This window comes from Lepisma saccharinum, chromosome 28 (genome assembly GCF_977018435.1).
Source record: "Lepisma saccharinum chromosome 28, izLepSacc3.1, whole genome shotgun sequence".
Lineage (NCBI taxonomy): Eukaryota > Metazoa > Arthropoda > Insecta > Zygentoma > Lepismatidae > Lepisma > Lepisma saccharinum.
Window position 1 is genome coordinate 22,394,203 of NC_139256.1, and position 144,179 is coordinate 22,538,381.

The window sequence follows — 144,179 nt, forward strand, 5'->3', positions numbered from 1 at the left end:
CACCACGGCCATACAGGGGGTTACATAATTGAACGCACGGAACATTTGATTCACGTAGTCGACGGTAATGGAGCTATCGTACATCGGAGATCCATTAATGTTGAAAAATACATGATTTACCGGCTGAATAAGTTGAATGAAGGGAAAACACTTCCATGAGCTTCCAGAAGTCTACAGAAACTCAGTTCCGTAAGTAGTTTCTCTTGTAAATTTGAAGAAACATGTTTTCACTATACCGCACTGTTACCATTTCCAGATCCTGATACTACCACGACACAAAATTTTAACAATGTTTGCCTAACCTAACCGAAACTAACCTAACCACGTCGGTAACAGTATGGTATAGTGAAAACACATTTCACTCGTTTATTTCCTAATTATTTACATTTGTACTTACCTGTTATGCATAGTGGAACATTTTTGAATGCGGGATTTTGTGTTTTATACTGAAAAAAGCTTAATTTTTCACATTACAAGTATTTATTGTTCGTTGCTAATTCGCTTTCGTTACACACAATATGGCAGGCAAATCTTGACTCACGTTGTATATCGTCAGCTGATATGCAGTGTTTCCAAACTTATTAACCGAAAAATGCCACACAAACTATTCACAGAAAGTTTTTAAGTGAAAATTGATCCACGAACCATTCACGGAAGGTTAGGTTAGGCAAACATAGAAAATTAAATTGGAAAAATAATTCAAAATGCAACCTTCACTAATTAACCGAAAAATGCCGCAAAAACTATTCAAAGAAGGTTTTTAAGTGAAAATTGATCCACAAACCATTCACGGAAAGTTAGGTTAGGTTAGGCAAACAGAAAATTAAATTTGGGAAAAAAAATTTTACAATGCAACCTTCACACGTCATCTTGTAACACTACCGCATGGTTGCTACACTAACAGGGTTACATAATCGAACGCACGGATCATTTGATTCACGTAGTCGACGGTAATGGTGGCAAGAGCTATCGTGCATCGGAGATACATTTATGTCGAAAAATACATGATTTACCGGCCGAATAAGTTGAACGAAGGGAGAAAACAATTCCAGGAGCTTCCAAAAGTCTACAGAATCTCAGTTCCGTAAGTAGTTTCTCCTGTAAAGTTGAAGAAATGTGTTTTCACTATACCTTAAAAATTCCCTTACACAAACATACGTGCTTGCCATGGATAATGTATTTTCCGTTGACAAGCGATTGTATCATAGACTAGTGGGAATGAATGTAGAAGTAAATCGGAACCTTAGTAGAATGTATTTAGGGACTTTATTTTAATGCTAAGATAGCCAAACCTGACCTGCCTAACCTAACCATGAAAGCATATATTGAACAAAATATCAAGTAATCCCTAAAACTCCGCAGTATGTGTTTACAGACATATCGCAATAAAACAAAAGGAAATCACAATAAAAGAATTAAGATCTTGGGCCTATGTGATTATCAGGGCCAGGGACTTTTTCATATAAAACTGGGTGATATGTCATAAAAATTGAAAAATTTCATGAAAAATTAGTAATGTGTCAGAAAAATGCACAAATATTCCCAGTAAAGGCAAAATATGTCCAACAGTACTTTCGATTTTCTAATAACATGGCAAGTCAGTATCTTCCAGGGAAAATCGACTGGGGTGGGAGTATTATATGAAGTCATAATTCCTTTAACCAAATAATGTAATTGAAAAATACTGAAAATATTGTGAGGTTCTCTGCAATTATCCTAAGTTTTCTTTACTATTATGTCAGATTTACACCTTTGTGGAAACTTATAGTTGGAAGAGGAAAAAAACGAGTTTTTGTCGGGAAAAAAACGGAGTTTTTTTCCGTGGCTTTTTTGGCTGTTTTTTTTCTGCTTTTTTCACAAAAGTGTCTCAAATTAATGAAAATACAGGAGTTGGCAGTATTTTTCCTGATCCATGGTTTTCGTTTATCTCCCTACTGTAAAATAGACAATAATTTCTAAATATAAAGTACAATTTACAATATAAAATTCGTAGCTAGACAAATACAATGTTTTCAAGAAAGCTGGCTTTTTTGAATGGGTGGCTCTTTCCGAGTGTTATCTTCATATTTCGGTAGGCTTATTAAATATATCTTTGTTGTATAAACATATTCGCATAACTAGAGTAGTTTTGGATGTGTTTTTAATAGAACCAAATAGTATGATATGATTTTCAATGCTTGAATTTGTTATACGAACATGTACATGAAGCAAAAAGGATAACAAAACACTGCTCTACCTTTTGAAAATCTAGTATCAAATCTCTTTACATTAAATTTCGTGTTCAGTTGTATTTGAATTCTGGCTTTCCAGTACATCATGTATAATTTGGTTAAATGGCCACTAAACCTGTTCACGGAGCAACTAGTGATGTACTTTGGCTGCTTGTTGCAGTGGTCTCGACTAGGGATGGCCAGATCCGGATCCTGGCAGATCCGAAATCCGGATCCGGATCCTAAAATTTTTCGGATCCGGATCCGGAATTTTCAGTTCCGGATCCGGATCCAGAACTTTCGGATCCGGATCTGTTTTGCCATCCAACATGCGCTTCTTTGGAAAGTAGGAATGTGCTTATAACATATTGTTACCTGCTAATATACACACATATATATATAGTGTGTGTGCGCGCGTGCGCGATTTGTAATTAATTAATACACTTACAAGGGAGGTCTAAGTTTCTCCCTCCGAATTTCCATGAAACTTGGCAGGTGTATAGAGCCCCCCCCCCCCCAAATGTCAAGATGAGGAGAAATTGAAGTGGGGATATGACCCCGAAACCACGTAAATATGGCATAGGAAGAAACAGGGGGCATAGGGCCTCTCTATACACCTGTCAAATTTCATGGGAATCGGAGGGGGACACAGGGGTCAGATCCCCACTTCAATTTGTCCTCATCTTGACAATTGAGTGGGTTTTGCCCTGTAAAACCGTTTTTTTGGTTAAAAAAAATAAAAAAACACGTATTTCTTCCTTTGGGCCCCACTATACACCTGACAAGTTTCATGGAAATCAGAGGGGGACACATAGGTCAAATACCCACTTAAATTTGTCCTCATATTGACATTTGAGGGGGGTTGCCCCCTAAAACAGTTTTTTAGCTGAAACAAAAAAAAAACATGTATTTCTTCATTTGGGCCCCACTATACACCTGCCAAGTTTCATGGAAATCGGAGGGACACAGGAGTCAGATCCTCACTTCAATTTGTCCTCATCTTGACATTTGAGGGGGTTTTCCCCCCCTAAAACTGTTTTTTAGCTGAAACAAAAAAACACGAATTTCTTCCATTGGGCCCCACTATACACCTGCCAAGTTTCATGGAAATCGGAGGGACACAGGGGTCAGATCCTCACTTCAATTTGTCCTCATCTTGACATTTGAGGAAGTTTTGCCCCCTAAAACAGTTTTTTAGCTGAAACAAAAAACACGTATTTCTTCCTTTGGGCCGCACTATACGCCTGCCAAGTTTCATGGAAATCGGAGGGGAACACTTAGATAACCTCCCTTGTTAGTCTTACACTTTGTAATTATATAACACTGCATATATTATAATGTTTTACTTTAATTTGTAAAACTGTAACTAGAACAATTGTATAATTTTTGTATAACATTTCTATCTTGTTATATGTGTTAAAGGTTTCATCCTGGAATGGAATGTCTCACACTTATGTGTGTTTTCATTTCCAATACATTCGAATGAATACATATTCGTTTCAATGGCATTTACAAAATCACCTCTGACATTTTACGTTAAACAAGTAAGATTATTTTTGTGCACGAGTGTGTTAGCCGATGCGTAGCAAAGTATTTTAGGAAGAACACTTGAAAAAAATTCTTGTAGGACTAACTAATGAAAAATGTCTTTGTAATCGAAGATCATAATATCTTTTAAGATGTGGTAATATTATAATGTGATTGAGATACGAAACTTTCGGATCTGGATCCGGATCCAGATCCGAAACTTTTGGACCCGGATCCAAAACTCTCAGATCCGGATCCAGATCCGAAACTTTCGGATCCGGATCCATAACTTTTGGATCCAGATCCGGATCCGTTTGGCCATCCCTAGTCTCGACCTTTGTGATACCACAGCTTAGTAAATTTATTTCTTACAAGTTGATGCCCTGATCCCAACAATTTCACTCATAAATACATTTGAATTTTATTTTAAAATTTTGGGTGCATCAGCACTTAGCTTATCGTTACAAATATTCTGACTTACATTAAAAGCTGGGGCTGTAAAGGAGCGCTCAACACACACAAAGACAAAAAAACAGAACAACACACAGAATTATTCTGGCCAGTCACCAGAGCCTCGTTAGTCTGCAAATTGCAGTCCAGGGTGTACTACGTGGAAGTGAGATTGACAATTACACCCCACTCAAATACATTTTTGATCTTTAATGCTGCCACATTTGGCTAATTGTGAAGACGATAGTGAATGCTGAGTAGTATCTAGTTGGTCGAACACAATTTCCTTACACCAACCTGGCACTGGGATGGCACGGAGCTATTATTTAACAATCGGTTTGTAACTTACCTTGCTCTCCCATGCAACTTGTGAAATAATTCAGCAACAAAAATACTTTGTGTCTCAGTGTGAGAATAGCCCATCATTACACACAATTTTTAATGCCCATCATTACATAAGAAAATTTTCAATGCAGTACAGGGTGTCCAGAATGAGACTGACAGTTTTTAAAAGTTTGTGGTTTTAGTATGGATAGAAGTAGATAAAAAGAAAAGCAAGCATTTTGTATAGCTCCACATGATCTCCTTTTGTGATACGGAGGATGTCCAACCTGAATTCAATTTCTCTCCACGTATTCTGTAGCATCAGAGGCGTGACAAAAGCAATCCTAATTTTGTCCTGCAGTTCTTGTAGGTTTCGTACCTTTGGGCCAGAATACACGTCATCTTTCACATAACCCAAGAGGAAAAAAGTTCAGAGGGGTAACATCAGGCAAGCATGGTGACCAGGAAATTGGCCATCATGGCCTATCCAACGATCAGGAAATTCCCTATCAAGGTACTCCCTCACTTGTAGGCTCCAATATGGCAGGGCACCATCTAGTTGGGATATTACTGTAGGTTGTAAATGACGTAATTGGGGAACTGCAAAGTTTTCGATCATATCTAGGAACACATTTCCTGTTATTGTTTGCTCCACAAAAAAGGAATGGGCCTATGACTTCGTATGCGTTAAAGCACACCAAACATTCAATTTGGGACTGTCTCAGACGTGTTTCACATACACATGAGGATTCTCAGAACCTCATGTTCTAACATTGTATCTGTTAACACAACCAGACAAGTGAAAGCAAGAGGACATCATTTCCAACACCTCGTGCAACAAGGTACATGCTCATTTTAATTTTAACTATCCGTGTAATTGTATGAGCTTATTTCATTACCTAGCTAGCAGTGTCATTTACATGGATGTAGCATCCAGTTTGCTCTCGTTGCCCGGTGTAATAGCTGCCGCTCTACGGAAGACTCGACCGTGAGAGGCCTATTTAATGAAAACTGAAGCTGTACTTTAACATGAGATTTAGACTTGCTTTAATGCATGTAAAAATTAATCCTTCAGACTTCATTCTGGATTGGGAATGGCCACATTACTTAATGTTTTTACATAACTTGACACCTACAAGATTGCAATTCTTAAGAAACAAAATGAACGAATCTTAACCACAACTCAATACAATTTTAGATTTCCAAGCACAATTTCTTGACTGTCAGACACCCTGATTATAAATTATAGTTACGTCGTTATTGTGGAAATGTTTATTACTTCTGTTAGTTGCAGGTAATAATGTGTGCTCATGGACGACTTGTTTCTCTTTACAGGAATAGTGATTACGTTCCATAGACATGTTGGTGAAAAGAGCTTTGGAGTGGGGTTCCAGTGCAGTTACCTCTGGAATCTTAGGGCGGAATATTCATGTCTCTGCTGCTTGCAATCACATAATTAACTTGACACGACTGAGGGTGGTGGACAATAGTGCGCTTGGAAAGCAAGCAATGGCTGAAGGCAAACCACCAAGATGCATTCACGTCTACAACAAAACACATGTTGGTACAATTGGTAAGTTAATTCATGATGGATGCAGTAAACACAGTTTAAGTATTATCAATGTGAAGTTTTGTGTTTCCACGTTGTACAATTCGATAGCTTTTTTCGATTACCATCTCCGCTCCAGTTGCCGTACCCTTAGTGAATAAAGGCAGTGAGCCTTCAAAATTAATAAACAAAACTATCCAGTTGTGCAACGCAGAAACACAAAACGTCACATAGGTAAGTTAATGTTCCAATGAATCTAGATAGTAAAAATTTGGAATTGTACAGTGAGCAGTAAGGTGCAATATTATTTTCATTTTTCAACACGTTACTGACTCGTAAGATTCTATCAGAGTGTAGAAATATATACATACATCATTCTGAATTTCTAAAGTCTAAAACCTTCAATCTGTTTGGAATACAGCCTAGAATATTGTCTAAATCAGAACTAACTGAACTACTGTCTGCAAGCCTCATCCAGCCTACCAGTATTCTTGACTTGAAAAAAAACCTATAGTTCTAATTTGAGGCATCATCTTTAATGCAAGGAAAATCTAACACTGCACACAAAAAATTGCTGATGTAAGTTTTCTGTGCAACAAAAAAGTTTGAACACCCTTGGTCTAAATATTTTTATGGCGGCATAATCCTATTTTACTCTCTGCAATTTTAAATCTTTCACTCTTGGTCTTTTCAATATTTAAGTAAAAGGAAATTAATTTCAGCTAAAAAAAGCAATCAAATAATGATGGAAATGATTGCTCTTTAACTTAACATTTCTGATAATCAGAACATCATTATGCTGCAACCTTTTTTGTTTCCATTCATGTACTTTGTTTAGCTATAACAAGTAACATTTCCCTAGTGCACGTGGATGTAATTTGAAGCCTAATTTGTGGGGAGGAGGGGCAGACCCCCTCCCGTGCCCCCACCAAGTTACACCTATGAGAGCACCCGTATAAAATTCTAGTTTCAGTCTGACACCTGGCAGTGTAGATCTCCTTCTCGTTCAGCTTTACTTTCTTTGCACCCTTCATCCTTAAACTATTGTTAAATAACTTATTTTTGTAATAGAAAATAAATATATTTTTGATAAATATTGGCTATACTGCATGAGCGACCCTTGTGTTTTACTGTTTTGGTGTTAAAAAAAGATGTTCACTTGTAGTATTTCATTCTTGCTTCGAATTGGCACTGTCCATTTTTCATTTAGACGTTCTTGTTCTGTGAAATAATATAGTCTTTCTTACAGTACTTACCATAGCTACTTTTCTGAATAGAAATCAATGTTGTAAATACACAGTATTGCCAGGTCGAACGTTAGTTATTGACGTGGATAAAAAAGAAAAAAGATAAAGTGCTCCCATGTGCTTAGCACCACGCCATGAAGGCGTATAGGGGGTGTGGGGGTAACGCACTTTCTTGATCCGGTCGTCAGTGGGGCTTATGTGATCAGCATCATGCCCCTGACAGCCTTTACCCCAGGTACCCATGTTATTCGATGCTGGGTGGGTGCCGGGGGCGCTTCCAACGTTAGAAGAAGAGTTCGCAGATTTGAACCATCCGGGGATCGAACCCAGGACCTTTAGCATGGTAGTCAGATGCGTTACCGACTGAGCCACCATGGCCAACTATTAACGTGGATATATATGAGAATTTCAACTTTCTTTATTTCTTGTTTTCATCCGTATTTATGATTTTCATTTCATTTTTGTATATTTAATAACGTAAATTATTTTCGTTAATTTAAATTGTCCTGGGTTCGATCCCCGGCCAGTTCAAATCTGGGAACTTTTCTAACGTCAGAAGTGGCCCCGGCGCCCACCCAGCGTAGAATAACATGGGTACCTGGGGGGTAAAGGCGGTCAGGGGCATGATGCTGATCACATCACCCCCACTCACAACCGGATCAAGAAAGTGTGGGGCGTTACCCCCCCCCACCCCTATATGCCTTCATGGCATGGTGCTAAGCACAGGGGAGCACTTTACCTTTTTTTTTTTTTACTTTTAATTTAAATTGTTTTTCTTCAATTTATTTTGAGAAATATATGTTTCTTGTTTATTTTATTGTTCTAGGTTGTCTTAGCATTGTACAATAAGGGAGACCCCTGACTTCAGGACTTCACTTGTCTCCCTATTGCACAACATGAGGACAACCTTGTGTTGGACGTCACTCGAGGAATGCCTACGTTGTTAGGTTCTCTTAGCATAAATGCACTGTAAATATATTATTTATGCTTAGATAACTAAACCTCACAAGTCTAAGATAACAAATTAGGCATTTACCCTTACATCTGCATTATGTTTTAATTTATAATGGTGGTTTCTCAAACTTAATACTACGTTTTTTTCCACTTCCTGTTGTTTCCTCACCAAAAATCCTACATTTCTGGAATCCTTGATTCATACACTTTCCAAGGATGTATCATACATATTTCTATTAGGAAAGGTCGATTCGACATCCTTACCTGAATTTTTATCACTAAAACACTGGGAACAGAAAAAAACAAATTTCAATGTCACCAAAAAGTATATTTTTCATAATATAAAGATAGTACACAAAAGACATTTTACACGATGTCTACCAGTCTGGAAATGTCAGGGAAATTTACTGTGTTTCTGGAAAAATCAACATTTTTTTATACAGAGTGTCCGAAAAGTCACGCAACCCGGTGTTTACGACCGTATAATGGAATAGCGAAACGCTTTCTGCCAAGAGAATGCCCTGTATATTGGGAAAATTTATAGACAAACATATGTAAGAACATGCATGTTTTAATAACAAATAAGCAAAGTGTTGCCAAAGGTGGAATTTTTTTTTTTTGCAAATCGTGTGTATTCATGCACAGAACTCACTGAGGTAAATTATTGCAACATTTCACAATACCAACAAACAATTTGGATGGTCATCTATTGAATTTGACAGAAAAAGAACTTTGACGAAGTTTCAAAAACATTGCAAGGAAGGGAATAAATGGGCTGTTCCAAAAATTGATGTTTTCACAATATTACGAGGGACGTTTTCACAATATTACGAGGGACACTGGCAACACTGTTGCTGTCACGTGTCACTAACAGACGTGTTTCACTTCAGGCTATCACTCTAAGGCACTTTTAACGACAAAGGAGAAAGTTGGTTGGTGTATCTTATGGTGTTCTTTTAGGAACCTGACATTGCTGTTTTTCTTTAGAAATAAAAATACGAGGGTCACTATTTATATTTTGAGCCTTGGCAACACTGATTGAAGTTAGGTGCGATTTGACGTTTGCACGAATCGTCTGGCATTATTGACCATAACGTGCAAAACCTAATACTGCAAGATCGTCATGTGACATACTGTGAGATTGAGGCAACCATAGGCATTAGTTCCACCAGCATATATAAAATATTACATGATCATTTAGCTGTGAGAAAGGTATGTTCTCGTTGGATCCAACACAATTTGACAAAAACTCAAAAAGACGCTCGCGTCAATTGGTGCAAACAAATGCTCAATAAATACAATCGTGGTGCTTCAAAAGACGTATATAAGATTGTAACAGGTGACGAATCATGGATATATGCATATGAGCCGGAACGTAAACAGCAGTCGACTGTATGGGTGTTTCAAGATGAACCCAATCCAACAAAAGTTGTTCGTGCTCGAAGAACATCGAAACAAATGGTCGCCTGTTTTTTCGGGAAAACTAGTCATGTGGCAACTGTGCCTTTAGAGGAACGTAGAACGGTCAACTCTGAATGGTACACAACAATTTGTTTGCCAGAGGTCTTCGGTCAAATACGGAAAACAAACAAACGCCATCGGATCATTCTTCATCAAGACAATGCCAGCTGTCACACATCTCGTCTAACAACCAACTTTATGAACAGTCAAAAAATCGAATTGATGGGTCATCCGCCATACAGTCCTGATTTGGCACCCAATGACTTCTTCTTGTTCCCGAATGTCAAGAATAAATTGCGTGGACAACGATTTTCGTCGGTGGAAGATGCCGTTGATGCGTTCAAAAACGATATTATGGAGGTGTCTCAAGAAGATTGGAAAAACTGCTTTGACAAATGGTTCGAACAAATGCAAAAGTGTATTGACCATAAAGGAGAATACTTCGAAAAACAATAAAGCAGTTTTCAATGCCAAATTCCTGTTTTTTCATTGTTAGGCTCAAAATATAAATAGTGACCCTCGTATTTAAAAAAACTTGCACTGTGTGTACAATGTATGAAATTTGGTAGATAAAAATTACGAAATATTTACTATTTAATTATTTAAATTGCAGACATGGTATTTCAGTTTTATAATGTGTGATTTTTTTTATAGGAGACAAAGTGCTAGTGGCAATTAAAGGACAAAAGAAGAAAGCTATAATTGTAGGAGTGAAACAAAAACAGAAGCCTTTGATACCTAAGTTTGACAGCAACAATATTGTGTTGTTAGACGATAACGGGACTCCTCTCGGAACTAGAATACATGTGCCGATACCTACAATGTTAAGAACCATACTTAAAGAGAAGACAACTGCTAAAGGTGCCGACTACACTAAACTTTTAGCAATTGCAAGTAGGTTTGTGTAAATTATAAGTGAAAGAAATTTGGACAATGTTGCTTGCATAAAACTTATTTCTAGCAAAGTATGTAATTCCTTTCCGAATTAGTTGTGTAATAAAGTGTTATTTTGTAATTGTAATAATCACTAACCCTTTAACCCCTGGTAATGTGTGTTCTACAGTGCATTTCACGGTTGAGGTGGCCACACAGAGGCAGATAGTGCACTGGAACCGCTAGCTATGTAATGAAATAAGCTCATACAATTACATTGACAGTTACAATTAAAATGATCACATACCTTGTTACAAGAGGTGTTGGAAGTGATGTCCTCCTACATCCACACATTGACAGCATATGTATAGGAAATTTTCACTAATACGTATCAGTTCCTCTTCCAAAATTGCTTCCATTTTTCTCTCCTGATATATTTTTTTCAATTCTTCTAATGAATTGAATTGAATTGACTTTATTGCTGGGCAACCCCAAAAAGTACAGATTAAAATAAAAATAAAATAAAATTCAAGATTACAAAGAAAATGAACAAGAAAGTACAATAAAATACAAATGGAGTAAAATCTCATACAATAGAACAGATAAAAACTAAAAATTAAAATGAAATTCAGATTACAAAGAAATTGATCAAGAAAGTACAATAAAATACAATAGGAATAAAATCATATACATTGGAACAATATTGGCAGTGAATTAGATAATAAAGTAACTGAAGTCTAGAAAGTTGATAGTAAGAAAAAATAAATTCTGGCAACTCACAGTATTTATCATTATTCATAAGTTGATTTACCCTGCTTCTGATCGTTGATCAGTGATTCATGGAGCATATCGCGAAAACGTCTGAAGTTTTGATTTTTGGTTAGATTTGGTAGTGCATTCCAGGCTTTGGGTGCTGCGTAACTGAAAGAGGCCTGATAAGCTGAAGTTCTGCAACGAGGTAAGCTGAAACTGGTAGCGTTTCTGGTTGAATGCGTATGAATTTTGCTTCTGAAGTTTAATTTCGAAAAGAGGTAGTTTGGGCTCTTGCTATTAATTACGTTGTGCAGTGTGCAAAACAAGTGCAGTTTTCTCCGTCGTGCCATGGAAAGGATTCCCTGCTCATTAAGCACAGGGATAATATGTTCACACTTTTTTGTTCTATATACATATCTAATGCATGCGTTTTGAACTTTCTGTATTTTTATTGCAAGCTCTTTTGTTATTCTTAGCCCGTAAACGACATCACAATAGTCAAACAGGGGGAAGATAAGAGACTGCACTAGGTTTACTTTTATCTTAGGAGAGAGAAAGTCTACCAGAAGATGGAGGCTTTTTAATATCGAATACGCCTTGCCACATTGTTGTATCATGTGCTCAGACCAATCAAGATGCTGGTTCATGATCAGTCCTAGGTTTTTTACTGTTTCAGAAAATTTAATACGCTGTGTCTGAAGAATTATTTCGCATTCATTGATGTCAATATGTTTCAAGAGACTGCCTGTTCCGATAATTGTAAATATTGATTTGTTTGAATTTATTACTAACCCATTTGAAGCGCACCAATCGCTTATGTTCTTCAAATCTTGGTTTAAAAGTGCGACCGCGTCCTGCAATTTTGATATGTGTGTGGATATATACAATTGAGTGTCGTCAGCATAATAGTGAAGGTTGCATATTTTCACAGACTTGACTAAATCAGCGGCCGAGAGCGTGAATAGCAGCGGACCAAGGATCGAGCCCTGAGGCACCCCAGCTCGTACGTGAAGTGGAGAAGATAGCTCCCCTGTCTTAACCTGCTATTTTCTCCCGCTAAGTTTCGAACCATTTAAGTGCAGTCGGCGAGAATTTATAATAATGAAGGTTGGCCAGGAGCTTATGCGGTATAGTGTCAAAGGCCTTGCTAATGTCGAGCAACACCAGTAGCGTTACGTTAGATTGATCCATCGATTTAAAAATGTCGTCGGTTACTTTTAAGAGTGCCGTTTGTGTGCTATGGTGAGGGCCAAAACTGGATTGCTGCCGGGGAAGGATATGAAGTTTGTCAATATGCTTTTGAATTTGATCATTTGCAATTTTTTCGATGATTTTTGAAAACACCGGCAGAATGCTGATGGGCCGCAAGTCATTCACAGAAACCGGGTTCTGTTTAACAGCTTGGTAGATGGTCACGAAAATGTCTGCTTTTTGTGCAAGGCACTGGAGGGATTTTTGAGGAGCATGTTCCAATCATGCTCCAACATCATCTAGTTTTTCCTCAGTAAGCACATGCCATTTTACCCTTTCCTTATCAAGAACAGACCCTGTTTCCATAAATTTGTTCATAAGTATCCGAACACTATCTCTGTAGGAAACAGGAATATCTGGGAGTTCTGACTTCCCTACAAGAATTCATAATGATGTTAAGATTCATACATAAAAATTTGTTGTTTTAAAATGTACCTATAGTGTGGCATTATTAGACTGCAGAAAAGCACCAGTAATACGTAAACTAAAACAAAACCATCTAAAACACTTGTTAGCACCTTAACACTTCACAAACACGTGCAAACTGGACACCAGCTATCTGGATACTGAAGCACTAATGCATACAGCTGTGGGTGCTCTTACTTCCCGGCATGCTAGCCACTGTATTTAGCACCATGTCGTCAGTGGCGTCGCCAGAAATTTTCTTCGGGTGGGCTCTGGTTCGGTAGTCATGGCCAGGACCGGTGCTAGGAATTTTTCAAGTAGGAGTGATGCTTATTGTCGTTTGAATTCAGAAATTCAAACGTGCCACGGGAAGGTGGACTGGTGACTGTGTTATTCTTGTCAGCCTAGCTTTTGTCTATACATTAGCCGCTTTCAACGAACCAAGAACTTTCTTTAGTTAATGCTCATTGTTCAAACAAAAAAATATATGTTCATTGAACATTGTTACAGCTGAGATACAAAACAACTTTTTTGCTCTTTAAAACCATAGTTACCCTTATATTTTATTTTCAAGGCATTCACTCTTTAAAAATGCTTGTTTGGAATGCTGTGCTGCATGGGAATAATTCAAATTATTATTATTAGTAGTAGTAGTAGTATTGTCGCAGATCTTTGACAGTGATAAATTGGCCATTTAAAGTGCCACGTTGGTGTTTGCGCTGTTGGAAAACGAGGCAGTTGCGGCCGTTTGTCAGCATCGTTGAGTGTCGAAGCAAGAGCACAACATTTTCTGTAATTATTGTAAAAAGTGATTTACATACCAGGAGGTGGTGTTCAAACTAGTCACCTTTGTTGCACACACATTTTTGATACATCTTTATTAAGACACGCATTAATGTAAGCTGGGGAGGGGGCCTAGAGACTGTGAAGTGATAAGGGTCACTGTATTGTGTGTCCTGTTTACTAGTCTTGGCAGCTGTGAAGTGATAGGGTGCGTATTGTGGTTTTTCTAGTGTATTCAACCACAAAGTGTGTTAAAGCTCAGCAAATGTTTTCTACTGCACAGCGTGTATTTATTTGTAATTCATATGTGTTAACTCAATCGGCAAGAGAAGTTTTAAGGCGATTTGAAACAAGATTGCTGGGTGTAAAAGTTTAATGCGATTTTTATCTCTGGGAAGATTACAAAAATGTTGTATAACAGTGAAATCCACGCACCCTGGAAGAACTGAAATGAAACATCTGCAAAGAATTGAAGTGGTTTTCTCGGGCAATCAGCCAGGTGATTTATGGATAGGCTTCTGAGCTCTTCACCGAAGTACCACTTCAAGATTCTTTAACACTGTTGGAGCAACATTTCCCACCAGACATCACTAGCCTCTTCAAACATACCCTGACTTCAACCTACTTCAGCTACAAGGATAGCTACTACGAACAGACCGACGGAGTGGCAATGGGATCCCCGATCTCACCAGCAGTAGCCAATTTCTTCATGGAGAACTTCGAACACGAGGCACTCTGCTCAGCTCCACAGAAACCTTATGCATTTTACAGATACACAGACTACACCTTTGACATCTGGCCGCAACGGTGAAGCAGCGCTGCAGACATCATATTCACCATGGAGACAGAGACCAACGGCAGCCTTCCGTTCCTGGACATCCTCATTACACGCAAACCAGACGGGACCTTAGGACACAGCGTATACAGGAAACCTACTCACACCGACCTATACCTCAACGCCAAGAGTTTTCACCATCCAGTGCAGCGATCAACCGTAACCTCGACATTGTTTCACAAAGCCATCGCCATCAGCTGTCACAGAGCACCTTCAAGAGGAAACAAGACACCTGTGCACAGCTTCCAGACAGAATGGATAAAGTGAAGGCATTATCAACAGAACACTAGAGAGAGTAACACACAAGAACAACCAACGAACAAACCTGGACCCACCTGATAACCAAGAAGATAGCCATTGTCCCATACACTGGTAACCTCTCTGCAGTCATCAGCCGCATTCTTTCAAAACACATCAGCTGCGTTCGGAGGACTGAGCCGATGCGGAGCGGCTCACTTGCGAGCGATCACCGGAAAACTGGAATTTCTTCGAACGCTTCAGCTCAGTGATCACATTCCAAGACCTATTTTCGCCTGCTGCAGACAAATGAGCAACATTGCCGTCGTCTTGGACAGCAAGCTTGACTGCACTGTTGTCAAAAGTTTGCAACGGATGACCATATATTTAGGACCCTTTTACTTTTTTTTAACAGGTTTTAGAGATGTTTTAAGCCCACTTTATGCACAGATAAGCTAATCGGTACTGGAGTTACAGTTTTAAAGTGGGATTCGCCTCTATCACATAATGGTACCAGTGCTTAAAGTGAGGCGGAAACACCAAAACTACGTTATGGCAAATCAGTTTGGTACCGGATATCAGTTCCTGCCACAACCTTGGAAGTTTATTTTATTTATATAATTTCTTGTTATTGTTGTGATCCCATCTTACCTGGGATCTGAGGTCACATGGATGCTTCAATAATACATTTTAGGTAGAGCTTAATTGTACCCGTTAGCTGAACCTGCTCCGATTAAGAGGGAAGAGATATGGAAGGTTGAATTTAAAGGTTATTTACGCTTGTTCATACCTGGCAGGTGAGTGATGTTCTTGTCCAGATGCTTCTTGCAGACCGAATTGTGACTGATGCCAAGGTTCTATCCTGCGACTCTTGGCTCACCAATCCGAGCGATCCCGCGCAACTCGCTGCATCCTTATGCAGCCGTAACTTCGTGTACCGTCGTCGTAAGTTCTGTAAGTTGTAATGTGCTGTAGAGTATTCCAAGTGTAATCAGAGACTAATGAGAGTTCGATGATACAAGTAATCCAAATGAGACAATTGAGAGCGAGCTCGGGGAGTGAGCTCCCTTTTATAATCTTAGGCTTCGAAAGGTTGTTAAACCTTTCGAACACGCTGGATCTTGTTTAGATCCACGCGTTTGCCTTTCAGTCAATGCTTCACGGAAGTTACAAAGTTAGCGCATTCTTGGGATTGCCCGCTGGTCGGACAATTCCAGGAAATAAACAAGCGTAAATATTACCATGACGAGGTTTTCTCGGTTTAATCTCCATATCTCTACATTATATTAATTCTTGCAAACAAGAGATGAAAAGGAAAAGGGAAAGTTCTTGTACTAAATTTATCTCCCGTTGGCGGGCAGTCTGTAGGTGCAGAATCACTTTTGGTGAAAGTACATTAATCTCATAATCATTTAATGGTGTTTATTAGACTCTAAGATTGAAAAATAAAGGAAATAAAATATATGTACTGATGGGGTGAAGCTCATACAAAAGGAAATGTAAAGACAGGATTTCTCTTCTTTCTTCGTAGAGGACGGACGTGTTTTTCCTTAGCTCCGCGTGCAGGGGTGAACAAAATGTGGTGAAGTGATTTTCTGAAGGGAGTGAACGTTGTGCTGCAGTGAACGTGATTTTTTTTGTGCATGCAAATCTTTGCAGGAGCAGCCATCGGTGTTTGAGTGTTTAAGTGTTTGTGCATTAATATTTTTCTCGCAACATGGGCATCACAAAAGGTGAATGGAGCAGAATCGAGAGCACGATGGAAAGGGTTGTTGCCAAAGAACTGAACTCTCAACTGGGAGATCTGGACGAGAGGATAGCCCTGGCCTTTGTTAGCGACAAGGTTCAGTCGCTAATCAAGAGCTCCCTGACTCAAATGATAGCCGAGGTGGTGGAGGAAGCCGTTTGTAAAACAACGGAGAAATACGATGCCGAAATCAAAGCTCTTAGGTCGACGGTGAGTACATTACAGTCGCATATAAACTCGATCGAACAATATGACAGAAGACTGAACCTCGTGATCCATGGCGTGGGTGAATCTGAGGGGGAGAACTGCGAGGAGAAGGTGCTGGACATCCTCCGGGACAAGGTGCAGGTTCCCGTCGATGCATCCCAGATCCAGAGATGCCACCGCCTGGGAGCGAAGCGGCGCGACGGGAGGAGCAGGGCGCTGATCGTGCGTTTCGTGTCCTACAGGACTCGTCGGTTGGTGCTTCAGAAGAAGAAGATCCTGAAGGATTCCGCCCCCCACGTTTCCATCACGGAAAACCTCACCCGGCAAAACCTGCAGCTGTTTCACCAGGTAAGAAATAGTGGAACTTTTCAACGCGTGTGGACTTCCGATGGCAACATCCTGGTACTTCACAACAACGCCACAGTTAAAATAGACAGCCTGGATGACCTAAACAATTATGGAAAATGACAAACTCTGCCCTCGGTTGGCACTCATTGCATATATTAACCACCGTAATCATTCACTCACTTCAATCATGTGCTTCTGAATCTTATATTTTTTTAGTTTTACCTTTCTTCTTTAAATAATTTAATTTTTGTCTCACATATATTATTTTTTTTCAGTCATTTTATTAATAATGAGTTTCGTTGTTTCAAATGTAGGAAGGCAAGAGGTCAACGTGCAGTGTCAGTGCCAGATAGTTCGTTGGACACCCCTGAAAGATGTTCCCTGACATTTGCAAGAATGGCCACTCTCTCCCTTCCCCCCGAGGCCAAGGTCGAGACCACAATGCTGGGGCTGTAAATAGCTTTCCTCCCTCCCCGCCTGGCAATGAGCCGCCACCACCCGTGACGTTACACAGGCTGAGCGTGGCAAACCAGAGATTCCTTGCAAACTTGTATCCGCACGTAGAAGACCTTGATTTCCCCGAAAACGCAGAAAATATCACGGTGGGCCACATCAATATTAACTGCATAAAGAACAAAGTAGATGAAATCGCAGCTTCACATATAATAAACTTCACATGCGTTGCAATCACCGAGACTTGGCTCGATGATTCCATTCCAGACAGACATGTTGAAATTGAAGGGTTCAAAATGTACAGACTTGATCGAGGCTATCCTAAGCAAGGGGGAGGTATTATTGTTTACGTAAAAACAGCTGTAATATCGGAACTTATATATTCTGTGTCAGATGTAGACATTGAAGGATTGTGGGTGTCTTTAAAACTCAAACAGAATGACAAACCTTTAATTCTAGGATGCGTATATAGACATCCCAAGGCCCCCGTCACTTTTAATGAAAAACTAGAAAATATTTTGCAGAAATTTCCGGTTTGCCACGCTTCGGTTCTCGTTGGGGATACTAATCATGACGTCATGAAACCTACTGCAGCGGACAATGCATTTTTCGATACGATGGAATCAGCGGGGTACAAGCAGCTCGTTCGCCTGCCGACACGCGTCACCGACACGAGTGAGAGTCTCATAGATCACATTTTTACCAACAAGAAAGAATTGCATGATAAATCCGCCGTAGTAATGCATGATTTAAGCGATCATTTTCTGATATACACCTCAATTAACCTAAGGCCACGAAGATCTCCAAGAATACTCGTAACTAAGCGTTCTTTTAAAAATTTCCCTGAACAACAGTTCATTGATCATTGTTCTTATCTACCCTTTCACAAAACATCAACGATGCCGGATATAAACGATAAGGTGACATATTTGCAGTCGTTAATAACCGAAGCTCTGGATGTCTATGCGCCAATAAAAACGTTTCGTGTTAGGGGCAACAAGCGTCCCTGGATCACTAGTGGTCTTCTTAGATTGATATCACTCAAGAACCGGATGTTTAAGTGCGCATGTAGTCCAAATAATAATAATTACACGTGGGAACAATATAAGACCTTAAGGAACTACGTAACAAAAACAGTTAAAGATGCAAAAAGACATTATATCCTTACGCAGATCTATTCCGATAAATATTCAGGCAATAACAAATTCAAGATTTTCAGGTTCTTAACTGGAAATGATAGCAAAAACCAATCCATCGCATCTATTGAACATAACAATGAAACAATTACGGAAGATGCGAGGGTGTCGAACGTCCTCAATGACCACTTTGCTAACGTCGGCTCGTCAATATCCAGCACATTCACTAACAATTTAAGGGCGAAGAAAAATGAAAGTAGCAAACGAAATGAAAAAGACGCTAAATATCAAGAAACCAGCTTCAGTTTTAAGCCCGTCTCAAGTGATGACGTTATGAAAATTCTTCAAAAACTTAACCTCAGAAAAGGTCCAGAATTCAATGAAATAAGTAATCGCATAATATATCTACTCGCCCCATGGATTGTCGAACCTCTCGCAGATATAATTAATTCATCCTTAAAAAGCGGAATCTTTCCTAACGCTTGGAAACACGCAAGGGTCACACCTATATTTAAAGGGGGGTCCCCGACGCAAGTAAATAATTATCGCCCCATATCAATTACTTCCTCATTAAGCAGGATTCTTGAAAAGGTAATAGACAAGCAATTAGAACAATACTTACATTCTAACCATCTACTGACAGACAGACAGTTTGCTTTTAGAAAAAATCGCTCGACAGAATTACTCGTGCATGAACTGATACATAACTGGAGAAATATATTAGATCTTAAAGGAAAGCAATACACTGGCATTATTTCTCTAGATATCAGTAAAGCATTCGACAGTGTTCAACCAAATTTATTAATACAGAAATTACATCAGCAATTTAATTTCTCTGCCCTTGCATGCAACTGGATCGAAAGTTATTTATGGAATAGGAGTATCGACACAAAAGTAGGCAACTCGATTTCAAACAGTTTAAATGTATCTTTCGGTGTACCACAGGGATCTATTCTAGGTCCTAAACTGTTTAACATGTTTGTGAATGACATCGCAGACAGGGAATTTGGGTTTGAATTATATTTGTACGCAGATGACTGTCTCCTGTACTGCGCGTCAAGCAAATTAGAAAAAGTAATTGTAAATATTGAGGAAAATATGCCCGAAGTTCTTGAGTGGTATCAATCTAACATGCTGAAAGTGAACGAGTCTAAGACGCAAGTATTAATACTATCCAGTGAAAATAATAACAATACGCTAATTGACAACATAAAAATAGGAAATTTTAATATAAAACCATGTGAATCTCTAAAATATCTCGGTATGCACCTAGATAAAAGTTTATCCTTTTCACAACATGTAAAAAGAATGTGTTCACGCGCAGCACCTAGAATTAAGCAGTTTCAATTTGTCTGCAAATATGTACACCTTGCCCACAAATTAGCGTTCTACAAAGCATTTATTAGGCCGTTACTTGAATACTGTTCCTCTGTACTTTATGGGATTAATAGAAATAACACCACGAAACTAGAGAAAATGCAAATTTGGGCTATTCGTAGCATAAGAAATACAGCGCACACGACCTCACGTGCAAGCAGAGAAGAACTCCAATTACCCACGCTGGAATCCAGACGAAAATATGCATTTCTACTAAAAATTCACCAGGCAATTAACAAGCACCACCACTTATTAAAGGACAAAGTAATGATATCTAGTAATATACATTATCCCAATCTGAGATCCAACAACACCAACAGTATCCGAGTACCAAAATGTAACAAGGCAAGATACGGATCAAAATCCCTGTCATCTCTGGCAAGTAAAGCGTGGAATCAACTACCTGTAAATTGCAGAAAGGAGAGAAATTTGGCCAAATTTAAACAACAGATTAGGACATTAATCTATGAATACCGACACTGTGCCTATTCTACCTCATTTCTTCCTTCATAAAACGTAGCTGCAAAAAATGTTTATTTTAGTCTATTTCTTATATTTTTCAATTATATAAATTTATAATATTCCATTTTATGTATACTTATAAACAAATACCATAACTGTATATTAATTCATGTAGGGCAAAAAGCTGTTTTTGTAGTTCGGAATCAATGTAAAAAAAATGTAAGCTTAATTGTAACCCTACTTTAATAATAAATAATAATAATAATAAAATCCAATAATTTTATAGGCAAAAATAGCAAACATTTTGTGTAGAAAAATAAACAAACTACTAATCATGTTAAACAATAAATAGTGTCATCACTAAACATGGCAGCTGATATTTTGCAAACTATCATATAAAAATATTTAAGTTACAATTATAGATAACGTCCAGAATGTTTTACTTTCAGTGAAAGAAATGTTACTGAAATTATTTTAGTTTCATTAACACACCCAAAAAACATTTCCATAGTAGGCACAGTATCAGAAACAGAAAAATGTATGTTTACATATATTTTTTATTTGCTTTAATCAAACTGTTCAAATATTTTGTAGGGCCGTTTACAAGAAAAAGTCTCTCTATAAAAAACATATATCTATATGTTGGTGCCAAAAATCAAACAAGCAATTTTAAGCATTTTTTAAAAAATAAAAATCATAATTTTTATCCACCCTGATTGCCAGTGTTCTATTTGTAGTTCGTATTTTTATTTTCTTGTTATTATTTACCATTGCTTTTCTGCAACTTATGTCTAATTGCGACAATGAGGATTAGTGATGATTAGAAAAACTTGATGAAGGCACACACACAAAGAACACCCATTCCCAGATTGAGATTAGAACGAACCTGGCAACTTCAGTGGCGAGATTGAAAGTGAACATTTGTTGCTTGTGCTGTGTGTGTTAAATACTGTGTAGGGGTAATGTGACTCCTTGTGCACCCTATATATGGCAATTAGCCAAAAGTGTCAGAGAGAGAGAGAGAGAGAGAGAGAGAGAGAGAGAGAGAATCAACAAATTTACTAGTAGTTATTCTGGGGAGAAGGACAAGCAGTTCTAAAAAGAGGGATTGAAAAGTGCTGCAGAGAAAAGGGGTGGGGTGAAAGGGTGCTTGTGCCTTAATTTTTTCTGAACATCCCCTTTTCATACCCTATTTTCAGCTGAAAATACTGTAAACTCTTTACACAGAGAAAGTTTGGAATAACCACAAAGTATAGTTTATGACAACCAAACATTTGTTTTAAGAGGCAATAAACAAGTTACATTATTACCCAATACTAAATGCTCTCTATGGTAGAGGAAACAAATGGCCTAGCCTGGAAATAATTGCAACACAATGTTTTTTGTGCCAGATTTTGCAGAATCGTATAGTGAATAATACATTAAAAATCCACCTTCCAAATGTTTTGGGAAGATGGCAAAAATTTACCTTAAAAAATAAAATATTTCGAAAACAGTGCATTGTACACAAGAAGTGAAGATAAGCAAAATGTAAAAAGCAGAACATTTTCTAAATTATGGTTTTTGTTTGATAGAGCTGCCATAAATATTAATTGAATTAGAAAAATTCAAATATTTTCTTTAATTTTTAGAATTAGCATAAAAGTTGATTTCCGAAACAAAAAACAGCAAATATGTAAGATACTATGTAATTTACGTCCGAAAGTCACTGACCCAAATTCATAGCTTATGATTTCCTCTGGGGATTGTTTTTTTGTTTCATGCCTTTAGAGTCGGGGGTTGAGGAGATATGTAGTTTAATGCAGAGTCCCTATCCCTATCGATTCAATCTTTTCCATCCTTACAGAGTTCCTTTAGGCCCATCTCAACGTTATCCCTCCATATTCTTCTTGGCCGGGTCTCTTACCATCAGGTTTCCCAACAAGAACCGTGTAAATTCTTCTTTCTTCTCTCATTCATGCCACATGGCCTGCCCACCCTAAGTCTTGATTCAATTATTCTATAATATCCTTGCCAGTAAAAACACTAGAAGTATTAACACTTGCGAGTCAAGAGTAATAGAGTACAAAATATGCATCTCCAGTCACGAACTGGAAGATGTAATTATACATGGCACAGTTTTAGTTCATTTACTCACAAGACACACCCCTTCACTACCTACATTCAGTCATGATAGAGCCATCATCACAAAACTTCAATGATCAATGTGCAACCAGCACCATAGTGCATAAATTTACCTGTTAATACTGCACAGTGTATTTTTTAACCTTTATTTTAAAAATAATGCACAATGTTATTTACATACATTAAATTACCTTAATTATCAAATTCTGTACATGGCAGTTTAATCTGGCACGTTCATTATCAAACGCAATGCTTACATACAAAAAAGTAGTCATGTTGCAACTGACGGTATGAAATACTGCAGACTAACATCTTCGTGAATCAGGAACATGTGTACCATCTTGTGATGGACAATATCTAAGAAAAAGAAAGAATTTTCTAAAATCAACATTTTCTTACTAACATCTTTAACTTAGCAGTAACAAAAAATGCATTTTTTCTAAGATAAAAATATTGAAAATTTGCATTCTCATTTTCCCTACACCATAGATAAATTTATGTTCAAATCACTTACAGTGAAACCCTGATTTTACATTTTCCTGCATTATTTCTCTTCATGGTTCCATTAGGGCAAAATGTTACAAAATTTTTCTTGGTTTTACATTTTGCACATTTTAAGTTTTTCACCTTGGTTCTCTGAAAAATGTAAAATCGAGGTTCCACTGTTATCACACCACCAATTATAAGAGTTTTTTTTTTATCATGTACGATTTCAAAGGTTTGAAGCAAGTTATACCAGAGTTCTAGTTTGGACTGCTTTAATGGACATCGGTGCATCTTTGTATCCTAGAGAATTTTGCCATATTTCACTATTTTTATTATGCAATAACATGGAATTGTCCTCCTCCGTGGCCGTGCTGTCTAAGGCACCTTGTATTGGACGGCGACTGCGGGATGGCATGGGTTCGATCTCCGAAATGAAATTTGCGGCCTGTGCATAGGGTTGGTGGCAACCCACCATCGTGAGGAAATTGGGGAGCTACAAGTGAGTAGCGTAATTCGATCTTGAAAATCTCCAATAACGGCTGCAGGTTCGACGTGCTGACCCCACGTCACCCCATGACCGGCTGAAGAACTCCACACCTCTAGGTAGGATTGTGGAGGGAGACTGGCAGTCGGGAGATAGGCCAAGCCCCTTCAAGAGCTGTCGCACCACGGATTATTATTATTATTATTAATAACATGGAATTACCCTTTATGAAATATGAGGGATGCAGGGCACAAGTGGCTTAACTCCACTTTTCATGGGATCCCACTTTAAACTATAGCCCAGTCCCGATTAGTGGATAAAGTGGACTTAAAAGCACCCACCCAACTCAATCCACTTTTCATGGAAATGAGTTACATGTACTGGGTGTTTCATAAATACTTGAGGGGTTACAAAACTTTATTGCAAGTAAACTATTCAATTTACGTTAATGAAACCAGTCCAGAACAATTGAGAAACTCAAACAGTTTGTGCATGTATGTTTTGTTAAACTGAGAGTTCACATCCCTGCCACTACGCAACACTCAAATCACCCACATCACTCACAGTATTTTGGTCCCTAAGATCACGGGATCTTTCACCATGCGACTTCTTTTTGTGGGGTTTCATGAAAGACAGGATATTCATCTTACCAATGCCATGTGATATTGCAACCCTAAGGGAGCGTATCATCGCAGAGATGGACACCATCGACAGACCCATGTTGATGTGAGTGTGGCAAGAACTAGACTCTCTGTATCACCCATGGTGCACACATTGAACATTTGTACGTGCACAAAAAAATGTTTAAGTTCCTCGTTCGCTCTGGACTGGTTTCATTAACGTACATTCAATACTTTATTGCAATAAATTTTTGTAAACCCTCAATTATTTATGAAACATCCGGTACAACTTAGAACTGTGAAGGATCAACATTTCCATGCTACAAGCAGAGGTGCACATTTTCATGTGAAATACTAATTTAATTATAAAATTCATTTCTCCCCACAATGCTGCTGCAAAAATTATAAAAAATAGGCATTTTACATAATTTCCAGGACATTCAGACTCCACAAAAGTGCCATGCAGCATTTTTTGCAGACTCCGTGAGACTCCCGAAAAATATCGGTTCAGCCTTATGAACAAGTAAAAATTACTTACTGCATATAACTTTATGAGGATTCACTTGCTCCCCAGTGAGAAATTGCGCAAACTTCTTTATCCCTATCCTGGCTGTCCACGTCTGGAGCCCTTGAGTGCTTCTATTCCCTCTGTCTTGATCTATAAAAGTAACGTTGCAAATTTTAGTATTGGTTATATTCAAGGAACTTATTGTTTTATTGCTGGAAATGTTCATGCAAACATATGAGGTTACAAATACCAACTATGGCCATTCATTACAGACAATCTGAAAATAGTAATGATCAGTGCTATTTTTCTGGCAGTATACGATACGCCGTACCGGCACCGTTTCAGACATTTGAATAAAACTTTTAACATTTTATATTAACACATTGGGGTCTCACGACGGGCATAGCCCGCAGTGCACTTAAAGTCAATGTGGACGAACGACGGGCATAGCCCGTCCTGCGATATGCAATCGCTTTGCCGATTGAACTACGGGCTATGTTCGTACTTCGTCTTATGTGCGTGTTTATTCAAGCCGATCTGTTGAAATTCCGACCACTAGGTGACTCATGTGCTATTTTTATCTCGCACCTGGGACTGTTTGTGTTCGGGTTGATGTACGTTGCATTGTGGCGTCGTTAGATCCAGACTGCATAGCGGAAATTCCGCCTCAGAGTTTGAAGTTAGCGACGATTTTGATGATGCAGATGAATTTGAAGATTTGGAAGGTAGGTTATATTCGTAATAATTAATTGCTGACAATATAAACAGTGTTGCAAACTCTAGTATTTTATGAATGAAGTGAGAAGAGGTAATTTTTTTGGGTCTATTCATCGTGCCTCTTGCTTGATTCTCCTACATAAACTGATGTATTTTTAGTTTTTCCATTTATTATTTTATATAGTGTATGTTAAATGAAAATTTATTTTATTTATTTAGTTTATATATTTAATTTTTACAGATGATGCAGAACCAACTGATACATCGTCTGGTCCTGTCCTGCAGCCACTTTTTCATACAAAAGCTAATTACCTGTAATTTGTAATTATTTTTTGTTATGTGCACATAAGAAGTATTCTTATGCAAGATTCAAAAGATGTATTGATAGTTTATGTAGTTAATTATTGAAATTTTCAGATTACGAACTTAAAATATCTCTATATTAACATTTGTTACAATGTTGTACTTTTTTTTTCACAAAACATTGCTGAAAAAAATATTCAAAAATGTCTGAAAATGAAAAGAAAATTTAACAAATTTTTGTTCATTGAAAAGAGGAAGTTTTGTAGATTCAAGAAATGTGTGGTAAATAAAAACAAATTAAAAATATTTTTTTCTATGATTTTTTTGAAAAACAACCAAAAACCGCAGTCCTTAGGTAAAAATGCTGTATTATGAGGCCAGACCTGAATGTGTTAATGGAAAAATGCATGTAACTACTACATTACAAATATACAATATTTTGAATAGTTTTTATGACATAACACCATAACAATAAGAAACCAACTTAAAGAGTACCAGAAACTTATTTTCAAGAAAAAAATCACTGGTAATGATAAACAATTTTCTATATGCATGTGGCTTGAGAATCTGAACAGTATAAAATTTGTGTTCTTGTTTGGAGTTAATATTTGACTTAATTGTGGCATGTGCTACTAATATCAAACTGTGTGAAGACACATCATACACTACAAGATTGTAACTATTTACAGCGTAACCCCAAATTTATGTTCCCGGATTTTACGTTTTCCCACATTATACATTCATTCTTGATGGTCCCAACATTCAAAACATTATAAAATTTACCTCGATTTTACATTTTCCCACATTTTAAGTTTTTTACAGTTTCGTCCCCTAAGAACCGTAAAATCATGTTTCCACTGTAATCATATGAGAATATGTATATGCCATTATGAAGTGTGAAAATCTAAAAGAGCACATACAGTAAATATACTTTTATTTTGAATTTTCCTTATTTTACTTCGCTGTTCTGCTAATATTACCACAAAACTGATGACGTGACACAAGTGGACACCAACTGATTTTTTGATTTGGTTTATTTTACTTCGCTTTTCTGTGACTTTTGGCCAATTGCAAAGATCAGGATGAGTGATGATATGATGAAATGGATGAAGGGACACTCACAAAGAACTCCCATGCCCAGGTCGGGATTCGAAACCCTGGCATCATAGTGTACTGTGCTAACCACCCTGTCATGGAAGTCTGCAAGTGGACACCAACAATGAAGGGAAGAATGCTTTAATGGTCTGCATGCACAATACCATATTGATTGGTGGAGGCATCATGCAAATGCAGGGAAACTATTCAGGATACAGAGCAGATACATAACTGTGTGTCCATATGTGAGATATTATCTGATTGACGTCATGTTTAAATAAATACCTTTGGAGTTGACCAAGAAATCGTATTTAAATTCCATAGTGCGGCACTTTGAAGGGCAAAAACACATTAAAATAAATTGCCTACATAAAAGTTGAAAATGTTAAGTTTTCCATAAAAACCAAACTTCGGATCAAAGGGTTGAAATGTGAGAATATATAAGTTTTATTGGCTCAGAACTGTGTAATAATCCAATATTTTTATGATCAATTGTTGCTGAACATTATATTTAATTTCTCATCTTGCTTTATTTTAAATAATGTAGCATCTAATATTTGTACTTTGGTTTAAGCCCTGTGTGGTTTGCAAATATTGTCTTCATAACCGAGTATGTTAAAGTAATATGCAAATTGCTACTGCACCCTGTGAGGCTTATTTTCATTGTAAACATGTATTTTATTGTAAATGTCCCTTCATCATTTCATCATGATCATCACCTGGGATGGAGGCAAGTGTGGTTTCAGCAAACTGTTCTGTATTTGCTGAAAATTTTACAATTTACAAATATTGCAAAATAGTTTTTCGGTAAATTTTGCTTTCAGTTTGAAACACTGTTCTTGGATTTTCAGTGGCACGAACTCCAAGCAATACTTTCTTTCTCATTTTCCTGCTTCTTGCTTGTTGAACACAAATAGATGTATTGGTAGGAGATGCCGTTGATGATTTTGTGGCCCGCCCCGTTCAGGGAAGTCGGACACCTTTTGAAAACACACTTTCCCTTCCTGCACATCAGGCTCAAGAAACAAAATTCTACTGTTTTGTCCCTTTTCTGGCACGGGGATGAATAACAAAAATGCCGCCAGGCAGTTCCCTCAAGTTCGCACATGTGCTCAATCCTCGTGTTGATGACCTCCATAGGAGGGAAAGACCACTTCCTGAAAATTCAGAGAAACATCCAAGTGGTCGCTTGCTACTGTGAAATCCACTTGAGCATCAGGATTTATTGCTTCGAGTACTCTATGTCCCTCTACAGTTTCAGTTAGTAACTTTGCACGGATTTTCCAAGTGGTAGTTAGCTTTTGAAAACGCGAGAAGATGGAATCACGGAGTGTTTGTGATCTCGTTTCCATACATTGCGAGTGAATGTGTGTCGAATGTCTCGTGTCTTCCTCTGTAAACAATGGATCAGGATCGACTGATTGACCAAATGTCCAACACATTGACTTTGATTTTAAAATTTTGGGAGCGTCAGCACTTAGGCTATTTTGCTCCCGTCACATTATACGGGGGCCAGCCCCTTATCATTACAAATAACAACTCTAGCGTTGCATAACTAAAAATGTTAAAATGTTCTGACTTCTGTTAAAAGCTGAGGCCGTAAACGGGCACTCAGCACACACAAGGACAACAAACAGGACAACACATACAAAATTATACTGGCCATAGTGGCAGTCGCCAGAGCCTCGTTAGTCTTTAGTCCAGGGTGCACTACGTGGAAGTGAGGTTGACTTTTGGGCGCCTACGTGGAAGGTCGCCCCTTACACCCCTCCAACACATTGACATTCTAAAAGGGCATCTGACTTCCACATAGGAGCCCAGGTTTGACTCCCAGGGTGGTTGGTCTCACGTGTAATGAAGAATAAGTCACGTTTCATTCAAGGAAGGAAACGAGGTATGTAGTAAAATTTCTAGAGTAGTCTGCATGCTCTAGAAATATTATGTTTCAAAATTCTGCTAATCTTTCTGACTTTGTGATTTTTCTTCACTTAGTCTCCACCCGTAAATGCGGAAGCTGCAGCAGCTGCATAGGTGGCAAAGTTAATCCCAAGTTATATAGCGAATAATAGTTATTGCTACTTATCAAGCATTTTCTGTTATTTGCCTAAGTGGGAGAGAAAATCTCCTACCTGTAAGTGGTGAACTGCAAATTCAAGATGGCATTTTCTAACTTTAATTTATATTTGGAACGGCCTCTGTGGTGGAGTGGTTAACATGGTGCTCTACAATGCCCGGAGTCCCTGGCATGGGTGTTCTTTATGATGGTCGAGTCTCCTGGGGAAGTGTAACAATTTTTCCAGAGATATTGGCCTGTGTATGGGACCGATGGCCACCCACCATTGTGAGGAAATTGGGAAGTTACGAATGCATAGCATAACCCGGTCACAGAAATCTACAACGACTGGGGGGTCTGTTGTGATGACTACATGTCACCCGGGATGGATGATCTCCCAACTCTGGAGGTGTGGGAATCACAGTTGGCAGGTAGGCAGTGTTATGAAACAGATTATTATTATTATTATTATTATTATGAGATCCTGAAAAAAACATGCATTCCAGTCTGACTGTAATAAGCATACATACCATTCACTTCCACATGAAGATTATTGTAATGAGTAGCTACAGTTGTCATATCTGTTTCAATTTTCAGAGTAAGTTTCCCATCTGCACTGGCTGTCATGATGAGGTACGGACTGAGTGCCTTCATCCGATCTACAACATTCCTTAGTGTCTTCAAATTAGGCATCTGCACACTTATCTATAAAAACACAATAGAGGAGTAGGTCAAATATTGATAAATGTGACAATTTAAATCCTTTTATATACCAGTTGTTTCCAATAGCTTCTTATAGCTTAATCAACAGTAATTTGATTCTGAATTAACATTATATGGATAATTTAATAACTACATGATACTGAATCAAGGCTGTTTGATTACTATATTTGCTGGCATACAAAACGTACTTTTTCCTTTAAAAATAGGTCTGAAAAACCTGGAAATTTGCTCTGTTCTGTCTTAGACAATTTCCTTGCGGTGTGTGGCAAAGAAGATTAAAATGTATTCTTTCCTAGTTAGATTAAGTAAGTTATTTTTTGAAGCAGACATACATATTACTTTATATTTGAAATACTGTAAATTAATTATAATATTAAGTGATGAAGTTTTTTGCTCAAAAATATGTAGAAAAGTTCAATTGTTCATTAGCATCTCATATGTCAGCAAATACAGTAAATCAGGTTGATATAAATTGCAAATTAAATGAACTCTTTTTGTAAAAAAAAAAAAAATCAATTGTTTAAATCACTTTCAAAATAAAGAACTAATTTGGAGAATAATGTACAACACTAATTTGTTGACATCAGTAGAATGTTTGGTGAAGTTACATTAATCTCCTAATCATTCAATGGTGTTTATTAGGCTCTTACACACAAACCACCAAATAATAACACATTTTGTTATGAAATTTGAAAGTAATTTGTTATTTGGAAGCAGAAATTGGATTCAAAGAGTGATACAATCAATGAATGAATGGGTTGTGTTCTGTAATTGGACATTCATTCCCTCTAAAAATCTCATCACTCTATGTTTGGAGTGAAATACTAGTCCTTTAGCATCAGTTGGCGACGGATTGTAGGGTCTTCCCATAGACTCTCCTTAACCTCCGACCCATTGCCCCTAATACTTAACTTGCACCTTAGTTAAGATGAGTACTTTCCAAAAATATATGCATTACCAGGCAACTTGTTTCACCGTAAGCGACCGTTTACTGTAAGAGTGAAAACAAAACTGTACAACATGACAATTATAAATGCCTATGCTCCAACTGAGGACAAGGATGAACTGACAAAAGACCAATTTTACTATAAGCTTGAACAACTCTATGACTCTATACCAGTGGTATTCAACCTGGGGTACTCGTACCCCTGGGGATACACGAAGACTTTTTAGGTGGTACGCACAATTTAAAATAATTATAAATAATGAAAACTGTTTCTGACAGAGATAACTTGAAAATATAATAAAAAGAAGCAAAGAAAATAGACATTTCTCTGCCAACATTTTCCTCAAAGTAAATATAAAAAGGGATCGATTGAGAGGTTTTCATGTTACTCCCCCCACCGACCACCAGACTAAAGGATTCTAACTCTGATTTATTAGTATGCTCAGAACTTGTATTATCGTCTATTTCCAAGAATCGCTTTTGTTTACTCTTTGCAACAATGAGTTGGTTTGAGTTGATGTTTTAAGTCCACTTTATGTACAGTAAGGCTAATCGGGACTGGACCTACAGTTTAAAGTGGGATCCGAACCACTTGTGCCTCCACCGGGTATCGAACATTTGCAACAATGAAATCTTGCAGCTACGCTCATTGCTAATCGTGCTCCGAATGGTATTTGAATGGTTTGTTTCAAACGCTGACAATAATGGGAGTGTTTATGAATGTACGTTACAGACTGGAGAAAGAAAGAGAGGGAGGGAAGAGGGGAGAGAAAAGGGAGTTCAGTGTTATTTCATTATAACACCATTAAGCCTTGTTTCCATTACTATGAAAAAATATAAATATGCTGACCAAGGCAGTAATTTATTTTATTAAAAACATAAACTAAACGTAACGTTTCAACCTTCTAGCAAGGTCTTCATCAGACTCTGTATCAAGTACAGCCACCTGCGAGAAAGTTCCTAAACAACATTCTATTAGTCTGGAGGGAGTAATGTTTTGTGTATATAATGCCCTGTTTTTGGTATCTTGTTACTTTTGTACTTGATACAGAGTCTGATGAAGACCTTGCTAGAAGGTTGAAACGTTACGTTTAGTTTATGTTTTTAATAAAATAAATTACTGCCTTGGTCAGCATATTTATATTTTTTCATGTTATTTCGTGACTGTTGTGAAGGTGCGGTTTCTTCTCGTCTCTCCCTCTTTATACGTAGTTACGTTCAGTTTCTCGTTATTAGTGTGGTGATTTTAGCTTCTGTTGCATCATGGATAAATTCATTATAAGAGGAAAACGTAAAATCAGTGAGACAAGTGAAAGTGGCGCTAGTGTTGAACCACCGACAGTGAAAAGTGCTGCAGAATCGGTTTCTACTCCACCGGATATCGGTAAAAATAGTGTTGAACCATCTACGAGCAAGTCGAAAATCTCAAAAATGTGTAATACAGGTATTACAATGAATCTTACATTAAATATAGATTTTTATCGAATACGTGTGATCCACCTCTTCCCCTCTGCGTTATTTGTAATCAAACTTTATCGAATAACCTCCTTAACAGACACTTAGTAACCAATCATAACGAGTATAAAGACAAGACAATCGAGGAGCTGGTGTGCAGAAAACAAGCTCAGCCATCTCATTAACAGGTAAGAAATATTAAAATTCATAATATTGTTTTGCTAAACCCGTAATTTACCATTATTTATTTTATAATTCTCATTTTTATAGTAAAACTATATAATTCAATAGGTAATGATTTGCATAATTTATTTTAGATGCAGTTATGTATAATCTGAATTAAGGATAACTCGGGGAAGGGGGGGGGGTACACGCTTGAGTGGAAAAGTTTCTTTAGTGGTACGCGGAGAAAAAAGGTTGAATACCACTGCTCTATACCATCTAATGATGCAAAAATTATTATGGGTGACCTAAATGCACAAATAGGCATGGAAGAAGCTTACCAAGGCACAATTGGTTTACACAGTCTACATAAAGAATGCAATGACAATGGCCAATGGCTTATAGACTTTGCAACAAGTAAGAATATGGGTCATTCCATGGCAAATCACCGAAATGGTAGTCGCCACTACATCTACAATTTTAATAAAGTTTTGCACAAATATATGTCTGAGGGTATTATGGAAAACTGTAAAATTATTTATGTCTACGGTCATTAGTTTGGGCTACAGGACTGATTAAAGTTACCATCTCAGTGTGTAGTGACGTGGTAACGTACAGTGCGAAGGTACAAGATAAATGCTTGTAGCGTAACGAAAAGAAATGACATATGATTTCTAGTTGTTGTATTATGTAAAGGAAATATATACAATGAAAAAAAGTTAAGTTTGGTGACAACTATATTAATTTGTGGTTGTCTTTTTCATAACTGAAAAAGCAACTTCCCACACATATATGTGGAAATCTATGTCATATTTTAAAGTGGAAGGAAATAAAGTGCAATCTTCATAGTTCTCACAAGAACAGTTCCCAAAGTGCGGGGTCTCCACACTAAAAAGGAAGACTGCAATATATTTCCTTCTTGCTTAAAAAGTGTCTCATGTATGTTAAAAATATGAAAAAGCTAAAAAAAGCACTCTTTTTGGGTGCAAAGTTCCATATGAGGGAAAGATATCAAGCAGAAATGAGTGGCAGTAAAATATTGTACTATTCCAACATGTTCCTCAGGAGAAATTTCATGATTGCACTCTGAACCATTTTCATAGAATACTGAATTATGTGTACTGCCATTCTGCTAATATCTGCTTTCACATATAATGCATAATTGAGTTTTCCTTTCAAATATTTCAGGTTGCTGTACCTCGACCCATGCACTCACACCTGTAAAAAGAGTATATTCCCAAACAAAAAAGTTAATGCAAATTGTGAAACAATTGTGCATTTTGATACTCATTTGTTTCATGTGAATTTCAGGACTCTTTTGTTATCCCGCCAAATCTATTGTGTGATATGAGGTTGGCTTCTGGTGGTGTACCGTAATATTTTGGTGAGAGCAGTGGTGTTTTTCAATTATTTAGTATGAATAACAGTAAGACTTGTTAACAAACTGTACTTAGAGACAGGAAGACATTCATTCTGTGTGTGATAACTCAAAGTGAAATAAACACAGACATTGCATTGCTTCAGGGCTGTGTGCCACATGAACCCTCAGTGCAGTGCAGTGTAGGCTTGAAGACAGACAGTGCTTGTCACCTACATCACTACACACCAAAAACAGGAACTGTATTGGTAAGCACCCTGCCAGGTTTAGATCAAGAACTGTTGAAATTTAGAGTAGGTAGTGTAGATAACATTTGTTTCCATCATGCAAAGGTTTACTTGCAAAAATATTCTCACATATTTGGTTCTCATTGCTGCGACCCACTTTCCTATCACAAGGGTCCTTGTAAGAAGTCACTAAGGACAATTACTGTAGAAACAGCATGGATATATGGTGGTAAACTGATTCCTGGGCAAAAATTGTGTGGAAAATGTGAGACACGCGTGAAAGAAACACCATACCAGCCTGAAGATTTGGGTAATGTTTATGAGGTAAATGACAGTGATTATGTCCCAGACAGCAGTGCTAGTCCATTGAAGAGACTGAATTCAAGTCTGCATGAAATACAAGTATCTCCCATGAAGACACTTACTCATGTGAACAAAGAGAAGAGGAAATGGTATGGAAAAGCAAAAATGAAACAAATACAATCTTGTGTTACAAAGCATGTTGCAGCAGTTTTACATATCCCTGAAGAGTCAGAAGAATCTGCTGAGGCTACAAAAACTCATGCTGAACATGACCTAAACCTTCTCATGTCAGAACTTCAGCAGAAATTCATCAAGTCTTCAATAGCTGAACAGCTTACAATACTCACACTTGCCCCTCATAGTTGGCAAACAACAAAGGTTAAAGAATATTTCAACACTACTGAGTACATGGTACGAACAGCCAATAAACTGGGAGCTGAGAAAGGAATACTGGCACTGCCTTAACCAAAGACTGGCATTGCTCTGAATGGGGATACCATCGATGCTTGCTGCAAGTTTTATGAGAATGATGAAAACAGCCGAATATGTGCAGGAAAGAAAGATATCATTTCTGTGAAGGTTGACGGAGGAAGGGTGCATAAACAAAAGCATCTGGTAATGTGCAATTTAAAAGAGTTGTATGCATTGTTTAAAAATGAACATCCAAACTTGCAAGTGGGGTTCTCAAAATTTGCCGAATTACGTCCAAAATGGTGTGTTCTTCCAGGAGCAGGTGGAACTCATAGTGTGTGTATATGCATCATACACCAGAATATGAAGCTCATGCTGCACTCTGTTCAACCCCATGTCAAACTTCTTACTATAATGGAAAAATGTGTTTGTGATATATCAAATATAGAGTGTATGTTTGGTGAATGTACAAACTGCTCAGGGAGCTACGAAGTGCAGGACTACCTAGAAAATGTGTGTGCAGAACATGAGGAAATAACATACAAACAGTGGGTCACTACAGAGGAGCACACTCACATCAGTCGTACAAACAACAGAAGAATTCATTGCTACTTTCCTTGAAAGAATTCCAGCCTTAACCAGACACCATTTTATTTCCTCTGCACAAAGCCACTTTTTGTAAACAAGGAAATCATCGCTTGCAGATGATGAGTGCATCCTTCTAGTAGATTTCTCAGAGAATTATGCTTTTGTAGCCCAAGACGCTGTGCAAGGATTTCACTGGAAAAATTCTCAAGCCACACTTCATCCTTTTGTTGCCTATGTGCGGAATGAATTATCTGTTAGTACAGTTTCTCTGTGTGCTGTAAGTGATCACCTGATTCATGACACAGCATCTTTTTATTCCTTTCAACAAGAAGTTCTCTCAATTCTCAGAAACAGATTCCCAGCTATATGGAAAATTGTGTATTTCAGTGATGGATCTTCTGCACAATACAAGAACAGGAAAAAATTTATAAATCTCTGTCATCACGAGGAGGATTTCGGTTTTAAAGCAGAGTGGCACTTTTTTGCTAGTTGTCATGGGAAGGGACCTTCTGATGGTGTAGGTGCCACAGTGAAACGGTTGGCAACTAGGGCAAGCATACAAAGACCATACAACAATCATATTCTAACTCCTATGCAACTATGTGAATTTGCATCTACAATCAAGAACATTCAGGTTTTCTATGTCAGCTCTAAGGAAATTGAACAGCAAGCAGACAAGTTAAAGCCACGATTTGCTCAAGCAACTCTCATTGAAGGAACAAGAAGTCTTCATTGTTTCATACCACTAACCAAAACACGCATGCTTACATCTCACATATCCAGCATGACTACAAGAACTGAAGTTAGTGTGACATCTAAAGAAGTATCCAACATGCCAGTAACACAAGGTAAAATAATGCTACACAGTTCATCATACGTTGCTTGTGTGTACAATTCGGAGTGGTGGTTGGGGATCATTACAGCTACCTTTGTGACATACAAATGAGCTGTTTTCAGTGAACTAAATTGACAATCATCACTGTCAATGTAAAATTATATTCCACATTGCAACTCTGATTGATCCCTTGAGATTACTTTCCACTTACAACTTCCAGTTGACTTGGGATATGATTATTGGAAACTTCCGTATTACGGACATTCTGCACTGCACGTATTTTGTATGTCCGCAATAGATACCAAATGAGGCAGAGTGCAATTTTCACATTTCCTGTAAATAATACCAAAGTTCAGGTGTTTCCAATTATAGCACCTGCATAGTGTTGCCACCTTTCCATTACAAGATTTTAACTCTTGAAATAGCCTCATTTTGCACTTTCTTTCCCAAACATACTGTAAAAAGTGTCTGTAATTTATAACCAGAAACATTAAACAGCAATATGAGGTTGTGTGCTGATGAACCATACATAGAAGTCATACTGTGACGAATATAAAGACTTTGGCTGATTTCCTCAGTATGGGGGAAATTAATAAACTTGTCTAATTTTCTGCCGCACAGCTTAACGACAGTGAAATTCAACCACTACCTGGGCATACACATATAAAGGTAAGGCAAAATCTACATTGCGTTACAACTAAGCATACTTTACTTTGTACAATAAAGCAAAAACAAACTTTCTATCTCAGTTTGTTCTTTCTTAACAATTATGTGAAAATGTCGGTGTCTTGTATTTTTTTTTGAAGGATCACATTCTTTAGAGGCACCCTGTACAATATGTATTAAGTTTTGAAACGAGATATTTCACACAATGATATTTCCTTACTAACTCTAAACGTGCACAAAAGCTTGTTACAATCTGTTACTATGAGGCAACCCGTTTCTGGACAATTCTGGTGACTTCCCATGGAATGACCCATATGTTAATCAGATCTACATTCTTTCCACACAAGAAAATACATAAACAGACGTGGATGTCATCAGCTCGATCAACACTGAATCAAATAGATCATGTACTAACAGGAAAAAAAAGATGGGCATCAATCATAATAGATGTAAGAACATCAGAGGTGCCATTTGTAGCTCAGACCATTTCTTAGTTACAGCCACCCTAAGATGCCGTATAATGAAAGCTAGAGCAGATGGTTTTCCAAAGTTCAAAAACTCAGCATTGATAAACTTCAAGATGAAGAGATTAGTAAACAATCCAGATCATCAGCCAAACTACAGAGCGAAGAAGATGACCCTACAGAAGACATGGAGGATAAATGGGAGTCAATGAAGAATATGGTCAAGGTAATAGCTAAGAAAGTTCTTGGAACAGGCATTAAGAAGAAAAAAAAGAATGGTTTGATGAAGATTGAAAAGAAATCGTTGAATTGAGAAATAAAGCACACCATGCATATTTGAGTCATCCAAGAAGAAAAAGCAAGAACTAGATAGATGGAATAAAGAGGTACACACAATATGCAGAAGAAGAAAAGGAAGTATACAACAGAGAAAATAATTAATATTGGAGAACAATTTAAGTCCAACAATACATATATGGCATATTAACAAGTAAGATCAATCAAAGAAGGATTTAAAACCAGAACAAACTGTTGTAAAGATAAGGATGGGCTAATTCTGGAAACAATCAAACATAGATGGAAAGAGTATTTCTCTAGACTACTAAATTCAACACAGTCTGTGAATTCCCTCAAAGAAACTAGCAGGAAAAGAATTGCCAGGAAAAATGAAGAACCAGTGAACTCCCCTATAAGGCAAGAATTTTAAAAAGTCTTAAAAGTCCAAAGAAACAATAAAGCTCCAGGAATAGATGACATACCAGCAGAGCTATGGACAAATGGAGGGATCAAACTCAAAGAGACGCTGTTTCCATTGATAACATAAGACGTGCTCTACACAACTCAAAGACTTTCGAAATTTTACTATGAGCACATGTGCTATGAAACCCCAACAAATGAGTTACGATAGCTCATAAAATGGTATCCTAATTGGAACAATCAACTACCCAAATGTTTCCAATTTATTCAAACCCCGAAACCACATTATCTCAAACACAGAGTTTCAGAATCACCCATCTCATCTGTAGCACTGGTTGCGATGACAGGAGGACCACGATGACCAAATAAAATTAGGCAAACTTTGTAAAGAAACCCAAATTTCAAACTTGTTTGTTTAATACGTTCATATGTGCTCAATTCAATGAATCAATATTCACTCATAATCCCCCACTCACGACCGAATCAAGAAAGTGTGGGGCGTTACCCCCACACTCCCTATACGCCTTCATGGCGTGGTGCTATGCACAGGGGAACACTTTACCTTTTTTTTAATGCATTCCAAATTCACAAGAAATAAAACCCCTTCTTTCAGTACACCCCGTACCATAAATGAATCAAAGTAAACAGACCTCTTAGTTGTTTATACTACCCCAGAAATAATTATAGATTCTCCTACAAGATGACAATTTATGCTGCCATGGATGACTCATCCAGGATCCCTACTGCATCCCTTGTACATATGAGTCAGTACCATAAATTACATTGGAATCTTAGGTTCATCGACAATGATGCCTGTGAAAACCTGTAGATTGGGAAATTAAGAGACAAGTATCCTATTCCAAGACAGACATTACCCTACCCTTAGTACTGTGGTAACCCCTCTATGCTTCCAAGACTCATTAACATAAGCATAACCCAGAGTGACCAATGCAACATGCACCTCCCCTTTCTGAAAGAGAACACTGACATTAGCACATATATATATCTAAGTTTATGCACTCTGGGGAACCCTGTAAGGTTAAATTGTAACACCAATGATAAACAACATGTGTTCCTTATTACAACAATACGTAGAATGGAAGTTAACTCTTTCAGGTATACAACCGACACACTGTATTTCTTGTAAATCCCTATACAATTATATCAGCCAGCATATTAAACATCCATCTGTATGAAAACGAACACCGTCGGTACTTTCAGTTCAAAGCAGATATGGCTGTAATGCTATTATCACACCATACATTGTCTTTACCTACAATGACCCTTGGCAGAATCCTACCCTCATTAAAGGTAAAGCTACTTTGACAATAAAAAAATTGGACGGATTTCAAATGGATTAAATTGAAATAACTATACCCTCAAACTAACTATTAGATTCACAGAACAAGATCTCTGCCAAGGAGATATTGGCCACCTCTTCCATAGGTGAGTAGTTACATATCAAAATATGTCACATGACCTTACCCTAAATTATGCTATTACGTCTTTTACAAATTATACAAACGAAATTTTATACCCCTTGTGTTGATATTCAAGGTTATCTACGATAACTGTCGATTATATGTACATTTATGACAAGTCCGTTGTTTTTTCCTGACGCGGTTTGTTCCCGCCCACGCTTACGAAGACACGTATCCGCGAATCATGGCCATAATCGGTAACACTCGCATGCTAGAATGTCGTGGAACGCAATGATAATTTGTTTCAACAAAGTTCCTCTTGCATTGCACTGGCTGCCACTTGATTAGAAGATGATTTGGTACTTACAGGGGATGGACAAAAATATGGAAACACCTGGTATAAAACAGGTAGCCATTTCAAACACGATTTGCATCTGAATGGTAGGTGGCGCTGTGGTCACTGGCACTTCCTGCGAGGTATACACCCTGACCAACCTGACAGATGGGTCAGTTATAGTTCAGCGACCGGTCCATGCAGGTTATCGTGAATCATGTCTGAGCTGACAGAGTTTCAAAGAGGGCAAATTGTGGGTGCACGTATGGTGGGAGCTTCCGTGACGAAAGTAGCAGAAATGTTTGGTGTATCAAGAGGCACAGTCTCGAAGATCATGACTACATACGAGACTTCCGGAAAAACCGCATCAGCGAAGCACCAGCGTGGACGCAAGTGTGTGTTGCGTGACAGAGACAGACGCACATTGGGTAGGATTGTGACTAAGCAGAAAATCACCACGGCTCCAAAAGTCACTGCTGCTGAATTCAGTGCTTACAAACCCTGTTAGCGTCAAAACAGTCAGAAGAGAACTCCACAAGCAGGGTATTCATGGCAGATCTGCAATTCCCTAACCACTCTTGACTGTTGACCATGCTGCTAGATGGAGACAGTGGTGCATGCCCATAAAAACTGGACAACGGAGCAGTGGAAGACTGTAATCTGGTCGGATGAGTCATCCTTTACATTGTTTCCAACTGCTGGCCAAGTGTACGTGTGGAGAACGCCAGCACAAGCGTACGATACAGACTGTCTGTTACCGAGAGTGAAGTGATGATTTGGTTAGACATCTCCTGGTATTCTGCAGGACCCATCATCACCCTACATGGACATTTCACTTCCAGGGACTACGTAACCATTTTGAGTGACCAGCTGCATCCCATGGTGCAAACTTTGTTCCCAGGTGGTGATGCCGTGTTTCAAGATGACAGAGCCCCTGTTCATACAGCTCACATCGTCCAGGACTGGTTTGATGAGCACGAAGATGAAGTGTCACATCTGCCATGGCCTCCACAATCGCCAGACCTCAATATTATTGAGCCCCTGTGGTCAGTTTTGGAGACCAAGGTGCGAGTCCGCTACCCACCACCATCGTCTCTACAACAACTTGCAGCTGCTTTGGAGGAAGAATGGTACAACATTCCTTTGACAACCATACCCGACCTGTATTTGTCCATTCCACGTCGACTGCAGGCCGTTCTGCATGCCAAAGGTGGTCCTACTCAATATTAATAAAGGTAATGTGCATTTCTGCAGGTGTTTCCATATTTTTGTCCATCCCCTGTATGTATCTTGTGAGTATACCACCCAACAGTTCAAATGGCCGACAAAAATTTGACCATGCTGCTAGATGGAGACAGTGGTGCATGCCCATAAAAACTGGACAATGGAGCAGTGGAAGACTGTAATCTGGTCTGATGAGTCATCCTTTACATTGTTTCCAACTGCTGGCCGAGTGTACGTGTGGAGAACGTCAGCACAAGCGTACGATACAGACTGTCTGTTACCGAGAGTGAAGTGATGATTTGGTTAGACATCTCCTGGTATTCTGCAGGACCCATCATCACCCTACATGGACATTTCACTTCCAGGGACTACGTAACCATTTTGAGTGACCAGCTGCATCCCATGGTGCAAACTTTGTTCCCAGGTGGTGATGCCGTGTTTCAAGATGACAGAGCCCCTGTTCATACAGCTCACATCGTCCAGGACTGGTTTGGTGAGCACGAAGATGAAGTGTCACATCGCCAGACCTCAATATTATTGAGCCCCTGTGGTCAGTTTTGGAGACCAAGGTGCGAGTCCGCTACCCACCACCATCGTCTCTACAACAACTTGCAGCTGCTTTGGAGGAAGAATGGTACAACATTCCTTTGACAACCATACCCGACCTGTATTTGTCCATTCCACGTCGACTGCAGGCCGTTCTGCATGCCAAAGGTGGTCCTACTCAATATTAATAAAGGTAATGTGCATTTCTGCAGGTGTTTCCATATTTTTGTCCATCCCCTGTATGTATCTTGTGAGTATACCGCCCAACAGTTCAAAATGGCCGACAAAAATTTCAAATATCTGGCATCACATTGTTTTTCATCCCAATGTTCAAATCGTATCACCATTCACCGACTTTCGTAAACATTTTGTGCTATTCTGATTAACTTGTAATACTTCGATGAGCACGATTTTCAATTTTTTTTTCAGTGCAGCATTGTTTATTTTCTTTACAATAGCCTCCATCTCCCATCATAGCCAAAACATCACCACCTTATTATTATTATTATTATTAGAGATGAGATGGATTAGCTGATTGATTAATTTAAAATATTTGGGTGCTTTGGCCTTTGTGGCCATTTTGCACCCTTGTGCAAATCCCCTTATCTAAAAACCCTTACCTTAAATTAAAATTAAATTAAAAAAGGGGTGTAGAGAGACCTTTGAGAAAGGTTAAACATGCAAGTTGTAAAGGACACACACAAAATTAAAAAAGTTCTAAAACTTCCTCAGAAACAGTGGAAAAGCCCCGCTCTTCTCAAAAAAGATAAAAACATTTGTTAAAACACTGTCATTATCTTCCAACATGGATGGATGATAAATTGTTGGGAAGGTTAAAACTCTGTCCGAGGAATTTAAAATCAGTGCATGCGAGAAGCATGTGCCAAACACTTAATACAACGTTACAAGGTACGGCACAGTGACAAATGGCAACGTGTGAGATGGGAGTGTCATATTCGAAGCAGAGTGAAGATGACTTATTCTCGGCGAGAGAGAGAACGGGAACAAGGTGGATGAAAAGGTTGCCGTCTGCATCAGCAGACTTGGCGGTAGCATCAGCTTCTTCATTCTCCTTGATGCCTACATGACTGGAGACCCAACAGAAGCAAACTAATTGTTACTCTATTGGTATGGGCTTATCTGTGTATCAGTAATATTACTGATAGCCATTTTTTATTACTTTTATGAATAAAAAAATACAATTTGTATGTCATGGATTTGTGAAGTAAATGTCTAAATATGCACTTCTTTCTTAAAGTAAATCATATTGAATCACTTGGTTACATACATTAATTGAGGAGGTGAATGAATATTCTGCAAGAATCATTTGCAATTTTGCACTGGCTCAGTTATCAGAATCAGTAAATTTTATACCAGTAGTTTATCAGTACTGGGAAATACTTCATATCAGTTCACTTTCTGAAATCAAGCAATATGAATAATCCCTGTACACATATAATTAAGGACTACGGTTACATATATTTGTCGGAGTTAACACTTTTTCAAACTGTACTGCAGTGAACAAAATAACATTCCTAACATACCACATATAGAGCAAATATTTTCACACTTTTGAGAAACAGAAATTTACAAATAGACACAATAACAATTAATCTGTAATGGAAAATAAACGTATGTTACAAGCCTGTCTCTTCAAAGCAGCTTGTGTGAAGAAAATCAACAGGTAGGATCATATTCTATCCCTTCAGATGTACTTCAATGTGACTCATTGATCAATTAGGTGATTCTTCCCTGAGAATTTTACTTTTTCAAATTCCCTGAGATTTCCAGGTTTTTCCAGGTGTGTGGGAACCCTGATAGAATTCTTCCAAATCTTCGTTGATTTCCAGCAAGCTTATGACTCCATAGACAGATATGATAGGCCATATAATGAGAGAATTAAGAATACCAGAGAAGTTAGTCAGATTGGTGGAACTGACAATGAAGAGTACCTTTGCCTCTGTACGCATCCAAGCAGACTTGGGAGACTTCTTTGAAGTAAATCAAGGACTGAAGCAAGGAGACGGACTGGCCCCACTTATTTTCAACCTGGTGTTGTAATACATTATCAGGCAGCTACGAATTGATATCAGAGGCACTCTACAATACAAATCTACGCAAATATTGTATTTACTCATGTATAATGTACACTATTTTCTAAAATTTTTGCACCCAAAAACTGGTGCGTATTATGCACGAAATATTTTTTCATGCTTATGAAACCCTTTCATGTTATAAATCGTTGTAAAGCTTGAATTCTGTAGTTTCTGAATATGGCAACAGTAATCCATTCAAGATGGCGACACTAATGTGAATGCAGTTGAAATATATTCATCACAAAATGAAGGAACGTTCTGATTTTTGAGGTACTTTGGATGAAAGAAAAGATAAGGAGAAAGAAAATAATAATTAAAATGTATTACTGGCCAAATAATATGATTGTGTAAATGCTTTAATGAAAGAAATCTTGTTCTGTTAACTGCTAATTTGACGGTCCTGAATGGGCCTCTTATAAATGTAACGTTAGCCATGGGAAAAGTATATATTTTGAAGGTTTTTTTTTTTTTTAGAAAAAGTAAAGAGAAATGAGCAAAACCACACAAAAAAGTTTAAAGGCCCTTTTCCACGATTTTTCACTTTGTAATATAATGTTCTGCGACACAAGAAAAGTAGAGCCGTTCTGGCAGACTTCGAGCATGCACCTCCCATCACATGGGATGTGTATCAGCAGTATATGTTGGGTGAAAAATAACAGAAAATAACTACTTGATTACTGCAAATCCATAACGTAATTTTGATCTCCCTTTCTACTATTACTATTACAGAATAAAGAAGGTGGTCAATGAGTGAAAGCTTTTGGATGCTAAACACAGTGGAGGGAGAGGGTTTGGGTTGGTGAGTTACTGTTTACACAAGAGGATATTCTCCTCTTGGTCCACATAGCAACAGGTGACTCATTGAATAAGTATCATGTCACTAGCTCTTGATTGGCATAGCAACAGCTTTACGAGCTACAACTAAGAAAGATATTTCTTGAACCTGGATTATACTGCGCATTATACACAAGATAATTTATTTTGTCACTTTTCCTCATCAAAAACCAGGGTGCGCATTATACAGTAGTTGGATATGCAGATGATATTAACATCATGGGTAGATTCCTAAGAAGAGTAAAGGAAGTCTTTAAAGAACTGAATGAGGAAGGCAAGAAAGTTGGGCTAAAATAAACGAGAATAAGACAAAGATATTAATCCAGTCGAGGGAAAGCAGATACTGTGAACAGAACATGGTAAAAGAAAACTTTTTTTAACATCGAAATGACCAACAACTTCTCATACCTAGGTACAAACCTGAATGATAAAAATGAAGAAATAGCAGAAATAGAAGCACATATTCAAACAGCAAATAAGGCCTACTTCTCGATATTACCTTTAATCAGATGTAGAGATGTCAATTGGAGAGCTCGAATGATGCTATACAAAACACTTGTTCATAGTATTGAAGTATATGGATGGAAGCATGGACTCTAATGGAACAAGCTGCTGATTTGAGCGTAAAATCCTCCAAAGGATCTTTGGCCCTATTCAGTCACAAGGAGTGTGGAGAATTAGATATAACGACGTAAAAATACAAACTTTATAAGGAAGTACCTTCCTCCATATGCATAAGAATAAAAAGACTAAACTGGGCTAGCCATGTAGCTATAACAGATGAACTCCGGATCCCAAAGAAGATGCTAGGAGGAAATATGGGAGGAGGAAGACCTGCATGAAGACGAAGGATTACATGGGAGGACAGTATCCATAAGGACGCAGACTCCATCCTTCATATCAGAAACTGGAGAAGAGCAGCCCAAGACAGGAACTTCTGCAGGAAGAGTTGGGGAGGCCATGCACCATAGATGACTTTACAAATGTCACAAAATGACCTAAAATTAGTTTTCAATCTTAAAATAAAAGCTTGATTTTGCATAAATTGCAAGAGAGTAGTTAACATCTGTGTATCATATGAACTACATTACAATTTTCTTATACTGTGACTAATTTTTACTTTAAAACCACAGATTAAGGCGATTGTAGAGGCCACCAAGGGAAGCTCACAGTAGGCTTCACCCTAATTTTAAGTTTACTGGAGGTAAAATAAATTTACCACAATAAATTATTCAATGCATTGCTAAACATTTCGTTAAAATAATATTGTGCTTTCCATTGACAGTATTTTCAATTAATGACAAACTTGCTAAAAGGAACATGTCAGGAAATTTAAATGCATAAGTTATGCTAGCAAATGCAAACAACAAGGGAGGAGGAAAAAAGCCTCAAAAATGAAGAAAATGCAATAAAAACTGTAAAAATTACTTAAAAGTAAAAAAAAAAAGGCCAAGCAATGCAAAATACAAATAATGTTTTCTGGTTTTAACTGAAGGGAAATGGATTGACATCAGGTTTAGCATTGTTTTCAACGCTCAGAAAAACAATACGATTTTTCAGAAACTTCCAAGCCCTAGTAATTATAAACAAAATAAATAATGCATGTTTCTACTTACCTCTCCTTTTACATGTAAATCTCCAGCTCATCTTCCCTGGTTGGACAGTACTAGTTATTTATAGATATTAGATAAGCATAATTATCAGTAATTTTACCAATACACCAATGTTCACCAATACTGATAGGACATTGAATTTTTTTCTTCTAGTTTTTGGGTTAAGTGTACTTCATGCACAAATAGGGTAACTGTAACCGGACCTATAGTCTAAATTATCCCTAAAAAATTGTTACACTTACATCAAATTGAGGCATTTCTGGTTCCTGGTACGAGGTCCAATTCCTTCTTGGAATGACTGTGACAGGAATATCATGTACACACAATTTGGAACATGAAGACATTGATTGCTAAAACAAAATAAAAAATTAGGAATTATTAGACATGACAGATTATGGATATGAAAACTATCCATCTAGTTATCTCTATAAATCAGCAAAACAAATATGAAAATTTTACTAATACTGGAACTGTTGTAAGTAAACATTTACTTTTTTAAAAAAAGTAAAGCTATCCCCTGTGCCACGAAGGCAAATAGGGGTGTGGAGGTAGGGCTGCACATACTTGAGATGTTGTTCATAGAGGTGATATCATCAGCACCATGAACGAGCTGCTTTCAACCTGCAGGTTGAGACTGTCCTATTCTCAAACTGTCATGTTCAAAGCTAATATTATTTATGTTATTGATGTTGTTTTTAACTTATGCATGTTTATTTTATATACATATATATTGTTATCATCATCTTATCACGTTGTATGAAATACAAGAAATCAAATTGCTGTAACCATAGCAACGAGAAATAATAAGTACTAAAAATGGTGATGGAAGTAGTGAGATTTTCTGCGCCTGTATTGTATTTATTTTAAATATAACGGTTATCGTTAATTACGCAATTTTATTTGCATTGATAATCGTTCTGCAAGATTAAGCGCAGCGACGGTTATCAAGAGTGGCGACGCAGAAGCCAGGATTGTTCAAAAAAGTGTGCAATCTTCTGACAGTGGTAAGAATATCTATTGTAATGGAACAGAAATTTTGTCATATGCTGAAGTAAGACTTACGTCACAATCTTCAGTGTGCTTGTATAACGTAACTTCTTACGTGAATCGTCATATGTATGAAGATCACAATGGCTGATAAGTTAAAACAAAGTAAATCTAAATCGTCGCGTAAAGAAAAACATTCAGGCTAATACAATGACTACTTACTTTGATGCTGGTAATCCCGTAGTCTCTTCCAGTAATGCGAATACTACAGAACATGATGTTTGTTCTACAAAGCGTGACAAATTATCTTGTTGTAATGATCCTGACAATGATTTGAGGTATGTTCAGTGTACACAGTGCTCCTCATGGCATCATATATCTTGTCTCAAACTTAAAGTCACTCACTGGACAATTTATTCGACTACACTAGAAAATTATTATTGTAAAGGTTGCAAACCAGATTATGATCCTTTTAGTTTGCCAGCTTATCTAGAAACTCTTAACCCGAATTTTGGTGATTTGTTAAGTACTGTTAAGAGTCTTCAATTGCTTATGGTCGCTTCTAATGAAGACCTCAAGGTGAAACTAGAAAAGTCTAATGCTGAAATAAAATCACAGTTAGAACAATCTAATGCTGAAATGAAATTGCAGTTAGAACAGTCTAATGAAGAACTAAAAACACGAATGGATCTTGCTAACCAAGATATGAAATTACAGTTACAGCAATCTAATCAAGAATTTGCAGAGTTTAATGAGAATATTAAGTCTCAGTTTGAACAATTGAAATTGGATATTTATAGTAACCTAACTTCAAAATTTAAATTGGTTCATCAAGAAATTAATACTGTTAATCAAAGATTAGACGACAACTTGACTTCCGATATTAAAACACAACTTGAAATAGTTCTGAATGTGTCAAAAAAAATGAACATTTGGGAAGTATTTTAAATAGCAATATTTCTCAAATCTGAACAGAACAAGACGTTCAAGGGCAACAAATTTTAATAAATAAAGATTTGATTAGTGAATACGATAAATCTATTACAGTATGTTCATCCCAAATAACTGATATTAATAACAGATTATCATCGTTGAAAGTTGCTGGTAGGGAAAATGTACATTTTGGAACGTATATTACTGATTGTAATAACAGGTTGCAACATATAGAATCTCGTGTTGATGTTTTACAAACTAATTATGCAAATTCTCAATGCAACACAAAGGGAAATCTGAAACCTCCCCTTGCACAAAATAGTTCTCAAACTAAGACATCACGTGAAAGGGCTAGAAATGCAGTTGACTCGGGGGTGACTAATTCATCTACTTATTCATCTGATGAATCTTCAACAACCCATGTGAAAACAACATTCGATGAACCGCATGTTCGAAATAGTGTTCGCTGGAAGCGAAACAAAAGATTTATTCCAACCCGCAATGAGGAACATTATCGAAATAATATGTCACCTAATAGTGTACAGTTTAGGGATACAAGTAATTATGTGATTAACATTCCAATGTTCAACAATCTTGTTCTGCTGATGGTGAAAATAGTTACATAATCAAATGTTTACATACTCTCAAGAACCTAACCTTCCTGTCGTTCATCGTAGTAATGTCCCTGGTGAAACGTGTGGGTTTTGTCATATTTCTTCCTTGCAGAATGAAGCTTGCAGACCATGGTTTCAAGGTGAAAGGCTTAATGCAAATTTAATGACTGGCACAAGTTGTCCAAATGCTGAAATTGGTGTTAATGAGCCAAATAAAAATAACAATTACTATGATAATCCACAAAGTCAGTTTGATCGTTGTATTTCTCCAACATCTTTACCTGTAATTACTGTTGGGGATAGAGGAAACAGATATGTAAAAATAAATGAACTGTCTCATTTACCCAATTTTCTGGGAAAATATAGAAGACCAATTGGCTCGAGAATATCTAGAACATCTTAATTCCATGCTTGATCTTATGGGCATTCCAATTAACAAAATGCTACAGAGTATTCAGCAGTGTTTCACCAACAGAGCTGCGTACTGGTATAGAACTCACAAACGTATGTTTTCTTCATATGATCATTTTCAAAGGGAATTCATGAAACAATTTGCAAGTCCAGAAATAATACAGTCTCAGTTATCAGTATTAAGGAACAGGAAGTATGATCCTACAGTACATGTTGATTTAGAAAGTTTTGCATTGAAAACATATTCCAATTATTGTAATTTAGTTGAGAACCCAAATGAATTGGATGTTATTCAATTAGTTATTAGCCAGTTACCAAATAATATAGCTAATAACATAACTTGTCATGAGATATGTTCTATGGACCAGTTAACAACTATGTTAAGGAAATTAGATGTTGTCCGAACTAGTAAAAGAGGACTTATTTTCCTACCGAAAGAAACCGATAATAGTAGTAAGGTTAAACCCAACAAGAATCCTGACAGTATGAAATAAAAATTTAGTGTCAAGCAAATTAATGTTAAACACACCAAAAGCACTTGCTCGTCTTCTACTCAGACTTCGTCGATGGATGCTCAAGTACCCTTTACTAATGAATTTGGGAATGCTAATTCAAGATATGGACGGTTTAGAGGTAGCAATGGTAGTTTTAAAGGACGTAGAAATAATCGAGGCTATTCAGGATTTTCATATAATAACAGAAATAATTTCAGATTCCAAAGAAATAATGCATACTCTGGTATTTCCGGTGCCATTACAAATAGGAATTATAATCAGGATGCTATAACTTCTCAGTTACCTAACAGTAGTCAGAATGGAAGGATTTTCTACAATAGGCAAGCGCATTATTCAAGTGAGCCTGCTCTCGCTCCTACTTACAGTCAACCCGTTAATGTGACTTCATTACAACCACAAAATGCATCTACAACTTCTAGAATATCAAATTCTCCTTCTGGAAATGTATCGAGGACCTTTACATGGCAATCTGGTATTGGAACATCTTCCCAATCAACAACAAAGAGCGGATGGAAGTGTCTCATTCACTCTGTTTTCTTTCAGATAGGCCAAATTTGAACAAACAAAATTCATTTCAAACACAGGAAATTATGAATGTACGTGATAATAAAGACTTAATATCGGAACCACTACAAGTGAATTTTTTATTGGAATGGTTTGAAGAAGAACCTGAATGGACTGTTAGTGATTATGATATTCCGGTTCCATTTATTCATAGAATTGTTTGTCAAATACCTGTAGTTTGTATTATAGATTCAGGAAGTCAGGCAAATGTTCTAAATTTTGATGTTTGGCAACATTAAACTGACGTGGAAGATGTAAAACTCACCGGTTTCTCTGAATCGAAGAAGTGTAAAGTTGTTGGCAGTAAAATTATTAATCTGCAGATAAAGCACGAATATTTTTCCATGGAATTCTTTGTTCTTAAAGAGGTGAATGCCGAGGTCATTTTAGAAGTTCCATTTTTGAGGAAATATAAAGCTGTAATTGATTTTAAAGAAGGGAATGTAAGTTTGCTAAATGATAAAGGAAAGGAAATTTCCTCTGTTTTAGCATGGCAATGTTCTTCTACAGAAGATTCGAAGTATTGTACAAAGTCTAACTTTTGTTCCGAAGATATATTAAATGATAATGAAAGTTATTCATGTAGATTGTTACGTGATACGTCAACTTTGAATGATGATGTAGAATATATGCCAGCTAAGAAGTCCATTTATGAGTCTGTTTTTAGAAATGATAATTTAGACAATTTGCAGAAAGCCGATTTGTTCAAACTTCTGTCGTATTATGACGTACAATTTTCGGATAAACCTAGAAAAGCAATTGTTGAACTTTACAAGATTCAATTAGATACTGTAACACCTATTACAAGCACACCTTATCCCATACCAATATCAAGGAGACAACCTTTAGAAGAAAAGCTTTCCAAGTGGGAGAAATGGGGAATTATTTACAAAGATTTTTCACCATATCTTAACCCTCTACATATAGTGCCAAAGCAAGGAGGTCTTTGGAGACCTGTGATCAATTTTAGGAAACTTAATCAACATGTTATCTCTCCACAAGTTAGAGTAGAAGCAATTAACGAAATGTTACAGAGGTTCCTAGGATGTGTTTATTTTTCTTCAATTGATTTATCATGCGGTTATTTTCAAATACCGTTGACTGAAGATTCATATCCTTACACAGCTTTTTCTTATAGAGGCAGACAATATCCTTTCCGCTATCTTCCGTTTGGAATTCGTTCAGCAGTCTCCGTGTTCCAGGACAGGATGAATAAAATATTCTCCACCGATTGCAGAAATTTTGTTGTTTGTTATTTGGATGATATCCTAATTTTCAGCAAAGATTGGTCTCAACATATGCAACATGTAGAACTAGTTTTACAAAAGATAAAGGGTGTCAATATGTCTATTAAATTTTCCAAATGTAAGTTTGCTTACAAAGAAATCTGCTTCCTTGGACACATAGTGTCCGGTGATAAAATTATGGTTGATCCTGCAAAGAATTCAGCAATTATTAATTTTCCAATTCCAACAAACGCTCCTTGAGAAGGTTCTTAGGATTGGCTAATTGGAGGCGAATGGCACAGCCTTTGTATGATCTGTTGAAAAAGGAATCAAAATGGCAATGAAATGATGTTCATGCTTCAGTTTCTGAAAACCTCCGCAAGTTACTGATATCTCCAAAGGCTTTGTATCAACCAGATTTCACGAAGCCTTTCAATGTCAACACAGACGGTTCGAAGAAAGGAATAGGAGCTGTTCTATGGCAAGACTCAACTGAAAATTCTGAAGAAGGACCACGTATAATTCAATACGCTAGCAGATCTCTTAAAGGCAATGAGTTATCATACAATACTCACGAGATTGAATGCTTAGCAATATTATTTGCTTTTGAAAAATTCTACATTTACATAGCTGTAACTAAGGTGAAATTGTTTACCGATCACCAATCATTATCTTGGCTAGAATCTACTAAAACTTTGAATCCACGATTAAATCGTTGGAGTTTAAAATTACAAATGTTTGATTATAATGTACATCACGTGCCGGAAAAATCTAATGAAGCTTAAGATGCTTTAAGCAGATATCCTGTGGAGTACAGGTTTTCCAACTCCAGCGGAACTATATGTAAATAACATAAGTCTTGATTTTCTTGACGAAGATAGTGTAACATTTTGGCAAGAAAGTCAAAATTCGGATTCTTATTGCAGTGCCATTGTACAAAAGTTACACAATGGGAATTTGTCAAAGAATATAAAAAGGCAATATTCGATTCAAGATAATATATTATTCCTGAAACATTTGAAAGAGTACAAGTGGAAACTTGTAGTACCTATTGTTGTTGTACCCAAAATTCTTCATAAATTACATGACTTACAAGGTCATTTTGGATACTATAAACTATTTAATAAGTGCAGAAGTTTATATTATTGGCCAAAAATGAAAGTTAGTATCAAGCAGTATTTGAACGACTGTTTAACATGTGCAAAAACCAAACAAGCTCACACAAAAATTAGTAAGGATGAATTGCATGTATATTCTACTACTCCACATGATATGTTATCAATAGATAGGGAGAGATATTTATGGTAAATAAAAACTGAGGAGAGCGGTAAATAAAATGTTAGATCAGCGGTATATACCAGCGGTGAAAAAAAAAATGGCACACACTTTTTCATCATGAGAGGAAACAACATACAAAAGAGCTATAAATTGATAAACTACTTCATTTTTATATACTGTACACATACACAAGTACTTAGCTGTCCAACCAAAAATAAAACATCAACACAAAATCACTTCATTTCTAAATTGCATATCTCAAGTGATTTATTCATTGTATGTATTTAAAGGATATCCTTGCTGTCCAACAAATAAAATAATCACTACTGCACATACACAAACACATGTTGAAAATCACATGATGATAAATAAAAATTCATTCACGACTGAACACAAATGACACCATTGTTTCACACGAAGTTTTCGAACTGAGATTATGTGCATGGGAAATCCCAATTTGCAGCATCTTCCTGATGTGATCGAAGATAAAACGTTCTTCAGCTGCAAGTGGTAAAAATACTGGAGCTTGAAGTTGTTAATTATTTCTCGTGACGTTGCCTTCCTTAACGGATATGCCATTAAAGATTTGGACATCATAAGTTCATAAGTTCTATGGACGGGAAGAAGATAACAACAAGGCAGAACTTGTCAAATATTTAATTGTTCTGATGAGAAAAAAGAAGAATTGCTTAAACTAATGTAATTCTTATGAAGTGATGCATAAATAGCTGTAAATTGGAACACTAAGATGACATTTTCAGAACTTTAGTAAAAATAGTATCGTAAATTTGTGAATTTGTTCAATATGTCAAGTGAACTTTCTCATTATCCTAACGAGTGTATATTAAAAGCAGGACTCAAATCTTTTATATTATACAAAAAAAAATGTTATCTTCATCATTTTATTTACCAGGAGAAGGGGAGAGATTGAGACTGTCCTATTCTCAAACTGTCCAAACTGTCATGTTCAAAGCTAATATTATTTATGTTATTGATGTTGTTCTTAACTTATGCATGTTTGTTATTTATATATATATATATATATATATATATATATATTGTTATAATCATCTTATCACGTTGTATAAAATACAAGAAATCAAATTGCTGTAACCATAGCAACGAGAAATAATAAGTACTAAAAATGGTGATGGAAGTAGAGAGATTTTCTGCGCCTGTATTGTATTTATTTTAAACATAACGGTTATCGTTAATTACGCAATTTTATTTGCATTGATAATCGTTCTGCAAGTTTAAGTGCAGCGACGGTTATCAAGGTACCCACTGATTAGAGACAGAATCAAACCTGGATCTCCCATGTAGGAGTCAGATGCCCTACATACTGGACCTCAATGGTTCACAGTAAGCATTTAGGTCATATGACCAAATGATTCTAATATTTTTTTAGAAAGAATAAGTACTAAAAGTTTTACCATAAAAAGAGTAATTTTTCAGGGGACTTAGATAAAAAACTTTAAATGCATGACAATGTATAATCTGTGAAAAGTTTGTAATATTGTCTTTATTGGGACGACTGGCATATGAGGTGAGGAAATATAAAATCGTGGTTCCACTATAATTGCTTTTCATAATACAGTCCATCAATTTCTTTTGTTCTGAGCCTGTGAACCGGACCAGAGCAAGGTTGGAGCCATGGTCGCATACAGGGTGAATAAAAATTATGATTATTATTAAATCATCCTCCTCCATGGTCGTGCAGTCTGTCTAAGACACTGTGCTTTAAACTCTGACTGTGGGATGGCTTGGGTTCGAGTCTGCCCTGCTTAAGTCTCTAAGTGTTAGTCCTGTGTATAGGACCGGTGGCAAACCACCGTTGTGAGGAGATTGGGAAACTACAAGAGAGTAGCGTTACCAGGTCTCGGATATCTCCTGTAACGGCTGAGGGTCCTATGTGCTGACCCCACGGCACCCCATTACCGGTTGAAGATCTCCACACCTGCATGTAGGATTGTGGGAGGGAGACTGACAGTCGGGAGATAGACCAAAGCTCTTCGAGGGCTGTCGAGCATGGGTTATTGTTATTATTAAATCATGCTAAACATACAATTTTTAAGAGTGGTGCTATTTGTTTGTGACGGACTGTACTCTGCCCCCTCCCCCTTCCCCATGCTAAATTTGCCAATGATCCTGAATAAGAATATAAAAATAGTATTGGACCATGGCTAACATAATCAACCAACTTACCAACTCCACTTCAAATGTTAAACATGGTGACATCTTGTTTGTGAGTTTTATCTTGAGTGACTTGGCAGAGTGTCCAACTCTTACAGGATACAAGGTTTTCGCTACCATTTCTGAAAGGAAAAAATAAACTAGCTAGAATTTATTTCATAACTCACAGATAATTAAAAATCACTGAATGAGCAAGAAGTAACTTACAAACGGTGCCCACTCTAGGACCATGATGAAATTCAAGTATAATTCCCGGTCTTCAAGCCAAACTTTCCAAAAAATAAAGGGTACAAGCAGATGTTTTTTCTTTCGATTTCAAACTTACGTATTAATGCCTCTCACAACTCACACACACATACGTATTAACAATATAAATGGTCTGTGTTATTCCAATGTATCAAAAAATTCAAATTCAATTCAGTTAAACGGTGTATATACAGGGTGTATCATAAGTGATAGCGCAAACTGAAACAGTGAAAAGTACACGATACTAGAAGCAAAAAAGTCTCAGTAAACATGGGGTAGCATACGAATCGTTTGCGAGATAATTGCGAATGTATGGTTACAATCCGCCACTGACATGATTGTTTGTACACATCGTACACTTGTCAATTTACAAGCAACATGCCTGTTATGCCTTCCACCGGCCCCCATTGTGGAGTGGTTATCACATCGTGCTACGATGCCAGTGGTCACAGGTTCAAATTCACAATCTGGGCATGGATGTTTGTGAGTGTTCATTCATCAATTTCATCACATCATCATTCATCCCCATCTTCGCAAATTAGCCAAAAGTGGCACAAAAAGCGAAGTAAAATAAAGCAAATGTACCTATCAATCATGGTATGCCTTCCGTCATGTACAGTCACGGACACTTCTGGGTTGGAATGATTCCAATGAAATTTAATGGGAATGTTACAACCCAGAAGTGTCTGTGACTGTACAGGACGTATGGTTTGTTTACAATGTCCCTTTCAGCAGTGTTCAGTTTTAAACAAACAAAGCTCGGAGTGCGCAAGGAGACAAGTTTACGATGTGTATGAACAATCAAGTCAGTGGTGGATCGTAAACATACATTCGCAATTATCTCGCAAACGAATTGTTTCCGACCCCATGTTCACCGAGACTTTTTTGCTTCTACTATCGTGTACTTTTCACCGTTTCAGTTTGCACTATCACTTATGATACACCCTGTATATTTAAAATATTTAATTTAAGGTGCAGAGTCTACATTTGTCATTTTCACATACTCACTCAGACAGACACTTGATTCGGTCAAAAGAGATAAATTATATAATATATTAGTAGAGTTTGGAATACCTAAGAAGCTTGTTAGTATGATAAAAATATGCACCAGTGAAACAGAAAGTAAAATTCATGTGGGTATTAATATGTCTGACAAATTTACAATTCATGATGGATCAAAACAAGGAGATGCATTATTTCCATTGCTCTTTAATTTTGCCTTAGAATATGCTGTTAGGAAGGTAAAAGAAACTAAAGAAGGACTAAAATTAAATGGTGTGACTCAGTTGTTAGCATATGCAGATGATGTAGACTTACTGGGGGATGATGTGAATACAATTAAGAATAATGCTAAAATATTTTTCAAAACTGCTAAAGAGATAGGTTTGGAAGTTAACAAAGATAAAACTAAATATATGCTTACAGTAGGCTTAATTCAGGAAATGCATGTTACTTCTCTCTTCATAAACTTTTGTCTTCTCGTTTAATATCTAAGAAACTAAAAGTTAAAATATACAAAACAGTAATTTTGCCTGTAGTATTATAGGATGTGAAACTTGGTCCCTTACATTGAAAGAGGAACATAAATTGAGAGTATTTGAAAATAAGATCCTTAGGAAAATATTTGGACCTGAAAGCGATGAGGAGACAGGTGAGTGGAGAAGGTTACATAATTTAGAACTACATAATTTGTATTCATGTCCAGACATTATTAGAATAATTAAATCAAGAAGACTTAGGTGGGCAGGCCATGTGGCACGAATGGGAGAGGAAAGAGGAGTTTACAGGATTCTTGTTGGGAAACCTTATGGTAAGAGACCTGTAGGAAGGCCAAGACGAAGATGGAGGGACAACGTTGAGATGGACCAAGTCATCGGTAGGGATGGAAAAGAGTATATAGAACTTGCTCAAGATAGGGAAAGATGGAAGGCCTGTGTTGCTGCAGCCATGAACCTTCGGGTTTAAGAAGGCTAGAGAGTTAGTTAGTTAGTTCACTCGAAATACTTTTACAAATACAAGTCATAAACGTTACAGCATACACTAATCTACGGAAAATTGTTAATTGTATAAGAATTTCAAACTCAAATTTAACTAACCGTCTTCAAGATATTTTATCTTGCAATAATCTTTCATGTGTTAGATAGAAGTAAACAGGTTGAGAGAATTCTGTTTTATTATCCACGCAGTTTTCTCTTCCCTCATCGATAAAAATAAATGCTAAACTGTGAAAAGCTCACCTCAGGGCATTTATAGATATGTATAAATTCGATGGGATTTGCAATAATACAGAATTTACGCAGAATTCATGCATAATTCCCGGATGCAATAATTCACGTAGAATTCCCAGAATTCCTTGTGAGTAGCCACCCTGTTATGTTGTGCAGCGGCACATCCATAGATAACTTAACACTAGTTACAGTACATCCCATACATAATAACAGACAAACCTGGCGTGAACTCCAAATAAATTTCATTGTGAGTGTCGCACACTCCCACCATATTGTACTCATCAAAGAAATGGCTCTGCTCCAGAACACACCACACTAACAGACCTCCTGTAACTGCTCTTTCGTCTTCAATCACAAAGAACAGCTTGTCTGGCGATATCCTCAGAACACATGTTTTGGAAAGTTTAGCCAAAGTGCCCATGACATCTGGATAATATAAAAAGTAATGTTACTGCAATTTGTAAGAAAGAAAAGGAAAAATGTTCACATGCAAAACTTGCAAAATATTATTCAATACCTCAATTTTTACTCATGACTAGATGCATGTATATTTCATTTTTGACGGAAACACGAAATGTGAAATAACACACCACAATGTTCATTTTCAATATTTTTTAGGGATGGGACCGATTAATCGGTACTCTATCGGTATCGGCCGATATAGGCATATCGGTGTATCGGTAAAATTACTGATTATTTTACTGATCCGATATATCGATTATTATCTGATAATTTAGTGCAAAATTCTGCCATTTTGTTGTAATTTTTATGGATAATCTCCATGCCCTACTTTCTAAAAAAGTAAATGTCTAAATATGCAATTTATCTTGCACTGCAGACACCTTGAAACACACATTTATTAAAGAGGTCAGTGAACCTTTCAGGTTCTTCAAGGACCATTTCTAATTTTATATTGGATCAGTAGAATATCGGTTATCGGTATCAGTAAATTTTAGATTGGTATTTTATCGGTATCGGCCAAAATTTCATATCAACCCATCCCTAATATTTTTGAAAGGTGTGGAGTGCATTGTTCTACCATGCTTTGTCACGAAATGAACTGCAAAATGTGAAATATACTTTTCAACACAAAAATTTAGAGTTTATTAGTCATGCGATACTTTCTGAATTACCGTGTGAGTCATGTAAATCATGATGTGATGCAGTAAATAAATTTTACTGTTTATTATTGTCAACTTTAAAAAAAAATGTTTGGAATCATGGGCAGTACTCAAAGTGCTATCATGCCAGTTAAGAAAATATTCATAAAGCATTCCGCCAGCTAGGATATTTTGAATAGGTATCCCCCAACCATTTGCAACTGTCTCCATGTAGATCGATACAAGCATGCCCCCACCTATTAGAAGAAAAAAGAAGAAGCAAGTCACTGCTTGGAGAAAATCTGAAATATTTGTTCACAGAAGAAAAATGGATGGGGTTAACACTTTGCTTCTTTGCAAACGCCTGAAGTTCAGGGTCAGGAAACACCACTGTACAGAGCACATTTAGACATCCCCCACCATGGTGTAAGATGAGATCATAAGTGGATCCTTTTTGTGTCATATGCTTATTAATTAATTTAATTAGACTGGCCAGACTTTAGTTTCATGCATTTTGGTGATGTTATTGGCTTTATATTAATGTGTATACAACTTTCATGAATATCTATGTATTGCTGTATGTTTGAATTCTTGGCCGTTGGGGTAGGTGGGTGTATCGTTGGACAGCCGACGAGCGGAAGTTTCCTGTAACAGGTTAGGTCATTAGCGGGACCTATAAATAGGAAGGGAACAGAGCAGTGGACCTCAGCTGTTTGGCACAGTACGTACGGAGAGGTAAAGAGGTGTCTTTCTCTATGGGACAGATGGGAAAATTTTCTTGATACTATGAATTTGGCAGGGACTCATAACTAACTTTCTTCCTTGTAGTACGTAATACACACACTTGCTGTCTTTCACACTTCAACAGTTTATTTCATGTGGGAAATCGGGTGGGCACGCACACATACCTTCGGCCACCTTTTTTGGTACTGAAGGGTTATTTTATTTTACTCGTAAAGCCAGTGGCTACATGAGTCTACACACTCTCTTCGGAACAGGGGGACAGGGTATGCTGAGATGGGGATTTTGCAAATAACGACCAAGTTCTAACTTCTGTAAGTAATATAATATGAATAAACCTGCAAATATCAAAGGGGAAATGGGAGTTACATTATGATTTGAAGCGATACCTATCTATTGCCAGTAGTTACTGATATATTTCGACAGAACTTTAGATACTATATATTTTTTGAACCTAAGGACAAGGTTTTAAAATGTATGGGTGTGTATGTCGAAGGTGCGAGGTGTGAAGCACCTAAAAAACGCAATCTACATCTATACAATGGTGGATTGATCTAAATTGCAATTTAAATAAATACTTTATGGAATAATATACGTACGTGAGGATTTTGCAGATATCAGAATCACTTTTAGTGAAAATACATTAATCTCGTAAACATTTAATGGTGTTTATTAGACTCTAAGAAAGCAAACAAAATAGATGTACTGATGGGTGAAGGGCATACGAAAAGAAATGTAATATGTAAACTGAAAGTACACTTACATTTCTCATTATTTAAAATTTAATAATTTTTATAGGCAAAAATATCAAACTTTATGTGTAGAAAATTATAAAAAATATTAATCATGTTAAACCTTAAATAGTGTCAATATCATTAAACTGTAAATAAACATGGCAGCTGATATTTTGCAAACTATCATTAAAAAAATGCCAAAATTCAGCTACAAAGAATATAAAGAATATTTTAAATTACAATTATAGGGTACACCCAGAATGTTTTATTTTCACTTGAAGAAAAGTTACCCAAATTATTCTAATTTCATTAGCATAACACACTCAACAAACATTTCTACAGTAGGTTCATATATACAGTATCAGAAACAGAAAAATGTAAATTTACACATAATTTTTATGTGCCTTAATCAAACTGTTCAAATATTTTACACACACATTTTCTAGAAAAAGCCATTCTTTAAAAACACATCTATATGTATGGTACCAAAAACAACACAAACAATTTTAAGCATGTTTCTAAAAAGAATCAAAAAAATTGAATGAAATATAAAAAATCAGATTTAAATCGAAAAAATCATCAAAAATGACTCACTGGACCCCTCATAAATTACATTGAATTTTTTTTTAACAGACAGATTTCAATGTTGATATAAAATTAAGTCCAGCATTAGGAAAGCACAAATAACTTATATTTGACCCCAAAGTATGGCCCACGTAAGTTAAAACCTGCAATTTTGTAGTACTTGTTAGTATAAACTGTTTGTATGCACACTAAAATAGTGAAAGAACACATCGAAAATAACTACCAGTATCAAACTTAGCTATCCTAACCTAACTACGTAAAATTATAGCTGCTGTTGTGGAAAGTTGTTTTGGGTGCTATTCCCACAATAACACATTTCCATGAGCAAAAATCAACTGAAAACGTTCATAAACAACAAAATCTTAATAAATCATGCAAAATATTTCACTATCTCCAGGGGGTACAGAGGGTCAAGGGTATCAATACATATCACGTATACATAATTGCCTATAAGCACATAAGATAGACACATGTGCAAATACATGTGTAAAATTCAATCATGATAATATTTAAATTGAGATTTGGTCATAGTTCGCTTTATTTGCAGATGGGCTAATTGGGACTGGTCCTACAGTGTCAAATAGGATCTGAACCACTTGTGGCCCCACCAGGTATCGAACCTGAGACCCCTTGATTACAAGGAGATGACGCCATCTCAGAGAAATTATATTACATTTCTACTTTTTTTAAAAATATTCACGTTACTTGCATCCATACAATATGTACATGAATTACCAATGCTAATGTACAAATCACAAATATGAGACCACCCCAGAAGAAAGCCCAGCACAATTTTGTTATGTCTATGTACTTCTCTGCTACTCAATCTCTTATTTGCACAATATATACAGCATGTAACAAAAGTCCAGGAACACTTTAAAATAATTATTGTAGCCAAAGGAATAGCATTACAAAGTGACAAAAGTAATCATTTCAAAGAGTAAAGTTGCAAGTTTTTTCTCATTGCAGGTGTTACATGTAGTTCCATATATCATCGCTAGGTGGTGTCATAATCAAGATGGCACTTTGTGGAGCTGAGAAGGCTTTCTGTGTGCTAGAATTTGACAAAACAAAGAGTGCAACGGATGTCCAACAAAAATTTACTTTTGTCACTTTGTAATGCTATTCCTTTGGCTACAATAATTATTTTAAAGTGTTCCCGGACTTTTGTTACATGCTGTATATAAAACTAGACATGCTGCCATAATCTGACATGCAGTGTGTTTGTACTATACCTTTGGTTGGTTTTCTACAGTAGGTCTTATAAAACTGTGGATTATGTTTATCCCCTAAATTGTGTGAACTAAACACAAAGAAATTGTTATTAACCTTTCCAATCATTCTTTCCCCTCACAGGAACTTACATATACATGTACTGCATACCAGTACAATAAATTTTTGGAAAGTCCTTTTACTTACTTAAAAACTGTCTCATGCACATTACTTCTGTCATTTTCCCTCTGAACTTCATTCTGGCTATTCACCTGGAAATAAAAAAAACTACATTAGGATTACTTAACCATATAATTTCATGTCTGTATTGTCAATTGAAATGACAATATATATTGGGCCTACCCCATGGCGCAGTGGTTGCGTCTTTGCCTTGTAATCAAGGGGTCCCGGGTTCAATACCCGGTGGAGGCACAAGTGGTTCGGATCCCACTTTAAACTGTAGGTCCAGTCCCGATTAGCCATACTGTGCATAAAGTAGACTTAAAACACCAACTCAAACAAATGACAATATTATGTGTGAGAGAAAAAGGCTTAGGTAATAAGGAAAGTTTTTGCTTCATAGCGATTTCATCAAGTTACGAATGCAATTTTAACGTGGTTCATATTGCGGAATTTTAGCAATTATTTAGCTTATAAGCTTTCGTAGTTTGGTTAGGCAGGCAAGGTTTGGTTCTCTTAGCATTAAAATGGAGTCCCTAAATGCATTCTACTAAGGATCCGATTTATAATTTCCACTAGTCTACGATACTGACAGTCGCTTGTCAATGGAAAGTACATTGTCCATGGGAAGCATGCATGCCTTGCGTAAGGCAAATTTTAAGTTGTTCTTCTTAAACATAAATAACTTGAAATCCAAACAGTGCTCATTACTTTAAGGAAGGTTCAAATTTCGTGACAATGATTGCCAAAATTCTACGAAAATTAGTCTTCCTGCTAGGAGAATTTGAAAAAAAATCATAAAACAATTGGAACAGTTACCTAAAAGAATTTGAAAGTAAGAATTTTGGAGAAACTAATGCGTTTATTTGGGAGAAGTTACTTCATGACAAGTAGGTTGTGCAAGTGACCACCCTTGTAATTTGACATTGTTTGAAGCATCATTTTGCATTAGAAAATGCATGCACATGTTGGAAACCAAACAAGCCTAACCTATCAAAATGATGAGGAGAAACTGTAGTATTATAATGGTAAGAGCACCAAACGTAACACACCCAAAACCTAGGAATAATAATGAACTTCATGTATGTAACACAGTGGCATATTCTGAAAATTTGACCTGGTTTACCGCAAGAATTATTTACTGTATATATTTATTACATAATAATTATATATAAGGTAAAAATTTACTATCATTCGGACACCTCTAATTTTTTTGCTTCGTCAATTTTTGACATTCGTACTTACGTATCTGCTTCGCGGAACATTCCTGAAGGTGTATCAACGTTGTTTTGATGAAATTTGAACTATGTTTCCTAACCTAACAGAACTAACCTAACCACGTGCCAATGGTTCGTGGGGCTAGCGCCAATGGTTCGTGGGGCTTTCGCAATTATTTCCAATATCTAGATCCTGATACTAGCACAACACCAAATTTTAACTATGTTTCCTAACCTAACAGAACTAACATATCCACGCACCAATGGTTCGTGGGGCTAGCTATTGTCCGTCGGAGAATTAATTTTCAATGAACAACATGAATTTCAGCTATGAAACATTCCCACATCACACAAAACACCTTCCCGATGTTCGACAATGCTACAGGAACTTATTACGGTAAATAGTTTCTTCTGTAAAAATAAATAAATGTGTCCGAAGGATAGTAAACAAGTACCATACATAATAGTAATAAAATACCACTGCAGGCACGCAAGTAAAACAAAAACAGAAGTCTGACAACTTTTTATTTTCTGGGAATTCCTTATATATGGAAAAGTTGGTTTACCGAAATAACACAGGAGAATGCACCCCTGATGTAACATGGATGAATGTGTCAAAAAATCAATACCAAAAGAAGAGCTTGACACTCTTCGCGGGGTCCGAAAGCATCTCACGGTGAAATTTAGACATTAAAATAAATTTCTACCTTGTGTAATGACAAGCCTAGGTTAGTGAAGTCATGGACAAACATGCCTGAAGTGTGTAAACACATGTTAACATTTGAATGTTGTTTCAAAATTGCAATTCTTATCCATATCAGTAAATATGCGATATCACCCGAACGGATTTCTTCAAATTTACAGGAGAAACTACACACTGAAATCAGTTTCTGTAGCATTGTCGAAGTTCTTCGAGCTATACTCTTTCACGGAAACTGAAAACTCACCATAGAATGCTGAGGAACAAGAAATATTCACTTTCTATGTAAGGAACTTGCATTTTCTGTAAAGCGACAACATTATGCCATTGTTTCCATTATGTACCTGCAGATGGCGCGAGCGTCGAAAGTCACGCGGTCTGGCCAGTGTTTCCAAACGTGCCTTTTTTTTTTTAACTATGATTACCTAACCTAACGTTGCCGGAAATGGTCCGTGGGGCTATCATGAATAATTTTTGGGGCTATCCGTCAATGATTTGTGATGACATAATGAACATGAAAGTAGGTATTTTTTCGGTGAAGAAGGTTGAAACACTGCATACCCACTCCAAATCGACAATACACAAGCACAACATGCGATGATGCACGCCATATTGTCTGTTACCCGAGCAGAACAAGGAAGACAAATAATGACTCGTAATATGAAAAGCTTACACTATTTTATGGCAAAAGGCATAACTTCACCTCAAAGAATCTTCCGAAATGCAGAATAGTTAAGTATCAATGCTAAAATAAAATTAACGAAATAACGAGAGAGGTGTTCGGGTGATATCGCATAATTACCTTCATATCAATCTAAACTATGCAACCATCTTTCTTACATGTACGTTAGACGCAAATGCATCTAAGCTAGTTCTCAATTTCACCTATCTTTTGCGTTCTACATATAAAATGAAGCTTGTTAATCTTGCCTACAATCTTTTTTGTAATGTCTTGTTTTAACATGTTCTAATTTCAACCTGTGTACACTGAGTTCTTTACTGTCCTGAACAACTATATTTTAGTTATGTCGACATCAAGCTGCCTCATAACATAAAGCTTCCAACTCTAAAATATAAACAAATACAAACAATAACAAATTACTTCACAGAGGACACTTTCTACAGTCTTGCAGAATTCATGCAAGATAACAATGTAACTTAGAACAGATATGCTCAATTTGCATACACTTCACATGCAATTTACTTATTTGTTCATCCTCCAGACATAAGAGCATCAAAAAGCATTTCTACACTACAACATAACAGAGATATGTTTAGAACTTGGCTAAAAAAAACCTCCCAACTATGCTATCAAGGGAAGAAATCGTATATGCTATAAAGTTAATTGTAAACCACTTTCAGTTAGTATAATGCAAGGGTAACAGTTTCATACATCAGAGACAAATTTCTTCAATTTTACACAAGAAACTATGGTAAATATGCAACATAGCCCGAACGGATTTCTTCAAATTTACAGAAGAAACTACTTACTGAAATCAGTTTCTGTAGCATTGTCGAAGTTCTTCGAGGTATTTTCTTTCACGGAAACTGAAAACTTCACCATAGAATGCTGCAGAACAAGAAATAATAACTTTTTATGTAAGGATCTTGCATTTTCTGTAAAGTGACAACATTTTGCCATTGTTTCCATTATGTACCTGCAGATGGCGCAAGCATCGAAAGTCACATGGTCTCGCCAGTGTTTCCAAATGTGCCCTTTTTTAAGAGATTTTTTTTTAACTATGCTTACCTAACCTAACCCAACCTTGCCAGAAATGGTCCGTGGGATTATCGTGAATGGTTTTTGGGGCTACCGTGAATGGTTTGTGGGGCTATCGTGAATGGTTTTTTGGGGCTATCCATGAAGTTTGTGATGACATAATGAACACGAAAGTAGGTATTTTTCGGTTAAGAAGGTTGAAACACTGCATACCCACTCCAAATCGACAAAACACAAGCACGACGATCCATGATGAGTGCACGCCATATTGTCTGTTACCCAAGCAGAACAAGGAAGACAAATAATGACTCGTAATATGAAAAGTTGACACTATTTTATGGAAAAAGGCATAACTTCACCTCAAAGAATCTTCCGCAATGCAGAATAGGTAAGTATCAATGCTAAAATGAACGAAATAAACGAGTGAGAGGTGTTCAGGCTATATCGCATAATTACCGAAACTACTTACGGAAATGAGTTTCTCCAAGGTTTACAACGTTTGTCGAGGTATTTTCTTTCATCATGGAATATATTTGACCGGGAAACCATGTATTTTTCAAGAGAAACATCTCACCATCGCACAACTGCCATTGCTTTCATTTGCTTGCCCTACGACAACCGGATGCTGCGTACGTTTGATGACGTAAGCCGCTGTCAGTGTTTCAAACCCCCCTTTTTTACTATGCTTGCCTAACGTAACCAAACTAACCTAACCTTATCGCAAATGGTTCGTGGGGCTATCGGTCAGCTACCGTGCATAATGGTTTGTGGGGCTATCCGTCAGCTACCTGTACATAATGTATAATTTCCACCAGTGACGAACACGATAGTAGGTATTTTTCGGTGAAGAAGGTTGAAACACTGCATGCCCACAACGTGAGTCAAGATGTGCCCGCCATATTGTGTGTTCCGGAAGCAAAGAAAGGAATAATAAAATAAGCACTCAGAATGTGAAAAATTGAGTTTGTTTTCATGTAAAAAGCATAATGGCACCTTGAACTATGTTCCGAAATACACAATTGGTAAATACGAACCATGCAAAACACAAAATATCCGATTTTAATGTGTCTCCGATCTATGAAACTGGTACCTAATGCAAGTATCTGAACATTTTTTTTATTTTCCTTTAGTATTATTTACGTTTTAAGTACTAAAAGAGACAGATAGCACTCATAAAAGACGTGCACGACAGTCTCCATGCATGTGTAATGCCAACGTACATAACATTATTTTTTTGTTTTAACGATGTAATACAGTGATATTAAACTACATACTAACTATTCTGTTCCTTGACAATTTCCATGCCCTTTAATCAAGGATGTATGGAATAAAATAAATAAATGTCACACACGTTTCCCTTAAACTAACATAGCTCACTTTACGTTGAATGCCACTCGCTTGAGTTTGTGTAGAAATTTCAGCGTACACATTTCTACATATTACATGTCGTGAGTTTGTCTTTGTACCTTTGTCTTTACTTACTTTTTTACTGTACAAGCATCAACAACGAAACATCGAAAAGTATTTATCAATTTATTACAATGTTCAAGTCACAATATTTATATATTTTCCTCTACCGTGACACCGACATGTCAGCTTTCAAAAACAAAAACAGTCGAACATCTGAGTGCGTTCTTCAGTTCTGATTGGTCATTGGTACAAGACTCTCACGGCAGCCTGGGCTCCTCTGTCTGCGCATCCGCTAGCGTCAGCTGTTGAGTGGGAGGTTCGATTGAGAGCTTCGCGTACGTGTTTTCCTGCGCGCGAATTCTGTTGTCTCTCATAAAGGAAATGTGTTTTTTTTTGTGCTTATACTCTGTATCTGTCTTCTGTAGGAAGGAACTTTAGTATGTGTGAATTTTCTTTGACTGTGCGTGCGTGAGTGTTTTCTCTTATCATTTTGTCTAGGTAATACAAGAATACCACCTCAGTTAATCTGCCATTTCTGTAATAAAATATTTAAAAAGAGTTTCATTTTTCCAATATTCATCCCGAGCACGACTTGCAAGAGCTTCCATTGTTAGAAAGCAAAACATTCAAATGTCCTGTGTGCCACCTTAATTCTCGTGATCACCATAGCTTTGGGGATCATATTTCCGAAGCCCATGATATCACTCTGAAAACTGAAACAAAGGAATTTACTACGCTTTCTGACTTCTACAGCTGGAAGAGAGCAGTGGAAGATCGCGACAATACTTTGTTTGTTAAGTCCAGAGGAGAAACAAAATTAGCTTTTAATTCACGGTTAGTTACTTTCCAGTGTCATCGGTCTGGATTCTACACTCCGAAAGTTCCACCTGATAGTAGAAAATACAGGGTTCCTCAAAAATTGATGCCTACTGTCCTGCGAGGATTAAGATAATTTCACGTGAAGATGGGCAGGTACTTGTGAAATACTGCGCAACACATGTAGGCCACAAAAATGAGTTAGCTCACATATATTTAAATTTAGATGAACGAAAAGAAATTGCCACGAAAATTGCAATGAAAGTGCCATATGACGTCATTTTAGCAAATGTGCGGTCTTCCGTGAGCAAAGACGAACTGAACCGAAAACACCTGACAACAAAACATGATTTGTATAATATTGAGAGAGATTTTTCTTTGAATAGTGAAGCAGTTAGGCATTCCAATGATGCAGTCAGCGTGGAAGCTTTGGTTGAAACAGAAACTACTCGAATATCCACAACTGCAAGAAAAAGATTTCATTCTTGCAATAATGACAGAGGCACAAGAAGAAATACTTAGGAAGTTTGGATCAGATGTCATATGTGCCGACAGCACTCATGGAATGAATGCTTATGGCTTCGAAATGACAACGTTGCTTGTTCTTGACAACCCAAGGCAAGGCTTCCCTTGTGCCTTTTTCATATCAAATAAAATGGATTCCGCAAGCCTGAGGATTTTTTTGAAGCTGTGAAACAAAAAGTCGACACATAAGCTGCAATGTGTTTATGTCGGATATGGCAGACACTTTTTATAACGCATGGCGAGACATATTGGGCGAACCGAAGAAACGCTTGTATTGTACTTGGCATGTGCTTAGAGCCTGGCAAAAAAATCTCTCCAAAATTAAAGATTCAGAAAAACAGAAAGAGACATACGATTTGTTAAGGACCCTTTTACAGGAAACAGATGAAACTGCATTTCAGCTTATGTTAGATACTTTTGTGCAACAACTTACTGAGGACGAAGCCACGAAATTTTTTTCATTTTATTTCCAACAAAACTACACAAAGTGCTGCAATATTTGGGCTTACTGTTACAGAATAAATGCTGGAATCAACACAAACATGCATCTGGAATCTATGCACAGAACACTGAAACATATCTTTTTGAAAGAAAAACCGTCTACCTAGACAGTGTGTGAAATTGTAAATAATGTGTTATACTCTCTATATGTTTTTTATCATAAAATACCTGGACATTGTACATGATTATAATAACATTTTATAGATACGAGTATGAAAATTAGTAAACTTGTATAGACATCTGTTTTATACTCTATATATTTTTAATCATAAAATACCGGGACATTGTACATAATTCGGCACGGAATACCGAAGGTCCGAGGTTCGAATCCTGGTCAGGTCACATTTTCCGAAAAAAATCTTCATCGAATAATAATTATAAAATTGTCTAGATACGAGAGTGAAAACAGTGAACTTGTGTGTATAGACGTCTAGATTTTTCTTAAATCGTGAGGATAATATCACAAACCTTTCAACTTCAACTTAACCGTATGTTGGAAGCAGTGGTTCACTTGAAAGTTTACTTATGAACAGTTGGACCCCACATTGAATGATAAGGCAACATTCACAGGTACGTGTTTTAATTTGTTATTACAATGTAAGAATATGAAGTGTGATTTTATGTGCATGATTTCATCAACAGTGGGCATATTTTCCCGATAAGTAAAGTGGAAACGTTATATTCTTTGTTCCACGTTCAAAACGACGCTTACTCCGCCCACCCCCGAAACAAAAATCCTTCGTGCGAATGAAAATGTTATATGTTTTGTTCCACGTTCACAACGACGCTCAAGCCCGACCCTGTGGACGAGTGGTTAGCACATCGCGCTGCGATGGGTCCCGGGTTCGAATCCCGGTCGGGCTTGGTTGTTTGTTAATGTCAATTCATCAATTTCATCATTTCATCATTCATCCCCATCTTCGCAAATTAGCCAAGAGGCACAAAACGCGAAGTAAAATAAACTAAATCAAATCAAATCAAAAAACAACGACGCTCAACTTCGCCCGTCCACTACAAAAAACCTTCGTGCGCATGCGTCACCGCAAGCTAGCGCAGGAGGTGGGGGAGCCCAGGCTGCCGTGAGAGTCTCGTGTCATTGGTGTGCCCAGATGGTGACGAGTCTTGAAGACACGTGAGTCCTACTATGCGTGAGTCGTGAGCAGTGACGTGCGGTGATGTTATGCTATCTATAAAGCACTACAATTCGCCCTGCAGTTCCGAGTCGATCATTCTTTAATTCTTACGGACGCATTGAGTGTACTACAAACGTTAGCACGAACAGGTCGGGCAGCATATAAATTAACGGTATTTCCCTATCTTATTCTCCGAATCATGCTAGACCTTCAACGGCAGGGTCTGTCAGCGACCTTCACATATATTCGCGCCCACAGTGACCTTAATAAATATCAAGATCGCGTTGATGTAATGGCTAAACAAGCAAGAACGAAAGAAACTGTTACCCCGATGCGCCTGCCGTACACTGACCTCCTCCCACGGGTAAAAATCAAAGTAGAACAACAATGGGACGATTGGTGCACCCAGCAACTCCTGAATACCAATACATATAGATGGCATGCACAAGTCGGCAATAAACGTCCTTGGTTTCAACACGTTAACCTACCCCGTGCAGTTTTAGTGTTTACCATGCGAATGCGGACAGGTCACGTTGTTATACATCCCAGTTCATATACCGTGCCTGCAACTTCCTGTCAGTGTGGAGAACCTATACAATCAACCACACATTTGTTTTTACAATGCCCAATTCGACAACAACATCGCAATACTCTATACAACCAGTTACAACGTGTGGGTATTCCATTTCCGATGTCCCTTTCGACTCTACTCTACGAACCACGGTCTGATGTCATGTGGATACTGTACAGCTTTGCACGCAAACACAACATTGTAACATAAACAAACAGATACTTGGAATGTAAACAAACTTTCTCATAACAAACCAAATAGGACCCCTGGCAAGAAATCGCTCATAGGCGGTGTGTGCCAATCAAAGAAGAAGGAAGGAAGGAAGGATGTCGAAACTTGGGGAAGCAATCAGTGGCGTGCCCAAGGGAGGTTGGTATGGGTAATAATCCCCTCCCCCTTTAGGGCCCAGTATTTCTAAAAATAGAACGTCAAAGAAAGGAAAGGATTACAAAGTGAGGAAGGACTACTGAAAAGAAGCACACGTTAATCCCACGCACTTTCGAAAATCGAAAACATGTTGATTTGACTATTAAGGCAGAGATCCCGGGTTCGAACCCCGACCTAGGCATGGGTGTTATTTGTGTTTGTCCCTTCATCAATTTTATCGTATCAGCTTGACGATTAGCCAAAAGTGTAGGGAAAGCGAAGTAAAACAAACCAAATCAAACAATCAATCAATTATTTGATTTGATTTATGCTACTTAGCGTCCCTGACACACTTGGTTAATCGCGAAGACGATAAAATACAATTAATGAAGAGACAAACACAAATAACACCCATGCCGAGGTCGGGGTTCGAACCCGGAACTCCTGGTGTCGTAGCGTGCAGTGATAACCACTCCCCCGCGATTGGTTGATTTGGTGTTTAAATCCACTTTATGTACAGTCTGAGAAAAAAATACCTGGGCCACGGGACGTAGAATTTCGTAACGTCTTAAAGCCTGTTGTTTATGCAACCCAAATAACAAAATATTCGCTTAAGTTTGCCTGGTGATTCTGACTTCTCGGGAAGGATTGAGCTTTGATAGCATGAGTCACATGACTCGTGCCCCAGCCACAACAAACAGCTGGGTGCTACGATGCCTCCAGAAGAAAATTTCAGGAACTGGTTTCTTGACAAGAGCTACTCGTAAGGAAATACTATTCTATCAAGTGATATTAGAGTCATTGTCAAGAAGGTTCGCTGAAATGATGGTTCTCATCACAGACCACATGCCACACGTTAATTGTTTAAGTCTAGTTCATGCACTGGACCTACAGATTAAAATGGGATTCGAACCAAAGCCTCTCTACTTGGTATTGAATTCGGAAGCCTTTCATTACATGGCGAAGACGTTACTACTACGACATCAGAGAGGCAATGGAACCCCTTGAGAAAGAGATAAGCGAAAATTGCTACCTGACAAACCATATTTGCCCGTAAATTTTAAATATAAGACAATATTTTGTACTGACAGTTTCGAACCGTGGGAGAGGCATATATTTTTTTGTACCATCGTCCATTTCACGAGTTTATAATTCTTCCTCACCGACACGAGTAACGCGAGTGGTAGAAGAAAAGCGAAGTAAAATAACTGAAACAGAAATAAAAGGAAAAAGCGAAATAAATTTTATTCATAATATTCTGCAGTCACTTGAGTTGTATTCACGGGATGCTATCTTTAAAGAAAGCCGTGGTCTCTTCCTTGTCTTTTTCGCTTTCTTTGTGCTCTTGCTTCCCCCGGCACGATTGGTCTAAAACTAATTAATGCGACGTTAATTAAACAATCCAAACAACGAAACAATGCACAATCAACTGCACAAGACAACATTCCAAATGTTTTCGAATCGGAAAACAATTGAGATGCTGTAAAATGACTTAAGATGCAGTAATAAAGTGGGAATTCGGTACCGTATAGAATTAAATCGGTAGAGATGTTCGATTTGATTGGATGTTTGTTATTTAGATTTGCTATTCTTTCACTTTTGGCAAATAGCGACGATGAAGATGAGTGATGCTATGATGAAATTGATGAAGGGACACTTACCAAGGACACCCACGCCCAAGTCGAGATTCTAACCAGGGACCCATGGCATCGTAGCGCGCTGTGCTAACCACTCCTCCATGGAGTGGACATTATAGCATATTTTGTGTGCTCAATTGGGATCAATCAATGGAATGAATAGGCATATTATATGATTAATAAATTCATATCATAATACCACGTCATATTATTCGGCACGAAGTAACATCAGAGACATTCAATCTTGCATTTTTGCCTTTCAACTAATTCTTTGAATTCAGGTTAATCACAACAATAAGATAAATTATGAAGCAAATGATAGTGAGTGTGGGATATTGACAGTTATTACGAATTTCCTGAGAGAAACAACATTAAGCAGGCTCGGTGGTCAAGCTCATTAAGTGATTGACATTCGATATCGTCGCCAAAGTTCCCGGTTTTGAGTACCGTCCTTGTCGGGGGTGTTTGACTATTTCGTCATCAATTTCATGTAATGGTCACTCGTCCTTATCGTCGCGATCATCGAACAGGGAATAAAAATTATAAAAATAAATACGATGGAAGAGTACTTATTTCATCTCTCACGAAATCTCCTACAAAACCGGAATATATAAAATACATGTATATTCATTCACATACATTTTCGATTTCTATATTTAACTAGTCGAGACCGAGAACGGGAGAGCAATTTTCAATTCGACAAACCGAGAGACGGAGAAACTGTCAAGTCTCGTTTCTTCTTGGCACCTCCGTAATCGAGTTGTTCTGTTTGTCATTGGCTTTGTATTGGCAATTATTGTCATTATTCTTCCCCTGCAGGTAAACCATAACGATGAATTATGATGAAATGAAGCAGATAAAAGGGCAAGAACAAGAAAGTCATGCCTGTTCGGGACTCCAACCCAGAACCTTATGTAACGAGATTTGAAATTCTGGAGAAGGCGTCCGTGTTTCGCTTGGTTTTCTCTTTCCTCTACTTCTCTTATATTATCATACATGTATAATAAAAATGGATCTCATACGATATGTTGCGATTCATAATTGTGCTGGTTAGATGCTACAGATGTGAACTCCAACCTGCAATATATTATTCCCTTTTGTTTCGTATCTGGTTGAACATGAAATTTTCTTACACTGTGACAATTTCTTTCTTAGTTTTGGTTTGGTGCACAGATATGCTAATCTGGACTCGACCTTCAGTTTAAAGTGGGATACTAACCACTATGTGCATCCATCGTGTATCAAACCCGGGATCCACTGATTACAAGGCGACGACGTTATCACTACTCCATCGAGGAGGCCCCATGACAAAATGTTATTCACTCGATCTCTACCATAATTTATTTCAGCATTTACATTTTCGTTTTCTTCTTCTTTTTACCTTTTGTTAACTACTCTTATACAACTCTTTTTGCGTCTTCGAATTTCTTCTTGTTAAAAAAAAAAAAAAAATACATGCAGGCTCTATAAAAATCCCCCGTTCAAATAGATAAAACGTTCACTCTCGAGAACTAATTTACATGTTTATCACTAACGTAACCATTAGGAAACTATTGAAATGTTAACTGATATAACTGCAGATGAAACAATACTTACAGCCACTAACGAAATATATATTCTTGTGTAGCCTCACAGACAACAAGTATCTGGTGAGTCATTCACTCTTGCTGACTACGGGCGAAGGTCACTGAACTAAAGGGTGGTGGCAAGCAAGCAGGCTTGTGCTCTACCAAAGACGAGGTCACGTGTTCCAGTTATCAATGGCGTACGAAATAAGGAGGAACACAGCTATCTGACGTATGTTTTGGTCCCGTCATTGCACGTAGACAGTGGCGTATGCTGGTTCTAACGAGTGGGTAATCTCCGACCTTTTGATCCTCAAACTCCAAAAGTTTCCGTGCAATTTATGTCACGCTCCATATTGGATTTAGGAATATTGTGTCGGAATGTTTGTCTTATTGCTACGATCACAATCAATTAATTCTCGTTATTGCAGTTTACTATACGCGTAGAATTTCAAATAATAAAACAAGACAGTATTATAAAGCTATAAAAAAACAGCCTGTGAAATATAAAAATGAAAGACGTGCACTAGTGAAATAAAAACCCGCAATATTAATTTAAGTGCAAAATTCAACTTACTCCAGGACCCGATTACTTGTGCTGTACTACATCCAAAGCACGCTGTTTGTCCAGTTGCACGTCAATACGTGTCTGGGCGAAAGATTGCAGCTTAACAAAGGAAGTTATGTGACTTTTGGATTTTTCATGTTTGGCACAAGTGTTGCAAAGATTACAATCACGCGTCCATACATTCTTTTCAGCCCCGAAAAGTAAGCACGGCCAACAAAAATGCAAAGCTTATTAACACTTATACTTCCTGTCAACCATGGTGTTTTGTCATAATTTGCTTGCGAAAATGCCTCACATATTCCCGATTTTGTCTTTGTGTGTAGAAATAAGTTCAAGCGATGACACTGGCCTACCTGTATTAACAATTTGCAACTTCTCCTGAAAAGATCTTGTTCCAAAAGGTTTCACCAGCAAATCTTGTATCACATCCATTACCCTTTAACACAGCACTATCACGACAAACACTAACACCTAAATAAATAATAAACACGAAGCACAGCACGAAGCCAACGACTACACGCATTCAGTTTCACGCGCCAAACTTCTGTTGTTGTGTTCCTGGCTCAGAATGAAATTCCCTATGAATAATAAAAAAAATCCCTTTCCGAGCTCGAATTGACAGGTTTTTAAAAGTTCGAATCATTGCAGGTCAGAGTCAAAATTTTATTTCGGGATGGGGATCATCCCTTATTATCAGCCGCCACATAAATTTGAAACAGTGGGGTTAGAAGTCCTGAAGATGAATCTCAGATTATTACAACGTATTAAGCAAAGTGTTTAATCCTGCTAATGAAGTAAAATGAATTACCACTATACACTTTTTAAATTAGATATTTGTAGGATTTCGGGGAGGGGGGTTTCCCTTTAAAAAAATATTCAGTTTCGTGAGATAAGTATTCTCGCTGCTTTTGAAGATTAGAGAGGAGAAACAATCACTATTTTTGTAAATACAAGGATGGGGGGAGTCAGCAAATAGGTGCTTTAATTGCTTAAACCTTGAATTTTAATTCAGTTTGCTTCATCTTCAATATTTAAGCTTTTCCCTTTTGATAAATTTATGTTCAAGTAACAGAAATCAGCAAGACAGAAGCAAATGTAAAGTGAAAATTAGCGTAGAATTGGTTTGCCCATGTTATTCAGTTTTCCTGTTCTTCGCACTCTACCGGGTATGTTTTCCCTAGTTGACCGGAGGGAACGGAGAGGCTCTCAAGGTTGAGAGTGCGACCGGTGGACTCTCACAAGAAGGAGCTTACCCTGGGCACGGATTAACCGCGCCTGAAAAGCAGTGTTTCCTCCCCCTCTTTCCTTTCTCCTCCCTCCTCGCCAAGGGTTGTAAGGAAAGCGGGAGGAATGACGTCAGGGTGAGATTCCCTGAAGTCATTCCACCGGCTGGAGAAAGGTTCCCGGACATTCGGTGGCAAAGGATATCTTCCCCATTGAGTGGAGGAAAAGTGGGTGCGTATAGAGGTCCCTCAACTTTCGTATTCTGTTTCATTTCAGAACCCGTGCTGTATCGTCGACTTAATCCAATCTATCCGATGTAGGTTTTAGGTTCTGTTTCTGTTCGGTTATTTCATGTTGTCTTCCTGCTTATGTTATTCGCGACGAAGGCTCTGGATTCGATAATCTGGACAATAACGGGATTGTGTTGGTTGCTTGATTTGGTGTCTTAAGTTCACTTTATGTCCTGTTAGGCTAATCGTGAATGGACCTACAGTTTAAATGGGGATCCGAACCACTATGTTCCTCCACCGAGTATCGAACCCGGGATCCCTTAATTACAAGGCGCCCACGATCCCACTTCGCCATCGGGGATTGTGTTCGCAACGAATGAATCAAATTTGAGTGATATGATATGCAACCATTGGAAGACTATTGAAAGAAAAGCTACGGGAACCTGCCAGTTTTTCTACTGCAGACAGGAAACCATAAACATGCAACAGAAGCTTATATTCTATGAAACCTGACGCTATGTGCTCGAATACTGGCTATATATAATCCATAGAGGCATAGCAACGTTAAACAACCTCTTATATGATACATATAGGTTTAAAAAGGTCGCAATACAAACATTGTGTGCGCCTCACTGATCGCGTAGTGGTAAGGCCTTGTAATCAAGGGGTCTCGGGTACGATACCAGGTGATCGCACATAGTGGTTCGGATCCCACTTTAAACTGTATGCAGTTCAGATTAGTCTATCTGTGCCGGTGACTCAGTCGGTAACGCGTCTGACTACCATGCTATAGGCCCCGGGTTCGATCCCCGGCCGGTTCAAGCCCGGGAACTTTTCTAACGTTGGAAGCGGCCCCGGCGCCCACCCAGCGTCGAATGACGTGGATACCTGGGGGAAACCCTGGGGGTAAAGGCGGTCAGGGGCGTGATGCTGATCACATCACCCCCCACTCACGAACGAATCAAGAAAGTATGGGGCGGCGTGATGCTGATCACATCACCCCCACTCACGAACGAATCAAGAAAGTGTGGGGCGTTACCCCCACACCCCCTATACGCCTTCATGGCGTAGCGCTAAGCACAGGTGAGAACTTTACCTTTTTTTTGCATAAAGTGGACTTACAACAAAATTTAAAATTGCGATAAAGATTATGATAAGGTATTAAAGAATTGGGTCTAACACATTTTTTTATTGTTTACCAATGACCTTGTTAACGGTGGAAGCGGTCCCGGCGTCTACCCAGCGTCGAATAACATGGGTACCTGGGGGAAACCCTGGGGGGTAAAGGCGGTCAGGGGCGTGATGCTGATCACATCACCCCCACTCACGAACGAATCAAGAAAGTGTGGGGCGTTACCCCCACACCCCCTATACGCCTTCATGGCGTGGTGCTATGCACAGGGGAACACTTTACCTTTTTACCTTGTTAACTAATATTCTTAATTTCAGTTTCAAGATGAAATCGGCTACGAAATAAAAGGAGTGGGTTCATATTTCTGTTACGAAATTCCACTTTTGTAGTAGACCTGTGCCACACTAAGATGTGACATAATAAACAAATCTGAGACACTTTCAAAGTATTAAATTGCTATCTACGTATTTGGGAACAATCTTTCAATATAATACTTTTTTTGGACGCGTCAAATCATAGTATTTAATTCCTGTTTTAGCAGCTTTAAGAAACCTGATTTTTTGGGGGGGGTTACAAATGCCCTTTCTGCTCCCGTCAAGTTACGCCTATGAAAAAACAGGAATTCAAAGTAAAAGACTGTCCCGACTAAATCGGGAGACACGTCTGATAGATTTACAATTGGGAAAATCATAATTAAGCTTGTAGTTGAAAACAACCTATTTTCATATATTGCATGCAGCTCTACTTTTTCTGCAATGTGGATCAAGAACTGGGGACGTGGAGAAGCACAACACTCCACGTAACCAATAGTCACGTGACCCTCTTTGCTTTCCTGCCATGTTGACCTTCGCGTGGAACACATTTCTCGGTGTTAAGACAGGCAAAATCACCCGATCATCGAAGGGTGCAATATGTGTTGCCTACCCTCCTGCATTACTTGCTCCTATTAAAGCCTTATGGGGAAGAACTTTTTTCCATGACTGTACATAAAAGCTAATCGGGACTGGACCTACAGTTTAAAGTGGAATCCGAACCACTATGTGCCTCCACATAGTGGTAGTTTTGGAACACCATGTTTGTATATGACTAACGTTTTTCCAAAAAAATTGCATTGCTTGATTTCCCTAATTTCTCCATCTCACGATCTCGTTACTGAAGGATCCGGGCTCGAACCCTGGCCTGTGTATGAGTGTTCCTTTGTAACCACTCTTCATCCGTTTAATTTAATCAACGCTCATCGTCATGGCAGAATTTAGGTAAAGTGATGGTAAAGCAACGCTAAAGAAAGGGGGGGAAATGCAAATAATTTCCTCCCAGTGCATCTGCAGGGTACTGTGAAATCAGGAGTCCAGAGTTCTCTGTTTATGATTGTCCCTCGTGACTTCCATAAGCTCATTAGCTACTTGTCGCGATTAAATCTATACAGCTAGAAAAAGCGATGGGAGGTGGCAAAAATTCAATATATTAGAGGAGATAAACAGGTAACTAAACACACTTTTTTCTATTTTCTTCAATGATATTCATTTGGCTTTTTGAGTTCTGGGATACATTTTTCATCCCAAATTATTTCATTATACACTGCAGAGTACAACACATAGAAACAAGAATGCGCGCTCGCCACGGGTTCGAATCCCGGCCTGAATTGTTCTTTGTGAGGTCCCTTCATCAATTTCATTTTTTCATCACTCATTCTCATTTTCGCGATAACCAAATGTGACAGAAAGGTGAAGTAGAATAAACCAAACCAAACATCAACAATTATAACGCGCGTTTTCTTGTCCAAATTAATACATCCGTATTTATGACTGTTTAGCTTACCCATTTTTATTGGAGGCCAAATTATTAGTATATTTAAATAAAACACTACTAAAACGAGAGAGAGAGAGAGAGAGAGAGCGTGAGCAAATATTTGTTATCCAATCATTATATATTCCATATTTGAAAAAAAGGGGAAAGAAACCATAACATTTTTGTCTGCACATAATACAAGTACGTTCCCATTCATATACAAATAAAACTACATTCCATATTATACATACATATTGTACAACGTTTAAAAGGTTGTGTAAATACAGAGAACGTAAGTACCGCAGAAAATTTTCCCCTGAGTTCTTTAAAGGATTCACAAAGGAATCGAAGGGAAACCAATCCCCTATCTGTCCTATAGGAGATAGACTGGAGGACCTGAAACCCCGGGCTTTCAACCATTGGACCGGGGGCAAGGGAGGTACAGGCAGAAATCTTCCCTTTCCCTTCGGGCGGTTGTCTATACGTAGATCTGGTAAGGCGGAGGAGGAGCCAGCTAGGGTATCCAGCCTTGCCAGCTGATCACATCCAGGGACGAGAAGCGCGTGGAAAGAAGTGTTGCATATGAACTGAGGCTTCAAGACAATAAATATTGTGATTTGAAAATAATTGGAGACGTTAGATTGATTGATCTATCTCTGCTAGACTAGCTACTCCTCAGTGCACGTCACTGGTCGTGAGTTGTCCAGTTCAAGCAGAAAGAAATCACGTAAATGTTTTCGCAAACTGTGCTCCATGAAGAGATGTCAAAGAAACCTACACAGGAAATTAAAAAAAGGATCTCCCTTCCACAGACTTCCCACGCAATATAATGACCTCCCTTCAAGTGTTGTATTTTCCACAGAGTACGCCATTCGGTCTTCCATCGGATCATATGTCGCTAAATAATATCAGAGTACCATCTTGACTTATTTTTGTTAATCCTTTGTGTTCTTTTGTTATTGTTACTATTTTCTTCTCATTATTGATGATTTTAGAGTTGGCCACGAGCTGTATCTAAAATGTTCTCAATATGTATATGCTACACGACTAAACGGTCGCAAAAGTGACTTGGAACGAGCTCAGAGGCGCTAACTTAAAATAAATTTTGGGGGGAGGTAAGGTTGGCATAAACAATATTTATTAAAATTTTAGTATCCGCGAAACGTCTGATATTCCTTTATTTTCTTCTTTTTCACATTGGTACTTATGTATTCTGCATTGCTAAGGATTCTTGAAGGTCCCATTTCGTTTGTTTTTTTTCACGCAAATAATCTCAATTTTCGACATATCGAGTAATTCTTATTTGTTCGCTTTCGCTTGCGTTACACGCACTATGGCGGACAAATCTTGACTAGCGTTGTCGATGATCAGTGGTTATGCAGTGTTGCAATCTTCTTCACCGAAAAACACCTACTTTGATGTTACTGAATTTGTATTTTTTTCCCGGGTTCGAAAACCCCACGAACCATGCACGGATAGCCCCATGAACCATTCATAAATAGCCCCACGAAACATGCGCGGCAAGGTTAGGTTAGGTTAGGTTAGGTAAGACAAACATAGTTAATTTGTTATTTAACTGTTACACAGTTGGAAAACCGCGTGGTTGAAAACACTGACCGGGTGTTACATCATCAAACGCGCGTAACATTTGGTTCACGTAGTAGAAGGACATCAAGGGAACAGCTTTCGTGCATTGGAGAGACATTAATGTTGAAAAATACATGATTTACCGGGAAAATAAATTCAGCGAGGGGCAAAAACACTTCCGCGGCCTTCGTAAAGTATACAGAAACTCATTTCGGTAAGTACTTTCTCATGTAAAATTGAGAAAGTACGTTTAGTACGTTTCACGAGTACTAAAATTTTACCCAATATTTTATATGTATAAATACATATAAAATGTGTCCTACGTGAATTTTGGGAGAGCAGAGAGTGCCTTGCCCCCCTAAGTCGGCGGCTATGAAACAGCTAAAATAAATGAATTACTTGGGAAATATATTTTGATTCCCCCTCCCACCCTGCCTTATCGCTCATATTATAACAAGGTGTAATGTTTTTACATATATTTTAGATAAATATACGTGTTGAATATAAGAAAATGATCCCCCAACCTAATTTTTGATGGTACGCCATTATCTTCCCGCTTCCCCTCTGGGCAATCTGCAACGTCCCTCTAGTGCACCTCTTAAAATAAACTTATACCACGGCTACATATTATATCTTAATCTCAGGGGATAGGTTCTTTATTCGAGAATTCCACATAAGAAAGCGTTTTATAGCCAAGAGGATATAGTTAAATGCGGATCTATATTCTGAAAACTGTACACAATACAGAGAAAATATATAGCGAAGCTTGAATATACATTGAAATATATACAGGGTGTTTCGTAAGTTCGTTTACAACGCTTGGAAGGCGATTGTACGAGTGAAAATAAGTGGAAAGTTCATGTAACGAAATTCCGGAAACGGCTTTGTTGCCGAGTTATTGACGTTTGAAAACGTGGGAAAATGATATTCCGAAGTGAATAATGGCAAAACGGGTGGAGAGAAGTCGTCGGTGTTGGACGGTCCACTAAGAAATTGGGTACGCTCTTGTCAAAAAATCACGTGGCAATGTTGTGCAATGTTGGCGTAAGGGATTCCCCAAAGGACGCGAACGAAGATGTTGACGGGAGTGGGGTGGGTGTGCGTTCTGCGTGAGCTGGTATCGACGAAAATTGGCATGTGTTGAATGGCACCAAAAAACAAAGAAAATTTCCTGAGCGAAGGGCACCATGACGTAAAAACGAAAAAATGAACTGTCATAGATGCATACCCTGAAGGGCACACAGTATGCTTAATGGAGATGTGAAGGGAACCTCATCACAGACGGTTTTCATAGTGTCCACCATGTACTTCCAAGCAGAGGCGACAACGGATTGTCTAGTGCGACCCAACAACTCCGGCGTTTCTGCTATCGATGCTGCAGCTACATTGATACGGGCAACGAGGTCCTCGGCTGACACGACAGGTGTTTCGTAAACGAGGAGTTTCATCTCTCCCCAGAGGAAGAAATCCAGGGGCGTAATATCAGGCGATCGAGGTGGCCATGCCACAGGCCCTCCCCTGCCAATGCACTGGTTGTGGAATACGGTATTGAGGAAATGGCGCACATTCCGATCGAAATGTGGGGGTACACCGTCATGTTGAAACCACAGTCTTTGTCTCAGTGCCAAGGGTACGTCCTCAAGTAGTTCAGGCAAAAACTCACTGATAAATGCTTGATAAGTGGGTCCACATAGGCGAACAGGGAGAATGTACGGTCCAATCAAATGGTCATGCAGTATCCCGCACCACACATTCACTGCAAATCTGTGCTGATGATGTGCCACTAGCACATCGCCCTCGGGAAACAGTTCTTCCTTGCATTTTTCATTGTGTTGTCGGAACTGGCACGTGACAACCCTGAGTAAAAGAGAGATAAGTTGTCGAAAGAAAAAATAAAATTAAAGAAGAATGCAGAGAAGTGGAAAAAGAGAAAAGTATATTAAGAAATGAAGAGACCTAGAAGCAACATACCTTTGAGGAAGGAGAAGTAGAAGATATGAAAGAAAATCGACCTACAACCTATACGTATTGCTTTTATCCCGACCAATATAATCAACTAAACGCGTGGTCATGAAATTAGACGGGTGGCAGAAGTTCGCGCTGTTGCCACGTCGGAGCACAACCCCGTGTGTTCGGAGGTTGAAGAGAATGAAAGATCTCGTTGTAGAGTTGGTCCTTGTAATCCTGTGATACAAACTGACAGTACTTGTTCGAAAGGTCAGGGATGACACAAACGTGCCCCGGAGAGAGGTCGGTCTGACGCTCGAACTAGGCAACGTAGCCCGGTTGACGTTGCCACACAGTGCGCGGGAACCAGCTATCCTTTTGTCCCGCTCTCACTTTGCTCTTCTCACATGTGGCAGCAGCGCAGTTCTTTCCAGTCGCCTATTTTCATGGCCGTGTGTTTACGTATGCAGTCTTCTAATTACTATTGTCAATACGATACTTTGCAGACAATGCAACTTGATAAACTGAATCATTACATCTGTTTGAGAGGTTTCCCGACAGAACGTATCAGCGACAAAACATACCACTATGGTTTTCGCAACGAAACGTACCACTCAGATAAACACCTACCTTCAAAATATTTACTTCGCGACAAAACGTGCCACTTTAAGGAAAACGCTTGAACATGTCAGACATTCCAATACGGTGCGCTATGTGCCACCCGTTTGTGGAGTTCCGAATGATGCTCAGAGATGTGAAGAAGCATATGCAAGAGGCGAAGAAAAAGGTTCGAGAGGAAGACACGCCAATTGCCAAGATTTACAACGGTACTCTAGGCAACCTACGCAAAGGTGAGGTTAGGTTAGGTAAGGTTAGGTTAGGTTAGGTTAGGTTAGAACTGACAACTAAAATAAAGATAAAAAAGACGAAAAGATAAAAGAGAAGAAAAAATGTGGACGACAGCTTAACCACAACTGGTTTTAAACACGCCGAAATAGCTATATATACATAATATAGTAATTTTGCCAGTATAAGCCTGGATAAAGTATGATGGAAATCAGCAAAACTCAGTGACGTGCACTGAGGAGTAGCTAGTCTAGCAGAGATAGATCAATCAATCTCACATCTCTAATTATTTTCAAATCACAATATTTATTGTCTTGTTAAGGCCACCACACCTTTTTTTCCACGCGCTTCTCGTCCATCGGTGTTCTCCGCGGGCAGAGCTGGCTGGATACCCTAGCTCGCTCTTCTTCCGCCTGACCAGTTTCCAGGTAGAGACGGCCGGCCCAAGGAAAAGGAAGATTTCTACCTCTTCCTCCCTTGCCCCCTCGCCCCCCGCTGCAATGGTTGAAAGCCCAGGCTTTCAGGTCCCCTAGTCTATCTCCTATAGGACAGATAGGGGATTGGTTTCTCATAATTTTTTTTGTAAATCCTCTAAAGAACACAGAGTAAAATTTTCTGCAGTACTTATGTTCTCTGTATTTACACAACCTTTTACACGTTGTACAATATGTGCGTATGTATAATATGGGATGTAGTTTTATTATTTATGAAATGGGAACGTGTTATGTGCAGACAATAATGTTATGCTTTCTTTCTTTTTTTCTTTTTCAAATATGGAATATACTCGCATAATCATTAAATTACAAATATGTGCTCAGGCTCTCTCTGATTCTCATTTTAGTAGTGTTTTATTTAAATATACTACTCTTGGTCTCTAACAGTCATAAATTCATAAATATGGATGTATTTATTTGGGCAAGAGAACGTGTGTTCATATTGTTGTTGGTTTGGTTTATTTTACTTCGCTCTTCTGCCACATTTGGTTATCGCGAAAATGAGGATTCAGTGATGATATGATGAAATTGGTGAAGGGACCTCATATGAACAATCCAGGCCAGGATTCGAACCCGTGATGAGTGCGCATTCTTGTCCTATGTGTTGCAGTGAATAATGAAATAATTTGGAATGAAAAATGTATCTCCGAACTCAAAAAGTCAAATGAATATCATTGAAGAAACTACAAAAAAGTGTGTTGTGTTTTGTTACCTGTCACCAAATCAACCAAGCGTGGGGGAGTGGTTATCACAGCGCGCTACGACACCAGGAGTTCCGGGTTCGAACCCCGACCCGGACATGGGCGTTTCCTGTGCTCGTCCCTTCATCAATTTCATCGTATCATCTTCGCAATTAACCAAATGTGACAAAAAGCGACGCTAAGTAACAAAAATGAAATCAAATAATTGATTGATTGCTCAATTTGGTTTATTTTACTTCGCTTTTCCGCCACCTTTGGTACGCCAAAATTAATGAAGGGACACACACAAAGAACACAAATGGCCAATCCGAGATTCGAATCCAGGATCTCTGGCTTAGAGTCAAATCAAATAGCTTTTTATTTTCGAATGTGGGTGGGGGTTAAGTGTGCTTTTTTCTAGTACTCATTCATAATTTTGCAATCTTTTCCTGTTATTGACATTCTTCTTTTTTATAGGAATACTGGCCCTAAGGGGAGGAGGGGTGTGACCCACACAAACCCACCCCTAGAGCACGCCACTGACTGCTACTCCAAGTGTTGACGTCACCGCACGTCACTGGCAAAACTAGAGAAAGTCTTAAAATCGTAGTTTCGGTAAATGATTTTTGTTGCCGTCCATCAAGTGGTACGTTTTGTCGCATCTCAAATATTTTAAGACTCATTAGAAGACCCTTCGCAGGTAGCCGGTCAGGTGGTAGGTACGTTTTGTCGGTTTGGCTATATCGTTTCAGAGCTGAACAGCACTACGCCCTTTGTGCCCATAAATCAGCAACAGAAGTAGCAATTTAATACACATTTACGCAACATTTCAACTTAGCGAAGGTCGAGATGAACTACAAACGTCAATGTGGCAATGAATTCAGGTCTCACATGTTGAATGTTCTATTGTTATAACAGAGATTATGGAAATACATTGCACAATTGCCACGTATTTATGTAGGTGTTGACAACTAGGTTTTATCAACAACACAAAGAGTTCAACTTTCACTAAACGTTCTCAAGTAAGCAAGACGTGTTGGATTTCAGAATTATATTTTTAATGTATCGCTATCATTCATGCATTTGTGAGCATGTGGGTTTCTTTGTGTTGGTTCTTAATCCTAGTCACTCAATCAGGCGCAAGACTGGTGGCTGAAAGGAATTAAGATTTGTTCTGGTTTTGTGTTTCATGACCATACTGAGAAAGCAGTTCTCCGATCTTAAAATGGAAGTGCTGTGAGTCACACCCCGTTCAACAGGAGCAGGAAAATGAATGTCTTTTGAAACAGAACAAAATATCCACAAGAAAGGCCTACTTAACAAAAAATGGTGAGGTTGATTTTCAACACCCCTTTCACCCTCGTTATCCTAATATCCACCTTCCTTGAAAATAACTTGACCATGTTATGTATTTCGGTTTTAATGACGAAATATAATAGCCTTATTTTTTAAGTACTTGAATTTGTTTCTCAGAGTTTATTTTAAGCTCACTTTATGCACAGAAAGGCAAATCGTGTGTGGAGTTTATAGTGGTATTCGAACCACTATTTTCCTCCACAGGGTATCGAAACCCAGACCTTAAAAAACGTTAAGTGTTACTGTTAAAAGAACACGTTTATTATGTGTTAATACCTAAATAATGACATCAAAATAACAGTAATCTCTTTGCTTAAATTACTATTCCCTCTGCCCCATAATTATAGTCCGGTATGCCAAAATGGTGACTTTTTATTTATGATCTTTTGGATACTTGATCGGCCAATTTGTACCAGAGGCGAAGATATAGTACAAGCAATGCAAGCACTGCTTGCATAATCCGAATATCATTTAATGTACTTAATGTTCTAACCGTATTTAGTTTCCATCGCACTCGATTTCGCGAAAAAATGCGGCCGCAAACTCCCCCAGCAGCTCTGTAGCAAGCACCAGCCTCAATGCTTGCAGCCGTTCTGCGGGAAAATAAGGCCTCCGAAGGAGTCACATGGCGAAGCGTGAAATTCTGGTGGAACCCGTCCACAAAGCTTCTACAAAAAGCTGTGCTTTCCGAGCTTGCGTGATTCCCGAAAATAGCCGAGTTCAACCGAAAGTAGAAGGATTCATCTATGGGTACGTTGCCAGCAAAAACTAGTAACGAATATTTGTCTTCATGAACACGTAAACAAGATCGCAAATATAATAATAATTGTTAGTCATAAAATAACTAAAAGAAGTTATTATCACTGTTCTAAATTCCATATATATCATATTATATTACAAATTATTTTAGATTTCGCGAAATGTAAAACGCGTAAAAAAAATTGACATTGGGAGTTGGGGCAGTGGAATTTCTGCACCCCCGTGAAGAGTTTTCTCAGGGAGGGAGGGAAGATTGGACGGGCCTTGATCCTGCACCCTGCTTCCTGGTCGGTCCAGCTCAAATTACGCCAGAAGTGTTGACCGCTACCAGTGTTTGCAACTGCCAAATTATTTACGCAGTAATTCAAGTGAGCTCTTTCACAAATTTTACAATCAATAAATTGACTGCTTTTGAATAAAACTTGGGGTGAAAATAAAGCTATCTGAGAAAGAACTATCTACTGATATTTGTACATGGCATAGAAGTAAATCGTATACATTCTGCATATTATGAGCACAAGAATATGTTTTAATGATTGATTGATTGATTTGTTGTTTTAAGTCCACTTTATGCACAGTAAGGCTAATCGGGACTGGACCTACAGTTTTAAATGGGATCTGAAACACTTGTGCCTCCACCGGGTATCGAACCCGGAACCCCTTGATTACAAGGCGACGACACTACCACTTCGCCATCGGGGAGGCCCGAATATGTTTTAAGTTCTATTATTATGACGCAAGTGGTGTTCCCAGGGTCTTTTTACGGTCCCCATTTTGTCATCTTTTCCTTCCTTTGACGTTTTTCTTAGATATACTGGGCCAAAAGGGGGTTATGTCTACCATCCTCCCCCCCTTCGCCCCGGGCACGCCATTGAATGACACTTTATTACTTAAATATTAATGTACATACTCGTTCTGCTGAAATGATTCTGATTCCTCCGCGTAATTTTTATCTCCAAACTGATATATCTTTCCTTTGTGACGGATAAAATTAAGGAAATAGGTTGGTATCACTTTCTGTTGTTTCAGAGATTTTCAAAGTGATCTTGTGTGGATGCTTGCATTTGCAGTTGTGGAAAGCGCATGGGATAGTGTGAGTGTTTGTTGCTTCGTGTTTTGTGCTGTGAATTTATCGGAATGAACGCGTATTTAGGAACGGTTGATGTGAAGTGCGGGTGTATTATTGAGCAATTGAAAATTGCTTCGTTTAGCTCGAGAGAGATAAGTGTTAAAATGAAAATCGTGGAAGGGGGTCGACCAACACCAAGAGTTTGAAATTTATTGTGGTGAGTACATCGTCGTTGCATGTGTTTCTTTGCTTTGAAATGAATTTTTTATTGTTTGTGTTTAACTTTTTATTTAGTGTTTAAGTTACTCCAATGCAGTTTTTAGGGTGCCCAAAAATACTAAATTACATCATGCAGCGTAAAATAAACAAATGATTCCCATTTTTTAAAATCTAAATCGGTTTGGTCACCGTTTGACCATATTAAATAATAATGAACAAATAAAGGTACTAATAAGTAAGTAAGAAATTCCGTCTCCCTTTAGTCGTATGCGGAAAGTTCGCATATGCAAAACGTTTAATATCATATGAATAACGTTACCTGGATTTTTTTTTAAAAGTAAATGTGACGTTTGCGGATCATATGGTTTATTTTTAGTACAGTCACTTTATTACGATATTTTGACAAATCCAGCGACTGGGTAAATGAGGCTATAAACCTTGAATCTTTCCCCTCGGCATGTCGTTGTACTACATGTTTTGTTGTACTGAAACATTGCTTGCCTCCTTCGTAAGACTACGCTTCGCTACTGATTTGTACTGATCCTTGAGTAATAACGTTGTATGGCTCATTCCCTTGTTTTATTTTCTTCTTCTGTATACACCAATGTCACAGTTTGCCTATCGGACAATTATTATGGGACAACAACGAAAAGTGTACCGGACAATAATATATTTATACATATTATGCAACAGTAACTTCAATTTATTCTTGTCAACAATAAATTCAACTCTTTTTAAAAACAAATAACCACGCATGCGGTGGAGGCACATAGTGGTTCGGAGCCTACTCTGAATTGTAGCTCCAGTCTCGATTAGTTTATCGGTGCACAAAGTAGACTTAGAAATGAACCCAAACAAATAGCGACGTTTATGTAATCAGAAATACAGCCTTGGTGGCGCTAATCAATGGGGATATTCCTGTTTGGCGCCCCCCGAGGATGTCGCCTCGGCCCTTAAGCTCCTCTGAATGTACCAATATGCTTCTCTCATCTGTTGATGATATGTAGTCTAATTATTTCGGCTGCTACTATCTTGCCAAAATGAACTTTCATCCGGATAACAAAGAGAGAAAAAAGACACGAAGCAGAAAATAATAAGGGTACTTTTTGCAACATTTTCAGCAAATCCGGAAACTGCTATTTTAGGTTTTCCACCATTTGCCAAAAAATTGTACACCATATTGCAAATTTCACATATTTTCATTAAAATCATCACTGTGTATGATATATTTGTCTCAGTGGAGCTGTTTACCATCAGAACAATTGCTGGTAAATAATAACGAATACCATCTTCGAATTACTTTTGTTAATCTTTTTGTGCTATTTCGTAATTTTTATTTTCTCTCGTTTCATCGTTGACGATTTCAGGGGAAAATGACCATTTGTGCTATACATCTGAAATTTTCGCAATAAATGAACTTCCAGAATCTTCTTTATGGATAGCTCTTGAAATTCGATTGATTTATTTTATTTTACTTCTCTTTCCTGTCGCTTTTGGCTAATTGCGAAGATGAGGATAAGTGATAAAGTGATGAAATTGATAAAGAGGCACTCACAAAGAACACCAATGCCCAGGCCAGGATTCAAACCCTGGACCGCTGACGTCGTAGTGCGCTGTGCTAACCACACCGCCACGGAGGTCTGTTCCTGACTTGCAGACGCCCGTAGCTAGAATTGATCTCCGGGGGGGGGGGGGGCGCTCACGGGTTATCGGGGGGGCTTTGTATATCAAGTCCATTTTTCAAAAGTTTAACAATGTTAAATGAAGGTTTATTAGATGTGTGTGTGGGGGGAGGAGGGGTCATTAAGTTACATAAAGTTTAGAAATATCACACAAATACTACATTTAAAATATCACTTGAAGTGTTAATTGGCTGCTACTGAAATCATCCCTTACTACACATTCCATACATTTGATGATACAGATATTTATATTACACAGAAAAAGGTGGACAATATTCAATCATAGGGTCTACTGTACATTCCACTCCCCGGCCGAAACAATAGAACTCCCCTTCGTTCCCAAAACTTGGGAGCTGTTAACCTTTGACGCACATGCGGAGGGAATTTGCCTAATGACATCAAAGTCAATAGATTTCTGTACAAATGGGAGGTTGCAACAGGGGCAACGAAGGTACAGATAATGAAGCACCCCTGTGAAGAAACTTTCTGAAGTCTAGAGAAGAGAAATCTCCTAAATACTTGCCGCTACTTAAGACTTCTTCTTATAAATAAGATGAACGAATGTAATAGCTGCTGTTCATACTCCCTGAATTTATTCTTCACCAAAGTTGTGAGCAAAATAATATCTGCTGTCTACATTTTCACTTTTCACTGCAAACAAGTTACACAAAATAGCTTTAACTAATGTCAAGGGGGCTGACCGTCCTGGCCCCTGCCTGGCTACAGACCTGCTTGCAGAAAACTATCACATTTTCAACATTGTCTATACAGATTGAATACTGTTATCGCGACTGTACAATTAAGAAGCATTTTACTTCTTTTTATAATTTCGAGTGAATATTTTCTGGGGGGGGGGGAGTGATGACCTTATCATGTCAACCGGAGACCTTGACGCATGCGATGACCCAAAAGGCAACATGAAAACCTCCATCTTAGGAATACAAACATGCAAAACATACTTTACATGACCAATGTGTACATGTTTAAGCTCGTTTCACAATACAAGTTTCAACATAGCAACCAAAGCACAACTGTTCCACTAAAATCTGCAATTCTTCGTCGCTCGGTTTCGACAAAGGCCTTACCTGAAGAGGGGATATGCGGTGAAGCATGACATATAAAGACGTCACCAGAGCAGGTCAAGGTAGTGAAAATATGTCCCGTTTCGGGTACTACAGAGAAACGTAACGACTGAAGAACAAAAGTATTGTTTTTTTTTTTTGTTATTATTGCTCTCGCATGCTTCATTCGCGCACGCACGTTTCAAAATGGGTTCCTCGAAGCGTAGATGACTCTTAACGAAAGAGAAAGTGGATAGAGAGCCAGGAGAACACGCTATTATCATATCCAGTGCTGTAGTAAGAAACGCACTTATTGTCTGAAAACAAGTAAGGCAAATGGAAAATATACAAGGTTTCATTTTAATGTCGCCCACGGAACGTATAGAGAACATCCATCAAAACAAACAACTTTTCTCAGTAACATTTGTCTAGTTAGTGCATCATTTCGGAGCTACAGTAGTTAAAAAAAGCCCGTTTTGCCGCCTGAATGCTGGCAACCACACACAACATTTGATTGCATATGTGACGTCATATCCCGTCGTGAAGCGATGCGTTCCAGGGTTGCCAGGAACACACATATTCTGTGAAAAATGACAGCTACAATCAGCCATATCATGTACCGTAAAACAAAACGAGAAAACACGTTCTGTAACCTAACAGGAAGTAAACAATCGATACGAAAAATGGTAGAAAGAAAATAGAATTCAAGTGGAAGTGGTCATATCGAATTTTGTATCAGCTTACGTCAAATATTTGCAAATCTAGTTACCAAGTTGGCATCTACAATTTAGTCTATCCACTTCGTTCTTCTGATACTACTATCCGTGACAAAAATATTGAGCTCTCGGTTTGTTTCATTTTGAATACTTCTTTTTACCATTTCTCATATCGTTGGTTCGCTTCCCCCTTACCCTGAAATGACTGCTGATCTTCTGGCTGGTAGGCTATGATGTTCGGTCTACTGGACGCGTTTCTCGCTTCGTTTTACAGTTAATAATGTGGTTGGTAGTTTGTCATTCTCACAACATTTGTATGTTCCTTGCAACACTGACGTGGGCTGTTTCATCGCAGGAAATGACGTCACAGATACGATCAAATGTTGTGTTGGGTTGCCAGCATCCAGGCGGCAAAACTGGCTTTTATGAACGACTGTAGCGTCGGAACGACGCACCAACGAGAAAAGTGTTACTGAGAAAAGTTGTTTGTTTTGATATCCTATATACGAATCTGTGGTCCGTGGGCGCCATTAAAATGACACCCTGTATATAAAAAAGCTTATGTGTATGAATTAGAGCCATGGGAGCATGCGGAAAATGTTCTATGGAGACTCAAAATGAAGTGACTCTGTTGTAAATTGCGAGATGCATCTACTGAAAATCGTGTGACGTGTTTATGGGTCGTCATGGAATAGAATTGTTTTCAGATAAGCAGAGAGAGAAATAAAAGAACCATAGAAAGAGAGAGGGAAGAAAAAGAACGATAGAAAACTGAGAGAGAGGAGGAGAGAGACAAACAGAAAAGAATGACAGAAAGAGAGGAGACAGAGTGAGAATGAGAGATAAAGAAAAGCTATAGGGGAAGAGAGAGGAAGAAAATAAACGATAGAAGGAGAAAGAGAGAAAATCAGCAGAAAGAGAGAGAAGGGGAGAGATTTTGAGAGAGGTAGAGAAAGAAAGGAATGAGCAATAGAAAGGCAAAGAGCGATAGAAAGACACGAGAGAGAGGAGACAGAGTGAGGATGAGAATAAAAAGAAATGAACGACATAGAGTAACACAGAGAGAGAATTAAAAGAACAATAGAAGACATGGAGAGAGGGAGGAGTTAAAAGCGACAGAAAGAGAGAGTTAGAAAGAGATAGATGAAGGAAGATAGAGAGACATGGAGAAAGATAATTAAACGAACAATAGAAAGAAAGATGAAGAAATAAAACACGATAGAGTGACAGGTAGAGATGGGGAGAGGAAAAATAACGATAGAGAGAGATACAGGAAGATATAGAGGAATGATATAAAGCCAGGGAGGGAGAGAGAGAGAGAGAGATAAAATAACTGTTTTTCCAAGGGATCTCATTTCAATTTGCCTTCACACCGCCAAAGCAGGTCTGCCTGCCCTGGTCACTAGACAAGGTGGAGCCACGAATGGCTGGCGACAGCTGTAACATCTTGGAGATACAGTCAGCATTACATGCTATGACGTTATTTATTACCTGCTGTCATGGGGTGCACCCCCCAGGCCCGTAGCTAGAATTGATCTCCAGGGGGTGCTCACGGGTTATCAGGGGGGGGCTTTGTACACCAAGTCCATTTTCGAAAGTTTAACAGAGGGGGATCATCAAGTTAATGTAAGACATAAAATTTACAAATGTCATGCAAATACTACAGTTTTTTCTATATCTTCTAAAACATCTCTTGAAATGTTAATTGGCTTCTACCGACTTCATCCCGTACTACACATTCCATACTACTTTTAATGATACAGATATTTATATCTAACAAAAAAAAACAAAAAAAAACAACACAATATTCAATCATAGTGCCAACAGTACATTCCACTCCCTGCCGAAGCAATAAAACCCATTCATTCCCATAAATTGGGAGCTGTTGACCTTTGGCGCAGATGTCGAAGGGGCAGCAAAGGTACAGATAAAGAAGTGCCCTTAAAAAAGAACTGTCTCAAGTCTAGAGAAACTTCTACGTAGACTTCGGCTTATAAACAAGATGAATGAATGTAATAGCTGCTCTCTGCATTTTCACTTTCCATTGCAAACAAATTATACAAAAAATAGTTTTAACTAATGTCAAGGGGGCTGAGTCCGCCCCTCCCTGGCTACGGGCCTGAGATTTCTAGAAATAGTTAAAGTTATAGGCCGTAAGTTACAGCAACTATTACTACTATTGATGATGTTGTTATTATTATATGAAGTATTGTTACAAGTAAGGTTACATTCTACTATTTTACACTGAAAACTAACTATAAAAACAGCTTTTTGTCCTACATTAATTAATGTTAAGTATACAGTTATGCAAATTGTATATACCGTAGATACAGAATATGGAAATTACAAATGTGTGTTAAAAAACTTTAGTAGTAGTAGTAGTAATGAAATAATAATAATAACAATAATAATTTCAGTAATAATAGCAATAATAATATTAATAATAATAGTATAAGTTTATGTGACTGCCCCCCTGATAAAAAAATCCTGCGGGCCCCCTTACCTGTTGTCCAAAATAACGTTAACGGCACCAAACCTAACCTACCTAACCTACTCACATGTTCATTTCTGATAATAGCTGCATCTCCAAGTTGCTATAGCCTTCGCTAGCTGCTCGAGGTGGAACCTCGGTCACCGCTAAATTATATACTCCCAGACATTCTTTTATTATTATTATTATTATTATTATTATTAATATTATTATTCTCTGACTAATCACATTAACGCCTACCTGAAACACATACTGTATTCGGGTACAACCCAACCACTTTGCAAAAATACACAACTCTGGAGACCAGTGGCGGTGATTAGGGGTTAAGGGGGCAACAGTTTGTTATCCCCAACAAACTTTCGTCTCCCTAACTACGGCCTCTTAATGTTAAGCATTGTGTACCAAGAGAAAGTTAACTTTCCTTGCCCCCCTCTTCCTTGGCACTAAATCGCCGCCACTGCTGGAGACAGGACCAGCCTCTAAAACATTGGCGCATATACAGCATATCAAGCCAAGTACAGTGGTTAGAAGTAGGGGTATATTATATTAATTGCAACTACCCCCCTGAAAATATACCCCCTTTTCACTTATTCATCATCGTCACACCATTGGCAATTTGAAAGCAAGTTAAATAAATATCCACTTATGTATAAAAAGTGTTTATGCATATGAAAAAATTGCATGTACAATATTTACATGCAGTGGCGTGTCCAGGTAGGGGGTGGTGGGGGCATAACCTCTCACTTCACCTAATTTTTTTTTTTAAAAATGGGCGGTGAGAAAAAAGGTAAAATATTGGAGGTATATCCCTCCTCGCCGAGTTCATGAACACGCCACTGTTTACATGAGTGACTATTATTGTTAATGGCAGCAGCAGACGCTTCGGTGAACTGAATTATTCAGCAATGGCCCTGGGCTCCGTGTGGAATTGGACTGAGGTACATGATTGCAAAACCTGAAAGAAAAGAATTTGCATTAACAATAAGAACAACCCTCGCACATAATCTGAGCCATTAGAAAAATCTGTAGGGTGTTGGAATCTGACACAGTGACAAAAAGCTTGAAGACGGTGATTTTCATTTATCTCTGACACTACAGCAGCCACAGACTTAAGGCTCGGTAATTTTTCACACACAAATTCTACAAACGCCAAACAAAATCTGGCCCTTCTAACATAACCACACATCAGGATCGTATATTCTAGGTTAACTAAGCTACCTGCGAAGCCTGAAGTCTAGATAATGAAATAAAGGAAAGAAATCTATCAGAAATTGTATATAAAATTATTCATATCAGTGAGATGATGATGATCGTGATTCTGTAGTTGGCAACCTGATTTCCTATGAGTTGGCAACCTGATTTCCTATGAGTTGGCAACCTGATTTCTTATGAGTTGGCAAACCTGATTTCCTATGAGTTGGCAATCTGATTTCCTATGAGTTGGCAACCTGATTTCCTATGAGTTGGCAAACCTGATTTCTTATGAGTTGGTAAACTAATCTCTATTCATAGCCTAGGACCACTTGACGTAGTGAGATAGCCCACACCTTGTACTCAGTATACGTCACTGCCACACATCCAATGTTAGACCTATGCGAAATTTCAGGTCAGGAATTTTTAGGTTAGGTCAGGTTTAGAGCTCTCAGCATTTAGTTTTGACGCTTGTTGCAAGCTGGGTGTGCCTCGCTTCAGATCTCAGAATATCGCACTGCAGCTAAACATTAAACCCACCTGCAGCAACGAGCTTGTGTCCATCGGGCATCCCAGTCTCCTAGTAACCTCCTCTGGAGTAGCTATCATGTTTATTGGAGTAGCTATCATGTCTGTTGGGAGTTCCATAGCCATACGGTTTGTATACTGGTTTTGGAGGAGTTTCGACCACCTTGATCACCGGAATGGCTAGCGTCTTCTTCACGATCGGTGCAGGGGCGATCAGAGGCAGTGGTTCGATGGCCGGGGCGGCAATGAAGGTGGTCGTCAGTGGCGCAGGGAAACCGAACGCCCACGGATAACTCAGGCCGAAGTCGTAGCCGAAGCTCGGCCATCCGAAGTCATAGCCACCGTAGAGGATGCCCCTCTTGGTCCTTGTGGTTTGGGCATTCTCATTGGCCAAGGCCAAGGTAATTGCTGCAAGTATCTGGAATAAAGGACGAGGAAGACTGTACCTATAGTCTGTGGATGGTAATAATCTAGAATATTCAAGAATTAATTGCAATTTCTTGTTAAACGTTTTTCAGGCATTGCACATTAGATCTTTCCCTCTTCATGGTAAATTAAAAACTTAGGAAGATTGTTGGTTGGTTGATTTGTTGTTTTAAGTCCACTTTATGCACAGTAAGGCTAATTGGGACTGGACCTACAGTTTAAAGTGGGATCCGAACCACTTGTGCCTCCACCGGGTATCGAACCCGGAACCCCTTGATTACAAGGCGACGACGCTACCACTGCGCCATCGGGGAGGCCCTTTAGGAAGATTGTGAACAAGATAATGTAGATGATACAGGGGGGAGAGCTGATGGGGCTAGAGTCCATATCGAAATTTTGTTTTCAAATTAAATGAGTAACGAACGCAGGAGGTAAGTGTAAACCTCCCTTAAAATCAAACGTATAGGGTTAGTGAGTTTCTGATAAGGTGATTCTTAGTACAATGTTTATTCACTGTCAATTTGTCTGATCCAGTACAGTGTGATGCATACGCATTTTAACTAGCAACTTGTCCATCATCATGTTCATGCACTTTATTTTACCCAAAGAGAGCTTCAAGAATTGAAACAAAACGTCACACATGTTGCTGACAACTTCTGCACCAGCACAGGTTAAATCTAATTCTTAAAAACACATAGGATGCAAGGAAAAGGTTAAAAAGAAATAGCTGTGGACAATTTGCCGACCAATACTTGTGCATCCCTCTGTACGGGGATGTTTGATTGATTGATTGAATTATTGTCTTAAGTCCACTTTATGAACAGTAAGGCTAATCGGGACTGGATATACAGTTCAAAGTGGGATCCGAACCACTTGTGCCTCCACCGGGTATCGACCCCGGGACCCCTTGATTCGAACCACTATCTGCCCCACTGGGTACTGTAAGATGTTGGTTGACTGAAGAAATTACGGTCTAAGGCCGTTAATTGCCGCTGTTATCCAACTACCGTAAAAATGACTGTGACCGTTATTAAAGTATTTATGGCTGCTACAGTTTTCAAAATATATTTATGGTGCACAACTGCAATTTATAATATCTACCTGAAACATTAGACCTACCAGATGGCGTACTGGTAACGTCGTCGCCTTGTGATCAAAAGCTCTGGGTTTGATACACGGTGGAGGCACATAGTGGTTCGGATCACACTTTAAACTGTCAGCCACGATTATACAGTATATGTGCAAGAATAACACTTAAAGCAAAATTCAAACTACTACTTGACAGACAAGGGTGTCAGCAGATTTTTTTTCTAATGGTGGGAGTAAAAGAAAAACTATTCCGAAGCGGACTAATTGTGTAATATTGAAAATTGTGTAACATGTTTACGCATCATCCGAAAAATTAAGGTTTTGAGATAGAGTGGGGGGGGGGGTACGAATAGAAATAAAAGCTAATTGGACAATAGAAAGATTTAAAAAATAGCCCAAACAAAAGGAGTCAAGAGGAACAAAGGGACACAGAGAGATAAATTAAGACAAGAAAGCGAGAAAGAAAGAATTAAGGAGAAAACAAGACCTAAAACGGAGATACTGCAAGAATAATAGAACTAACAAAAAAGTGACAGAATAATAAATACAAAATAGATCCCGAAACAAAGAAAGGTGAAAATCTGGAGAAAGACGAACAGAAAGACGTGGACGTCCGGTAGAGGGCGCCACGTCTTTTGGAAAGTGAATTTGAACCTAAAATTATATATTAAACACACATAATTTCATTTTAGTCACAGTAATTTATGTTAATTATTACTAGGGTGTTGTAGGAACATGATAACGTCAAACTGAAGGCCTGCTTTTGTGTGAGGGTAACTCTATCTTTGTTTCTCACTGGATGACATCCATGCATTGAGTACTATAAGTAAGCAATATTTTAATTTTGTGGGGAAATCAGCCTTCCCCCATGAACCTCCTTGTGGGCACCCATGTCGACAGATTTTTCCGTGATTTTCTGACGCGATGATACTTTTACCGAAGACCAAGGTTCCCTTTCCAAGTGTCTCCTTCCACTTTGATTTTGTGTTACAATCCTGTGGATAAAATAAACGGCAAGAAGAGTTCCAAAAAAATACGATTCTTGGGTGCCGAAACCACCCATTGGTCGCTGATCTTCCAAAGTAGTCCAACACGCACAAAAAGGTCCTCGATAACACTTACCACCAAGATCCTCATAGTGCACACACTTCAAACAATAACCGCTTGAGTAACTCAAGCTCCAGCGGTCAATTCCAGTTTTATATCGGGCCATCTTCTGTCCTGAGGGGAAGATGAACTTTCCCTGCATCAACAGAAGACATAACCCCTCCTGCCCCCCCATTGGCCAACGATATATTCGGGAGCCTTAATAGCCTCACAGGGAAGGCAACAGAGGCTGAAGGAAGATGACCCGCAAGATGGTTGAGGTTGAAAGTGGTCCAGCGGCTTTGGAGAAAGTTTTCTGGTACAAGATTTCCGAGTGCCACATCGTGAGGATGACGGGCGAACTTTAACACCCGTTACATAACCTTTCTTTCTTTTTTGAGGAAGTTACATCAATGAACCCTTGCAGAGATGAGTTCCCAAATCTTGCCAATGTACGCATGCTCGGTGCTTATTGCCTTAAGTCTTTCATCGAAGTCACGATTTTCCTTATAAAATGCAATCAGGAAGTGCGGAAAACCTTTCTCATCTTTCTTCCATCGAGGAAATAAGTTATTAATTAACATATCATTCCCCCTACGTGATAACCATGCATGAAAAGCTGTGTAAAACAAGTGAAATACGAAGATATTTTGTTGTGATGAAGATAGACACTAAACGCACGGCCATGAAATTAGGCGGGTGGCAGATGTTTGCGCTGTTGCCACGTCGGAGCAAAATCCCGTGTGTTCGGAGGTTTAAGAGAATGAAAGATCTCGTTGTAGAGTTGGTCTTTGTGTTCCGTGATGCAAAATTACAGTATTTGCTCGGAAGGTCAGGGATAACACAAAAGTACCCCGGAGAGAGGTCGACCTCACGCTCAAACTAGGCAACGCAGCCCGGTTGACGTTGCCACACAGTGCGCGGGAACCAGCTACTTTTGTCCAGCTCTCGCTTTGCTTTTCCCCATACGTGGCACCAGCGCAATTCTGCCCAGCCGCCTATTTTCATGGCGGTGCGTCTATTTCGAGCCAAGAGCCTAGATTTCGATTTCGTCTCGATTGTAAAACGTCGAGATAACAACCAAATCGAGACGCGAACAAGGTACTTCGAGAATTGTAGAGACGATATTGAGACAGACCTCTGTAAATTTGAGATTTAGTATCCAAGAATCTTGGTCCTGTTCGAGACTTTTGTTAAACTATAATTTTATCCACATCAAAATAACTTCTTCAAGAGGACATATATATATGATAGCTCATAGGCAGGCCCGTACCCAAGGGGGGGTGTCAAGGATACCATGCCCCTCCTCGAGCCATGAAATATTTTTATGCAAACCTACAAAATTAACATGGATAATTTTTTAAGATTTTGCAAGAATTTAGATTTTCTTCTTGTGTAAATGAATAGGTTGTCTCTGGAGAGAGGCAGACTCCAGAAGTCTGCAGTCTACTATATTTAGTAATTTTAGTTTTATAACCATTTATGCGAAGCTACTAAATGTTCCAATTTGGTCGGGACAGTTCACCATATTTACTCCCTGTTTTGACTTTTTTTTGAACTGCCGTCTTGATGAGAAAATGTCATCTTTTTGCTGTTAATTCACATTCAGACATGTTCTTCATTATAAGGATAATTCCATAGCGTTGGTGGGGCACGAATTACCATGGTAGAAGGGGGATCTCCCACCTTCCCACCAACTATCTTCTTCTATTAAATTTTTTCCCCCATTAACATTTTCCGAGGGTAAGAGTTTGTGTTATAACAACAAAGATAAGCAATTAGTTTGGACTTCAAACATACTTTACTAAGAATAACATCATAGACACATACAAAGAAGGAATAACAAAGAATGATGTCAGCCTGTGTATGAATGATAAATACATCTCTTGCTCTCTCTCTCTCTCTCTTTAGGGCTGGTAACAGCATGGGGTAAAACGTACTTCTACAGTCATAGATATGATTTTAAAATTATATAATATTATATATATATATATATATATATATAATATTATAAGGTGGTTGTCATTGTCACCCTAGGTCCCTAGAACATAGAAATTAGACCGAACTGTCATTTCTCCTAAAATTCTCACCTCCTTTCGTCGGGAATAAAACATAGCATGTTAATTTAATAGGAAACTAATGTCTTCTTAAAGATTCTCATTTTTTGTCCCTCCATCTAGTTATCTTTAATTTGCAATAGATTTTGCAGATGTGAACAATAACACACACTGCTTCAATGAAGATGGTGTGGGATGCACAACCGACTGTCCTTTTATTATCCGTATTCCTTGAATGCTAAGTTTTCTTTTCATCGGATTCAACGGAAAAGAATAGGTACATAAAATTTCTACAATGTCTAAGTATGTCAGCTACATCTAGGTAGGGGGTGAAATTTGGTGCAGGGGGTGAGAAAATCATTCTCGTCCTGGGAGCTGAAATCTCTAGCTACAACTCTGATAAGGAAATATTTCCTTTCCAGAGACCATTAATAGATTTACACCATTATAAAAACATAATACAATCAAGTATGAAAAATTAATTATAATTTTAATAAAAAACAATAATTAAATAATATCTAACACTTATTAAAACCATTTCACCTATCTTCTAATTTCTTGACATTTTAAATCAGTCGTTAAAGGAATTAATTTACAAGTTTATAAATTAGCAAATTAATTTGTTTATATATGTTTATAAATATATATAAATAAATTAATTAATTAATTATATTAATTCATTATTTAATAATTGGCATATATTTCATGACAATTTTATATATATATATATATATATATATATATATATATATATGTGTGTGTGTATATATATATATGTATGTATGTATGTATGTATGTGTGTGTGTGTGTGTGTGTGTGTGTGTATCAATCCAAGGGTTGCCCCCCCCCCCTCAAACGAATCCTGGGTACGGGCCTGCTCGTAGGTATATTTAATTATTGTAATTGCAAAATTAAAACATTAGAGGTAAGTCTGTTCTTATGCACATGTAGCATGCATTTAGGATGAATCTATTTTTCGAGGGTTCGTAGTCTAAACGAATCGTCAACAGTAAAACGAGAACGGGACGCGTTTAAAAATTGAGACGAGAAGTAGACGTTTTCCCATACGAAATCATTTATGCAAAATAAACATCTGTTTGCCAGTCACGTCTTCGATAGTAACAATTATTGTGAACTCTCAGTTCTGCCTAACTTTTCCTTGTGCATGGTTGTTTTAAATGCCAAAGGCACAGTCTTTTACAAGAAATAAGGCATTTGATTTTCAATTTCTTACACGCCAAAAAGGGTACCATAAACGCCAAAGCATTCGCGAGCATTACGTCACTCTTTCAGTAAGAACCAGCGCGGTCCTTACACAACAACGTGCTTTCGGGTTGTTTGTAAACTGGTGCGTGTGGGTGTCCGGTTAGTGAATTGAATGTTAATTAGTTAAGGCACACGGCACCTTTGTCGGAAAGAAATATATAGAACAAGCAGGTACAATTAATTATTGTTTCACCTTACATTTTGACTGCAACCTTTCATATAAATTAATAATTTTTAAGCAAGAGGGAATGGGCTCAAGGACAACGGAACATTTTCAGGTGAGTCGGTATCAGTGGTCCCCTTCTCTTTTATCTTCTGTCTCTATCTTTCTCCACTGTTTCTCCTGTTATCCTTATTTTCTCTTTTCCCTTTTCCATTTCTTTCATTCTATTCTTCTTTCTCCACCGTTTCCCTATTTATCCTTCTTTTCCCCTTTTCCATTTCCTGTTTCTATCTTTTTATTTTTCTTTCTCCTCTGTTTCTCATTTTATCCTTCTTTCTCTCTTTGTCCTTTCCTGTTTCTTTCTTTGTATTTTTCATTCTCCTCTGTTTCTCTTTTTATACTTCTTTTCCCTTTTCACTTTCCTGTTTCTGTCTTTTTATTTTTCTTTCTCCTCTGTTTCTCATTTTATTCTTCTTTCTCTCTTTGTTCTTTCTTGTTTCTTTCTTTGTATCTTTCTTTCTCCTCTGTTTCTCTTTTTAACCTTCTTTTCCCTTTTCACTTTCCTGTTTCTTTCTTTTTATTTTTCTTTCTCCTCTGTTTCTCATTTTATCCTTCTTTCTCTCATTGTCCTTTCCTGTTTCTTTCTTTGTATTTTTCTTTCTCCTCTGTTTCTCTTTTTAACCTTCTTTTCCCTTTTCACTTTCCTGTTTCTTTCTTATTTTTTTCCTTCCCTTCTGTTTCTCATTTTATCCTTCTTTCTCTCTTTGTCCTTTCCTGTTTCTGTCTTTGTATTTTTCATTCTCCTCTGTTTCTCTTTTTATACTTCTTTTACCTTTTCACTTTCCTGTTTCTGTCTTTTGATTTTTCTTTCTTCTCTGTTTCTCATTTTATCCTTCTTTCTCTCTTTGTCCTTTCCTGTTTCTTTCTTTGTATTTTTCTTTCTCCTCTGTTTCCCTTTTTATCCTTCTTTTGCCCTTTTCCATTTCCTGTTTCTATCTTTTTATTTTTCTTTCCCTTCTGTTTCTCATTTTATCCTTCTTTCTCTCTTTGTCCTTTCCTGTTTCTTTCTTTGTATTTTTCATTCTCCTCTGTTTCTCTTTTTATACTTCTTTTCCCTTTTCACTTTCCTGTTTCTGTCTTTTTATTTTTCTTTCTCCTCTGTTTCTCATTTTATTCTTCTTTCTCTCTTTGTCCTTTCTTGTTTCTTTCTTTGTATCTTTCTTTCTCCTCTGTTTCTCTATTTATCCTTCTTTTCCCTTTTCACTTTCCTGTTTCTTTCTTTTTATTTTTCTTTCTTCTCTGTTTCACTTTTTATCCTTCTTTCTCATTTTTCCCATTTCCATTTCTTTCTTTCTATTTTTTCTCCACTGTTTCCCTTTTTATCCTTCTTTTCCCCTTTTCCTTTTCCTGTTTCTATCTTTCTATTTTTCTTTCTCCTCTGTTTCTCATTTTATCCTTCTTTCTCTCATTGTCCTTTCCTGTTTCTTTCTTTGTATTTTTCTTTCTCCTCTGTTTCTCTTTTTAACCTTCTTTTCCCTTTTCACTTTCCTGTTTCTTTCTTATTTTTTCCTTCCCTTCTGTTTCTCATTTTATCCTTCTTTCTCTCTTTGTCCTTTCCTGTTTCTGTCTTTGTATTTTTCATTCTCCTCTGTTTCTCTTTTTATACTTCTTTTACCTTTTCACTTTCCTGTTTCTGTCTTTTGATTTTTCTTTCTTCTCTGTTTCTCATTTTATCCTTCTTTCTCTCTTTGTCCTTTCCTGTTTCTTTCTTTGTATTTTTCTTTCTCCTCTGTTTCCCTTTTTATCCTTCTTTTGCCCTTTTCCATTTCCTGTTTCTATCTTTTTATTTTTCTTTCCCTTCTGTTTCTCATTTTATCCTTCTTTCTCTCTTTGTCCTTTCCTGTTTCTTTCTTTGTATTTTTCATTCTCCTCTGTTTCTCTTTTTATACTTCTTTTCCCTTTTCACTTTCCTGTTTCTGTCTTTTTATTTTTCTTTCTCCTCTGTTTCTCATTTTATCCTTCTTTCTCTCATTGTCCTTTCCTGTTTCTTTCTTTGTATTTTTCTTTCTCCTCTGTTTCTCTTTTTAACCTTCTTTTCCCTTTTCACTTTCCTGTTTCTTTCTTATTTTTTTCCTTCCCTTCTGTTTCTCATTTTATCCTTCTTTCTCTCTTTGTCCTTTCCTGTTTCTGTCTTTGTATTTTTCATTCTCCTCTGTTTCTCTTTTTATACTTCTTTTACCTTTTCACTTTCCTGTTTCTGTCTTTTGATTTTTCTTTCTTCTCTGTTTCTCATTTTATCCTTCTTTCTCTCTTTGTCCTTTCCTGTTTCTTTCTTTGTATTTTTCTTTCTCCTCTGTTTCCCTTTTTATCCTTCTTTTGCCCTTTTCCATTTCCTGTTTCTATCTTTTTATTTTTCTTTCCCTTCTGTTTCTCATTTTATCCTTCTTTCTCTCTTTGTCCTTTCCTGTTTCTTTCTTTGTATTTTTCATTCTCCTCTGTTTCTCTTTTTATACTTCTTTTCCCTTTTCACTTTCCTGTTTCTGTCTTTTTATTTTTCTTTCTCCTCTGTTTCTCATTTTATTCTTCTTTCTCTCTTTGTCCTTTCTTGTTTCTTTCTTTGTATCTTTCTTTCTCCTCTGTTTCTCTATTTATCCTTCTTTTCCCTTTTCACTTTCCTGTTTCTTTCTTTTTATTTTTCTTTCTTCTCTGTTTCACTTTTTATCCTTCTTTCTCATTTTTCCCATTTCCATTTCTTTCTTTCTATTTTTTCTCCACTGTTTCCCTTTTTATCCTTCTTTTCCCCTTTTCCTTTTCCTGTTTCTATCTTTCTATTTTTCTTTCTCCTCTGTTTCTCATTTTATCCTTCTTTCTCTCTTTGTCCTTTCCTGTTTCTTTCTTTGTATTTTTCTTTCTCTTCCGTTTCTCTTTTTAACCTTCTTTTCCCTTTTCACTTTCCTGTTTCTTTCTTATTTTTTCCTTCCCTTCTGTTTCTCATTTTATCCTTATTTCTCTCTTTGTCCTTTCCTGTTTCTTTCTTTGTATTTTTCATTCTCCTCTGTTTCATTTTTATACTTCTTTTCCCTTTTCACTTTCCTGTTTCTGTCTTTTTATTTTTCTTTCTCCTCTGTTTCTCATTTTATTCTTCTTTCTCTCTTTGTCCTTTCTTGTTTCTTTCTTTGTATCTTTCTTCCTCCTCTGTTTCTCTATTTATCCTTCTTTTCCCTTTTCACTTTCCTGTTTCTTTCTTTTTATTTTTCTTTCTCCTCTGTTTCTCTTAGTAGAATCCATAACCCTTAGTACCAATAAATCATCATTTTAATTGACATTAATGGCTTTTTTATTCATTATCGAGGGGTGACGCTATTGTTAATTAATCTAGCGCCACGTGTCGTGGGTGGAGGAGGAGATGAGTCATCGATGACTCATGCACACGTGTGAGTTTGAAATTAATGGTTTTCCATTAGTGCACAAAAGACACTATTATGTATTCCGTTTTCGGCCTAAGCTAACCTTTTGTTGTATATTATATATGCGTTTCTGCCGGATATGAGTCACAGATGATTTATACTGACGTTGGAGTTTGGAATTAATGGTTTCTCCATTAAGGTACAAAAGACACTATTATGGAGTTCGTTTTCGGACTATTCTAACACTATTGTTGTATTTTATTAATGCGTTTCTGCCGGATATGAGTCATGGGTGCTTTAGGCACACGTGGGAACTTGGAATTAATGGTTTTTCCATTAATGTACAAAAGACATTTTCGGCCATTTTGGCGTCGGTGGTGAGTCATATTTGGTATAATTGAGGAGCTCGAACGGTCCTGGGTAGAGGCTAGAAAATATTAACCAATGAGAGAAGGTTTTTAATAAATTATTCTACCAATCAGAGAAGAGTAATGAAAATAATATTTATATTGACTGGCCTTTTGTCTAAGAATCTATAAATATCGAGCGGAAGACGAAGCGGTCCAAGAGAGTTCTCAAGTGTTTGGCTTGAAAGTTGTACTGATTTTTTAGCGTGACTGAGTTGTTGCAGTGCAACTAAAGGGTTTTTAACTTGGTAAGTATCTTTTTTTTTGGGTACTATTCTTTATTTCAAGTTGTTTTTTAACTGCCATGCAAACAAAGTTTAAGCGTTTTACATTATTTTTGAAAAGATTATACAAAGAATACTCGAAAATAACACTAACAATATGTATTGTTATTGTTCCAGGTTCTGTCACTTTCTTTTTTTCTGAATTCCACATACGAGCGAAGAATGGCTTCCTGCTCCAGGTCCAACAGCAGTGCGGTGAGTACAGCCGAATCCATTTTAACCCATTTTAACCTAGGATTTTTCACTTCTCCAGAAGATATTATTAATGCCTACTACAATTTTTGCGAGAGGGTGGTTATTTACTACGATTATCCATATTCTGATCCGACTTTGTTTTGCGAGACGGCTCACAACATATTGAATCAAATTGGTTCGGGCGAACCCTTTTTTTCAATAGCGGGGGAACGGAACAGATATTTCAGACGGTTTGCCATGCTAGGCAGGGAGGTTTCTTTTGATATCCCAGCGCAGGTAGTCGGGGACCCTCATTCTTTTGTTAGATCAATGTTCAAGTTCATGATGAGAAGGGTTTTTTATGATGTTGTACCCGAAAGTCAAGTTGGGGTGATTATTTCTGCGGGAGGTAACGACAGGGATATCTATATCCCTTGGCGTCGCCTTTCAGCATTAAATGTGGACATTATTCAGCATTATGTTGCCAAAGTGCTCAATAGCAACGAGTCTTTCTTTGTGGGGAATACTATTAAATGCGCGGCACATATTGTGGAACCGAGACGTGGCAGGGGTAAATTGTCTCTCTACAGAAAGTACGCTCCGTTACTAACAGTGAACAATGCTAATCAAAGGCAACGTGCTATCACTGCAATTAACAATGATGATAATTTGTGTTTACCACGGGCAATTATATTTGCCAAGGCTAAAATCGATAAAGACACACAAAAGATCCGCTCTTTTACACGATCGGATCATCTATTTAAAGAAGCCGCTATGCGCTTGTGCCACGAAGCAAGCGTCGACCCTTCCAACGGGTGTACAGTGGAAGATATTATGAAGTTTCAGAATAAGCTGGGGCCAGAGTACCAGATTGTTGTTTTTGCATTGAAAGACGGGGAAAGAGACTATGAGGTAATACGGACCACTCCGTTCGCCCCTAAACAAATCAATTTGGTGTATCATAACGAACACTTTGATATAGTCAATTCAGTTCGGAATCTTTTTGTCAAAAAATACTACTGTCCCAACTGCCAATTAGGTTATAATAACAAATATCAACATAGTGAGTGTACATTACACTGTTCCAAATGTGAAGGTAGTCATTTAGAGGAAAATACTAACTCTGTCCCGCGAAAATGCGGAGAATGTAACCGTACGTTTCTGTCTGGAAAATGTTTCCAGAACCATTTACGTACGGAAGGCCGTAAATCCAGTGTGTGTGAATCTATTCAACAGTGCACAATTTGTTGCAAGATTATTAATACAAGGACCCGTAAAACTCCCCATAAATGTGAAGAATTCTTTTGCAAAAGCTGTAGTGCTTTTGTCGAGCCTACCCACAAATGTTATATTCTCCCAGTCAAAGTAGATCCAATCAGTAAATTTCTGTATATTTTTTATGATTTTGAATGTATGTTGGTTGACGGGGATGATGCGCAGAAACACGAAGTGAATCTGGCGGTTGCCAAGCAGGCTTGTCACGCGTGCAAAGACACTGAAGCAGATTTCTGCGAAACGTGTGGCCCTCGTATGCATATTTTCCCCAATATTGAGGAATTTATGCATTATATTCAAACACCCAGGGAAGGATTTGAGAAAATTGTGTGCATTGCACATAATGCGGGACGTTACGATTCTCATTTTGTACTGAACTATTTGATCACTAAAGAAAATATTATGCCTTCAGTAATTATGAGAGGGCGTAATATTATTGAAATGAGCGTGGGCAAGAAAATCATTTTCCGTGATTCATTAAATTTCATGTTAATGAAATTAAAAGACTTGCCTACAAGTCTGGGTCTCGGAGATGAACTGCGTAAAGGCGACTTTCCCTATCTTTTCTCTACGCCTGAGAACCAACATTATGTGGGGCCCTACCCTGATATTTCTTTTTATGACGTGGACGCCAAGTCCACTAAAGAACGGGAGGAAATTCGCAAGTGGCATGAAGAAACTGTTCAGGCTGGGAAAATATTTGATTTCCAACAAGAGTTGCGACAATATTGTATTAGTGATGTTGAAATCCTTGCAGCTGCGTGTATTAAATTTTCAAATTTAATTGAACAATTATCGGGAATTCAATGCTTTCTGAGATGTGCCACACTTGCATCTTTAGCCTCATTGATATTCAGGGCTAAATTTCTAAAAGAAAACACACTTATCAAGATACCACCGATGGGATTCCGGGAGCAGGATACTTATTCTCTAATTTCGTTGAAATGGTTGAAATGGATAGAATATTCCAATAATATTACATTGAGGCATGCTGGCAATCTCGGGGAAGCGAAAGTAGGGCGTTATAAGCTGGACGGGCTCCATGAAGAGTCTAAAACTGTGTACAGTTTTCTGGGATGTTACTTTCATTCATGCCCGTTATGTTCCCCTGAAAATAGGAATCAACCCCTTAATGAAACAGGAGAAACATTAAACCAGAGGTACGAACGCACAGTAGCAAGAAAAGCGTTGCTGGAGCAAATGGGGTACACGGTAATTGAAAAATGGGAATGTGAGTTCCATAACGAAATCAAAACCAACCCGGAACTACGCAAATTTATTGGTGAGAAGTGCTACTCGCTTGACTCCCCGCTTATCCCCAAACAAGCCTTCAATGGCGGCCGTACTGAACTTTTCAGGGCTCTATACGATCGCCAAAATGGCGAGAATTCATGCATGAAACTTTTAGATGTTGTTTCCCTGTACCCGGCCATGATGAAACAGCGAAAGATGCCCACGGGCAAACCTGTGATTTACACTTCCGAGTTTCCCCCACTGGGGAACATATTCGGCGTAGTAAAGTGCGATGTTCTCCCACCTAAAAATTTATACTTACCTGTGCTTGGCATGGCATGCAATAGCAAGTTAATGTTTGCTCTCTGCCGTGCATGTGCACAAAGTGAGAATCAGGAAGAGTGCCCACACACCGAAAAACAAAGATACTTACATGGCACCTGGGTATCAGAAGAACTCAAGTTGGCTGTAGAGAAAGGATACAAAATACTAAAAATTTATGAAGTATGGGATTTCCCTTCAGCACAAGAATCAGATAATGTGTTCAGAGAATACGTAGATACTTTTCTTAGACTGAAACAACAGTCCTCAGGATATCCTTCCACTTGCAGTACAGAACATGACAAAGACAAGTATATTCGTGATTATTTCGAACATGAGGGTATTCAGCTTGTCAAGGAAGAAATTGGATACAATGCTGGGCTGCGTTACATATCCAAAATACTCCTTAATAGCCTCTTTGGTAAATTCTCTGAATCTGTATTAAAAACTAAGTCAGTTTTTGTCAATACAGAGAAGAAATTCCATGATATTGTATTCAATCCGCAATTTGAGATTAAAAATGTAGTCCCTATTTCTGAAAAATGCTTGCTAGTAAACTTTGTTGACCTGGAAACGGCCAATTCGCCGCTAGTGCTTTCCAATGTTCTTGTCTCAGCATTTATCACTGCTTATGGAAGAATGCATTTATATTCATTCATGGATCAAGTAAAAGAATCTATTCATTATGTGGACACTGACTCTGTATTCTATGTTGAAAAGCAGGGTGAAACGCTGTTACCTACAGGTTCCTTTCTCGGTGAACTGACCGATGAGATTAAAGAGCCGTATGAAATCTCATGTTTTCTTGGTGGTGGCCCCAAGAATTATGCATATAAAATGGAAAACAAATATGATGCAACCGATGAGAAACATGTCATTAAAGTGCGCGGAATTACCATGAACTACAGGACGCAATTGCAAATTAATTTTGACTATTTCAAGCAACTTGTTAAAGGAGAAATTGAAAAGAGAGTGGTTGAAAACCCTCGAAAAATTAAACGTAAAGCTAATTTCGAAATAGTCTCGGAAAAGGAACAAAAAACTCACCAGGCAGTTCACACGAAACGCCGAAAATTGGAGTACTATGTCTCTTTACCGTACGGGATGTAAACAAAATTTAAATATCATTTTTCAAGAAAATATATTGTAAAAAATACTTACATATATTCTTTTTTTTACACACACACACACACACACACACGCACTTTGATATTGTTCTTTTCTTTACTGACTATTATATTGTCTTTTATATATAGTGATAAATGTTAGGCCCGAGCACGGCTTCCGCGAAGTTAACTCTCTTCTTCTTCCAATATAGGGGGGGTGGTGTAAATATAAATGGGCTATTAAGTCCTTCTTCCCCCTAAACCCCTGAATATCACACCAGGGGCACTCCTGCTTTATTTCTTCCTGAAAACAAAAAATGTACCATGTAACAAATATTATACTCTGACAGAAGGTTGGGGGTTATCTGACTTCGAAATTTTCAGCTCATGCATAAAGTGGCTCTAGGACCCACCAAGCCTCAATAAAATGGTAAAACTTTACCTGCTTCTAAATAACAAAGAAACTCTAAAATAATCTGTTCTGTATATCTTTATTCTTTCTCCTACTATTGAAACTGATTTCACGGGGGTCTTATTGTGACGGATATTTTGATTATAGCAAATAAGCCTTCAGTTGAGTGAGTGTCAGCCACAAAGTTGGATCACAATATGAGAGCCGTTATTGATTTTATAGGATTTCGGAATAATCATGGAAAATATATTCCGAAAGAAATAGCTGTAGTGGATCCAGATTCTAATTGTTTGCAATCATGGGTATTTAAACCTCCGTGCGCATGGGATGATCTCGATATCAGAATACAAAAGGAAAATTTATGGGAAACTCAAAATGTGCACGGCCTCTCTTGGCAAGCTGGAGAAGTGAATTTTACCAATATGTCCACTATTTTATCCTGCTGTACCGAAAATGCCGCAGGCATTTATTCCTTTGGCGCAGAAAAGTGCCATTTCCTTTCTACCTTACTTCAACGCACTGTGATTAACTTGGAGCAGCTTGGATGCCCTAAATCAGCTCTACTAAGTTTCCCTACCTATACCTGCTGTGAGAAGAACCACCGCCTGAGAAAAATAGCTTGTGCTCTGAGAAACGCGCACCTGTACGGTCAGTTTCTACACCACTACAGTTTCATTCAGCACGTTGTACCTGCATGTGCCTCAACCCAAGACGAGAACAACTCGTCATCAGACTACAAAGAAGGCAGCATCTCGTCGTCAGACGAGAACTTATATTCATTGAATTCGGCTGCAAAATGGTAACCATAAGCATTGCCATGACAGTACATCATGTCAGTGTTCTATGTGAAAATTTTTGTTGGTCTGGTACAGGCAAAACGTTACCGAAAAATACCAAGTTTCAATAAAGACAGAGATTCGGGGCCTGGAATACATTGGACTGCCCTGTACATTGATTCGAATTGCCACGGAACATACTTTGACAGTTTTGGTGAAAACCCCAGTGCTTCTGTGACAGCGTTTTTTTTAAACTGAACTGTATAAACAGAATAATTATTCCTTGACCAATGTGTAGCAGGAACTGACACAATATCTTTGCGAAAGATTTGAAAAAAATAATAATTTACAAATGTGATTTTCTTGACTTTATCAACAGTGTGGATGCTGTGAGAGCCTAATCAATGAGCAGTGCCTCGTAGAAGCTGTGGCCCAGTCAATAGTGTTTTACTATCCTCACCCTACTTGTGTGGAATGCGAGCTTGGAGAAAAAGAAGAAAGCAATCATAGATGCCTTAATCTTGAGTGCATAAAGAAAGAAAAAATGAAGCAGTTGATCAACAAATACAAAGGACGCGTGTGGGGCCTATTTCAATCCAGTCACAACAGAATAGTAGTGAGAAATAAACAAGTCTTTGAAACAAAAATAGACAGTCTGGATATTACTCTTGTTATGCAATTATATACCAAAATGCTATCTGATCTTCAGGTCAGCTTTGCATATACATGCAATGATCTGTGGCAAGGAAACAAATCAAGGACTGAGCAAAAAGGAGTAAGCCACATAAATAAATTTGTCACCAATGATAATAAAGTGTATTTTTCTGGTACCCCCATACAGACATTACGAACAAGGGAGTTGTACGGTAATCCCGTACGTCACTGTTTGTTTAGATATAATGAAGTCCCGTCAAAAAAGTTTCACTTTTGTGGCCAGGGACCAATATATGTACCCGACTCCACGTGTGCATTACATACGCACCCTGCTCACATTCATGATCGTTCTTTAGAGGATGAGTTCTGGGAGGCAATTTGCAACAATCAATCCAAAAACTAGCAAAAAAAAAAAGAGGAGCTCTTTCTCAAACAATAATGTAATGTTTACAAATGTATATTTGAGATAAAAAAAGCGTTAGTATAACGCTACTTTGTAGTAGAATGATATGTAACAATTGAAAAAACTTGATGTATTACATACTTTGTAGTAGACTAGTTTGTGAAAATAAAAATTTCGTGTGTAGAAACCATTTGTTTCATTTATAAAAAGTGGTATTGAGTTACTAAAAAGGTACTTGAAAATATAATTACAATACTTACAATACTGATAGGCAAAGATGCCATCTTTGGATACAACGTTCTTCACTCCACACTCCAAAGTAACAATTTGGTATCAGATTACAAGAGGGAGCGTCTATATACCCCCAAGCATCATAAAGTACCTTATAAAAAATCCAGCTTTCATTTTACCCGCTAACTTTGCTATTCAGTCTTGCAGTCGCTTCGTAGCCCTCCCGGATACATAACTCATTTCTTCCTATTTATAGAATGTGAGGTATGTGGCGTGTCTCTTTCCAGTAAAACTATCTATATTCGGTAAACAATTAAAGATGTTTTTTCACTGAAGTCTCGACTATCCCGGGGCGCGTGCAACTTTCCAAAATAAAATATTGGCCACACGTGCTAACCACTACAAATTTAAGCACCATTCAAAAATCACAATAGAGGCAGGGCGTAATGCCCTATAGATGAGAGGAAAAAAACCTTTTAGCAAAGACCTCGAGAACTAACAATGGAGGCTCACCCCCGTGTGAGCGACTGGTGGGAAAATTTTCCCCCTGGGTTAGGGTCTGGCAGTCTTTCTTTGCTCCCCGCAAAACGTTTGTTCCACACTTGTTCAGGGGATTTTGTGAACCGTGTCTTCTAATGAATAGTAATGTCAACCTTATATTTTCCTTTCATACACATAACACTTGTATGCTATTGATCCCTTGGATATTTCTTAACATAACCAACTTTTCACGTGTAGAGCGCGTGCCCGGATAGCTTAGTTGGTATAGCATTAGGCTTTTAACCTATTGGTCCAGGGTTCGAGTCCCTGTCTGGGCTGTTACAATTTTTAAACTTTTGTCATCGGACTTTTGCAAAAGGCTATTTACATAGCAGAATCTGCTTTTGTAATTCTGTCTAGTTAGTGTTGGGGTGCAAGTGCTTCTGGTACATGTAGTTACTTGAATTAGGAAATATTGGCTGTGCAACTGGTAAAGCTTGCTTTTTGTAGTACTTTGCGCCTATTTTGAAAAATATATATATATATATCCAACAAAATCACTAAGCATTGCAGTCTACTAGAGATACACATAAAAAACACAAGATGGAACCAGAAAGCCGCTACAACATTGATAACAACATGGATGTCGTTATTCAAGGTACATTCACCGACACTGAATTGATTTTGAAACATAAAAAAAATTACATTGTCCTAAATAGCGATGAGTACCCAGCATGCGTGTACAAATCAGATGCGATCTTCGACACTTACAAGAACAGATTCCCCACACGAGAAGAGAGATTCAGATCTATAAACATTATAGGAGAACTTTACTTCACCTTCGAGGGCAGTGTAGAAAACATAAAAGTGGAAATCAGCAACGCCACCGGAGAAGTCACACTAAATTTTGAACAATGGCGAAAATTTCTCTCTTACTATAACACCCTCATGGAGGAATTCCAGCGGCGGCTAAATTGTAATGACTATGTGATTTTCGCTTATTGGTAGTCTACTTTTCGTGTATATAAATCTGATATATTCTTGAATAAAAATAAACTTTTAAAAAATACTGCAATTGTTTCATTTGAATCCTAAATGAATATGTAAACTAAAAAAACAGATACAAGGCAGCATTATTTCTCGATGTGCACACTAATAATGCTCTGCCATGCGTTCCTATGCCTCTGTTACTACCCTCTGTAAAGTTCATATTGCCTTGTGATTAACCAATCAACATGCTATAGAGCCTAAGCTTTAAGCTTCAGTCAGCGGAATTTAGTCCTGACTGTAGTAAAAATAAGACTCACATGATATAACGCCCACAAATAATCCCTGGTATTACTAAACACTCAAAAAGTCAATAGTTCTTGAAAAAAGGCCTATAAGGCTAAATAACAACATAGAAAACAATTATTTTTTCACAAATCTTTTATTATTTGCTCTAAAATACATTACATATTGGTAATTTTAGTATTGTACCAAGATACAAGTCTTTGTACATTTCTGAATGCACAACCTTGTTCTGATGGAGGCGAAGTATCAGAATGATACTTGCACAATCCTCCTTGAAACATGTACAAATTTCTAAGCGAAGGACAGTTTGCACTTTGCAAATCTACAATATTATAAATATTGAACAAATCTTTGAGAAGTTTGGATTTTTCTTCTCCCTTGCAATAGAAAGTTGAACCTTGACAGTTCAAATTTCTAATTACACTACGAACATAGTACACTTCACATCCCAGAGGAGTATCGTACGATAAAGCATGAATATTTTCTTTCACCCATTGGGATTCATTATTGTCTTTGAAATATTCTGGCACTTTTACAAGAGCATAATACACAGTATCAAAATTTGTAGAACTAACACACATCTCACGCAATATAAATTTATTATTGTACATAAAACCTTGCGCATCAATAATATATTGCGCCATTTTCACTTTAGATATTAACAAATATTGTTTCTTAACCACGAGCAAGCTCCGCTTCTCGTATAGGCGCTATAAGAGTTTTTACTAGTTCGAAATCATTTGAAATTTCACACAACACACTGTAAAAGTCTCTGTATCCTGTCGATTCCTCTTGTGCCTTCAAACCATCACCTACATCTTCATGATTAGCAAGATAAAAATAAAAAATATGACTTGTATTGTTCGGATCCTGCAGATAACGCTGGATTCTCTCGCACATCCACTCTACACAATTCTGGCATTCATTCTCTCCGCATTCCTCTTGGCAAATGATAAAACAATCGGAGAGTTGAAGTTCGTCTTTACCGCACACATCCTCGCACTCGTAAAAATGTTTAATAACGCAATCGTGGGCTAGTTGGTTGCCTTCATTTGAATAACAGCCCCAACATGTAATGTACTTGTAAGGGGTATACTTTTTCAAAGCCTCCAGCACACAATCCTTATCGATATAATCGAAGAAACATGGACATATAAGCACCAAATCACTCATCTCCCTGGGGTCCTGCTCAGCAACGTCCGTTTCACTATTCGTTTCTTCCAATCGGGCTTTCAGTTCTTTGCAGAGTACTTCACATCTGCTTCTCAGAAAGAACCTGCAACAATAACAATACACATTGTTAGTGACATTTTCTAATATTTTTGTATAATATTTTTTAAAAAACATCGCAGTGACAAAAGAATGGGTGGAATTCAGAAAAAGAGAAAGTTACAGAACCTGGAACAATAACAATACATATTGTTAGTGTTATTTTCGAGTATTCTTTGTATAATCTTTTCAAAAATAATGTAAAACGCTTAAACTTTGTTTGCATGGCAGTTAAAAAACAACTTGAAATAAAGAATAGTACCCAAAAAAAAAGATACTTACCAAGTTAAAAACCCTTTAGTTGCACTGCAACAACTCAGTCACGCTAAAAAATCAGTACAACTTTCAAGCCAAACACTTGAGAACTCTCTTGGACCGCTTCGTCTTCCGCTCGATATTTATAGATTCTTAGACAAAAGGCCAGTCAATATAAATATTATTTTCATTACTCTTCTCTGATTGGTAGAATAATTTATTAAAAACCTTCTCTCATTGGTTAATATTTTCTAGCCTCTACCCAGGACCGTTCGAGCTCCTCAATTATACCAAATATGACTCACCACCGACGCCAAAATGGCCGAAAATGTCTTTTGTACATTAATGGAAAAACCATTAATTCCAAGTTCCCACGTGTGCCTAAAGCACCCATGACTCATATCCGGCAGAAACGCATTAATAAAATACAACAATAGTGTTAGAATAGTCCGAAAACGAACTCCATAATAGTGTCTTTTGTACCTTAATGGAGAAACCATTAATTCCAAACTCCAACGTCAGTATAAATCATCTGTGACTCATATCCGGCAGAAACGCATATATAATATACAACAAAAGGTTAGCTTAGGCCGAAAACGGAATACATAATAGTGTCTTTTGTGCACTAATGGAAAACCATTAATTTCAAACTCACACGTGTGCATGAGTCATCGATGACTCATCTCCTCCTCCACCCACGACACGTGGCGCTAGATTAATTAACAATAGCGTCACCCCTCGATAATGAATAAAAAAGCCATTAATGTCAATTAAAATGATGATTTATTGGTACTAAGGGTTATGGATTCTACTACTTCTCTTTTTAGCCTTCTTTCTCTCTTTTCCCATTTCCATTTCTTTGTTTCTATTTTTCTCCATTGTTTCCCTTTCTATCCTTCTTTTCCAATTTTCCCTTTCCTGTTTCTATCATTCTATTTTTCTTTCTCCTCTGTTTCTCATTTTATCTTTCTTTCTCTATTTTCCCTTCTTGCTTTTTTGTTTATTTCTCTCTATTTCCTTTCTCATCTGTTTCTCTTATTTCTATTTTCTCTTTGTTTCACTCTCTTCTTATACCTTCCCCTGCTTCTCTTTCTACCTCTATCTTTATTTCCTTAATTCCAAATTTCACTTCCTCTTTCGCTTTCATTCAATGTTTTTCCTCCGATTTTTTATAACTTTCTCCACTGTATTTCTTCACACCATTTTCTATTTATATCTGTCATATTGCCTCTTATATATTCTCTCTTTCTCTCTGTTTTACCATATGTTTTCCTGTATCCTTATTTCCTCTATTCTTTCTTTTCCTTCCTCTGTTTCCTTATTTTCCTTTCTTTCTCTCCTTCTCTATCTCCTCCGATTTTTTATGACTTTTATTTCTTTTCCTTCTTTTTTGTTTCCTTACACTATTTTTTATTTATATCTGCCAGTTAATATGTCTTTATCCATCCATTCATCTCTCTCTCTCTCTCTCTCTCTTCCCCTATCTCTCTTTCCTCTGTGTGTGGGTGTATATATATATGTATGTATTCCTTATCTACTTGTATATATGAAGAGTACATGGTTATCCGCCTTTCCCCTAATGTTATTGTCACACAGAGCGATTAACTATCAAACTATGATGTATAATGTTTTAATACCACTTTATTTATTAATTGAGCCGTACAATGGTATCCATTAGAAAGATCAGCCTATTTATTGATCAAGAGCGGATAGTAATGCTGATGATGTATTCACTAAGTTTGTCTTGAGCCCTGATAAGTAAATCTGCACTGCACATACTAGTAAAAGTGAGATCTTAACGGAATTGAAATTGTATGGTGCGTCAACATTAAGGCTATTTTGCACCCGTCACATTATAAAAGAAAAAAGAAGAGGAATACAATGGGACCTTATGGAGAAGACCTAGATTTTGCTGATGATGTGTGTCTGTTGTCAGAATCTTATAGAGATGCAAAAACTAAATTGGAAGGTCTGGTTGTAGAAGCTAAAAATTTCGGACTGAAGTTAAATAAATCAACCACTAAAACAATGCGATTAAATAGAAGGACTCAAGATCATATTCAACTACAAAACGAAGCCTTAGAAGATGTAGACAATTTTACCTACTTAAGAAGTGTAGTTGCAACAAACGGAGCGGCAGGGCATCAAAAAAGCTAAAGGGGCCTTTGTGCAATTTTATCCAATATGAAAGAGTGGGATTGTAACTACAGAAACCAAAAATTAAACCAAATTAAAAGAAGAAATGGAACTGGATTGGACACACACTAAGGAAAGCAGACAATGCAATCGAGAAGCAAGCAGTTGATTGGAACCTTCAAGGTGCTAGAAAAAGGGGAAGGCCCAAAAGCTCATGGAGACGTACTATTGAAGAGGAGAGAAGACAGCAGGGGAAGAGTTGGAAAGAAATGAAAAGCATTGCATGCAACAGTGTGGTCAAGTTAAGTCACATTATACGGGTCCCAGCCCCTTACCATAACTAAAGTAGCCACGTGCCTAAAGACTGTTACATTCTTACCTGAGTTAAAAGCTGAGGCTGTAAAGGGGGCCTACAGAGGATTATAGTGGCCGTGGGTCAAGACGCCAGAGCCTCGTTGGCCTGCAAAAAGTCGTTTCTGGGGTGTACTACGTGGAAGTGAGCTTGACATTTGGGTGACAGAAGGTAACCCCTTACAAGCCTAATAGGACATCGAACCCAGGACACATTGATTACAAAATACAGTAAAACCTGTCTATTCCGGAACATGATGGTACCGAGCAAAATTTTCCGTCTTAACAGTTTTCCATCTTATACAGCGTTGACTTTAAATACAGTATAGAGCGCTGCAGGAAATAATGGAAAGACAGATTTACATTTCGCATTACTTATAATGTAGAGTAGTAATGCATACTAGTATAATTGACGTTCGTACACATAGAGGTGCTGACTGTGCCAGTGACCATTATTTAGTAATTGCTAAATTAAGAGAAACACTCTCAGTGATAAATCATAAGCAACAAAATCTAAAAGTTCTAAAATTTGATACAGGAAAGTTTACTGATGAAAGAATTAAGAAAGATTACCAAATTAAACTGTCAAATAGATTTGATGTTTTGCAGGATTTAAATGATGATGGAAATATAAATGAAACAGACGTAAATAAGAATTGGGAGCACATACGTAATGCAATAAAATCAGCAGCTAAAGAAAGTATAGGATACCATAAACCGAGAAAAAGTAAGCCATGGTTTGATAATGAATGTCATAATCTAATAGAAATAAGAAATCAGGCTAGACTTAGGTGGTTAAATAACTCTGATGATACAAATCTAAACAATTATAATAGAATAAAGCGAGAAATTAACCGCACGTTTAGAAATAAAAAAAAAGAGATTACTTGAAAAGCAAAATTAACGAAATTGAAACAAACAGCAAAAATAAAAATATCAGAGATTTATATAAAGGTGTAAATGAGTTTAGAAAGGGGTGGCAACCTAAAGTAAACTTGAAAAAAGATAAAGACGGTGATTTTCTAGCTGACCCAAGCGATATTCTAAATAGATGGAAGAACTACTTTAATGACCTTTTAAATGTCCATGTAGGAGATAAATCAGAAGTGAATGAAGTCCACACAGCAGAACCTTTAGTTCCAGAACCTAACTTGACTGAAGTTAAAGATGCTATTAAAAGGCTAAAGAATAACAAAGCACCTGGCATTGATTTAATACCAGCTGAGTTAATTAAATATGGTGGAAATTCATTAATATGTCAAATTCATAAATTAATTTGTTTAATATGGAATAAAGAAGAAATCCCTCAACAGTGGAAAGAATCCATAATTGTTCCTGTGTTTAAAAAAGGTGACAAAATGAACTGCAATAATTACCGTGGAATTTCTCTACTCTCAACAACATACAAAATATTGTCTAACATTCTTTTAACAAGACTAACCCCATATGCTAATGAAATTATAGGTGATTATCAATGTGGATTTAAACGTAACAGATCAACTACAGATCAAATTTTTCACATCCGACAGACACTTGAAAAAAAGTGGGAATATAATCAAAATGTCCATCAGCTATTCATTGATTTCAAAAAACCATATGATTCGGTCAAAAGAGATAAATTATATAATTTATTAGTAAAGTTTGGAATACCTAAGAAGCTTGTTAGTATGATAAAAATATGCACCAGTGAAACAGAAAGCAAAATTCGTGTAGGTATTAATATGTCTGACAAATTTACAATTCATGATGGGTTAAAACAAGGAGATGCATTATCTCCATTGCTCTTTAATTTTGCCTTAGAATATGCTGTTAGGAAGGTAAAAGAAACTAAAGAAGGACTAAAATTAAATGGTGTGACTCAGTTGTTAGCATATGCAGATGATGTAGACTTACTGGGGGATGATGTGAAAACAATTAAGAATAATGCTAAAATATTTTTCAAAACTGCTAAAGAGAGAGGTTTGGAAGTTAACAAAGAGAAAACTAAATATATGCTTACAGGCCGAAACCAAGTGTTAGGTAATAATGAAAATCTAATTATTGATAACAACTCGTTTGAACCAGTTTCCAAATTCAAATACTTAGGAGTAATATTAACAAATGAAAATTATATTAAACAGGAAATAAAAAGTAGGCTTAATTCAGGAAATGCATGTTACTTCTCTCTTCATAAACTTTTGTCTTCTCGTTTAATATCTAAGAAACTAAAAGTTAAAATATACAAAACAGTAATTTTGCCTGTAGTATTATATGGATGTGAAACTTGGTTCCTTACATTGAAAGAGGAACATAAATTGAGAGTATTTGAAAATAAGATCCTTAGGAAAATCTTTGGACCTAAAAGGGATGAGGAGACAGGTGAGTGGAGAAGGCTACATAATTTAGAACTACATAATTTGTATTCATGTCCAGATATTATTAGATTAATTAAATCAAGAAGACTTAGGTGGGCAGGCCATGTGGCACGAATGGGAGAGGAAAGAGGAGTTGACAGGATTCTTGTTGGGAAACCTGATGGTAAGAGACCTGTAGGAAGGCCAAGACGAAGATGGAGGGACAACGTTGAGATGGACCTAAGGGAAATCGGTAGAGATGGAAAAGAGTATAGAGATCTTGCTCAAGATAGGGAAAGATGGAAGGCCTGTGTTGCTGCAGCCATGAACCTTCGGGTTTAAGAAGGCTAGGGAGTTAGTTAGTTAGTAATGCATGTACGTACATGAATAAAAATGCGATACAGTCGCAATAAGCATAGCAGAGATTACAATTGTGTAACTACACAACATATTGGTACACTTTTTACAGTATTGTAAGAACGTGCAGTACGTACTTATGTATCTTTTCGAACCCGGGACCCCTGGCGTAGTAGCGCGATGTGCATAGAGGGAAAGAGAAAGATGAATAAGAGAGGTGAAGAAAGATTGAGATAAAAGTGAAGAAAAAGAAAGAAACAAAGAGAGATAACAAGAAAAATAGAAAGATGACGAAAGAGCAGAGGAGAAATAGACAAAGAAAGGTGGAGGAAGAGGGTAAGAGATGAAAGAAAGAAACGGAATCGTAACAGCAATGAGTATTGTAGCGCATTCTTTCATATCGACAATGTTACCGATAAGCGAGTGGCAACAGAGGCGTGTTCCACTTACAGTATTGCATTGCTTTCTTGCGAGCGAAAAAAATAAAGGAAGAAATTTCCGTCTTTCTGAGAATAAAAACATCTCGTTGGTCTTTAAATGGTGTTCCGTTTCCGCGTGGTCATTTTCAGGTATAAAGTCGGTCCGTTCTGGGGACTTTTTCGCCCGTATTTACAGGTTTCCTTCTTGTAGAGGTTCCGGGATATGCAGTTTTTACTGTAATTTAATTATACTTTTTCGTAGAAACATCTTTAACTATATTTTACAGAAACCTTGAACTCATATTATGAACAGACCATTCAAGCCAATCTCGTATATTCTCATGGAGCGACAAGCTGAACTTGTGCTCTAAACAATGGCGCTTCAGTTGACATCTCACGTATGCACATTTATGTGGACCTTGACAGACTTAACATTACATAACACATGGGACATACTTTTTCTTAGGAGAGAGGTGGAAAGAGGTAATACGTGTTTTGTAAAATATTCCAAACACGTCTTCGTGAAATTACCTCCCCGAGGGTGAATGAATGAAAGTTTACAACTGACCAATTTCTACCTTTTGCTCCTATGGTTTGCAATGCCAAAATTCTTTACAAAGTTTCTCATTAACGGTTATGGCAATTCGTTAAGTGGAAGTTTCGTTGATGTAGAATGAGGTGTTTCTTTTCCGCCTTTTGATAATTATTTGTCTCGGGGTGTAAGGGGGGCTCCTTCCACGTAGTACACCCTGGTCTGCAGACTAACGAGGCTCTGGCGACTGGCCCCATGGCCAGTATAATTCTGTGTCGTCCTGTGTTTTGTCCTTATTTGTGCTGAGCGCCCTTTTTAGCCTCAGCTTTTAACCAAGGTAAGGAAATTTTAGTTTTCAGACACGCTTTTATTTTTGTTATGATAAGGGGCTGGAGCCCGTATAGTGTGACGGGTGCAATATAGCCTCAGTGCTAACACACCCCAAAAGAATTAATTGAAATTCAAAATTCAATAATTATGAGTCTCAAGTTGAGAAAAGTTATTTTGAAATCTAAGAGATAATTACATGTTAAAAGCACAATGATGGCGTAGGTGTCTTTCCTGTAAACAGCAATTCAAATACAATTATTAATGTATCAGATCGATCAGAAATTGTAAATAATATTATTCATATCAGTGAGATGATGATGCCGATTCTGGAGTTGGCAACCTGATTTCTCATGAGTTGGCAACCTGATTTCTTAAGAGTTGGCAACCTGATTTCTTATGAGTTGGCAACCTGATTTCTTATGAGTTGGCAACCTGATTACTTAGAAGTTGGTAAATTTATTTCTATTCATAGCCTAGGATCACATGACATAGTGAGATAGCCCAGATCTTGCACTCAGCATACGCCACTGGTGTCTACGTAACTCTAGTACTGAAATTATGGATCAAACTTTAAAGAAATACTGTGATTGGTATCATGGGCGTCATCTGGGGGGGCAAGGGGGACGCGTCCACATATAATCCATAAAAATATATTATGTATATGTAAGATAATGGTGTGTTATACAGCATGTCCAACCCAATATCTGAAAGTTAACGACTCTTGTGATAGACAATGTGTAATGCACGGGAGAGGATGAAAGAGTTCAGGGTAGGACTCGATTTAGGGGGGGTCTGGGAGGCTACGGCCCCAGATCTCCACCTACAAAAATAATTTCCACTGGAGGTTTTGAAAAAGATCACAAAATGGGGGAAATGTGATAAATATGTAAAAAATATAACTAACTATCTGACATAACCAAGTGTAAAATTTAGAATTGAAAATGCATGTGGAGACCTCACGATAATTTAGGCGGGTCTCCACATGAACACAGAAATCTAAATGCATCAAATCGATGCATTAAAATGTCGAGAATCAGGTTTACAGTTTGATGTATTCTTGCGTATCATTTGTAAAGGTAACGCCCAAATTGCATCATATGATACAATAATACATCATCAATTGGGACGTTTTTGATTCACCGTTCTGCATCTTCTTTGATTATGCACTTCAACACTTGGTGTGAGATACAATATGTATGCATTTTTTGTTTCAACTGGTGCATTTACTTTCCTCTGTGTACACACTGAACTCTAAATGTATCAGGTCAAGGTTCATTTACTTTTAGGGTATCAACGGACACATTTATACTGGTAATTACCTTTTTTTTAAATGATCTTGCCTGATCTGATAAATTGATATATACCTTTCTAGTGCATAACACGGAACAGTGGCTGTTAAAATACCCTTTGATAAATTTCCGTGTGTATTTTGATGCACAAAAAGTGCATCACTAACATTTTATGCACTTTAATGTGCTGCGGAGGGTCAATATATTTCTGCCAATTGACACATTTCAGGTTCTGTGTTAATCCGGGCCTGGTTCACAATATCCTTAGGCGTGTCAGTAATTGATTGATTGATTGAATTGATTGATTTTACTTCGCTTTTTGTGCCACTTTTGGCTAATTTGCGAAGATGGGGATGAGTGATGACATGATGAAATTGGTGAATGGATACTCCCAAATATCCATGCCCAGGCCGGGATTCGAAGCCGGGACCCCTGGCGTCGTAGCGCGATGTGCTAACCAATCAGCCACGGAGGCCACGGTGTTAGTAAACCTAGTGGTAGGAGACAAGAGCGCCCGCAGGATTTTTTCTCAGTGGGGCCTGAGTCACATAAACTTTTATTATTATTATTTCTATTATTGTTAATATTATTACTGCTATTGTTGTATTTATTTTTGTTATTATTATTATTATTATTATTACTACTACATTTCTATTACTACTACTACTTATACTATGTGTTTTAAATTACATTCATTTGTAATTTCCATATTCTGTGTATCTATATACAATTTGTATAACTGTATACTTAACATTAATTCATGTAGGACAAAATAGTTAGATAACCAGTGTAAAATAGATTAAGTTAAATGTAACTCTATTTCAAATAATAATAATTTTAGTTGCTGTAACTTATAGCCTGTAAGTCACAGAGAACAATACTTTTTGTTATAAAATATCTCTAGGATTTCACCATTCGAATTACATTAACTCATTTCGGATATCTCAGGGGGGGCACTTGCACTCCCCTTCCTGGTAAGAGACCCGTAGGAGGGGCTAGGTGAGACGTGACAATATTTAACACTTGAATTGATTTTGCCCAGGGTAAGTATGGATGGAATGTTCGTGTAGATGCAACAACAAATAACTTCGGATTTGGGGAGTCGAAAGAGTTATAGACACTTAATTATTATTACATAAATGTAAACATAACTTTCTAAATTGTAAAACATACAATTTAAGGCCTAAAAAGTGTTTTTTATCGGTCCTCCATAACCCAAAGTGTAATTAAATATGATTTATTTTGAAACAAATTGAAATAAATAAAAATAAACAACTTAGCAAATAAGTTCAAATAAATCTTGCTGGGGATCGGGATATATATGGCTAGTTCTGAAAAGCAAAGCGAAGATTGATATATTTTAAAAATATTAATAGTACTTGCCTGTTCTTTACATACCCGTATCGTTGGATATTTTAATATTTTTTCCGCTCATTTCAAAATACCACTCTTTGAAAGTAGCACAATCATCTTAAGCATGCGATGAAATATCACAAACCATTAATTTCGAGTTGAGAATACGCTCGCTCATGTCTGCATTCTTTGTATCTCCTACGGCATATGGCAGATGTATGTCGCTCTCTTATGTAATCATCTTTCTAGAAGAATCCATTTATGCCTTTGAAAGCACGCCTGGTCCCTTTGTGATGGACATTAAGCCGTTGTTGTGTAAGTCGTGCCTAATGACACCTATAAAGAAAGTTATTTTTTGTTTCTTGTTTCTTTCAGTATAAAGGAACTATTTATGATGAAGGAACAAAGTCATGCGCCTGTACTTGGGTAGTAGTGTGTTAATTGAATAGTAATAAAAAAAAAAGGTAAAGTGTTCCCCTGTGCATAGCACCACGCCATGAAGGCGTATAGGGGGTGTGGGGGTAACGCCATACACTTTCTTGATCCGGTCGTGAGTGGGGGTGATGTGATCAGCATCACGCCCCTGACCGCCTTTACCCCCCAGGGTTTCCCCCAGGTACCCATGTTATTCGACGCTGGGTGGGCGCCGGGGCCGCTTCCACCGTTAGAAAAGTTCCCGGAATGTATATGTAAATTGAGATAGTACCCGCACAGTGTGTCAGTATCTGAATTAAACTCCGCTTTTATTTATCTAATTCCTCCTCTTTTTCTGGGGACTTTTGCCAGTTCTGGCACAGCCAATGTCTAAATCCATTTCAAAATGTTGTCATGAGCACTTTAATTTTGACTATCCCTTCCTCAATTTCATCATACAACCTATCCTCATCGTCACGATGAGCCACAGGAGGCAGAAAAGCGACGGTAAATAACAAAAATCAAGCCAAATCAAGTAAATAAATGCATGCATGATAACAGGATAGCTGTAGAAAGTATAATTTTACGAGTAAAAATATTACACAATCTATGTATTGGTCTTAACTAAATAAGTACCAAAAGATGGCTCTCAACTATTGAGAATATCAACTTGTAAGTCATGTATATTATAGTTTTGAATGTCAAGTTAGAATTTAGTTTTAGTGAAGCATTATAATTCTACCAAAACTAGAACTGCATTTTCTCCTTAACCTTGCTGTATAATCGACTAGAATGGAAAAGACAAAAGATTTCCTAATGAAAATTACAACGTGTTTGAAAATAAATACTTATTGAATTAATTTTCTTATGTGATAATATGCGATAAAAGTACTGAAGTTTTTGGTGGACAGTGTAACTTCAAACTGTCTTATTATATCATAAATTTTAGATCTTGTAGGTTAGGTTAGGTTAGGTTAAAGTGTGTGTACTGTTTAGTGCTGAAGCGAGGGCTTTTGCTCGAGCGCCAAATAGTTTTCTAGATAGCGTACGGAATTGAGAGCTTTTTCGCTCGAACGAATAACGCTCGAACAGGCAGTAGAACACGTACAACAATAATTTGTCTATGGTAGTGGGCTCTCAAATATGAATTGTGAAGTAAAAGTCGCAGTGAAATTGAAACTTAGGCGAACATAGTCATCATCGCCATATTGAAATGTAGTTTAGTCTATTTTACCAATACACAGTGATGAAAATGAAATAGATGATTATGGGCTGAAACTACCAGGGATCATTATACATTTCTACGATTATTGTCACATTGAAATGATATTTGATTCTATACAACGGGGCGTGGGATTCGATCAAGTATGACCCAGCGAATGTGCTCCAATGCAATACTGTAGTACTGTTCACTCAATAGAATTTTTTCATGTGTTAATATTAAACATTAATTATAGCATTGCTTGAATCAATGTTGATAATGGAATGGATTCTAGAGTTAGTGAACGTTAAATTTAGATGTCTGCGTTGAAATCATACTTAAAGAGAGAAATTCAACATTAAATTCTCGATGGATAATAACGAAGCCCTTTTTCACAGAATTCGAGTATGGATCGACAACGAGGCAACCTTCTACGATTCGTGAAGAGATCCAAACTTGGTGTCCCAGACTTTAGGGTGTAAAGGTGGACCTGTGATTGTAATTTCATCCGTTTGACATTATCACAATTGATTCTCATCTTCGTGATTGGTCATAAAAGTTGATTAATCGATTTGGATATTTTATGTCGCCTTTTCTGCTACTTTTGTCTAATCACGACGGTGAAGATGAGTGACTGATGACTCACAAAAAAAAAACACCCATGCCCTGGTCGTGTTTAGCCATAAGTGTCAGAAAAAAAGCGAAGTGATATAAATCATCCGAGACTTTAATCTTATATTCGATAGATATACCTAAACCAAATGCAATTTACAATGAGACTTCTTCAGATTTTTCTTATGGTAATGAGGTTAGGTTAGGTTAGAGGTGACAACTGCGAACCTGTGCTGCTTCGTATATTCAGGACAAAATTTCGTTTCTTAAGGGTTTGTAGCATCGAAACGAGTCGTTCAACAGATAGAAGAGGATAAAGAAAGTTATTTATCTTAATATATGTTGTTGACATGTACAGGGTGTACCAAAAGTCACATTACCCCCTCTTTGAATTGTAGACAAACCTGCAGAATGTTATTTTAACTGCATGTGTATGATGAGAGGATGGTATACCATTAAATCAGACCAATGGCCACCATTTACTCTGTGTGCACACCGCCATTTTCATGTCACAGTATTATTCGCCTCCAGGTGCGATGCGATGTGAAATCCTGCGTAACGCACTGCGAACAGCTTCTTGAAGTTCCTCAGTTATCTGATAACGATTATGGGCGACTTTCTGTTTGATGTGTCCCCATAGCGCATTATCACAAGATGTCAGATTTGGACTTCGGGGTGGCCATTTTAAAGGTGCTGGTAAATTTGGCTATTCTCGTCCAATTCTTTTGTCTCTAAACACATCATTGAGGAATTGTCTTAAAATGGGCACCCCGAAATCCAGATCTGACATCTTATGTTACGGAGGATTTCACATCGTAACTGGAGGCAAATAATACTGTGCCATGAAAATGGCGGCGTGCACACAGATCCTCTGGAGAAAATAGTGGTCATTGGTCTGATTTGATGGTATACCATCCTCTCATCATACGCATGCTGTTAAAATAACATTTTGCAGGTTTGTCTACAATTCAAAGGGGGGGGGGGAGGTTAATGGGACTTTTGGTACACTCTGTATATGCTGATTGCAAATTGATTTGATTGACTTTCAAAAATTCAAATACCTTGAGCTTTTCCACCGCGAAAACGGCCTCCCTCACAAGTACTAACTTGATATGATTTGTTTTTTATCGTCGCTTTTCTGTCACTTTTGTCTAATCGCAACGATGATGATGAGTGATGAAGGGGCACTCACAAAGAACCAGGCCAAGATTCGAATCCGGGACTCCTGGTGTCGTAGCGCGTTGTGCTAACCACTCCGCCACGGAGGTCGACCCAAGTACTAACTGCTTGATTTTTGGAAAGCGACGTACAATTAAACTGCAAAAAAGATATGATTTCGGGTGCGAAAAGGAAGAAAATAACACACAACAACAATTTAAACAATATGCAAATTTATTTATGTACGGTGAGAATACTTTTAAACTACAACGTTTATGGCTGGAGTCAGTCTTTCTTTGCTTTTTTCACGAAAAAGAAAGAAAAATGAGAGATGGTGATGCGACTCATTATAAATGAGCATTGTTACAACAAATGCACGATGACAACAATGGGAAAACTGATTCAGTTCTTAACCATGAAGGCCATAGCCGTAACCAAGACCGTATCCGCCAAGACCGTATCCACCAAGACCGTATCCTCCGTATCCTCCGTAGGCGACTGGGGCGTGGGCAACAGCGGCCACTGGGGCGTGGGCAACAGCGGCGACTGGAGCGTGGGCAACAGCCAGAGGAGCGGCGATCGGAGCGTGGGCAACAGCGACTGGGGCTACAGCCTTAACGATGGGGGCTGGGTGGGACTGGTAGGTGGAGTATGAGGTTGCGGCGACTGGGGCAGCGTGGGCAACAGCGACTGGGGCGTGGGCAACAGCGGCGACTGGAGCGTGGGCAACAGCAAGGGGAGCGGCGGCGTATGGGGCGGCGTAGCCGGCAGCGTATGGGGCAGCGTATCCACCGTAGCCGTAGCCAACGCCCAAGACTCCTCTCTTCTCCTTCTTCTCCTCAGCGGCAACAATGGCAAGAGCCAAGACAAGAACGGCCTGAAAGCAAGAAGGCAACAATGAGATTAAAGTTTGGAACTTTAACATTCAATCGGACTGAGATAGGGACATTTATGTACTAAACAACATAAATTGGAGTAACGAATAATAAAATATATGAATGTGACTGGTAAAGTGCAGAAGTGTAACATTTAATACTAAGACGCCCAAAATAAATACATTAGACAAAACTGTATGTAATATAAAAGTTCAGTTCTCAATAAATTTGACAAACTTTGTGACCAATTCAGATGTTCGACTTGGCTATATTTATTTATTTACTACCCTCAACAGAGGTAACAGCTTTAAAAGGGCAGTGACAAAAGTACTTCTACATGAGCAAGGACAGAGCCTCAGCACACATGACTAGATTCAGCATGCTTACGTTGAAAGCAAAACAAAAAATGAGCAAATTTGAACCCAAGATGAACATTTTGATGTTTGTGAATGAGTACAATTCTTTTTATCTTTTTAGAGTGTTAATTACTGAAATATTTAGAAGTGAAAATGTAATGGAATTCCTATGTTATAGTAGTAATTGTATTTTGTTTGTTTTATTGTACTAGATTTTTCGGGTTAAGTGGTAGAGCAGCCACAGGCTGGACTTCGCCCATGAATAAAGAATTTCTAATTCTAATTCTAATTCTAATTACAGACGGCAGAAAAAACAAAGGAAACAATACAATTAGCGTAAATAAACATACATCAACCGATAATACAAGTAATCAATAACATAATCAATAACGAACTTAAACAATCTGGCTCTTTCTCTTGTCTTTCACCATACAAGAACAAAGACTTGTGCAATAATTACAGACATAAAATACATATAGATGGCAGTACTACTTTGACTAATCGAAGCGTTATTCCATTATTTTCTTGTTTTATTGTTTAATTGTAGAATACAATGGGAAAAAATGGGGAGAATAGTGATACCGGAATGATTACAGTGTATTTTTCTCATAATTCTGATTCAATCTTTTTTTTGTATACGTAGTTTGAATGGCAATGATAAATCTAAGGCCTGGTTATTCATTAAAAGCGTATTATACAAATCACATTCTACTTAATGGGCTGCTTTTATATTTCTGAGTGTTAGGAATTTTCGGAATCAGTAAGTTTCGCTCACGTAAATTACTTTTTCTCGTATTGAATTGTAGTTTACTGAGGAAATAACTATTGTCTAATATACCGTTTACAGTTTTATGTAAGTTTTATGTAAGTGTATTATTCTTAACAAACAAACAAACGAAATTGCAGAGGGGAATGATTTGTTTTTGTTCTAAACAGTCATAATATAACTTCTGTGAAATAAGCGGCGGGGGGAGGGGGATATGTAACGATATTTTTAATGTAAAGGTATTATGTATAAATACAAAAAAGAATCAGTACAATCTGTTCCAGGAACTTAAGTCATCTGCGGAAGTAGTGATTCGAGATGACGCGTGAGAGGGAAAAGTCCGTTTGCAGCAGAGCGCACTGCTTTACCGCCCATTCGCTTTCTCCCCTTCTCTGCCATTATGCGCATCTTGCTCCACAGATTCCCGAGACGGAGTGTAGGTACTAATATTGATTTCAGAAAGTGTAAAATAATGTATATACGCCCGGAAGTTCTGCTAACGTTTCCATCTTCTAGGGCACTGGCGTAATATATGTACTTTTGTTGTTCAGTCTCGTTTGTCTGCCACTTTCAGGGCAGATGAGGATGAGACACTCATACGAAGCTTCGGTGGTGAGATCGAAATTCGATCACTTAACCTCTCTATGCCTTGCAAGAGATATTATGAAGAGCTAGGAGAAATTTCTATTTTCATTTGCAGCGCGGCATTTCCACATCATTCCACGTATTAAATTATGAAAAAATTATACACAATTTTCAATCTTGTAATGAGAACGTTTTTAAGGGTCGTGAGAGTGAATTTGGAACCAAAAAATAATCACAAATTAGATCTGTGTTCAGGAAATGTGGGGAATTGTAACGAAAGTATACAAAAATTACATATATATTGTGTTCTATGTGCAGTATCGTCACATACAATCATCAGTCACAAAGATAAGTGTAAGCAATTGTCCATAGCTGCTTTCTTCATTCTGTCCGTTTTAGTGAATGGAGTTGTACAGTCACAGACACTTTTGGGTAGTAATGTGACCATTACAAACCAGATGTGTCCGTGACTGTACTTGTGGTGGAGTAGAAGTTTTCATCTTTCGTGATTGATAAAATGCCTACTATTAATATTTGGCCTCTTCTTGCAGATATTCGTCTACATAAGCAAGAAAAGACTTGAAAGGTCGAAATAGTCTAACTGAAATATGTTTTGGTAGAAGACTATGCAAATGATTTTAGCAGCACTAAATGTGGCTAACAGCTGGCATCTGCTGAGTTGGTGGGCTTGTCACAAAAACAACAGTCCCATAAGCCACAGTTGTGTAAGAACATGTTGTGCCATGAGCAATGTCCACAGTCTGACCTCTTAGCCTCCTAATTGACTGTGCCTTGTGCAAGCAAGTGCATGCTTTGCTCCCATTTGGTATTCTGGAAACGTATCTCTACATTTGCTGACCGGGAGTGGAGGTAGAACCAGTTTTGGGCAACCTGAAGGCGTGCAATATGCAACTTACAGAAGTGTTGAGTTCTGCAGGAGCTTCATTCATCTTTCTGATCTGTTCCCAAGAAATTTCATTGTAATTTTCTTCTATCAGATTATTTGCAAATGACTTTAGTACTGCAGTGTGTAATTTACATCACTGTTACTTGTGTAGGGTCCATACACTTTCGTACCATCTGTGTTATCCAGAAATTCTAGGTTCGAATCTTGGGTATCATTCTGTTCTCACCATTTAGTTCATCATGCATCGTCATCGTCGCCATTAACAATTTTTAAGTCTATAACAAATATTATCATAATCATCATTCTTAGCACAAACGTGGAATGTCTGATACATTATACGGGCCTCCCCGATGGCGCAGTGGTAGCGTCGTTGCCTTGTAATCAAGGGGTCCCGGGTTCGATACCCGGTGAAGGCACATAGTGGTTCAGATACCACTTTAAACTACTGGAGGTCCTGTCGCGATTAGCCTTATTGTGCATAAGTGGACTTAAAACACCCAATCAATCTGATACATTATATGTTGTACTGCCATATGCACAGAAACGTAGATGTGAAAGTAAGCTTGTTGTGATGTTCAATTTTTTCAGCACTCACTTGCCAAGCTATAAATTGCTGGCGTACGCACGGGGAAGCTGATGGGGGCTACAACCCCTTCCGAATTTGTGTGTATTCTGTTCCCATATCCACCTTTACTATTCTAGCCCCCTCTATAACAGAATCCTACGTACGGTAGTGCTTAGTAGCAAACAATAGGTTTTAATGTCAAAAGAAAGAAACTTAAAAAAGAAATTACATACTACCAACACAAAAAGACAAAGCTCAACTGATTATGCATTTAGTTTCCTTTTTAGAGGTAACATATGTTTTATACTTTACAAAAGAACATGTAGTCCCCACGACACATTGTAGCCTAAACTGCATAAATTTACTTATTTATTATAATAACAAACATATCTGGAGTGAGTACAAATATCCGTATGGCTCCTCTAACTTTATACTTAATGTGTAGATTTTTTAAAACAATGATATTGTAATTTGATTAAAGTGACATCTAGTAGAACGTACTAAAAACATATTTCTGCTCAACTACGTATGTTACATATATTAAGTGTGTGGTGACGGCTGTTAGTATATTGTTATATTTTACGTCGCTTCTCGACCTCTTAGGCCAATCGCGTCTATGAGAATGTAAATACAATGCGGCGTTTCCTCGGTGTATACAATAAGTAATTATGTATCGAATCTTTATAAATTGCTGTCCATTAGAATCATATACATGCACTGAGTACGCTTGACAAAATTTGTAGGACAAGTGTTTCACACGTAATAAGCAGTGTGGTTCCGTCTATATTATTTCCATGTAACTACTTATAAATAAATATATAGCCAAACCAATAGCAGGTAAGTTCTTCGATCATAATATGGAAATGATTTGATGGCAGAAAGAGTGAAATTTAAATCAAGTTGTATTTTAAAAGAAATAAACATTTCAGACTTGATTTGAAACATTCACGCGTGAATATATATTGGCTATATGTACAAGGACACACTATTTCGATGTACTGAAGTGGCAAGTGGTTTTTAAAGATTATTTGTGTGCATATCGAAACTAGGCATTATTCTTTGTAACTGATCAATGGTGATTGATTCATATTGAATTGGACTTTTAACCACTGTTGTTTAGTTTATATTTATACCGAAATGTCGTAAAAAACAACAGGAAATGATGGTTAAAAGTCCAACAATTCTACAGGGACTAGATATAGTTTGAAGTAAGTCTCGAAGTTTTCCTGGCGACAAATTATGAATAAATTCTCTTGTTATATGACCAGGTCAATTCTGGAACAGTTTCCCAACTTTCGACAGCTAACGTCACTCTTATCTTCATGGTAGAAGTACAATGCTGAGCGCTTACCCGGTGTTTTTGTGTCTGGAGAATTGACGCTCAGCACTGCACTTCTATCTAAAGATGAGCAGTGATGTGCCGTAGACTATAAGTTTACGTCTACATGCGTTGTCTACACGTAATCTACGCGTAGATTACATTGGGTTGTACTACGTAGACAATCTGAAGTGCATTTTCAAGGGTTTCATGAAAGGAAAGTGTATGGAAGAAGATAAATAGTATGCAAAAAACCAACAACAGATGGCAGTCGTGAGGCAAGAGTGGTCTTTTCCCCATAAAACACTAGAATATTTCCTATATTAGATTTCTTCCTAGGTGAGAAATTGTTCGAATTTGGAGGAAAGAGTATGAAAAGTTCTTCTCACACATCAGCAACTGATACGCACTATAATTTTCTTTTAATTCCACGGCGCCCTTTGCTAAGTTATCACCTTTCGCCATGTTGTTTACATAGATTACGTCATCTACGTGCATAAAATAGGCTATGTGTAGAATGTAGACTATGGTTGTTTACGCGTAGACGCACATCACTGGATGAGAGTGACATTAGCTCTCAAAAGTTTGGAAACTGTTCCGGAATTGACCTGGACATATTCCGAGAGTATCTATTCATATATACAGTATAGCTTGTCAGTATATTGTGCACACATAATCTAATTAGCTGAATAAACATTACGAATATGAACTGGTGTACTCTCTCCCTGAACCTTTTTCCCCCTTGCACACTATCTCCCAAGTAAATGTTCGTTAGCCAGCCACCATCCAATCCCCAAAGAGAACACTGCAATGCACGAACCCATGAAAGCTCCACTTTAAACATAACGTGAGGTTCGAACCGGTTTTCTCCTCTCTATATATCTCGACACTTGGCCTACTACCTTCAGTACACGTATCCAGATACATACCAAGACCTTCATGATGATGATTGTGTCGTCGTGTGGGTTTCAAAACTTCAACTGACGCCGGATTTCTGCTCCAGAAGCGTTTATATACTTTTTTATTCCCGAGGTAACTGGTCCACCCGTTGGCCCATAACGTTTCACGGGCACACAGATTTGCTCTTGTATAACTTTCGCCGCGTCACGCCCATATCCTGTCATAGCCGTATAGCGCTAAGGCAGAATCCTTTCTCCAACGGAGGAGGGCACCAGGGATTCTTGAAGTCGGCATTGGTGACCGAGAAAAAAGCACGTGCTTACACTGCAATTGACGTTGGCGGGAAAACTAGTTCCCTTTCTTCTTTTTTTGTATGAATCACGAACCTACAACAAGCACCAGTTAGTTCACATCTTTATGGAGGCGCGTCCCCCCCTCCCTGTTTTGCGTTATGCAAATATCTTCTACTTATGTTCATTGGTAAAACAATTGCAGTAATGGTGTTCCTTTGTTGCTGAAATAGAGCGGTGTTGTGACATCACAAGTCAAGTAATGATCTACTTCCCAGAGTTTCTCATGATTCTCATGACAGGAGGCCAACAGTGGCGTGATGGCCCATAGGCTGTGGCGTGCCCAAGGGGGGGAGGGGGTTCTAACCCCCCCCCTTTTGGCCCAGTATTCCTAAAGGAAATAACATCAAATGGAGGAAAAATGGCAAAATGGGGCTGACTACTAAAAAATATATATCTAACCCCCTCCTTTCGAAAATTCTGAGCACGCCACTGCCCTGACGGCTTCCACGAGACACTATTTTGCACTCCCTTCAACTCAACTTTATTTAAAAACAATATCATTAAAATATACATTTCTCGTGGTGAGAAAATTGTCACTGTTAGGGAGTTACAAGGGCGCCTGCAGGGACACTTACCCCCCCCCCCTGAGATTTTTGGAAAGAATTAATGTAATTGGAATGGTGAAATTTTAGCTATATTTTACAATAAAAAATATTGTATTTTGTGACTTACAGGCCGTAAGCTACAGCAACAATTATTATTATTATTATTATTGAAGTAGGGTTACATTTAAGCTTTCAGTTTAATATCTAACTGTGAAAAACAGCTTTTCGTCCTAAATGTTAAGTATATAGTTATGCAAATATGTATGGATATGCAGAATATGAAAATTATAAATGTATGTAATTTAAAAATAATAATGAAAATATATAGTAATACTAATACTAATAACAATAGCATTACTAATAGCAGTAATACTACTACTACTTACTCCTTGGCTACTACAGCCCTGAAGAGCCTTGCCCTCTCTCACAATGATTGCCCAACAAACTAATAATAATAATATTAATAATAAAAGTTTCTTTGACCGCCCCTCCTGAGGAAAAATCTTGCGAGTGCCTTTGGGGAGTTAGTCTATTTTCAAAAATGCTGAAATTCGAGCTTGCACCCCGATCTCCATGACGTAAGGGTTATCCCAGCGCGCTACGACGCCAAATGTCCCATAAAACTTTGTAATTTTGAACCATAATGTAAGGAAAAGTATTTCAATCGCTTATTTATGTCTGTGAAGTTTAAAACTGTAGTTTAAAATAAAATTTCAATTATGCTAATCTATATGTTATACAGTGTTTTAATTGTGAACCCTAAAGCTTGATTGTATAGGCACCCATAGGGAGGATCAGGAAGGATATTTGAACCCCAGAATGAGGAAAAGTTTTTTATTTATTTTTCCTTGGTATTTCATTTGTCTTGCTTTTCTTCCTTTCTTGTCTGTATTCTTTGTATCTTTTTCCTTGATTTTCGCCTTTCTCAGCCTGTTTCTTCTTACCTATTCCCTCTATTATTCTTTGTTTCTTTTGTTGCTTATTCTCTCCATATCCCTTTATGTCTTTCTCTCATTTGAACTTCTATTAGCTCTCATTTCATTATCTTTATCACTGTCAGTCTCTCTCTTTTATTTCTGTTCATCTCTCATTCTCCACCTTGTCTCTCTTCATATCTGTTTCTTTCTCTCTCTCTCTCACTTTCTTTCTCTTTCTCTATTTCTTTCTATTTCTCTATTTCTCTCTCTTTTTCTTGCTCTCTCTTTCTTTCTTTCTCTCTCTTTCTTTTTCTCTCTTTCTTTCTCTCCTTCACTTTCTTTCTCTCTCTCTTTCTTTTTCTTTCTTTATTTCTTTCTCTTTCTCTATTTCTTTCTCTTTCTTTCTTTCTCTTTCTTTCTTTCTCTCTCTTTCTTTCTCTCTTTCTTTCTCTTTCTCTATTTCTCTCTCTCTCTTTCTCTCTTTTTCTTTCTTTCTCTTTCTTTCCTTCTTTCTCTCTCTCTCTCTCTCTCTCTCTCTCTCTCTCTCTCTTTTCTCACGAGATTCCTTCCATTCTCTTTCTTCCGCTTTCGAATTCCGGCCTGGGAATTGTTGTTCTTTGTGAGTGTTCCTTCATCAATTGCATCATTTCTCATCCTCGTCTTCGCGATTAGTCAAAAGTGGCAGAAAAGGGAAGTAAAATAAACCAGAATACAATCAATCAATCGAGCTTGCACTCTTACCTCAAAAATCAACATTGCGTCGCATATTACCCGTTGATTTTTACCATCGCCTAGATAAATTACCAAATCATGTTTAGTTTCTTTACACTGAATATGTTTTTTTTAATAAACTAGCATTTTTATCTCTTAAGCTAATTGCGACAATGAAGATGATTCGATGAAATTGATGCCATGACCTACCTGAGATTCAAACCCGAATCTTTCAGAGGCGATAAAATCCTGTTCTGAAACCCAGCATAGCCCCCTACTGAGCTATTTCAAAGTTTGTATCAAGGTAATCATCACATGTGCACTTAAAGATAATTTATTCAATATCGTCTTATGTTTATACTTTTATATGTACTTTGAAATGTTGCCTGCCTGGTCGAAATATGGAAAAATAATATTGCAATTGTATGTGACCCGTGAATTTTCATTCTAAATGTTCTCTTTCGCTGACCCGGTGAGCTAATTGGTCAATAGTGTCGAGTGATTGTCTCCTAAGGTTGTTGGTTGCCGTGTTAAGCAACAGAACCTGATTATGTCCATGGAAGTGTACATAAAAACTCACCGTGGATTATAGAAATTGCAACTCTTTCTGACATATAAGACAGGAGAAGAATCTGAGAAACGAAATTTTCGCTTTAAGGTACTAATCATAGACTTTAGAACAGCAACTTTCATCACATGATTCTGTTAATATGGAATTATTAATTAGTTTATTATCATTTAACAGTTACTTAAAAGTTAGATTCTTAAGAATGACTTTAACGTGGTAAAATTTTTAGAAGAGCATAACTTGAAAATAAATTATGTTGATAGTTATTTATGCTGGTCGTATGTGTTAACAGCCTGACATCTATGTTCATCATGTTTGAATTGTATGCATAAACATTCCAGGACTTCAAAAAGTAGATTGTGTTGTATTACCAACCACGGTAATATGATATAATAAATCATGTGGGTTCGATTTTGTACCAAATAATAATTTAATCCATAACTAAGAATATACAACTTGGCTACCTCCATGCTTGACAATCCAAATCAACAAAACAATTGAACATCTATATTCAAAGATATAATAACATCATAGATGTTTCACAATGTAGCTACTGCAGATTGCTTGTCTATAGATAGCTTTATTGATTAATTTTTATAGCATGTGCACATCAGCACATCATCCCCGTCACGCAATATGGGGATAAGCCCCTTAAATAAACTTCCTTACTAAAGTTTTAAAACTAATTCATTCATTACTTAACAGGAATGAATCACTATTTCTGAGGACTAGAATCTCCTCATCTAGGTTAAAAGTAGAGGCTATAGAGGCTGTATTTAGCCCACAAGGACAAGCACAGTACAACACAACCCAACAAAGGATTATTCTGGCCTTGGGTCCAGACCGAAGAGCGTCGTTGATCTGCAAGACTGCAGTTAACGGTGTACATTACGAGGAAGTGAGGTTGATTTTTGGTGTCTATCATGTTAGAAGTAGAGAAATGTAGGTTAGAAGCTCCTCTAAGACTCGTTAAAAGCTTCCAGCTTCAAATAACTAATCTTTATTTCAAGTTAATCCCACGTATATGAATGACAGCATTACAGTTACTTCCCAAAAATCTTGTATATATATATATATATATGAGGGGGGTAAGTTGGTACAGCACCCCTCATAATAGACCAAAGCTAGGCAAAGTCCATTTTTATGCTCAGATAGGCTAATCGGGACTTGACCTACAGTTTCAAGTGGGATTTGAACCACTGTACGATGTGCCTCCACCGTGAATCGAACTAGGGATCCCCTGATTACAAAGCAAGAGTGTTAGCCACTGCGCAATCGAGGAAGGATCTCAGCAGACCGGTTATCTGTAGTACTGGTAATGTAATGGACCTTAATGTGGGGGGGTGGGGGTGGTAAAGTGATCCCTTAAGCTTTATTGTGGCCTCCTATGATTAGCAAAATAACTTAGGCAAAAATTAACCAAGTAAAGTGTACGTAACATGATTTTTTTTATCAAAAATTCAATAAAATTATTACCTCTTTCCTTTTCTTTTACCATTTTCTTTTCTATACAGTGAGAAAGAAACTTTGACATTCTAGACTGAGCTAGAACAAATTCCTCTAGACAAGACAGATAAGATTTATGTGAGGATGGGAGTGACAGAAACAAACATGGACTCCCGCAGAAGTGGGACAAAATAAAAAAAAAAGTTGTGTGACGTTATGTTTACTGATCATCGCAAATAGCAATGTCTTAAAATAGAAATAAAAAGGAGAGACAAGAGAAACAGAAATAAAAAAGGAGGAGAAAAAGATACTTTAAGGAATTTTGCGATGAAGAGAGAGTGAGAAAGAGAAATTAATAAAAGTGATAGAGAAAGAGAAATAAACAAAAGAGACAAACAGGGAGAGAATGAAGGGAGAGAATGAAAGATAATTAAAAAGAAATCTCGCAAGAAGGAGAGAGAGAGAAAGAACAAACGTGAAGGAGAGAGGCAGAGAGAGAAAGAAAGAGAATGGAAGGAATCTCGCGAGAAAAGAAGAGAGAGAGAGGAAATAAATTAGAAAGTTATACAAACACACACGAACACACACACACACACACACACACACACGAGAGAGAGAGAGAGAGAGAGAGAGAGAGAGAGAGAGAGAGAGAGAGAGAGAAAGAAAGAGAGATTGGTTGGTTGGTTGATTTGGTGTTTTAAGTCCACTTTATGCACAGTAAGGCTAATTGGGACTGGACCTACAGTTTAAAGTGGGATCCGAACCACTATGTGCCTCCACCGGGTATCGAACATAAAGAACTAGAGAGGGAGAGAAAAGGAGAGAGAGAAAGAAAGAGAGAGAGAAAGAGAAAGAAAGAGAGGAAGAGAAAGAGAGAGAGAATGAGAGGAAGAGAGAGAGAGAGAAAGAGAGAAATAAAGAGGGATAGAAAGAAAAGAGATAGAGAGAAAGAGAGAGAGAGTGAATGAAAGAAAGAGAGAAAAAGAAAGAGAGAGAGAGAAAGAAAGAGGGCGAGAGAAATAGAGAAAGAGAAATAAATAGATAAAGAGAAAGAAAGAGAGAAAGAAAGAGCAAGAGAGAGAGAAAGAAAGAGAGAGAAAAAGAAAGAGGGAGAAAGAAATAGAGAAAGAGAAAGAAAGAGAGAGAGAGAAAGAAACAGATATGAAGTGAGACAAGGTGGAGAATGAGAGATGAACAGAAATAAAAGAGAGAGACTGACAGGGATAAAGATAATGCAATGAGAACTAAAAGAAGTACAAAGGAGAGAAAGACATAAAGGGATATGGAGAGAATAAGCAGCAAAAGAAACAAACAATAATGTAGGGAACAGGTAAGAAGAAACAGGCTGAGAAAGGCGAAACTCTAGGAAAAAGATACAAATAATACAGATAGAAAGGAAAGAAAGCAAGACAAATGAAATACTAAGGAAAAATAAATAAACAACTTTTCCTCATTCTGAGGATTCAAACATCCTTCCTGACCCTCCCTATGAGTGCCTATACAATCAAGCTTTAGGGTTCACAATTAAAACACTGTACAATGTATAGATTAACAAAATTGACCATTTTATTTTAAACTAAACTTTACATAGATAAATGTGTGATTGAAATACTCTTCCTTACATTATGGTTCAAAATTACAAAGCTATTATATTATATTGTAACGGCAGTAAATGCCATTTTTGTCTCATCATACAGACAAATGTAAGCACAATAGTGAAAAAACAGGCTTCAACTTAAGAAGAGTTCTTTTGTCATTCTGTGTTGAAGATAAAGATTGTCCCTAATCATAATTGCAAGTCTCCAAGTCAACAATGCCACAATTTGGATAAGAAATACTTCAATTGTTTGATGCTTGCATCGTATAAAGAGAGTCACTGTTGTTGTTTATTGTCGAGAAGTTTAAAGATGCATCAGCAATTGGAATCAACTCTATTGTTTTCTGTCTTCAGATCCACATGCAGCGAAAATGGCTAAGTCCAGTTGGATCCCGCTGTGGCACATGAAATTATGGTTCCCTCGATGTTTTCCTGACGCAAGTTCGCGTTCCTCTGTTTTAAGTGTGGAGGAAAATGGACTGGAACTAGCTTATTCTGAACTGGAACTGGAAAATGGGGAACGTGAATGAATGTAGTTCCTTAATTTGGAGCTTTACAAGCTTTAAACTTATACAGGAGCATGAATATCACAGAATGGTTGAAAAGTGATCCACTTCCATGCCGTTCGCATTGGAAATTTAATTGTTCCAGGCTAACGAGTCTCTGGCGTCTGAAACAACAGGATACTCCTCTGAAAATTTTAGCCCTTAGATATATTTTATTTCCTTGTTGAAAAGATCATAATGACGATGATCAACATTTAATCAAAATTCGTGGGATAAGTTTAAGAGAGTTTTCAGACAGAAGAGACAAGCGACAAGCGGCACGGACCCCTTCAGTCCAAGGGAAATTTCACATAGAAGCGACAAGTGATACGCGACACATGTCGCTGCGCATGCGGAAACAACAGACCGAGGCGACACGATGCACGAGCGACAAGCTTGTCGTGTCACTTCTGCTTGAAAAGTTGCATTTATTTCTGAAAGTTGGTTTCGTAGAGACAGTGTCACTTGTTGCTTGTCCCATGTCGAGTGTCACGTGTCGCTTCAGTTTGAAAGCTTGAGTGGCTCGGTAAAACTTGATATCCCGCAAAAGCACGAAACAAAAACGCAGGTGAAAGTTCTTCCATTGTGGCTCATGGGTCACCAAATGTTCCCCTGTGTGTCTGGCTATAAGCGATTACTGAAGGAACTTCATGCACTATTGTCCAGCAACTTTAGATTCTGCAACTCAATTTTGAACGGAGTGTGGTTTGTCAAATTTTACTCCCTAGCTGCTCAAATATGGTTCGAATAGCCTTTGTGACGTTGCACTCATAATTATAACTTTAAATCAGTAAAAAACGAACACAGTTATTGGAAGCAGAAATGGTGACCTTTTGATGTGCAATGAGGTATTACAGTTTTTACTATACGTTTAAATGCTACTAAAACAATAACGATATAACAACCATAAAGTAGTTAACAACATTGAAGATAAACTGCTGAGGATGAACATAACATGGCATAAACGCTAGGAAATGAGGCCAACTGGCCCATAGAGTAATGACAATACCATTCATCTTAGTTTCTTATTTCCTCCGTTACATAAATGGATGCTTTTCTTCCCTGCAGGGGGTGTTATTTTCTTGGAATGTTTGTTAATCAACTCACAACTTCAATCGTAATCTTTCGCAATTCTGCACCAGCTTGATATTTCGTCCTGGGGCAATGTTCCTCAGGTGTTGAAGACTTGGCACAGTTAGTGTTGCCAGGTATACTTTTTTATTTTATTTGCCCAAACTTCCGGATGTATCGCAAGATCACGATCGTGGTGCAATATCTTGACAAGCTGTAGACAGGATCAATGGCACTTCTTGCAATTCAATTTGCGCAATGGAAATCACTAATGGTGCCATTATGGTGCCAGAAACACTATAAAATACACACAGACAACAAAATCAACAAAGAAAGTGCCAATCGGAATCCTGTTGCGCCATCTGTATTCATTTTCTTAAAGCTGCTGCAAGCCATGGCATAGAACTATGTGCCGAAGTGCTGAAATAATTAACCAGGAAAATCAGTGGCGTCGCCAACGGATGGGTGTGAGTGGACCATAGCCAAGAGTGAAACTGTCTCAATTATTTAGAGCTCGAATGATACACACAGTGAGGAATAAAAAGAGGGAGGCACACAAATAGAAATAACAGAGACAGAAACAACTAGAAGGTGATAGAGATAAAGAAACAGAGGGAAAAGAGAAATGCAAGAAAATAGAAGAGGATAAGACTAAGAAAGAAATCAAGAAAGAGAATGAAGTTAAACGGAAATAAATAAATAAGAAGATTGAAATAGATGAAGATATATAAATAAACAAAGAAATATAAAAAAGGCAATGGGGAGAGAAAATGAAACAAGGATATAGAAAAACACAAGAAGGAGGAAAGAGATAGACGTTGTAGTAGAACATCAGCCGAAGATAATATCCGCAAGAAACACAATCTAAAAATCACCAAACATAAAACCGCCACATATAACAAGTCCTGCATTGTTACAGGGATCAGGGAATGGAACAAACTGCCTGCACCATTGACTAACATTATTTGCCATCAAAGTTTTAAGAAAAATCTGAAGAACTTACTATTGTCCCAACAACTTCATTAACCTTCATATGTTAACAATTGCACCTGCACTTATACATCATGTAATGCATACCTAACCTAAACCCACCCGCACACACATTGAACTACGGAAGACTTATTACTTATCTTTACTACACAGTATATATACTAATCTATTCAATGTATTATTTTATCATTGTATAATATTTATATTATCTTTATTGTATTATCATGATCATTATGTGTTTATTTTCTTTTTGTGTTTATTCATTTATTGTATCTTTGACAAGGGTTGTAAGAACGGCCAATGAGTCCGAAACACGCCTGCTTAAATAAAGACCATTTTATTCTATTCAATTCTATTCTAACGATAGGAACTATGTATTTATCTGTATTGTTGACGCGCCTTCTAAGTATTTTTCTATCTGCCTTTATGTCGATCTTTCTTTATCTCTCTATGTCTTTGTGTGTCTGTATGTCTCTTTTGCTTTGTCTGTTTTCATCTCTTCCTATCTCCTTCTCTTTGTCTCATACTCGTTCATTCCCTGTCGAACTTCTATTCTCTCTGTATGCCTTCTAGTCTATCTGTCTCTCTCTACCTTCTTTTCGCCTAATCTTTCTCTCTACTTTCATGTCCCTTGCTCTCTCTATCTCTCTTTCCGTGCCATATTTCCCCATTTCCCCCCTCGTTATCTGTTCCCGTGTGTCTCTCTTCTGTTTTTTGTGTATTCACGTCTAAATCTCTCTCTCTGTATATGTTTTTTCGTTATATTACTTTCTCCTCGGCTAACTTCATTCGTTTTCCTCTGTTTCTACGTGCGTTCTTTTCTTTCCCTCAATTTCTAAAATAGTTCCCTTTGTGTTGCAAAATAAGCAAGACCTGAGACGAGATGTGGAAGATTGGAAACGTATCCCAAGAAAAATTTATAATGTGAAACCCTATGCCGGAATCAATATGGAGCAATGGTAACAACACGGTCAAGGTCACGTTCGTACATAACAGTTTTAGAAAGGGGGAAATGATGAAGGTAAACTTGGAAACACTTTAGGCAAGTACAAAGGGACATTTACGATGCACGTCATAGGATATGTTAGTGCCTTTTGGCCCATGCTGAACCGTTCTTGAAACTGATAATAGTAATAAATGTGTTCCCGTGCCATTCTGGCAATGAACAAGTCAATCGAAGTCTTTCTCTCAAACATAATCTTACTTTAAGTCCGCTAGTTTCTATAGAACATGGT

At 37.7% G+C, this 144,179-nt stretch overlaps 4 protein-coding genes across 4 annotated transcripts in view; 1 reads left to right on the plus strand and 3 right to left on the minus strand.

Annotated features, from left to right (window-relative positions):
• The window catches only part of mRpL14 (mitochondrial ribosomal protein L14), a 12,220-nt gene extending 1,474 nt beyond the window's left edge, over positions 1–10,746 (plus strand). The window contains exons 2-3 of the mRNA XM_083113672.1: positions 5,847–6,084; positions 10,377–10,746. Coding sequence (XP_082969798.1) covers positions 5,871–6,084; positions 10,377–10,630 — 468 coding nt within the window. The 5' untranslated portion in view covers positions 5,847–5,870 and the 3' untranslated portion in view covers positions 10,631–10,746. The remainder of the gene's footprint in view (positions 1–5,846; positions 6,085–10,376) is intronic.
• Positions 10,747–22,545: 11,799 nt separating this feature from the next.
• On the minus strand, positions 22,546–66,900 carry Hus1-like (Hus1-like checkpoint clamp component). The gene is made up of 8 exons (XM_083113673.1): positions 66,768–66,900; positions 61,676–61,740; positions 57,316–57,522; positions 54,635–54,744; positions 46,144–46,251; positions 29,510–29,684; positions 24,842–24,961; positions 22,546–23,070 (listed from the first exon to the last, which is right to left on the minus strand). Exons 2-8 carry the CDS (start codon positions 61,725–61,727, stop codon positions 22,985–22,987), a joined length of 858 nt encoding a protein of 285 aa, XP_082969799.1. The 5' UTR covers positions 61,728–61,740; positions 66,768–66,900; the 3' UTR covers positions 22,546–22,984.
• Positions 66,901–94,307: 27,407 nt separating this feature from the next.
• On the minus strand, positions 94,308–98,100 carry LOC145980980 (uncharacterized). The gene is made up of 3 exons (XM_083114070.1): positions 98,015–98,100; positions 95,390–95,795; positions 94,308–94,613 (listed from the first exon to the last, which is right to left on the minus strand). The coding sequence occupies exons 1-2, from the start codon at positions 98,027–98,029 to the stop codon at positions 95,430–95,432; spliced, it is 381 nt and encodes a 126-aa protein (XP_082970196.1). The 5' UTR covers positions 98,030–98,100; the 3' UTR covers positions 94,308–94,613; positions 95,390–95,429.
• Positions 98,101–128,145: 30,045 nt separating this feature from the next.
• Positions 128,146–134,331, minus strand: LOC145980547 (uncharacterized). Its single transcript, XM_083113565.1, has 2 exons — positions 134,231–134,331; positions 128,146–128,806 (listed from the first exon to the last, which is right to left on the minus strand). The coding sequence occupies exons 1-2, from the start codon at positions 134,240–134,242 to the stop codon at positions 128,339–128,341; spliced, it is 480 nt and encodes a 159-aa protein (XP_082969691.1). The 5' UTR covers positions 134,243–134,331; the 3' UTR covers positions 128,146–128,338.
• Between the last annotated feature and the right edge of the window lie 9,848 nt (positions 134,332–144,179).

What these genes read in the sequence shown, in the direction of transcription:
- Hus1-like (XM_083113673.1), bottom strand. Translation starts at nt 61,727, where the DNA reads ATGAAGTTCAGAGGGAAAATGACAGAAGTAATGTGCATGAGACAGTTT. An exon ending in TTATTTGGAGTTCACGCCAG is followed by an intron (nt 54,745 to 57,315) that starts GTTTGTCTGTTA and finishes TTTTCCTTTCAG; the next exon opens with AAATGGTAGCGAAAACCTTG. An exon ending in TCTTCATGTGGAAGTGAATG is followed by an intron (nt 24,962 to 29,509) that starts GTATGTATGCTT and finishes TTACTTTTATAG; the next exon opens with ATCAAGACAGAGGGAATAGA.